This window comes from Artemia sp. Qi Xiang Cuo, chromosome 21 (assembly GCF_049724085.1).
Source record: "Artemia sp. Qi Xiang Cuo chromosome 21, ASM4972408v1, whole genome shotgun sequence".
NCBI lineage: Eukaryota > Metazoa > Arthropoda > Branchiopoda > Anostraca > Artemiidae > Artemia > Artemia sp. Qi Xiang Cuo.
Window position 1 is genome coordinate 28,515,497 of NC_142814.1, and position 144,179 is coordinate 28,659,675.

The window sequence follows — 144,179 nt, forward strand, 5'->3', positions numbered from 1 at the left end:
AAAAAAAAAAAAAAAAAAAAAAAAAAAAAAAAAAAAAACTGTAATAAAAAAGATTACAGAAAAAACTAATGAAAGTAGACAGACTGTTTAATGTATTGTGAAATATCATTCCTAGAAGTCTCTGTAATTTTTGTTTTATTAATTCTATAAAAGAGAAAACGTTTAAACCATATTTTGTTTTCACGAAAGCGCGAATAGCACTCTGGTTTTTAGAAGCCACTGGGGGCATTAGCCTCCTGCTTATGATAATTTCTGTTCGTTTTACGTTTGATTGGATTATTCACTGATGGTAATTTCTGTTCGTTTCAAGTTTGACTTGATTATTCATTGATAGTAATTTCTGTTCGTTTTAAGTCTGCACTATTATGTGTTTTGATTTCTGCTCGTCTTGGGTTTAATGTAGCTCTTTACTTTTCTTCGGAATTTTTTTTTTTGGAAAGTTTTCTTTTTTATATTAATTTCTGTTTGTGTTTATTTGACATTTCTTTTTACTTGTTAATAAGAGGAATATTTGTAATTTTTTCAGTTTCTTGTCTTAAAAATTATGATTTTGTCATGCTATTTAAATTTTGGACAAAAATTGATAACAGCTTACTGCATATATAGAATCTTGAATGGATGAGGAAAGGGAATACATCCAAATGGATTGAAAATGTGCATAATTTTTCTATAGGGGTGAAATCGCCATGATACCCTTCCTGTTACAATCTTGAATATAGACAAATAGATTGGGAACGGTTTGGAAGCCGTTCCCAAGTATCATTCCACTTACTCTGGTACACGTTCAAATAGCATCTTTTGGTTTACTTTGGTATGCATTTCGTTTTCAAATCATACTCTAGGAATACACTGGGAATCTTGGTATAGCAAACGATCCGTAAGAGCTCGTTCGGAATACGAATAATCAAGAAAAGAAGGTTTTGATTGTTTTCTGAACTCCCCCACACACAAAAAAAACAACAACAAATTATTCTCTTGACACAGAAAAGGATCCCGAAAAATTACAGTCAACTGCACATCCAAAATTTAACAAGCCCACCTTTTGCAATTAAAAAACCTATATTTAAACAATGGTAAGCTTGTATGTTTCATGACCCTGGCCTCAGGGGATGTACACGTTGTGTCATCACCGGAAGCATTTTATTGGAATTTTCAACTATTTGGAACAAAGAGCTATTTTAATTTTTTTTTATTGAATTCTTTTGCGGGTTACGGGGGACTTGGTAACAAAAGAGAAAGGGAGCTGTTTTGCAAGCCCATCACTTTCGGCTCTCACAAAGCGCCTTAGAACCTTCAACTTCAAATAAAGTTTCAGCGTTACCCCTTCAACGAAAAGTGGTTTAGAAAAAAAACAATAGACGGCAGTCACACCGATCAATACTTAGGTAGCGCTTCTGCGCCGTCATATGAAAAAAAGAAGGATTAAGTCATTACCTTGTGCGCAGGGGATGGGAGGGGATTCGGACTCCAACCCCACTGATATCCTTAGATTTTTCACTAGTATCTTATAATTTTCATAGAATTAACTTCTTTTTTGAATATGTACTCCCCCCACTTTTCCCCAGAACTAAACAGCATACTATAGACTCCTGTAAAAAAGTATTCCAAGTAATGTTGCACTGATGGTTTATAAAACCGAAAACCTAGAGCTCTACAGTTTTCACTCAGTCCAGGAAAAAAAGAAGCTAGATAACATTCAGAAAAGTGATCCATTTTATACACAAGTCCCTACAATTAAACAACTCCGCATTTTCATGAAGCCGATTTTTGATTTTTGACAAATTTCTTTTATCAGAGACAAACTAGATTAATAAAAAAATATATTTACTATAGCAAATGAAACTAGGTTTTTTATAACACCCATTTGGGCTCCAGAACTACCCTTCCCGCGAGTATACCCCTATGAATATGGAGAAAATGAGCGACTGAAGCATCAAAATTACAAATGGAATGTACGATATATTAGGTTTCAAACACAGGTTTTTTATGGCAAATCAGAAATACAACTGTTTTGATTTCGGCAATGTGCGTAGTCTTTGCAACATTTTCTATATTTAACAATCAGTAATTTAATTTAAATCTTTATTAAACATAAAATAAGTGAATATTTTCTAAGGAAAAATATAATTCAAAATACAATATATCGAATCAGAAAAATCCACTATCGACAAAAACGAATAATATTCAGGGCGTTCCAAGTTTAACAAAAGCTGCAATTGAGCAACTCTTCCCTACTCTCACACCAGTATTAACCAATAACTCTACCATGTCTTGGTTGCAACGCTTACAGTTAAAACGATGAATATTTCCACGTTAGTGGTAGTAAAAACTATAGCAGTCAAAGTAAGAAAAAAAATCAACAAAAAACATAACAAACAAGCAAAAACTGCAGCGAGATTTAAAAAATGATACATTCATCAAAATATAGTTACTGAATCTACGTCGACTGGCTTGTATCTCCTTCTACCTTTTCAACAGTAGTGTATGTAAAAAGATAACTTAATCGAGCTAACCTTCTTTGTTTCAATGACTGTTTTTACTTCAGTTAACAAAAATTTTTAGAGAAAAACAAATTAGTTTAAACAAAGCAGTGGAACAAAACACAAAAAACAACAACAAAACTTTAAATGATAAAAAATCCAAATATTTCGGAACTTTTTAATTATTTAAAGTTGTGCTGCTGCATTTTGTGTTTTGTTCCACTGCTTTGTTTAAATTAAACTCGTTTTTTCTCTCTTATCATTTTTGTAAATGGAAAAGCAATGTGGTCTAGGAAATTATTTTCAGTTAACAGTTAGTTGGGATCTTCTGAAATTGTCAAAAGCTACTCTTAGTTAAAACTGGAATACCTTGATTAGAACATTACATATACATTTACACTATCATTATTAATCCGATTATAACAAAAAGATAAGCACTAAGACAAGACTCAAGTGACAAGAACGTAAGTAAGTTAACTGGTTTTTAAATTCCCTCTTCGAAGACAGACGTTTGTTTTCAAACAGTTAAGATATTTAATATTAAAGAAAATTGACAACAAAGAGAAAAAATAGTAGTTAAGACTTCCTACATAAATAGCAGTAGGCTGTGGAATCGACTCATTGACAAGTTTTGTGTAGCAAATTTCTAAGATTTGTAATTCATTTTAGCTACATCAAACTGAAAACATGTAAATATGTCAATAAAAAATCTACTATTTCAGCTAGAGTATTTCTGGAAAGACTCAATTCAATGTTTTCAATTTCATCCAAGAACACCAATACTGTTTCGGCCCTAGCATTACAAACCTTATTATAAATTTTTAAATTCCTCACGAAAGCTATATTAGATAACAACGGTATCTAAAGGTTATTTAAAATGATAGATAGCAACAACTCAGCTTCTTATATGCCGATGTCAACTACTACTACTACTACTAACAACTCACCACAGCACCAAACCGCCTGAAGCCAACACAGCTAGGCACGCTCTTCCTCCATCCCATTCTATTCAAAACGTCCCTCTTTACACTCTCCCAGGAAGTTCCCATTTCCTTTAAATATTTCTTTATGACATCCTCCCACCCCAACCGCGGACGACATGCTTTCCGTTTAGCCCTAGACAGTTGACCGAAAAGGACAATCTTCGGCAATCTGTCATCCTTCATCCGCAGAACGGGCCTTTAGCCGATGTTGAAGTAGTTGTAAAAACAGACTGGTGTTAAAGCAGAGCTAAGTTAAAGTAGAGCTAAGTTAAAGTGTCAAAGCTAAGATTTTCTTCAGTTTCTACGTTCTTTTATGTCAAATAGTCCTAAAGCACATGTTCAAACTAGGAAGAAGTCAGAATATTGTTCTGAAGTGGGGAGGTATGGGTATGATCCTTGAAAATACAACGATTTTAGGTCGCCGATCTCTGGATTTTTTCTTTTTAGATTCACATAATTTTCTTGGTTGATTTTTAGGAAAAATTCACCCCAACCAAATATAGATATATTCATAGAAGTAATAATGGTACTTGTATGATATACGACCTACCTAATACTCTTCATCTACGTAATTAGAACCTTGGATTTTCCATAATTTGGGGATTTTGGGATTTCCCTTAATTTTGTTAATAAAGTATTATATATTCATCATATTTTGATCCCAAATCCCAAAATTATGGAAATTCCAAGGTTCTAATTAGATGAAGAATTTTAGGCAGGGGGTATATCGTACAAGTACCGTAATGAACAATAAATATTCATAGAAAATAAGAAATTGGTCAGATTTTCAATGCCTTTATTGCAGTTACGAGAAATCATTATAAATGTATTACTGATACAACTTAGCAATTCTTTATGGTTTATAATTATAAATATAAGACTCTAAGCTCCCAACTGTTGTCAAGTAGTATAAGTGTGTCAAAATTACAACAACTATTATTCAGTCATGCACATACTAATTTTAAAATTCAATGATGCAAAAAGCCTTTACTTTTCATGCTTTGCTACATGAAAAGAAGAAATAAATAACAATAAAAAAAAAACAATCAGTCACTAAAACTAACATCTGACAGAAGACGGTAAGTTTTGCCAATTGAAAAAGACAAAGCGACATTGCTAATTGGTAGCGACACTGTCAATTGGTATGTCTAAGATTGGTATGTCAATTGGTCTAAAAAAAAAAAAAAAAAGGTGCATATTACTAGTCTATAAACTTGCAGATTTTATTTATTTAAACGCAATTACACCGACCCGAAGAAAGGTTTGTTAAACCCTGATCCAAAACGGAAGCAAACTGAATATTCTCCCACACTTGACAAGGCGAAATCTGACTCCCAAAACGAACTGTAAAAATTAGGCCAAAGAAACAGAATTATATTGACAATGAAAAGAAGAAAACTGGCAACCATAAAAATTATGCCAAAAAATAAAGTAATTAACAAATTCTAAACGAGTTCTTGCACTAAGTGGTCATACATTATTAGAATGAACCTTTTTTTTTACTTTGGGACGAATTTTTACTGCAGACTTTCTACTCATAGATTAAATCATATCATAGATTAGATAATACAGATATGTTCGGTATGCCAAACAGTACTAGACATTACAGCGCATTATGTGGACAGACTATTTGGCCGAATGTCTCTTGAGCTATAGCATCTGTTGAATTTAGAAATGCTTATTTTTTATTTATGAGTGGATCCAGCTCTAAATGGGCACCTGGATAAATCTGGGGAAAAAACAGGATGCGTCGGATGATTTGCCCCAACCACACAATTTACTCCAAGCCGAAGGCAGGGAATCAGGAGATCAGTACCTGCGCTACGCGGACTAATGTTCAGCATGCGAAAGAGTTTTTCTTTTAAGTTTAAGCATTTTGTATTTACACTTCCCCATAATATTTATTCTGTAAGTGTGACTGCATTGTTCTCCTTTTATGGTTAAATTATCACCTATAACAAGCTAAAAGACTAAGTAATTTAATCTAGAATAATTCTATCCTACACCAGCGTATCATCACCACCGAACTTGAGGCTTATATTTTTCTTTGATACTAAGTCGCTTGATCGATTCATATCCTAGAATTATCGAGAAGCTGAATACCAAGGAGGAGACCATTCGAGCAGATAAGCCCTTTTTGAACATTCCCATTTTTTCTTCGGACCAAAGAATGGCGAATGTCTGCGGGATAGAGTCTAGCCTTTGCACCTGAAAATGGGACAATAAATTGAAAATGAGAAAAAAAAGAAAAAAAAGGGAAAGAAAGTCCAAAAAATTTGATGGCCAGAAAGAAAATAACCAAAGTGCCGCAGAGGTTTAAGCTATACTGATTGAGGGTGTAATTCAAAACTCAGTTATCATTAGAGATGTTTAATTATTTGTTACTATTTGCGTCCCAAGACAACAGATAGCACAAATTTATAACTACAAGCGAAGAGCAGAATACAGTGCTAGTTCCTTTAACGTAGCCTATTATAAGGAATTTAGGGGCTATATTTATTGTCATTTGTCATTTTAGGCTCAAGGTTGAGGGAAAATAGAAGAACAATAGCTTACATACAAGGTGCATCTTAAAAGCTATAGGATTTATTTGATATTTGAAAATAGAAAATAAAGTTAGTTTGACGTAGAAGCAGCGTATTTTGAGAGCTTCTTTTAAGAACGAATGATCATTAAAAAGGAATCTTCTTAGGATTTAGGCGTTTAATCAACGGCGATGAAATAAACTAAAACGTAGTTCACGCAACATTTTATGTAGCCCAGGCAAATCAAGTCTAGTTTATTCTAGATTACTAATCCTAATTCCAGCATTTACATCTATTATTCACAAGATAGTTTTTTGATTGGTTCTTTTAAACATCCCACAATGACATTTTGAAAAAAAGGTACCACAGGCCTTACCTACTGGAATAATAATAAAATTCTAAGGCGGATTACAAACAATGTTTATATTTATGTTTAAACTCCTCCAATTCTCAAAATAACTCTTTGGTTGCTTTTCTTAGTTATTCATTTTCAAATATATTTATATCAGAATTTAGTGTTTCTTGTATTCATGAAGTCTTTAAATGAGATGATAACCGAAATTTGGCCAACTTTTTATAAGATTATTGAGATTAACATCTAAATAGTAGACAAATCACATTTAAGTATTCAAACATTAATTGGAGTTCACAAAAGAAAAAAATCTTACAGAGAAAGTAAGGTTCCCATTCAGGAAATTGGTCAAATTTCCTAAAAGACAAATTATACTTACGGATTTTTTGCCTTATATTCTTTGAAAATTTATAAAACACAACTGGAGTTTTCATAAGCATTAGATCTTTTGAATGGTTCCATTTTAGTTTCTTTCATTAAAAATTTCAGCTTTTCAGCGTTTTTAAAAATCTATATATAGGTGAAATTTAAAGAGAAAAATAAAATATATTATCCTATTTTTAGTGCTATTAGATTCAAAGCTTTAAACATCTTTACCCTCACTAGCCAGCATACATATCAAATCCCAGATAACAGTGTTGTGCAAGCTACTTGTCATCTGATTTTGTAAAAAATCAGAATAAATCTTATTTCACTGACCCATTTCTAACATTTTCCTAAACTGAACACCCTTACAAACCAAGTTGGTGATTCAAAAATCAACAGACTCAGTCTCGGCCTAAAACAAATAAGTAGCGTTTAAACATTAACAATTTGTCAAATTAAAGTATCGGTTTGCATCACTTTTTTTCTATGACCCATTGATCTTCGCCGTCTCTTAACCGAATTATCAACTTATGCATGTTCGTCTTTTTTTAAAAATTCAAACAACTTCTGACACACCTCTATATGTAAAAAACATAATCATTTAAGCCAAATGGATAGACAAAACCAATATTATGCATCCAAACACCTTCCAAATTTCATATATTTTTTTTTTTATTATAAATTTATACGATTCAACACAAGGTTTGTCAAAACCGTAGTCGCACCAGCGTGTAACAGCAGCCATTATTATAAGCCTAACAATCATTATGAAAGCTATTTGTCTTTTTATAAGCAATAATACTTTTTTTTCTTTGAAAAATGGTTATAAACACTAAGAGGGGTTCCACCTTATATGTAACACTGCCAGAGAGAATGTATAGTCGATACAAAAACAGATATAAGCTTGAAAGAAGGAGTGCCCTTAAACGATTGCCTTAAACGACCAACTACTTGGTCTTGAAATGCCTGGCAAGTAGTAACGACAACATAGACCCTCACAACACAGGGGAGGGTGAGCAAGGTATCCGTCTTCCTTAAGGTCCATTTACAATGAGATTTTACTAATACCAAGATTTAGCCTGCACTAATTGCGCCAGTCAAAATTTTCATATAATTTTACTACCAATAAGAAAATTCTACGAAAAATCTGATTGGCTCTGATTAGTAAGATATCATTGTGAATCAGGCTTTGGGAGGACAAAACCCAAAAACAAAGTACAAAAAGTGGTGAAAATTGAAATAAATACATTTTCTAACAAAAAAGATTTTGTGTAACACGTCCTCAAAGGAAAAATTTCTCCCAAAACCTTCTCCCTCCCCCACCAAAAAAAAGAACTAAAATTCTTTTATTCCAGGATTTTCTATGTAGTCTCTGGTACCCTCTTGGGAGGGAAAACCAAAAGTAGTACTCAATGTGAATTTAATGTCAAGGCAAACTATTTGGCAACATCAGTTAACCGAGCTACAAAAACATGGATCATTCTGGAAAAATTATGGGTGATAAAATTTTCAGAGAATCCGTATTCCTTTTTTTAGATAAATAGAATTCCTTTATTAAGAAAGGGTACTGACCATTTTCATCATAACACCATCTTATTTGTATTGCCTACCAGTTTGTAGCAGTTTTTGTGAGTGCCAGCAAGTAATTCATTGATGTCATCTACATTTGGTCATTTAAAAGTTAGATGGCAATACTGTCTACAAAAGAGCACTTTTGCTCTTTTTACAAAAAATAGTATTATCACACTTGTAAAAAATATTACTATTGATAATTATTCAAAAGTGACCAGTACTATATTTTTATGTTCAAAATGTTCACACCAGGGATTACATACCGTAAAATATTTGGAATTTTTATAACTGGCAATTTAATAGGCTGCTCAATTTTCATAAAGCAACAAATTAAAAAATTTACCTGCAGTCTGGCCCGAACTATATCAATAGGGTTGATTAAGACAGTAGTAGTCAAACCTCCAAGCATAGCAGCCATAACTTGTTGCATCATTAGAGGGACACCAAACGGTAGAATAATATGCAACTGATCTGAAAAATATATACCAATTATTTTTGCTTGTTTTTACTAAATATTTCATTACGATCAGCTGAATATACTTGAATAAGGACACAGAAGAAGCTTTTTTTATGAACACACTGGAAAATTAATAGTCTCTAAAGCAAATATTCTTCCAAATCGCAAGAGATATACACTTATTCAATGGTTACATTTATTGTCAGGATCAAGGGTTTACACAATGTCACAGCTTTGACACTCAAATCCGACGAATCATCAGTTATACCTCCCAGTCTACAGTTCTGCCTGTGATGCGCAAAATAAAACGTAACAAATAATTACTTTATAATGATATTAAAACGTCAAATTATACCTGTTTCGTCACTATTTTAGATACAAAGAAGGACTCTCTTAATCAAAACAGAATATCTTAGAGAAGAGACATCATCAACTGATTACAAGTATGGAAAATATGTCTTGACTCAGAGTTTCATCAATAGATAACCTACACCATTGCAGAAAAGCATTGGAAATTATTCATGGCACCAGATTGACTAAACAAAGGACTATTAAACCCGAGTTCATTGATGATAAAGTTTTAAAAATATTTCAACGATTGGTCATAAAAATCTATATCAATTTAAAATCGAACGAAAATTAATTAAAAAAATAATTTGTTGTTTTTTTTACCAAAAACGGAAGTAATAAAGTAATAATAAAAATCAAAACTTAAAACTAACTAAAATTACTATGGATGAAAAATGAAACTAAAAATTAGTAGAACTAAAATGAAGAATTAAGTCAAACGTAAAACAAAGAGACACAAACATAAATAAGAGTGAGGCTACTGCCCATCTACACCCTCTAAAGCCATGATTCCCAACGTGGGTGCCGGTCCCATCCGTGGGGCATAACAATATTCTGGGGGGTCATGGGCAGGACATGCACCCTTTATCTGATTATACTTCAGAGTCTTAATTTTGAAAACAATATAATTCATATGAATGACGAAACATCTTTATGCATTTAAAGAACAAAAAAGATACATGATAGTGTTGCAATAAGCCATTCATTGTATAAAAGGTGTTTTATACACAGACTATTTTCCATTAGCATAATATATGCCTACAAGACGACCTAAAAAAAATACCAAGTTGGTTTACCAAATACCAATTCCATTTTAAGCTTCCTTCAGGTGAATACATATAAAATTTCGAACATAAATTTTTTAATGTCACGAGGGGGCATCCGGATTTTAGAAATGCCTACGTGGGATATGACCCGAAATCGATTGGGAACCACTGCTTTAAAGGCAAGAATGTAATTTGCGCTTTACTGAAAACAAAATACATTTTAAATATTTACTCTTTTATCATTATGATATTGAACAATCAAAAATTGCTGGGACTTCCAGAAATTGGCATCAATATATTCTAAAGCACCAATCTATTTTCCTTAATCTGACTAGTAAATTTAATCCATATTTTCTTCCTTTTATACACATTCCTTTCACATGTATAGCAAATCAATTGCTAAATAATTTATTGGTTCGTCCGTTCAAAATAATACTTCAACAAACTAAACAGATTGTTTCAAAAAGTAGGCTACCAATGTTCGTTAAAAACAAATTTTTAGATATCAATTTTCTATATGCTTATGCTCAGAATGATATATGTTCAGAATCAAAAGGAACAGTTTTGACAAAGAAAGTGTCCTTTTAGAATAGTTCAATGAAATTGAAAGTCAAAAATGCAGTTATTCTAAAGTCTTTTTTCCTGTGGTCAAGATGCTTTTTGTCATTTTCTTCTTTATGCAGTTGATGTTTTGACCAACAAAAACCACACAACATGACATCAAATATCGTTTTTGTAAAAAGCCTTTTATAGGGTTTGAGTGTGAGAGAGATGAGAGAGAGAGAGAGAGAGAGAGAGAGAGAGAGAGAGAGAGAGAGAGAGAGAGAGAGAGAGAGAGAGAGAGAGAGAGAGAGAGAGAGAGAGAGAGAGAGAGAGAGAGAGAGAGAGAAAGAGAGAGAGAGAGAGAGAGAGAGAGAGAGAGAGAGAGAGAGAGAGAGAGAGAGATAGAGAGAGAGAGAGAGATATAGATAGAGATAGAGAGAAAGAGAAAAATAGAGAGAGAAAGAAAAGAAGAGTGAAAAAGTAAGAGAGAGAGAAATAGACAGAGAGAGAGATAAAAAAAGAGTAAGAGAGAGAAAGAGATTGAGAAATATAGAGAGAGATATATAGAGATATAAATAGAGATAGATAGAGATATACACAGAGAGAGAGATAGAGAGAGATAGAGAGAGAGAGATAGAGAGAGAGAGAGAGAGAGAGAGAGAGAGAGAGAGAGAGAGAGAGAGAGAGAGAGAGAGAGAGAGAGAGAGAGAGAGAGAGAGAGAGAGAGAGAGAGAGAGAGAGAAGAGAGAGAGAGAGAGAGAGAGAGAGAGAGAGAGAGAGAGAGAGAGAGAGAGAGAGAGAGAGAGAGAGAGAGAGAGAGAGAGAGAGAGAGAGAGAGAGAGAGAGAGAGAGAGAGAGAGAGAGAGAGAGAGAGAGAGAGAGAGAGAGAGAGAGAGAGAGAGAGAGAGAGAGAGAGAGAGAGAGAGAGAGAGAGAGAGAGAGAGAGAGAGAGAGAGAGAGAGAGAGAGAGAGAGAGAGAGAGAGAGAGAGAGAGAGAGAGAGAGAGAGAGAGAGAGAGAGAGAGAGAGAGAGAGAGAGAGAGAGAGAGAGAGAGAGAGAGAGAGAGAGAGAGAGAGAGAGAGAGAGAGAGAGAGAGAGAGAGAGAGAGAGAGAGAGATAGAGAGAGAGAGAGAGAGAGAGAGAGTTACAGAGAGAAAGAGATAGATACACAAAGAAAGAGAGACAGAGATAGAGAAAGAGAGAGAGAGAGAGAGAGAAAGAGAGAGAGAGAGAGAAAGGTAGCCACTCACATTTATTCAAAGTAATTTCTGTTTTTTTAAGTTTGAAATCATTATATTACTTTTTTTGTTTTATGTTTTCATACGGCTCTTTACTTTTCTTTGAAAACACTTTTTTCGGAAAGATTTTTTTTTCATTAATAACAACATATAACTCGCCATCTAGCATTATCTGGCAAAGTCATGCAGCTAATTTTTATACTTTTGCATAAATCTTGTTTGTACTTATTGTATTTTACATGGGCTGAAGATGCAAAACGCACTTTCGTCAACAGGGCACGTAAAAGAACTTAGTTTTAATAAAAAATTTCAATATTAAAATCAACTTAAATTTAAACTTGTTTTGAATTTTCTCCTTTTTTTAATCCAGCAATTTTTTTTTGGTTCCAAGCGAACCACTAAAAGTGGTGCGCTAGTAGTTTTAATTTCTATCAGAACCATGTTAAAACGCTAAAGATTCACTTCTATTCAATTTCTCTGTTTTTAATTTTAGAAGTGCTTTAATACTTTATTTGTGAGCACTGTCAAGTATTTAGTTATCAGAGAGCACATGGGTAGCGGACTAATGGTGCTGGTAAAAAAAAAAAAAAAAAAAACACAACAGAAAGAGCTAAACTTCCACAACATAAAGGATTTTTGTAAAACTCAATGCTTTTGTATGTAATTTTTTTTACACAAAAAACACCAAAAGAAAAACAAAATACAATGCTAAGTTGTCCGACAAATAGCTGGACTAAAAAAAAGGAGTTACACAGTTGCCCTGATGTGATACTACACTAAAAACTTCACAATTTTGATTAAAACAAAGGAAAGTCTCAGAAAATCGCGGTTTTGAGCTGTGAATAGAATTAAAATGACACGGCCCGAATGCTTATTTTGCTGTCCTTGGTACTTTAAACGTTGATATAAAATTTTCTTCGTATTTGAAAACCCTGGAGTCTAACCTGGACATGTCTCAAATATGCTTCTGTCCATTCCAGTATTACCAGATGTCTGGTATATAACAGCGCGACTATTAAAACGAAAATGTCCCCCCAAATAAGTTTTTTGGGCAAAAAAGGATGAAAAGTATAATATTTAAAAAAAACCGCTTTGAAAAATAAGATAATTTGAGAGCTTTAAGGTGCGACCACATAATAAAACGCCTAAATACCCCATTTGTGCCCCGTCTGGGAACACTGATTCATTTGCTGTTAGTTTTTCTTAATCACAACGTGTGAATCTACTTTCTACCAGCCGACTGCCTTAGACATAAACACATATCTTGAAAGCACATCTATACAAACAATATATATTGGTGCATGCTATTCAGGCTATCAATAAGAATAATAAACTACAATTTACTTATAGTCCATAAAAGCAGCCATTTTTTTGGCTTTATTATGCTTCTGCCCTCAGAGAGCAGGTCGTTTCCTGAAAGCGGAATTCAAGCATTTGACTTTTAGGGGCTAAATCATGCTGATAAAATTATTTGTTACTTTTTTCTATCCTTTTCTTTTGCGTAGAATCTTTTCATGTTATCAGACTTCATTTTGGTCCGGAGACAATCAAAATACACGAATACCAAATTTGACCAATGCATTAAAAACGTATGAATTCTTGAATCTTCAAAGTCGATTTTCATGAAAAAAATATTTTGGAGACTTTGAGTCAACCCAAAAATCTCGATCATCCCTTAGTCCTATGACTATCTACCTTAGTTCTGCCCTAGGACGGATGGATGATAGACTATCTATCAACAAGTGGAAATGACATCATTTTTATACAATCCTGAAAAAGGCTTATGCCAGCTTTGCCTCTCACTCAGACTATCAATCTTGGCTTTTTCTCCAATTAGACATGCTTTGATGGCAACTTGATTTTAATTAAAGATTCTTTGGAGACCCTTCAAATTCTCTTCTAGGGGATCCTAGCCATAGGGCTTAAACAGAAACGGACATTCACACAGAAAAAAAAACAAAACAAAAAAACAAACATACCTTGGTAAAACTGATAAAACGACCACCATAGAGCACTATTAGGGACGTAAGTGCACAAGGATGCTACATATCCTCTATAAAAGCCCCGAAGTCCATCAGTCTTGTAAATTTCCTTAATCAGTGAGCTGGTTATACCAAATTTCGATTTCCCGTCAGTTTCCACTACTATACTGTTGGTAGGAACAGAAATTTTCTTTTTTCCGCTAAATCGGTTCTTGAATTGTCCCATCAGCATTAAATGTTGACTAATAATATCAACTGGAACTATAATAGTTTGTCCAACGAGTGAAGCGGATCCTCCCGCAACAAGTGCCTTGATTTGTGCGTCACGAATATCGTAGGAATGAAGTAGGTGTCTTACATTTTCATAAGTTAAGACGTAGCACGACCCGGATATAATTGTGAATGAGTTAACCCAGAAACCTTTGTAAAATCCTTTAGTCCCTTCATATTTGGTTATTTTCCGAAAAGCATCAAAGGTTCCTTTATATATCTCTGATCCTTTTTGAATCTGCAGTCTAGTCTTAATAACGGTAAATGGGTACAAAAATGTTCGGACAATGAAGGAACTAGTTACATTTAACGAAAAGAATTTGGATTTGTCCATCATTTCCCATTCAATGGTCCGTATGTATGGGTCGGTTTCAATTCCTGGGACGTAACTAACGGCCATCTCTCTTTCAACGATTTTAGATGGCATCTTGGTTAGGTAAAAACGGTTTTTTCTGTCATGTTATATATGTGTGTTCCTAAAAAAAAGTACCGTCAAATTAGTAAACATATGCTTCAGGTCTTTTCTAAATCCTTAAGGAAGATAACTTAATAGAATCCACATAAATCCTGTTAAATTTTGTAGATTTCTTATTTGTCTTACATCTCGATAAAAAACCAGTTTCTTGCGGGTAATTTAGGTATTACTAACATAACTTTAAAGTTAAAGATATGACAAGGGGTACTCTCATGAACGAGGTATGCTTGATTACCTCTCATCATCGTCTATGCGGATTGAGAATTAATAAGAAAAATAAATGAGTAAAATTAAAGTTTACATATGCATTACTATCAAATATGCTTACAGTCAAAAACTGGGTGTTTTTCCGCCAAGAGGCTATTTATAGCCAATTTTGGCTAATCCACCAAGATTGTTGGCCTTCAGATAATTCCTTTGTCCAGAAATTTTTATGCAGGTGCTCTTGCACGCGAATATACTGCATTTGATGTCAAAAGCATTTTTTTTTTTTTTAGGGAAACCTAAAAGCCTTGTTTTCCTTCTTTTCTGAAATAGCACAATTTTGTCACTAATGGTCTTTAGGTACAACCACAACGATTTAATAGGGATTTTATTCAGACTTAAATACTGGTTCTTATTACGGATCGTATAAAATCACCATTAAAAGAGTAAAATTTGAAGATGACTACTAATACGGTCATGTTTTAGGTTGTCGAGGCATCTTGTTGAGTATAAACACATGTTTTTTTTTCGCCAAAAGTATAATTTTGTCTTTACATTCAATTTTAATATTTGAACAATCCGACAATTTTTTTTCAACAAAAAAGCACCATTACTGTCACTCAAAACCAAATAAAACCTGAGTTTAAGTACATTTGCTTCTATTTTTGCCGTGAAAATAGGTTCATGTGCATTTTACGTTAGAATATTCCAGATTCTTCATACTCTTTTACACCAGTCAGAAGATTATCTGAAAAATACTTGAAAAACATGATGAAGATTATTTTAATGGTGTGGATCTAGTATATTCAAAAGAAAGTGATTGGTTTACACCTTATATTAGTTTTTCTTGAAGCGAGATATACCTATACACACTAGCCTTTTCTTTGTCAATTTCAACTTCAGCCTATATGTATTCTCATACTACTGCTAACAGCTCATCGCAGCATCCCGCTACCTAAGTCCCAACAGACTCCCCTTCCGCCACAGCCTGTTCAAAGCTTCACTCTTTACTTGTCCCCGTGTAGTTCCTATTTGCTTTAAATCTCTTTTTAATACCTCTTCCCATCTTATTCTAAGATGTCTTGCTTTTCGCTTGTTCTCAAATGGATGACTAAGAACTACGATTTTCGGCATTCTATCATCCTTCGCTGATACTGCTCAGATAATTTATCTGAACTTAAGGGGGTTGGCATATGAATTAGATCAATGGCTTTGTAAATTCTGCAAACTATAGGTAGGAAAGAGTAATATGTTGGAACATCGAGAAATAACTTGAAACCATAGCCCAATCAAGTCTGAGACTGTAAATTTCTTTTGCAGCTAAACATAATTTGAAACCCTGCTTAATCGGGGTTCGAGTTTTCACTGGAAATACAGGTTTCAAATGCAACAGAATCATAATAATGTTTTTCCGACCCCAAAGGTAAAGTTCCTCTATATTCCCCTGTGAACACCTTCTAGAAAGTTATTAATAAATGTTGGCCCTCTTCCTTACTGGGCTGCTCAGTAGTTGATTTCCCCCCTCCCCTGTTCTTTCTCATTTTCCCCCCACACTTCTGGTATCCACTATTCTATATGGTTTTCACCCTCCCAGGTGTTTTATTCGATTTTAGCGATTTGGTCTGTCTATTATTGATCTGATGATACATTATGAACCTAACCATTTAGCGAAAAGGAGAGAAATGCTATAAAAAAACGGAAATTTTAGAAGTAGCTAATAGGCAAAAATTATTGCATAAACAAACATCCAAAAAACAAACAAGAACTCGACTACAACGATACATCAAAATAATCGGCTTATTATGCTGATTTCAAATATATAAGTTTCATTAAGTTTAGTCTTACCTATTAACGGCTAGGAGCCTGAGAGAATGTGTTTTATTTTCGAAAAAAGGAGAAAACACCCCCTATAAGTGATGCAATCTTTAATGAAAATCAGACCATCAGATTCAGCGTGTCAAAAAACCCGACTATAGAATTTTCAAGCTATTATCTGCAAAAATGTGGAATTTTGTATTTTCTGCCAGAAGAAAGATCACAAAAGCGTGTTTATTTGTTATTGTTGTTTTTTTTTCCAGGGGTGACCGTATCGATCCAATGGTCATAGAATATCGTGAGAGGACTCATTCGAAGGAAAATTAAAAGTTCTAGTGCTATTTTTAAGTTACCAAAAATATTGAAGGGCAACTGGGCCCCCTCCGCCACTTTTTTCCCAAAATAGTCCGACCAAAATTTTGAGAGAGCCATTTTGTTCATCATAGTTAAAAGGCCCAATTATAGTAATTGTATTGGGAAGTATGCATACATTTTCGGGTGGGAGGGGGTGGGAGAATTCTCTTCTGGGGTTTTTTCCATGGGGTGAACTTGTCAGTGAAAATTATACACTGGGAGAATTTTCAAGAATTTTTTTATATATCTTATTGTCTCTTTTCCGTCTCAATTTTACGCGCTGAGTTTTTAAGGGCAATTTTCCTAGGTAGATTTTCACTGGGATTGAATTGAGGCCAGATTTCCTGGCATTATTTAGAAAACGATCAGAAAAAAAAAGTTTTTCAATCGAAAGTAAGGAGCAACAACTTAAACGAACAGAAATTATTACGTATATGAAAGGGGTTGCCTCCCCCTCAACCCCTCACTCTTTACGATAAAGTTTAATTGGAACAATAAGAAGCTTTTTTCAAAAGTACTAAAAGACTTTAGCGTAAAGAGCGAGGTGTTGAGGAGGAGGCAACCCCCTTCATATACGTAATAATTTCTGTTCGTTTTTATGTTGCTCCTTACTTTCATTTAAAAAAAAAATGTTTTTTATTTAATATTAAAAATGATACGGGCTTTCATGAGTTATCTAGCCGAAACCTCGAAGAAAATAATGATCTTTTTCCGTTATTAATTAAAAAAAACTTTTTCCACAAAATGAGTTTTTCAAAGAAAAGTAAAGAACTCCATTAAAAAAACTACTACTACTACTACTACTACTAACAACTCACCGCAGCACCAAGCCACCTGAGGCCAACACAGCTACGCACGCTCCTCCTCCACCCCAATCTAATCGAAGCCTCCCTTTTTGCACCCGCCCACGAAGTTTCCATTTCCTTTAAATCTTTCTTTATGACGTCCTCCCACCCCAGACGGGAACGACCTGCTTTCCGTTTAGGCCTAGACGGTTGGCTGAAAAGAACAATCTTCGGCACTCTGTCATCCTTCATCCGCACAACGTGCCCTAGCCACCTCAACCTTTCTTTCATTATAGCCCTAGAGAGCGGTATAGAACCACATTTTTCGTACAGTCTATTGTTTGAAATACGGACAGTCAGCCGGATATCCAAAAAAATCTTTAAGCAATTTCTCTGGAAAACATCTAGCAAATCTTCATCCGTTTTTCTGAGCGCCCATACTTCAGAGTGATTTTTGACCACTGTCATCACTGTAGCTTCAAATATTCTAATTTTGGTTTGCAGACTTATTTTTACGTTTTTCCAAACTTTTTTCAAAAGTGAAAAAACACCCTGAGACTTGGCTGTTCTACTTTTAAAATCTTTACTGCTCGCATCGTCTTTACTAATAATGCTAACAAGATAAGTGAAGCTGTCCACCTGATAAATGTTTTCATCACCCAACGTCACCTTTTCATCTTCACTTATTCCTAGCTTTAGTGACTTAGTCTTCCTAACAGGGATTTTCAAACCAATACAAGCATCCTAAAATCGTAAAACATCCAAAATTTCATCCATTTTGCTCACACTTTCTTCTAGTACGCTTAAATCATCAGTAAAATCTAAATCAATGAGATTCTTTCCTCCTCCTCTGATACCATGGTCTTCCGTTGCCTTTCCTGTGCTCCTTAAAACAAAGTCCATCAAAATAATCCATATAAAGGGGGATAGAACACAACCCTGCCAGCAAAAATAAAATAAAATCTACCAAGCGTGAAACTACCACAAATCAGCATCGATAAATAAATGAAACCCAAAACGAACAGAAATTACAATAAATAACCGAGTCAAACTCAAAACCAGCAGAAATTAGCATAAGTTGGGCTCAAACCCCCTACGCCTTCCCAAGGGCAGAACATAATTTGCACTTTACTGAAAAAATATAAATATTTTTACTTTTATAACTTTAATAAATCAAATAATATTAACATTTTGATTACTAAATATCAGTGTATGTATATTAAACTGACAATGCACATTCATTTGTATTTTTTTCTTACTTACTTACTTACTTAAGTCCCATCCATCATCATGGGACGTCTTGGGGCCACTCCTTTCAAAGAAATCTGATGAACTAGGACTCGATATGCTGTTCTGTCAAGTGCGGTTCGGGATAGTTGGGCGATGCGTTGTCGATCAAAGTTTTCGATCCACCTTTTGCGCAGTCGTCCCCGTGGTCTAAGTCCTTCAGTTGTCCCTTCAAGCGCGATCTTGGGTAGGCGTTCGGGATTCATTCGTTTTACGTGGCCGAACCAGCACAGCTGCTGTTTTCGAATTTTGTTCCGGATAGTGTCTTGCGACTTCACCCTTCTCCGTTTGTGATATGGTCAGTATATTCGATCTTGGCTATCCAGCGCAGACATCTCATTTCGAACGCAATGAGGTTGCGCTCGTTTTCATCTTTTAATGTCCAGGTTTCACACCCATATAGAGCAATGGGTATGATCAGACTGTTGAATAGATGCACTTTCAGATAGCTCGAAAGGTGGTTAGATTTCCAGAGTTTTGATAGTCTTTTGAAGCTAGAGCTAGCAAGACCAAGGCGGCGTTTAATGTCGACAGTGTACTTTTTTCAGTAAAGTGAAAATTATGTTCTGGCCTTGGGAAGGCATAGGGGTTTTAATTTCTGCTCGTTTTGAGTTTGACTCGGTAATTTATTGTAATTTCTATTCGTTTTGGGTTTCTTTTCGTTGGGGAAAATGTTTTTTTAATTAATTTCTGTTCGTTTTATATGGACATAGTCTTTTCAGGGAAAAAGAAAATAATACTTTAAATCTTTTCTTTTTTTAAGACTTTATAGTTTGGCCTGCTATTTGTAAGCTGGAGAAAAATTTTCAGTAATTTTCAATAACACACACCCCTTTAAGAAGTCTGGACACAAATAGTAGTGTTTAATTTAGTTTCATACCTCCTCTAGTTGACCTGAAATGGTAAAATTGATACCATTCGCAAAAAAATCTGTTTACTTTCTTTGATAGCTTGGATACACTTACGCTATTTTGATGCGGTTAAATTTTAAGAGCAGAAATAGCCCTGAAAATTTGAATATAATACTCTCAGTCGTTCTTGGGATATTGCTGAGATGCCTTGTTGGGAATTAGCATTAACACAATGCGTTTTGATTCAATCTTAAGGAAACATTTAGTTTTTAAACATAATGGGAGGGTGGGCGTGGGAGGGGGATTAGTTGCCCTCCAATCACTTCATACTATTAATAAGAACATCATCCCTTTCTATTTTCAATCGAATGATCCCTTTTCGAAGTTCCTACGACAACTCCTTTTGATAGGAAGTGCCCTGGTCTAAACAACAACAACAACAACAAACAATACATTATACCCACATAGATCTTTACTATAAAAATGTCAAGCCTTCCAATCACTTTCGACTATTAAAAAGGGCACTAGGCCTTTCGATTTCTAATCGAATGAGCCCTTTTTGAGTTTATATACCCCGGGCATAAATTACAACACTTACCCTAAGAGCTGTTAGGGTGGTTGTCATCCTCTAAGACCTAATTTCCAGAACTTTCAACTACGTTAAACAAAATCGTTATCTCAAAAATTTTGATTGGATGTGTTTGGAGAAATGGTGGGCGTGAGAGGGGTGTTAGTCGCTCTCCAATCAACTTCAACTATTAAAAAAAAGGCACTAGCCCTTTCAATTTCCAATCAAATGAGCCCTTTTGAAGTTTCTACGACAACGCTTTCAATACAAACCTTATATGCCCCCAGGGCATAACTTACAACCCTTGCCCTGAGGGCTGGGGGGGGGGGTTGTCATACTCAAAAACCTAATTTTCAGAACTTTCTGCAACGTTGAACAAAATGGCTATCTTAAAATTTTGATTGGATGTGTTTGGGGAAATGGTGGGCGTAAGAGGGGGGTTAGTTACCCTCCAATCACTGTCGACTATTAAAAAGGACATTAGCCCTTTTAATTTTTAATTAAATGAGCCTCTTTTGAAGTTTCTATGACAACTATATCTATAAAAACCTTATATGCCTCCAAGGCATAACTTACAACCTTTGCCCTGGGGGCTTTGGGGGGTTTGTCATCCTTAAATACATAATTTCCAGAACTTTCAAAGACGTTGAACAAAATGGCTATCTCTAAACTTTGATTGAATATTTTTGGAGAAATGGTGGGCGTGAGAGGGGGGTTAATTACTCTCTACTGACTTCCGAATGTTATAAAGGGCAATTTCAATTCCAATCAAATGAGCCCGTTTTGAAATTTCTACAACAGTATAACCTTATATGCCCCCAGGGCATAACTTACAACCCGTGCACTGAGGGGTCTGAGGGGGTTATCATTCTAAAAGACCTAATTTCCAAAACTTTCAACTATGTTGAACAAAATGAATATCTCAAAATTTTGATTGGATGTGTTTGGGAAAATGGTGGGGGTGAGAGGGGGGGGGGCGGGGTAGTTGCCCTTCAATCAATTTCGCATATTAAAAAAGGCACTAGCCCTTTCAATTTCCAATTGAATGAGCCCTTTTTGAAGTTTCTACAGCATCGCTTTCTATAAAAACCTTATATACCCCCAGGGCATAACTTACAACCCTTGCCCTGAGCGCTGTAGGGGGAGGGAGGGGTTGTCATCCCTAAAGACCTAATTTCCGAGACTTTCAACTAAGTTGAAAAAAATGGCTATCTAAAAATTCTGATTGGATGTGTTTGGGAAAAAGGTGGGCGGACGAGAGGGGGTTAGTTGCCCTCAAATCACTTTCAACTATTAAAAAGGGTACTAGCCCTTTGAATTTTTAATCGAATGAGCCCTTTTCAAGTTTCTATGACAAAGATTTAAATAAAAACCTTATATGCTCCCAGGGCATAACTTAAAATCCTTGACCTGAAGACTTTGGGAGGAGTGTCCGGCTCAAAGATATAATTTCCTGAACTTTAAACTGCATGGAACAGAATGGCTATCTCAAAATTTTGATTGGATGTGTTTGAGGAAATGGTGGGAGTGGAAGAGGTGTTAGTTGCCTTCCAATAGCTTTCAACTATTAAAAACGCACTAGCCATTTCAATTTCCTATTGAATGAGCCCGTTTTGAAGTTTCTAAGACAACATCTTCTACAAAAACCTTATATGCCCCCAGGGCATAACTTACAACCCTTGCCCTGAGGGCTGTGGGGAGGTTGTCATCATCAAAGACCTAATTTCCAGAACTTAAAACTACGTTGAAAAAAATGGCTATCTCAAAATTTTGATTGGATGTGTTTGGGGAGAAGGTGGGCGTGAGAAGGCCTCCAATCACTTCCGATCACTTCCCTCCAATCACTTCCGATTCCGATTAGTTGCCCTCCAATCACTTCCGACTATAAAAAGGGAACTAGCCCTTTGAATTTCCAGTCGAGTGAGCCCTTTTTGAAGTTTCTACGACAACACTTTCTACAAAAACCTTATATGCCCCCAGGGTATAACTTACAAACCTTGCCCTGAGGGCTGTGGGGGAAACATAATTTATATCTGGAAATCAACTACGCTGAACAAAATGGCTATCTCAAAATTTTGATTGGATGTGTTTCGGGAAATGTTGGGCGTGGAAGGGGTGTTAGTTGCCTTCCAATCACTTTTGACTATTAAAAAGGGCACAAGCCACTCCAATTTCCAATTGAATGAGCCCTTTTCGGAGTTCCTACGACAATTTCTTCAATGCAAATTGCCTTGCTCTAAAGGAAAAAAAAATAATACATTGTGCCAGCACTGTCCTGAAGGACACTCTGGACATATCTGAAAACATATGTGATGAGGGTTTTGGGGGAGTGAATCCCTCAAAAACACATATTCTGACATGGCATCAAATATGTTGCACAAACAAGTCTCCTCACAATTTTGATTGGACGTATCTTGGGGAACGATGGGCGTAGAAGGGGTGTTAGTATCCTTCCAATCACTTTCGACTATTAAAAAGGGCAGTCCAATTTCCAATCGAATGAGCTCTTTTCGAAGTTCCTACGACAGCTCCTTCGATACGAAGTGCCCTGGCCTAAAGAAAAAAAAATACATTGTGCCAACATCGGCGCGATTGCGCTGCCTATGATTCAATCAAACCAAGCCTAGACGGTTAAATTATTTTATTTCAGTCCAAATCTACAGTAGAGGATGGGGAGGTATACGCAGCAACCCCTCCCTGCCACCCACAAAAGTCTTACATACCTGAGGCCTCTGAATTTTTTTCCGTTTTATTATAAGACCATATTTTCGAAAAGAGGGCACACGGGTACATTACTAAAGAGGGTGAAAGGTAAGTGGACAGGTTAGTAGAAGGGGGGGTACCAGCCCCACCCCTCACCCCTGCTGCCACCTATAACTTTTTTGCACCCCATATATGGGCATAGAGTCCCTAGGGAGAACACGTGGTTTATGGTTTTCTCACTGAGAATGAAAAAACAGGAATTTTCTCACTTGGAAAAACAGGAATTTTCTCACATTTATGTCTGTTTTCATGGATGGTTATGTGTGTTGATCGATTTATTTGATGTTTTTTAGGATTTTGTCAGTGAGAATTTGAAAAACAGAAACTTTGTCCCGTTCATGGATTATTGAGTCTAATGGGGGCAGGTCAATGACACTTCCTTCTTGTTGTTGCTCTCAGCAAATGTTATGATCCAGCAATAGTATTTGTTGTTGTTGCTCGAGCCAAATGTTATGAGTTTCCCGGAAACAGTTAGATCACGTGGGTCCTTCTCTGACAATCAGAGGGCTTGTTTACATATTAGCGGCGGAGGGACTATAAGGAAAGGATTTTTGCTTAAGTTTTATTAGTCTGTGAATAGAATTCAAAGGAGTGAGAAGAACAGTTTTGACTTTACTCATTTGGATATATATTTGTGATGACGAGTGAAATGTTTACACTATTAGAAGTTGATAGTGGTGTTGATGCTAATAATACAAGAACGCCAAACATTGCAGTGGTAATCACAAAAGGATCGTGGCTTTGTCTGGAAGGGGATACAGTATGTGCAAGATATGTGATATCCTTGAGCAAATTTAAAATGGAAGATCAAATATGTTTCGCTGCTAAAGTTGATATATCACATGTGAATAGACTTCAATGTCCTTTAAGTGCATTAGTGAAACATATCGAAGACAATAAACAGTATCGCTAATTGTACATGCTCTGTATTATTGATGTTGTTGTAATTATTCAATAAAATTGTTTCGAAATCGAAAATGTTCCCTTTCTTTTCTGGTTAGAGCTAACGAATCAGGCTCAGTCTAGAATCAGCAGTCAGAGTGAAAAGACTGAAAAATGAATAAATTTGAGAAAGAGAGAATTAGATCAAATCTAGTGTTTATGGAAAAACATTTGATTTTGGATGATGATTTTCTCGAGTTATCTCTTCAACGCAGGATATTCTCTCAGGAAACACTTGACATTATACTGAAAACTGATTTTCCGCCATTGAACTATTGCATGAAACTTTTAAAATGTGATTCAAATGCTTATACTCAATTTATTGATATATTAATTGGAACAAAGCAGAATCATATTGTGGATATACTTTTGAAAACATTGCCAATGGATTCAATGTAGATGGCTCTCCCGTCATTCGATAGAGGTAACGTTACAGAGGTACTCCTCTCCATTTCCTCCACTTTGAATTTATGGCGTGATGATGATCAATTTCGTTTTAACTGTGAGTGAGTTGACATTGGAAACCAAAAAATGTTCTATATATGTCCATTGTGCATGTACACTCTTGGCAGTTGGACTCAATGTGAGAATTGTACAATTATTGATGACTATAGTGAAAAGTGTAAATTTTGTAATCCTTGTAAATTACATGGAGGCTATGCAGTACAAATTAAAAGATGTAATTCACATCTTGAAGAGGTGTTTGACTCTCACCCTAGCGGTAACCTATGTTCTGATTGTCTCAATGATAAATGTAATCAGTGGGAGAATACTTGCCCCGCTATGATTGGAAAGAGTCCTAAACATGATTTCAGTTTATTTCTACGAGATTGGTATCGTCGCAGATTTAAATTATTCTGGGAAGACGAATCTGGTCTACGATTCAACTGTTGGGGTAACAATACAATCGGGTTTCTACGTCATCGCTGTGACGACACTGCCTACTACGACTATAAACCGGGTGGTTTTTATTTGGCAGTTACCGAATGTGATTCACCACTTAAAAACACTGTATGTGATATTGCTTCAAATAGACAGATTGAAACTCGTGAATTTCATAATATGAATGCAAATAGTATCATTGACTATACAAAGAGATTTGACAAGAGTGAAGTTACATTGTACTGCAGAAAATGGGACCCTGACTTTGCAGTCAATCAAGATCAATATACAGTGAATCCAAATGATTTACCAGCATTAGTGGTTCACGACAGTTGCCTATACACCGATGAGGAAATATAAAAGTGAATATTTAGAGACATTGTTTTATACATACATTTTATTAATAAATGAATCCACCAATATTTTTTAAGCACTTTATTCTTAAGACACTCAAATCAATAATAAATACACTTGTAAGTATATTCTCCACTAGAAAGTCGTTCAGACGTGAATTGCCACCATAAATATGGAAAAACTGCGTTTAGGTATAGCCAAGACATCGGAACACAAAATATAGTAGCGCATGGAAGCCACAGCTTTTAGTCGTTAGATCCTGCACCCTCTTTCGATTTTGAATAATAGTTTTCCCACTGCTCTCAATATATTTGCTGATGTGAGGCGTGTAGAATGTATAGGGTAGGCCAAGAGGATCAAAAAATTCAATCGTCTTCGCTGTTTGAAAGATGCACAGCCAATGAACCATCAGCAGAGTCGACGGACTGCTATTAATAATAATCAATGTATTGTTGCCGCTTTGAATTTTTCAAAGATAGTTTGAGGGTAGACTATAGGATTTGTACTGGGACATGTTGGGATCCATATTAAATACATTGATTATTTGATTGGTGTTCAAGGCGCCAAGTCTAGTAAAACAATGCCTTCGAGAGTGATTTCCGAATAGGTTTCATATTGCTTTAGTAAAATTAGGGAAACACTCTCAGCCAATGGGTCAGCAAATGTACACTCTAAACGTACAGTCCCCATACGTACAATACTCATATTCTGTGTGCCAGACAAATCCAGTAAAATGATACCATGTGTTTTAGCAAACATATCTTCGGTTATACCATTTTCAAATAGTTGCGAATCATGATCTAGGGTTTGCATGGTCAACTCATACAATGTTCTATAGGATTTTTTGTCAAAAGATAGATTGTAAAGTGGGATGCCGTTTACTTTGCACACAAGAGATGAAAGTCCAAACATCTCGAATTTATGTGGACATTCAGTCCATGATCCTATTGCACTGGCGCTCTTTACAAATGCCAAGGACAATTTCGAGGAGATTTTGCCATTGGTAAAGGATGAATCGGTGAAAGTGCGTGACCCCATGGCAATATGACGTTGAGTGGTGACTGTATGAGGAACAAGTAGTTTAATATTTTTGCCATTGGCTGTCAGTTTTTCCACGGCCAAAGCAACGGAGCTCATAACATGTTGTTTACGTACATGTAGTATTGCTGAGGTGAGGGAGAGACTTACATCGGGATTTGCAGCAAGTTTCTTTCTTAATATGAAAATGGTTGGGGTAATCGTTAATTTTGTATCCACTTTAACATTGGGTGGTAGCTATTGGGTTATATTAAATGTTTCATGACACATTTTTCAAACTAGATGTAATTCACTAGTTGTAGCATTTTTAAGTGCATCTGTACTATCGGTATTAGTAATATATTCATATCCATTGGAGGCGCCTCTCAATTCCTTGTATGACTTGGGTGTCATCAGCATGAATTGCATATATCTTGCATAGTTGGAGAGATTGTTGCTTGTGCTCACCAGCGTGCCATTGATGTAGACACTAATTTGACGAAATAAATTATGTAGTATACAATTTTCATAGGATATCCCATCGGCCCGAATTGGCATTGTATTATCGGATTTCCAGACTTTCATTTGTAAATCTATAAATGTGGTTGATAAATCTATGAAGTCGTCTTCTCTGGATTAAATTTGAAAGTGGATATTATCGGAGAGGGGTTGTTGTTGATAAAATTGTTCATAGTATCCGTGCTTGACACTCACATCAACATTTTCAGCATTGAATAGATTCAATGAGGCGGAGATTGAAGGTTGAGAATCCTTATGCGGTAGGTAGGACTTCTTAGGAGAAGAAATCTAGTTTCGATCTAACAATTTTCTTCCTGGGGCTTCTGTTTACAGCACGTGTCGGCTTTTTCCTTCTTTTCTTTGACAAAAGGGATGTCTTTCGTTTCCGTCCTGAGTAGAGACTGATGAGTGATGCGTTGTTTCTAGAGCTTTTTAAACCTTTACCATTTTGTTTTAATTTCTCGCCAAGGGTTCATGCACTAGACCTAAGAATTTTCGTAGCATTGTTTTAAAATCATTACCAGAGCCCCAATTGTATAGTGTAGAGGATGCAAAATCTGTCGCAGCCGGTAAAAGATATTTTCTAGCCAGTGGTAGTGAAGAGCGAAACCGCTTAGCAAACCAACTGCCAAGACCGTAGCCAGACATTGACGAGCAACCCTTGTAATACTCCTTTCCATTGCCCTGTTGTCTTGAGCCAAGAGTATTAAAATAGCAGTCAATATCAGGACAAGTGAATACCACTTTTTTATTAGACATCTTGCTGTTGAACGATGGGTCGAAAATGGCATGTAATCACAGCCAAACCTTTTGAAATTGCTATGGGATCACCCAATTTGGTTCTTAGTGTTAACTGACAGAGTTCTAAATAGGAAGTGTTTACGGGAATATACTGAAGATGCTTTATATTGTAATGATGAATATGTTCTTGATTGGTTTTTAGTTCAAGAACTCGTAGGACGGGGACATTTGAGTTACCAACTAGAGAGGTTTTCACAAATGAGGCAAAGAGAAATATACAAGTGTCTTTGATTAAGTCAGGTGGATAGTCAGCGAAAATAAAATTAGTTTTTCCTGCACATCTATCATTGATTATATTGAGCTTAAAGCCAAGAAGATCCTTTAGATTATCATTGAGAATAACCTTTTCGCTGTCAATAGGTGAACTAATGTAGATCTTGCCCTCCTCCTTTGAATAGTTGAAATGAAATGCTCCTTTTTTACGAGCGGAAATTCTTTTATTTATAGAACGACATAAATCATTCATGCAGGTGAGTTCCTCGTAGGGTAGTTCAATATATGGATAATCCATCCAATTGATTTTTTGAATTTGTTCTTGATCACCTGATGGTGGCACCCAATCATTGGGTCTAAATTTTATTTCATATTTACGATCCTTTCTCAGGATGTCATAAGTATTATTGAGAATTCAATCGAACAGAGCCACTTCATACTTTCCATCGAATTTGATGGTGGGGGAGAGTTTCGTCCAAAAATCCCTTGTTTTGTTCACATCATTGTAGAGAGGATCAGAAACGTTGGACATGAAAGTCACATAAAAATCATTGGGCATTGTTAATATCTTAAGCACTGACCCAAGAATCAAAATCTGAGTTGTATCCTAGCCAGCGAACAAGCAACTGTTTCTTGCCCCTACGAGTACGACTCTAATATCTTTTCAATTTGATAACTTTCACTAGTGTTTCTAATTTTTTTTAATTCATATTCATAAAAACCGCCGAGAATCTCATCACCTTTGTTGTCTCGTAGTTGATAGGTCGTGGGTTCGGTGTCAAAGATTTGGGGCACTTTAAAAAGTTCAGTGCTCCATTAATAAGTCCCCTGTTCAAAAATATTGGTGGTTGTTTTAATTGGAATAGTATCACCAACATTGAATTTCTTCTTCCTTTTCTTCTCATTACCATTGGAGTATTGCTTTAGAAAAGCCTCAAATGTATTTTCACTATAATAAGCATCCCTTGGTGTAGAGTTGGACAGAGATCGATGTGGTCGCTTATTATAAATAAACATGATTTTATCTAAATCGTGAATAAAATCCTGTATATTTTTAAATGTGCAATATATTGAAATTAATATACGAATAGTTCTTATTAATTGTTCAGCCAATGAAGCCTTTATCGGACTGTGACTATGATAAAGTGTTGTATTATATTTCAAAAGAAGGTTTTGCACATGTGGATTAACAAATTCACTGCCACGATCCGATTGAATTTTTCTATACGAATCCTGTTCAAGAATACTTTCAATGGTCAGAGCAAATTCAACACCTCTCTTTGACCGCAGTGGAATGGTAGAGGCATAGCAACTAAAGACACTGATTGCCACTAGGATATATTTGTAGGGTGCATTGTGACGCCGTTGAAGTGTGTCTAAAGTTAAAAGATCCATTTGCATGATATGCAGAAGGAAAAAGGCTTTAGTTTGTAAATAGTGTTTGCTGCGAAGTCTGTGATTCTTATGCAGTTTTTAAATGTGCTCATTTCTAGATACTCTTTTGAATTTTCCAATACGATGTCTGAGACATTGGAAAGTATTTTCATGGAGCTTAAACTTACTGACTTACAAATATTTTTATAAATACCATTCGGAACTTCAACCAGTTTGAACGTAAACACATCGCGTAATGTCGGCTCCCCTTTGGCACACTGGAGGGTAAATCAATTTGTCTTCGCTTTTGACTAGCAGCCACAGGTGTTGTAAAATCTGTGGTGCTAGTATTTTTAAATATTGAATCTTCTTCTTTCTTAAATGGTGTTGTTGGTGGACTATATTCTCTTAGTTTCTTTAGAATTTGTTTATTGCCAATAAGACTTTTGGGAAAGTTTGATACACACAGAAAGGTGTATAGATTATCGTTAAAGGATAAGAGTCCTTTACGATGCGTCACCATATCACACATTAAATCAACTAGATTATAACTTTTTCCTTGAATTGTAACTCGCGTCCCAATGCTGTCGACTTGAACTTGATCACCAGTTTCCAACACGAGATCAGATAGTACTCTTTTAGTCTGTCGTCGATAAGACAGTGGCACTAGATTTCCAATTTTCAAGACAATCTAATTCAAATCCTTCTCCTTTGATTGCACAGCTAAATCTGGAGATATTTCATGTTTAGAGGGATCGGCGGCGGGTCTTTCAAGATAAGGTTTATGTTCGTCCATACGTCGCAATGCATTCTGAAGTAAAAGCAGTTTTTTATAATCGGCAATATTATCATCGATAATGAACTTATTTAAATTTTCCTCAAAATGTTCGAGCGACGAGAGGACAAGTTCATATGGTGGCAATTTACAGGGTTTTGACATCCTCAAGAGAAAACTGTTTGCAAGTCCTGCAATTATCGGTATTAAAAGTGTGAAAATGCTACCGCCTGCTTGAAGGAGCCGTGTTCTTTTAAAATTGTTTACCTTGTTTTTAAAAGCCAAGGCACGTACAATGGAACGATGTTGCTTTGTCTGTTGTCTAACACCTTCTGGCAGTTGAACATTGCCCTCAGTTAAATTTAAACAAAGTTCAGATATTAGATTAATGAAATCATTGTCAACACCATGTTTGAGTATGGCCTTCCTAAGCAATGGTTTTGAAGTGCTTAAAACGGAAAATAAATGCCGTTGTTCGTGTAGTTTCTTCAGTGTCATAATGGCAACTAATAATCTTTTCTACTGTTCACCGGAAGATATGCTGTAATTTCCTTGTTGAAAAATGTCGGTGACTAAACTAAAATCCTCGGGCGTGCTCTGATTAAGATCCAGCAAATTGTAACGGTTGGGGTTGCTTGTCGCCTGTGTGTACGCTTAAAATATAATTTTTGGGGGCGCCAGGGTATATCTGTTTATTGAGTTTTATGTGTGAGCTGTAAACCTGAACAACTCGATAGATAATATAGACGGTGCAATTCAAAGCAAGGATTCAATTGCATTTGCTCTGATGAAACAGATTGTGTAGAACTACAGTTATGGAAATGTGTTCATGATGAGATTGGACAGTGAACAATTGTAGTATTTTCTGCGTGAACTGTTCAATGGATTCAACCAAATCATCAATAATCAGCCATGAGATCGGTTCAATACTATTGAAAATATCAAGTATTAGTATGAATTGTATTGGTATGGTTGTAGCACTAGCTTTTATTTTATCATAGGACTCTAGCCAAATACTATAGCAATAGTAGGTTTTTTTAGGTTTTACAAAAAACATTTTATCTCACTTTTGAATTATTTTAGCTAAAAGTGTTGTTTTCCCCGACATTGAGGGACCACACAGAAACAATCTGAAGGGTGTTTTAAATTGAAAAATACTGCTGTTGACAACAATCGGACTATAACTAGCTGTAAATCATATGTGCTCAATGAATAAGTAGTAATTTTCCCGTCTATTCAAGAACAACAAAAACAATATTTCATGGCAACATTTATTACAGCAATATGATAACACTTGTTCAACATGAACTGCAACGATAAAAATAGCACTTGTTCAACAAGAACAGTTGACAAAATTTCATGGTCAACATGAAAACTCTATTTGTTCAACATGAACTCGGCAATGATAACGCTCTATAAAAAAACACTTTTGTCCATCAACAGCACTTATTGTCTTTAAAAAACACTTTTTGTCCATCATCAACAATTTTCTTTACAACAACAACATATTTTAAAGAAATTATTGTCTTTAAACACTTTTCTATACAAAAAAAACAACCTTTTCTATACAACAACAACAACAACAAAACAGAAAACGCTTGAAAATACACTTGGAACTAGCAGCACAGTTGAACATTACAGTGAATTTAAAGGTGGGATCCCCCCCGGGGACCGCGGGGCCGAAGGCCGGCCGGCCGTGGGCGGGACCCCCCTACCCCCCTGGGCGGCCGCGGGAAGGGTCCCCCACCCCCCGGGAACCGCGATGGAAAAACAATACTTGTCGTCACTGCTACTGCAGGTTAGTGGATGGGTTAGTGGTGGTTAGATTGGGTTAGATTGGGATTAGTTAATTTATGAACAGGTTGGGTGGTTAGTTGGTTAGTTGGTTAGGTTAATTTATGAAAGGTTGAGTGGTGGTGGTTAGTTGGTTAGGTTAATTTATCCAGACCAAGTTGATTACGATAGTCAACGCATTCAACTCGATCCGAAATACGGTAGTGACCATGAGGTAGGACAGTCACACCATTCTCGAGTACATAGACCTTGTCAGATATACACGACATTGCATTTTTTTCCACTCTCACAGTATAATTTCTATACTGTAGAGAGCGAATTGCAAGCACTTGTGCTCTCGACACTAGGCTACTTTTTACACAGTCTCTGTACACGTTCATGTTAAAATTGCTCTTTACAAAATGTGTACGCACCCCTTTACACGCCTTCTTTTCATCCCCACCATGTGTTTTAACACAATAGGCTTTGAGGCCAAAGAACACCCCCCTTAATATTCAATCACTCCCCGTTTCTGATTTTCATATTGATAGTTGGTTGGGGGCTTGACGTTTCAGCATCTCGGGGTAGAAAGATGGATTCAAGTTGGTGAAATCCATCCGCGAGCTGATGTGCACCCCATTTTGCAAATCACCCAATAAATCTTCAGTCCCATTTACCTTTAACAGCAGAGAATCTGTATCACCATAGTAAACTTGAACCTCCCCTCCCGTGGCCACTGCACCTTGCACACATGGTAAAAAAACGACAACATGAGCTTTTTTGAAATTTCCAGTACTGAACTGCCGCCTGCAATATTATTGTTCAGTACCACATGTCGATTTCACCTGAGTAGACGAACCATGCCGACCTCTATGTTCGTGAACGATATAAAATTAGGGTTGGCACTAATTTGTGCCCACTCTAGAGGGTCAGTCACGACATCGCAGCGAGATCTATTACGAACGCTTTCACACATTTTGCCAAACGCTGAATTTAGAATGAGCTTATACATTTCCTTCTCCACCTTTGAATTTGCCCTAGAGCGTTTATCGACAAAGGTGTCGATAAATGTTTTCAAATATGGTCGTTGATTGAACTTCAGGACCCTATGTATTTTGGTGATCTTGAAACCATTGTTCACCATCCAATGCAAAAGCACATGGTGAACAACGATATTCTCCATAGGGTCCAAATCAACCATCAGTTTCTGTTTAGAGGGGGTCCAATGCATCCCCATATCCTCAACCACTGATCGATTATAGGGGCTCAGAGAGTCCCTGTTCACCGGTCGATCGATCCAGGGAAAAACCAAATCTTTGACTGAGTCGTGAAGCGCCAGCGGACTGTGACCGTCAACGTCAAAGAACCATCCTTGTGGCCCATTTTCCTCGACGGTGGTAATGTCGGGGAACTCACAAGGATTCTCAAACCATTGATAATTCCCACACGGCAAAGAGTATTGGGACATTGCTGAGGGATATAACGAGTTCATGTCCAAGAACACTGCATTTGACTGTGTACCGGTGCTTTGCCCGCTTGGAACGGTTGATACGACGCGATCACCGTGAAAAACATACCCACCCCGCATTGAACGCTCTACAAAAAGATGCTGATGTACATCGGTGATTAGGCCTATTTTCTCGCTGCTAATTTTTAAAATTAAATATATTACTAAATGGGGTGTGGAGAAAGAATAGCCTATATCTAACCCGAACTCTGAATAGATTTGGTTTGTATTCTTACAGACTATATCCAACAGAGTTAGAACGTCACTGGCCAAGTACAGTCTACAATAATCCCACCCCTTTTTACAATCCCCCTTGGACCACACCTTCTTGGCAAACTCATACTCCTCGGCTGTGCATTCACTGTTGGTCAGTGAATTGTGAAAAGCTTCAATTGGAGGTAGTTTCTCCTCGCTTAAGCGTGCGCCAGAACAGTAATAGTCGTATGCGTATATACCTTTGCAGGTCAACAGGTCATATATTTTACTGTCTGGAAAGTGCTGTTTAAGCAAGGGAAAGCTATAAAATTTGTCGCTTTTCTGCACTTGAATTAGTTGACTCAATGCCTTGGGGAAAAAACTAAAGGAATCTAAAAACCCGATTTCATTCCAGCCCGTATGCCCATTATCCACTACTTGCCATTTCAGTTCGAGAAACAATAACGTCTCGGCCGATTTGGGAATGATGTTCTAGGTAAATGAATTGTTCGCCCATGGACTATCTACTCCCCCTTCCTCCCTATGCCTACGTGCCAGTGCTAGTAAAATAAATTTTAAATCATAATTAGAGTTATGAATAAAAACTGGGATAAAAAACTGCTGGCTAACAATTAAAATACACGATTGATACGCAACCCCCCTAAAATTACTACCCCCAGATGATATTTCCTGCCACAAATGGTCATGGTCTCTGACTTTCCCCTCCCCCTCTTTTCCCTTTAGTCCCCTTATCCCCCTCTACAAAGTCCCCCTTACAAACCCAACATATTTTTTGATTTTTAATAGCGAGACGATCCTCTGCAGACAGCACCATTGGATAATGCGTATTTCTCAAACGAGAAATAGCACCATTAGCCGTGCCAATCAGTTTAGTCAATGCCTTGACCATGCACTCGGGCCCCTCATCCAATGTCTCAACTATTTCTAACAACCGCATGGTGTTAGAATTGTCTCTTTGCGCGTGAGCATAGGACACTGCAATAGCCTGATGTTCTTTGACTCGGTTTGGATATTGTGGATCATTCACCTCCACCAGCTTAGCTTCACAGTCCAAAGATATTTTGTTGCATTGGAGAAGGGTATTTTGAAAATTTTTAAAACGTAGAATGGCCCTATCCCCTGAAACCGTTTCCACTGTCTGATAGCCATACTGGCTACAATGCCTCATATGATCCCGTAGTTTCATATCACTACGGAATTGTGACAGGCATGTTGGACAGTAGAAACGTACCCCTAGATCCCTACCACCCCCCAGAACTCTACTGATGTCAGTGATAGGGTTAAAATGACCGATTGCATTCGGTTCACTGGGTGGTGTGTATAGCAACCAAACCCAGTTTCTGACCAAATCAACTGACGGGCCCCTTATAGGGAAAACCACCCCCTTCTTTTTAGAACGAACCCCATCTTCAAATTCTGTTTCATATTGTACCACAGTAACACCAATATTTAAGTGAGCATTAGCCCTTTTAAACATGTCAATAGATCTTAGTGTTACTGGGTATTTTCCCTCTAAACAAGAAAAATCTACAACTGGGAAAACGGACCCTTACTTCCCTTGTACAGCCCAATGATCTAAATTCTTCTTGGTAGCGTCATCTGCTAGAGTCTGAAATGCTGATATGAGGAAAGCATACTTGAAACACTTTTGATCTGTTTCAAAACAAATCTCCTGGACCCCGCGACAACCTCCTAGATCTGGATTATAATTTAAAATTGTATCCCTTTCATAGCCCCCGCCTGCCCCCCCTCGTAAAATAAAATATTTATTAAAATTACATAAATTAACACTTAAATTTTAAACAAATAAAACTACAGACCCACTCCCATTTTCGTTAAAGTTCTCAAGATGTGTTATAATCTGATCCACCAAATCTATAAAAACTCCCCCAAAATTTTCCAAATTTGAATAAACCAAACGCATCTCGGAATGTACATAATGATAGTAAACCTCGCTTTTCCCCTCATTTAAATAGAACACTTTTAAAACAATAGAAACCTTAATTGATTCCCTCCCCCACAATTGAATTTAGCTCTCCAGAAGTGCACGAATTTTATCTACAGAGGCATGCACAATTTCTACACGGTCAAAAACAAATTTTCCCCCCATTAGTGAATTAAAGTGATCACAAAACGTCGCTGTGTAAACAACTATTGAATTTCAAATTATGTTGGTCATTTGAAAATTGGAGAAAGTTGTACCCCCCTCCCCCTCGGGGAGCGTACACCCACCACCCAGGTGGTCCAAAAAATATAGCGCATGCTCCCCTTCAGGTATTCGCAGTGGACTAAGTAGGGTCTAGGTGGGTGGGGGAGGAGGAGGAGAAGGGTTCCCAGTTAATTCGTTTGTAAAATCCTCCAAAAGCTGTAGTGTATTTTGGCTCAAGTCTACCAGCTCAACTGTGCTATTATCTACTTTAAAAAAATCAGCTAAAAACTCATCAATATCGAAAGGTACTTCAGTAGAGTTAATGATTTCGTTGTCATGTAAAATGCTATCGTCACATGTTAAATTGTTGGGGGACTCCACGTGTGCCTCCTCTCCTTCACCAGCTGATGAGGACGATGATGAATATTGGACCAAAGGTCGTCCAACCTATAAATGAAAAATAGCTTATTTTCAAAGTGTTCAAATCAACCCTACTGCTTTTAAAATTTGAATTATTATTTAAAGTCAGCGCTTAGTAGTAACATTTGGTTAATTGAACTGAAAGTTCCAAAATATCAAACTTAATATAAGATATTTACAATCTAAAACACTTTACATAGAAGGCGGCAATTTGATTTTGTTCAATAAAGAGATAGTCAAATATTTAAACTACTAAAACTAAATAATTATGTGTTGTTTTTTTTCGGCGCTTTTCGGAGCCACAGCGCATCCCTGTGGTGCTTCTCTGGCCAACAGCGCATCCTGCGGCGCTTCCCTGACTCGTGGCACTTCTCGGACCCGCGGCGCTTCCCCCGACGCTTCCCTAACCTTGCCCCACAGCGCTTCCCGGACCCACCGGCGCATTCCGGGCTCCGCGGCTCCCGGCCATTTACACAATGTCCCAAAAAACCGTATTGTTAGGCGGCATAAGTCGTTTCGCCTACTTCCCGTACAGGTTGTCTAGGACTCCAAATGAGCCTAGATTATTTTTAATCTCGTGTCTGTTCTGTTTCCAAGCGTATTCTCTGGGAAACAGTACAATTAAATTCGAGAACCGTTAATTCTTATTCAGGAATGTCTCTCCATGCAAAATCTTGGCAAGTTGATCTGGAAAATCGTTACGCAAATCAGAATTACACCTATGTGTAAGATATTGCAATGCTATAATCTCTGTCCAACACAAATTGAGTGGGGGAAAAACATATTTTAAAATCTATTAAATTTTAATTTTACAGTTTTGAAAAAAAAGTGAAAATCGAAAATATTGCAGAAATGGGTAGAAACTAATAAGCTTTTGAAAAAACCGTGGTCCTTACTTGATAGCCTCCTCATAGAAAATTGTGTTTGAATAAAACAGCAGTTTATAACGCAAAGACAGTTTTCTATGAGGAAATTATGTCCGGGATATAGTATTCCTTTTAGGCTTCACTACGAGCCGATTCAGCAGACTGCTGAATGTATGCGATAACAGCGACCTGATTTAAAAGGGGGAACAAGGTCTTTTAATATCTCTGACAATTTTACTATGATAAAATAAAAGGTTTACTTCTATGCCACTTAAAACTATAATATACTAGCAAAAAATAGTATTTTGTGATAAAAAAGTTTTCTAAAAGTAAACTAGAAAATTAGCTAAAAATATTATTATGAGAAAGCGAAGATGTCTACAATGGAAAATTGGAAAGATTAGAAAAAGAGCGGTTTCTTTGCAAAAATTACATTATATTTAGATATCTCCGAGGGAGGGGGGAGCAGAGAAAACAATGGGTGTGGGATTATAGAGAAAATAACATTTTTTTAATATCTCTGAGACAAACTTTTACAGTGTTGAAAAATAGTGAAAAAGAAAAGACTAAAAAAAAATTTGGAAGAAATAGATAGGTAGGAAAAAATGCTTACATTTGCATAATCCGTCTGGGCTTGGGTGCCTGAAGGACCAGGCATTGTATCTTGTCCTGAAAGCCCTGGAGTATGACTGGGGTTCAAATGGATCTTATCATGTCCATCACTATCATTCCCAGCCGCGCTAGCGATATACTGGGCTCGTGCAGCTGAGGCTGCAACTTGACGAGGCAGCAGTGAGGCTCGATTAAGAGGGGCTTGCATGGATGGCTGCACTTGGGCAGGCACCACTTGTTTGGGGGGCTTCGGTCAGCTACCATATTGGAAAACTGTCGCCTTCGCAGGGGGCACATTATTGGCACTCGCTTTCTTAGCGGGTGGCGGCGACAAGCATTCTTCGCTTTTTGCGCCAGTCATAGGTCTCATTGATGTAGGGTCCGCAAATTCTTCACAATTGGCCTTAAAGAAGAGAAAAAAAATTAGTATTAAATTAATGATTCCCCTTATTTTAAAGAAAGAAAGTTATTAACCATAATTTTGTCTAGAAAAGCATTTATCACTAAGAAAGCACAACTTAAAAAAATTTAGTGAAATATACTAGTCGCATCCTTTTCAATCTGAGAAAGAAGAAATACGGCTCACTGAGCCGTTCAAAATTCAGCCTATATAAGTCGGCCTAATTTCTTATTTTTAGGTGTTTCTGTTCTTTTCTGGTTTTAATCTGCATTGAGCATGCCTTGTTTGATGCATTTAAAGTATTAGCGGTTTTTTTTATCTTTCCTTATCCTTTTTCGGTAGCTGGTATTTACCCCACCCCCCGAAACAACAGCCCGAGGCAAATAATCCCCACGGAAAATATCCCTGAGACAAGACATGGAAAAATACCCCCGCCCCCCACCGAAAGATATCGCATCCTTTTGAATCTGAGAATTACGGCTCACTGAGACGTTCAAAAGTCGGCCTAGTTTGTTTGAAGAAAATCCCCCCTAATACTAAACGTTGAAAATGTGAATATTTAGTCAAACATCGAAGCATTGGTCTAAGCTATGGTTCTTTTTCAGTTATCCAATAAATAAAAACATGTTTTTAGTCGCATCCTTTTGAATCTGTGAAATCTATGGAAACTAAACTGCTAACGAGCAGGAAGTGCTTTAAAAAGGGTCAGAGCTAATTATAGGCCTCGCGCTGGAGCATTATGTCAAAACAGAGCGGGCTAATAACAACAGAGCGATGGATGTCTCAGTTAGAGAAAATATTACAATTTATAAAACCCAAAATTTAACTAATGTATAATTTTTTATTTTTGCGATAATTTGATTGTAAAACAATGGTGGGGGGGGGGTTAGGTTTGGAGGGTAAAAGAAAATATTTTATGTTTTCCATTGATTATAATGATGTTTGTATGGTTTGGGGTGGGGGGGTGGGGGGGGGGTTTGGGAATAAAGGAATATATTTACATTTTAGCTGATTATACTGGAGGATGTCCAAGGAAAATTCATTTGAAAATAAAAATGCACTTACATTGCTAATTGCGGCTGCCAAGGCCTCAAGCTCATCAATTATGTTAATTGTTCTATTCATTGTCTCACAATACTTTCTGATAATTGAATCACATTGCATGCCAGTTATATACGAAATCTCAAGGTCAAATTGTTATGTAAACAAAGCCCTCTGATTGGCTGAGAAGGAAACACGTGATCTAACTGTTTCCGGGAAACTCATAACATTGAACAATTTTATCCACAACAACAAATACTATTTCTGGATCCTGACATTCGCTGTGAGCAACAACAAGAAGGAAGTGTCATTGACCTGCCCCCATTAGACTCAATAATCCATGAATTGGACAAAGTTTCTGTTTTTCGAATTCTCACTGACAAAATCCATAAAAATATCAAATAAATCGACCAACGCATATAACCGTCCATGAAAACAGACATCAATGTGAGAAAATCCCTGTTTTTTCAAGTGAGAAAATTCCTGATTTTTCATTCTCAGTGAGAAAACCATAAACCACGTGTTCTCCCTAGGGACTCTATGCCCATATATGGGGTGCAAAAAAGCTATAGGTGGCAGCAGGGGTGAGGGGTGGGGCTGGTACCCCCCCTTCTACTCAGGTTGAAGAACACATTTACGTGTTAAATTGAAAACTTGCGGATCTTTACTACAGGCAAAGCTAGAGCGCTGCAAGAGCTTCGATACTTATTAAATGAAAGAAAAAACGAAAGAAAGTTTTTTCAAATGAAAGCAAAGAGCAACATTAAAACTTACAACAAAACTTACAAAAAACTTAAAACTTGTATAAACAAATACAAGCGGGGCCCTATCCATTTTGCACGTGGAGCCTCGCCAACCCACCAAACTGGTTTTGAGGGTCAACTACATTTTGTATTGACTCAAAAGTTTGTAACAAATCCAGCAGGCGCCTTCCCTACGAGCATTTTTCAAAACGGTAGTCCAGTGGGGAAGCTCCGCATGTGCACTATGAGACACCAAGCACTAAAGACGTTTTGTAGCCCTTTTTTCAAGACTTTTATCAAGACATTTTTCGAGATGTTTTTCAAGATTTATTTTTCTTCGACATGTTTTTAAGACATACTTCAAGACGTTTTCCGAAGATTTTTTCCCTCAGGACCTACTCCAAGAGACTAGTCCATCGTTTATTTGGTCAATTGTTTACTTATGTAAATTCAAACGACCTTGTCAATAACGTAGGTTTGAAGATCAAAGACGCTTATTTTGGTTCAAGAAAGCATTTGTAATCAGACGACAATGGGGTTTGAGGGTTAACCACACTTGTTTTGGTTCAAAAAATATTTGTAATCCGAGCATAAAGGTTTGCCCGTTACTTGGCTTACACAAGACTTGTTTTGATTCCAAAAACCTAATGGATAGAAGCGGCCAGGTACGTTTTCCCGTTACCAGGATTACGCAGCTTTTGATTCCAAAAAGCCTCATGGATACAAGCGGCCAGGTAGTTACGTTTCACTGCACACAGCCTAGCAGGCGTTACGTATTGAAGTCAATCAGCTGTTAAGTAAGCATCATTTCACCAGGAAATTTGAACGACCTTGTCAATGAAGTAGGTTCTTGCAAATTTAAATGTAGATGACGTAGTTTTTTTTTTACAAATTCAAATGTCTAATGCCCGAACATGTTTTGAGGGTCAACGATAATTGTTTTGGTTCCAAAAAGCCTTGTAATACTGCAACAGCCCTATTCATTTTACACCTGGAACCAAAAATTCTTTCTTCAAGACATTTTCAAGACGCTATTCAAGCTTCTTTTTTTTAATTCAAGATGTTTTCCAAGACATTTTTCAAGACATTTCACGACGTTTTTCAAGATTTTTTTCTTCAAGGCATTTTTCAAGATTTTTTCTTCAATACATATTTCTTCAAGACATTTTTCAAGATTTTTTCTTCAAGACGTTTTTCAAGATTTTTTTACTCAAGACGTTTTTCAAGATGTTTTCAAATTTCAGCAATGGTTAATGCTGGTTAATGAAACCTATGTTTATCTTGTTACTTGTTAAATTTCAGATTTTATCATATTTCAGCTGTGGTTAATGCTGGTCTATGCAACCTAGGTTTATCTGGTTGCTTTTAAAAATTTTAGATCTTGTCGAATTTTACCAGTGGTTAATGCTGGTCTATGCAACCTAGGTTTTGTGTTTTTGCTTTTTCAAATTTCAGATTTTCTCAAATTTCACCTGTGGTTACTGCTGGTCTATTCAACATAGGTTTATCATGTTGCTTATTTAAGTTTCAGATTTTTTTTTTCAGATTTCAGCAGTGGTTAACGCTAGTCTATGCAACCTAGATTTATCTTGTTGCTTTTTCAGATTTAAGTAGTGGTTAATGCTGGTGTATGGAGCATAGGTTTATCTTGTTGATTTCAGATTTTTTCCAAATTTTTGCAGTGGTTAATGCTTGGCTAAGCAGCCTCAGTTTATCTTTCAAATTTCAGATTTTTTCAAATTTCACCTGTGGTTAATGCTGGTCTATGCAACCTAGGTTTATCTTGTTGCTTTTTCAAGTTTTAGATTTTTTCAAATTTCAGCAGTGGTTAATACTGGTTTATGCAGCCTAGGTTTATCTTGTTGTTTTTTCAAGTTTCAGATTTTATCGATTTCAGCAGTGTTTAATACTGGTCTATGCAAACTAGGTTTATCTTGTTGGTTTTTCAAATTCCAGATTTTTTCGTACTTCAGCAGTGGTTAATGCTGGTCTTTGCTTGTAGGTTTATCTTGTTGCCTTTTCAAATTTCAGATTTTTTTAAGATTTCAATAATGGTCTATTCAACCTAGGTTTATCTTGTTGCTTTTTCAAATTTAAGTAGTGGTTAATGCTGGTTTATGCAACCTAGATTTATCTTGTTACTTTTTAAATTTCAGATTTTTTCGTATTTCAGCAGTGGTTAATGCTGGTCTTTGCTTGTAGGTTTGTCTTGTTGCTTTTTCAAATTTCAGATTTTTTTCAGATTTCAATAGTGGTTAATGCCGGTCTAGGTTTATCTTGTTGCTTTTTCAAGTTTCTGATTTTTTTTACATTTCAGCAGTGGTTAATGCTAGTTTATGCAGCCTAGGTTTATCTTGTTGCTTTTTCAAATTCCAGATTTTATGAGATTTCAGCAGTGGTTAATGCTGGTCTATGCAACCTAGGTCTATGCTACTGAGTACCTACTGAGTCACCTTCTCAGTAGAAGCCCTCCCCAGGCCACTCAGCGCGTCCCCAGGTGGCGGATAGGGGAATGTCCTACAGATATGTTGGGTACCTCCATAAAGGGAGGCGCGGACCAAGAAAGGACCTAGCCCCTGGGGGTCCATAATTGAAACTAGGGTACCCTCGCCCGGGGGGTCATAAATACAGGCGGAGGAGGAAGAAGGCCCTCTGACGCACACTGAGCAGGGCACACCGGCGTGTGGACACGTCCTGCAAGTTGCAAACCTTCTTCCAGCAATGGGTTAAATTGTATGGTACTGCAGGATGCCAGCGTGGGAGGATCCCCTCCTGGAGAACAACTGCGAAAGAGCGGAAGATGCAGACCTGGACAGCTGCATCTGCAAGTTGGGTAGGCACCGGGGGTTCTGGCACCCCGGTCAGGGATTGGCGTCCTTTCCCCAAGCCGAGCCGAAGAAACCGGTTGAGCAATGGCCTAGCAAGTTACACCCGTAGAAAAAGAATATGCTAAAGAAACGTCAGTGAAAAGCCTCAGATCAAATCTCAATATGATGACGACCCATACATGCCCCTCGACCAGATTTCTGAACGCGAATAAACCAGTACGAATCGGATTTTGGAACGTAAGGACCATGTCGGCTCTTTCAAAAACTAAACAAGTTCTACAAGAGTGTGAAAACTTTTAGCTTGAAATCTTCGCAGTGAACGAAGTAAGGTGGAAGGATTGCAGAGAAAAGAAGTTCAAAAAAGCAAATAGCAACACGACTTACACAGTTCTGTACAGCAGTAAACTGGACATGCTTAAAGCTTGAGTTAGAGTTCAATTGACCCCAAATGCAGAAAATACCCTCTTCACGTGGAAGACAATTAACGAGATAATCATGTATGCTTGATTTGCATCTAAACATGCAAAGCTGTCGCTATTCATCTGCAATGCACCAACAAATGATGCCAAATGACGAAAGACGATTTTTGATGCCGAAAGATGAAGCCTCGAAAGACGATTTTTATGAAACCCTCCAGTCCGTCCATGACGTCACTTGCCTGACAAGCGACCTAAATGCGAAAGTTTGTCAAGACAGATCTTATTGCCCCAAGGTGTTGGGACATCACGGGCTTGGAACTATCAACTAAAATGGTGCAAGGCTTGTCAGCTTTGTCATGTCGAACGACCTGCTGATAGGAGGTACATTATTCGAGCACTAAGATATCCATAACTATACATGGACATCCCCAGACAAAACTGTCAAAAATCAGATTGCCACTTTCTGATCCGACGACGGTGGAGAACTAGTCTGAAAGACGTGAGGAGTTACAGAAGTGCGGACGTCGGGTCGGACCATGAACTTCTTGTAGCAACACACAAGTTGAAACGGCGCTCCAACAGATCTCGACAACCAACAAAATTACCCAGAAATTCCGACGTGGAGAAGCTCAGAGACAAGGATGTTAGGAGACAATTCAGCATTAAACTCTCGAACAGATTCGAGGCACTTGCTGATATGCCACAAGACGTGGAAAAAGCTTGGACGACTATATAACAGTAATACACAGAAACTGCTGAAGAAGTTCTTGGCTTTAAAAAGTCAATAAAGGAACAGTGAATATCCCAGAAGACATGAGACTTGATCGAAGACTGCAAGAAAATCAAACAGAGCATGCTCAGTAATGATTCCTCTACTGATGTCATGAAAGACATAGCGTATAAAGAAATAGACAAAGAAGTGAAGAAAAGTGCTAGATCAGACAAGCGACAGCACCTCAATGAGAAAGCAAGAAAGGCAGAAGAGGCAACCCGACGGGGTGATGCAAGAGCCGTGTATCGTCTACATAAAGAAATCGTTGGGAAGACCAACGCACAAGATTGATCAGTTAAAGACAATAACTGAAGGCTACTCGCTGATTTCGATGACCGGAAAAATATATGGGTAGATTAGTTTAAAAGCCTACTAAACCACCAGTCCCCTTATATTCCGCCAGATATTCCGGACAGCACATTTTTGGATCTCCTCATTAATGAAGACGAGCCAAAAGCGAATGAGATCCTTTGAGCCTCGAATAAGCTGAAGAATGGAAAATCTCCGGGGAGTGACCGTATATCTGGAGAAATGGTCAATTCATCAATCCGCAGGTCCCTTTCGGTGTGGCTTGTCTTCTTTCCCTCATCTGGCAAAAAGAAAAAGTCCCCAAAGACTGGAAAGCAGGAACCATTATTAAAATGTTCAAAAAAGGAGACGCGACAGTCTGTGGCAATTAAAGAGGCATTAACCTTCTCTCGATACCTGGAAAACTCTTCTGCATAATCATCCTGACAAGACTTCAAACTGCCTTAGACCCGCATTAACGCGAGGAGCAACATAGTTTCTGACCAAAAAGATGTGGTGCCGATCTGATATTCACACTGCACACCATGCTTGAAGAATCAAATGAGTGGAGACAACGTCTATATCTATTGTTCGTTGACTTTGAAAAAGCGTCCGACTCAGTAGACCGCCCAATACTATGGAGAATCCTGATCTTCAACGGTATTCCTGAAAAGCTGGTTCACCTTATCACGGCAGTGTACGAAGACACGGAATGCTGCGTGAGAACCTCTGAAGGAAATACAAGATATTTCAAAGTGATGACAGGTGTCAAACAAGGATGCGTATTGTCTCCATTCCTCTTTATTCTCATAGTGGACTACATATTTAGACAAATTGATGGATATGGGATCAGAATTGCAGGCAGACTAGTCCAAGATCTCGACTTTGCAGACGATGTTGGATTGATGGAGACAGACGAAAGCAAACTTCAAGACTTTTTATGCAAGTTAGCTGAAAGAGCCGAGTAGTTTGGGTTACATTTCAACGCCCCCAAAACCAAAGCGATGTCAACCACTAACTCACCGATGAGTATCCAGCTGGGGACTGAAATCATAGAGCAAGTCATCGACTTCCGATATCTTGGTAGCACAGTCTCATTTAGTGACGATTCCGAAAAAGAGCTGAGAACACGAATAGCCCTGGCAAGCTTGGCATTTCAACGACTTCGACCTGTCTGGAGATCAGCGTAGTACTCAATCCAGCTAAAATTTCGCCTTTTCAGCAGCAACGTCCTTTCGATCTTGATGTACGCGATGGAATGCTTAAAACTCACTGCTGAGCAATAAAAAGGACTCACTGCGTATGAAAACAACTGTCTTCGACGTATCATGAATATTAACTGGAAGAATAGGATAACAAACTTGGAAATTCGCCACTACACAAACCAGCCTGATGTCACTGATGTAGTCAGGCAACGAAAATGGCGATAACTTGGCCATGTTATCCGTATGCCAGGATCGAGACTACCGAATATGCTTCTCCAGTGGCAACCAGACGACACGCGTCAACGAGGAAGGCCCAAAAACACGCTTCGCAGGACATATGAGCGGGACAGGAGAGCCCTTCATGCATCCTTAATCCCAGAGTGGGAGGACATCTGCGCCGCAGCTCATTTCCGGGATGATTGGAGGCTGTTAACGGACGCCCTGTTATAAGCTCTAAGGTAAGGATGCAACCTAGGTTTATCTTGTTGCTTTTTCAAATTCCACATTTTTTCGTATTTCAGCAGTGGTTAATGCTGGTCTTTGCTTGTAGGTTTATCTTGTTGCTTTTTCAAATTTCAGATTTTTTTCAGATTTCAATAGTGGTTAATGCTGGTCTATGCAACCTAGGTTTATCTTGTTGCTTTTTCAAATTTAAGTAGTGGTTAACGCTGGTCTATGCAACCTAGATTTATCTTGTTACTTTTCTAAATTTCAGATTTTTTCAAATTTCAGCTGTGGTTAGTGCTGGTCTTTGCAACCTAGGTTTATCTTGTTGCTTTTTAAAATTCATTATTTTTTTTCAAATTTTAGCAGTGGTTAATGTTGGTCTATGCAACCTAAGGTTTATCGTTTTGCTTTTCCAGATTTTTTTAGGCTTTTTGGAATATAAACAAGTCTTGCGTATACGAAGTAAAGGGAAAACCTTTGTGCTCAGGTTTTCTGAAACCAAAACAAGTATCGTTGACCTCCAAACCTACGTCGTTGACAACTCGACTTACTTGACTTAATGCTCCTGCTGGTGGTCCAGCGTAGAGAGACACGTGACTCTTCGCCTCCATTCGGAACGGTCTTGTGCAAGCGTGACTGTTTCTTGTATATCAATGCCGATCATTGAGAGGTGCTGGGTGAGGCTGTCCCTCCATCTGAACCGGGGCCTTCCGCGGGGGCGCTTCCAGCCATGCGCAGGGGGATCAAAATTAAAGAGAGTGCTGGCGGGTGTTTCTGCTGGCATGCGGACCAAATTGCCGAACCACCTTAGGGTTCGTGCAGTGACCTGACGAGAGTTGGGGGTCTGATCTGTTAGTGCCAGCAATCGGGTGTTCGAGACGAAGTCGTCCCATCTGATCCCTTCAATACGTCTCAAGAACTTTGTTTGGGCCACATCAATGGCATCACGAACAGAAGCAGCAGCCGGTCAGGTCTCTGCACCGTAGAGGAGGATTTGAGTTACAGTGGTATTGCAGATCCGCATTTTTGTTTTTCGGCTGATGTTGGGCTTTGACCACACTGAACGGCATAGTCATGCCATAATTGATGCGGCTTTTCCGATGCGCGACTGAACTTCAGTTTTGACTGAGCCGTTTTCCGTGATGACAGATCCAAGGTAGGTGAAAGACTTAACAACCTCGACGGTGTGCCCTGATAGGCTGAATGCTGGTGAGTTGGCGGTTTTACCTGCGGAGTCAACGATCATTATTTTTGTTTTCTGCCAGCTAATATGTAGTCCCACTTTCAGGGCTTCTTCCGACAGTGTGTTAAGGGCTTCTTCGAGTTAAGCTGCAGAAGTGTATATCAGAGCAATATCATCAGAAAAGTCGCAATCGGCTAAAACTCTGTCGCCATACCTTAGTCCGAAGGGGAGCCGGTTCGTGGTTCGATCCATGACATAATCAATCATCGCGTTGAACAGTTCAGGAGCAGCAGCACAGCCTTGCCGTACACCGGTATTTATTTCGAACAGTGAGCTTCGACGACCATTAACCTGGATGGAGCTTTTTGTACCAGTGTAGAGCGCCTTGAACAGGCGACAGTATTTGTCCGAGAGACCTGTTCGTTCTAATATCAGTCAGAGAGACTCACGGTCGAGCGAGTCGAAGGCTGCTTTAAAGTCAACAAAGGCAAGGTATGCTCTACGCTGTAAGTCACGAGCTCTCTCGACAACCTGGCGTACGCTGAAGATCTGCTCGGTCATAGATCTGTTTGGCATGAAACCTGCTTGCTGAATCCAGCGGAACTTACGGATGAGCTGGGTACTTTTCTCTATCAAAGCCATGGCAAATAATTTGCCGAGAACCGACAGGAGCGTGATTCCTCTGTAGTTGGAGCAATCACTTTGACTACCTTTACGCTTCCATAGAGGAAGGATTATCCCTTCCTTCCATTCTTGTGGAATCAGTTCTGTTGTCCAAACGAGGGAAAACAGCATGTGCAGCCATAGTAGCATCGTCGGTCCTATCAATTTTAGCAGCTCTATGGTGATCCCGCAGGTTCCTCGTGCTTAGTTGTTTTTCATCCTCCTTAGAGCATTCTGTATCTCTTACTACGGAGGGACGATCAGACTCTGTTAGATTTTTATTTTTTGTTTGCTCACTCGTTGCGACTATGTCAGGATCGACTTTGAATCTGTCGGAGTTCAGCAGCTTTTTGAAATGCTCCTTCCATCGATCAAGCTACGCGGTTTTATCTTCGAGCATTAAGCTGGAGGTTGATTTAACTTTTCCTATCTTTGGAGATTTCTTCTCGCTGAGGTGTCTAACATGCTTGAAAAGCGACATGAGGTCACCTTTTAGTGCTGCGTCTTCTAGCTCATCAGCTTATTTGTCAACAAATTTCTCCTTGTATTGGTGGATAAGTTCTTTCCTGGCCCTGTTTAACCGTCTGTAGGAGGGCATATCTCCGGCCAGCCGCGCTTTTTTGCGTTGCTCAATGATTCCCAAAGCTTCTTGCGACAGCCAGGGCTTTTTTGAGTACATCTTTCAACCGACGGTCTCAGTGGCGACCTCTAATATATTGTTTTTGTACGTCTGCCAAAACTTGTCCGGGTCAACAAGGGTATTCAGGCATTCAAATCTGTTCTGGACTTCAACTAAATACTTTTGGCGGAATTCCTCGGTTTTTAGTTTCTGCGTGCCCAACTTTGGTTGGCGTCGTTCTGTAGGCTGGGCTTTGAGTCGTAGACGGAAGTTTGCAGCAACTAATCTATGGTCAGTTTTTCCGATTTTGGCACAGTGATAGGTTCTGCAAATTTTGACTGATGACCGCGATCTTTGGTTGACAATAATATAATCGATCATCTTACGTGTGCATCCGTCATTGCTATACCATGTTGGCCTATGAATGTCTTTTCTGTGAAACAGGGTGTTTGTAATGACCAGTTCGTGCATGGCGCACAGCTGGAGGAATCGGGTCCCATTTTCGTTCAAAGAATCAGGGGTAACTGGACCAATTACAGATTTAAAAGCTCCGCTGGGGTCAGATACAGTTGCATTGAAGTCGCCTACCACGGCCAAAAACATCATGAGGGGAAATCCGAGAGAGAGCAGCTGTCAGAGCCAAGTAGAATTTGTCTTTCTCATCCGTTGGAGAGATATTCGTTGGTGCGTAGCACACAACAATCGTCATCTTCCCGTGTTTGTGGTTGAAGCGGGCAGTGAGTAGTCTATCTGATATTGGGTTGTGGGATATGAGGTATTTCTTTGCCTTCTTGTTTAGAAGCAGGCCTACGCCACTGCTTCTACTAGAAGTTTGGCCTGACCAAATCATCCTGTGATCAGAACTGGCAATTTCTTGATCGCCTGATCCTGTCAAGTGGGTTTCTGTCATTCCAAGTATGTCAATCCCACATCTCAACATCTCAAGCCCTAGAAGGTCTTTGGATCCGGGTTTATTCATGGTCAAAACATTCCAGGTGGCTATTCTAAGCCCACCTTGGTCAGCAAGGTTCAAAAGATGGCCGGGGACGTGCCGAAGTCGTTAGGAGTTAAAACGAATAGGATCCGAGGCTTGAGTAACATTTCTTTTCATTGCAATTGTTTTCAGGAGGAGGGTCGCAAGCCCAACCGTCCCTAGGCCTGGGTTCTTATTGACACTAGGGAAATCATGGGCAATGAGAAACCCTGGGGTGGGCTCCACCTGCACCCACGAGGTTTGGACAGCCCTGTTCGGAGCGATTAGTTAGGGGGTTAAGCCCCATATCCAGTGGCACGTGGTCAGCAAACAAAGTTTGCATCATTCCGGACGAACTCCTACGCCACTTGTCATTGACAAGCGCCACTTGCCTATAGCGACCTTGTCATTGACAAGGTCGCTTGAATTTACATAAGTAAACAATTGACCATATAAACAAGATAAGATAAGATATTTATTTCAAAAAGATCACTATCACAAGCCCACAAAGGGCCGAATTCGGACTTCGGAGTCGACAATATAAATGGTTGCACTAAAACTGGCAAAATGAAAAAAAAAAAAACAACAACGAAATAGAAAAATCATAATGATCAATCATTTAACAGTCAATAATTAAAACTGTAAAAAGTCAATTAAAAAGTTAAAAAGATAAAACTGGTCAAACTAAACTTACACAAATACAAATCGGAAAAAGAATTAGAACGGACATAAAAAAAGGAAGGGGGGGGGGATAAGCGAATATACACAGAAAAAAAGAGCGAGACATAAATTCATATAAATTAAAATGAACACTAAGAAAGTGTAAATAATCCAACTACAGTAAGTCAATAAAATAGTTAAGAAATAAAAACTGGTCAAGAAGGGGGGGGGACAAAAAAGAGGAAAAAAAAGAAACTATTGGGACATTTTAGTCATTTGTTCTGTAAGAAAGGGGACAAAAGTTCTTTCGTATCTCGAAGTAACGCAGTGAATGGGGGACAAAACAGGGATGGGATCAGAAACAGCTCGAAGCGGCCGTAATCTGGATGGGGAGTGACGTTTGGGGAAAATACTTGCCGTCCAAGGGTTTGTTATGGCATTTTTTGCAAAACGGAGGCACAAATTATTTCTTCGTCTCTCGAGGGTCTCTAGGTTTGAAATATTTAACAAATGCAAATATGGTATCATGCCCTCTTTAAAAATAATTCTTAGAGCTCTCTTTTGGACATTTTCAATTTTTTGTGTTGCTTCATTAGAGAGGCCAGGGTGCCACACAGGACAAGCGTACTCTAATATGGGACGCACAAAAGAAATGTATACTTGTAGTAAATGTGATTGGGGGCAGCTGAATTTATTTAAAAGTTTAAGGAGGGAAAGCGAGGAGTTTGCTTGTCGTAGGATATTATTTATCTGGGCATCCCATTTCAAATTAGAAGAAATTGTAACACCAAGGAGTTTAAGAAATGTGACAGAGGTTTCAGGAGAAATAGGAGCAAGAAAAAGGGGAGGGGATTTAAGGAAACTTACTGAGACTCTTGCGGATGTACAAGGGCTAACTGTCATTTCAAGGGAAGAGGCCTCACGGGCAATATCTTGGAGTATTCCCATTGGGTTGCTAAAAATGTTTTTATGACATATCTCTAAAACTGTCAAGTCATCGACAAATTTCCATCTATTTTCATTAAGGGTTGAAAGGCTGTTAATTATAAGAGAAAAAAGCAGAAGGCCTAGAACAGTCCCCCGAGGAATTCCATTAAATATGGGGACATGATCTGAGAAACAATTTAGATATTTAACTGCTTGAGATCTATTAGAAAGAAAAGAGGCAACGAGCTTAACAAGGAAAGTTTCAACGTGGAATTCTTTTATAAGTTTATCTATGAGTAAATTGTGGTTAATCAAATCGAAAGCTTTTTGAAGATCAATAGAAATTAGATTAAGCCAAGTGTTAGGTTTTTCAAGTTATTTACCCATGGTATCAACAAGATTTATCAGGTAATGACAAGTTGATACGGACTTAAGATTACCATACTGACTAAGATCAATGAGGGGGAGAACTTTCATCTTATGTCAGTCTTCAAGAAAACTGTGATAAAATTTTAAAAAAATTGAGGTGAGGGTAATAGGACGACTGCCATCAAAGCCAGGCTTCCAATTTTTGTTTTTGATTGGGGTAATAAAGCCTTGTTCCCAAAATTGAGAGAACTGTCCAGATTCGGTAATTTCATTAAACAGGGTGGATAGGGGTTTTGAGAGGTAATCACTGAAAGCTTTAATCAGAGGAACATGAATATCTAAAGGGCAATGCTTGATCATTTTAGTGTTTCATTTTTTTTTACAACATCAAGTAGAGAAATATGGAGAAGAGAAAAAGGATCAAGAATGTTTGGAAATTTGGAAGATAGTGGTGGGAGTCACTGGATAATAGAAGCCAGAAGCTTACTCAGGTCATTAGTTGTGGCTTTTGGAGGTTCATTTATATTAAAATTTAGTTATTCTTGACTCTTGCTGGTAATTTTTTTAATTTTGGATAACAAATTCTTTTGTTTATCACCGCGCAAGTATTTATTTTTATTTTTATATCATGATTTGGCAGATTTTCTAATTTGACATTTTAATTACTTTCTTAACTTATTTGATTCAGCTAAATTACCCCTCTTAAATAAGCTTATTTTCTTGCGGATTAATATTTTTATGTGATAGACTAATGTCTTGGGAAAACGTCTAAAAAAACATATCGAAGAAAAAAATCTTGAAGAACATCTTGAAAAACGCCTTGAAAAAAGGGTTATAACACGTCTTGAGGGCTTGGTGGCTCCTAGTGCATATGCGGGGGTTCCCCACTGGACTAGCGTTTTGGAAAATGCCCTTAGGGAGGGCACCTCCTGGATTTGTTACAAGTTTTGGAATCTAAGCAAAATTTTTAGATAGTCATGTTGTTCAGCATAGTTGAAAGGTCCAACAACTATACCTTTGGGGACGAAATGACCCTTCTACAGCCCCCGAGGAAAGGGATGTAAGTTATGAAATTTGCCCTTTGTTTGCATATAGTATTTGTTATTAGGAAGTATAGACTTTTTTTTGGGGGGGGGGGGAATTTATACAAGAACATTTTTCGTTAGGAGGGTAGTTTTTGGCATTGACCTTCCCAGGGGAAATTTTACAGGGGGGAAATTTGTCAGCATTCAGATGCGAAATTATTTTATTCGTCTTACTTTCTCTTTGGCGACTCAATTTTACTTATGGAATTTTACATGGGGTAGGCCTATTTCGAGTAGTTATCGATTCGATTTCTATTTCGATTTGTGGTCCATTATACCCCAAAGCACCTTCTGAAGGTTCCAAATCCATCTCCGAAACCAAACTACAAATGATGCGGATACCACATTTTGTAACATGAGTAAACATTATGTTTTTTAATTTTTATTCGTACTTAATCGTGGATGGATTCTAGTCCCATGGTGACTGAAAGTGCCGAAACTTTAGGTATATTTAAAAAAAGTGTGTTTATCTCTCCTATGCCCCTTCTCCAAGTCAAGATTCTATATTTACCCCACTCCCCCCGGAAAAGACCTGAAAATTTCAACTTCATCTCCCAAGCTTTCCAAAATAGTGCAGATAAACAATTTCGATGACCCGGAAACACATAGTGTCTTTTGATTCACTTCGCTACCAAACTGTTAATAGACTATTAGTCCTATAGCAGTTTATAGAGTAAGAATGTTCGAAACTGACCAGACACAAAAATTGATTATCCCATTCCCCCAACATAAGATTTGAAATCCCTCTGCCTCACCTTCTGTTCAACAGATATTAATTGAAAGTTTCAACTGCGCCCCACGAGCTGTTGCCAAGATGTTATCTCTCCATAAAAAAAATAAACAAAAGAAAACAGACACAAATCTGTGACCATCCTTTTCAGAAAAACTACTAAATTTTGCCTTTTGATAAGCTGGGGCCGTCTTTTCAAGGGTTCTTTGACGAATTGACAGCTCCAATCATACTAAGAATTTCAGCCCATTTTAGTTGTCCCCCCCACCCTTCTAAAATTAAATAGCTAGTTTTAGGCTGATTACTGTTGATACGGAACTTTAAACTTAGAAAAACTGCCTGTTTTTAATCACCATTAAAAGGATACAGTATTGTTTGATCTAAAATATGCGTTATTTTTGATCCTCCATTTTTCAGGTTTCTGTTGCTATTGAACACAGTCACTCTTGACCACAGTTTATATAATTAGCAGTATGATCTTTCCCTATCTCACCAATTATAAAAACCCGGACCGAGGTGCGAGTGCTCCAGAGAACCTATAAACATAAGCGGCATTAGATCTTTTCACGGGTAGACAAAGAGTAATCACCAACGGAACAAGTACTGACAAAACCACTTGGCCGGCTCAACCAATAAGTGGACAATAAGTGCACAAATAAGTGGGAGGAGCTTTTTGTTCGCACCGAGAATGAAGAGCCAGAAATGATCTGCGGTATACTTACTGGATAATTATATAAACTGTTCTCTTGACTTACCAACCATTAGCATGAAAGGTCTTACACGTTTAAATCAACTGAAAAACAAGACGTTAGTCAAAATACTGACATTATTTGGGGCAGAGAGGGGTACCATGCTTCTAAGGCTCAAAAACTCGAGAAGTAAGAGCAAAAAAGAACAGTTTCCAGAGAATGGGATTTCAATATGTGCTTTTCTCATTAAACATAAATTTCAAAGACATTACAGTTCTTATGTAAAGTTCTATTATCATTGGATTTGGCTTAAACCAATATACTGCAATTTATCACTTGAAAATATTCTTAAATTCGCATCAGGTATATACTATCAAAGCTTCTGATGGTAACACGAAGTCTTTAATTAATCTTATTATTGGTATATCATAAAATGAGACCCATAACTGCTTTTAGAATTTGTAGTGTCATCAAAACATGACAGTCCAAGCACTTCAAAGACTGCTAATAGTAACAAGAGGGGGATAAGCAAAAATTGGTTAAATATCAACTTAGGGTTTTTCTTGCTATAGCCCATTAGGGCTTTAGATGTTGAGGGCTATGAGACGCTAGGAAAGGAAAGTCTTCTGGTAAGCTTAATTCAAACAAAACTATTTAAAAAATACTTTATTTGAATACTTTTACTTTAATATCAGGTACCGTAGGTTAGGCGACATGCTAACATACCTTATATTCTACCTTACCTTTCAGTCCTATATCAGCAGATACTTTCCCTTAAGCTTTCATTATAATACATTAATTTTCGTCCTCTTTTCCAGCCTTGGAATAAATATATTTTTACAACTATGTATCCCTACAAGTTTTCCAGTGGTTTGAATGTGCCTTATGATCAAAGTTAAAGTTAATCAGCTTCAGTATCTGTTTGAAATATTGTTGTAATTAACAACAAAATTCAGTGAAAATAAGGCTTTGAGGAGGGAAGGAAACAAAATTCAAGACTGTTTTTCAAGCTAGCCTCATGAAATGCTTACGCACGTAGTGGCAAATCTTATCATCATTTAAAGATGCAAAAAGGTAAAAAGAAGAGAAAAGGCATCAAATTTTACCTTGTTTAATTTCTCGTCATCTAAATCCAGAGCATATTACGGTTTGACAATAACTTTGACCTAACCAATTATATCTGATTCCAGGCCTTATTTTCTTGCCTAAAAAACAAAGAGAGATAATAATAAAAGATTTATTGTCTGAACTAGTTTTAACAAAACATCTACTTAAAACATGGTTGACTCTTTCTTTTTTTCTTTTCCTTTTTTCCCAGTTGCCCTGTACTCGCTTCTCTCTTGCAAGTAAATATCTGTGCATTCTTTTTTAAAATCCTCATCTTGGTACCATTTTTCAAAACACTTTCTCTGCACTGCTGTTTCGTTTCTACATTTAACTACCATCATCAAACCATTTTCTTTACAGCATTTTTTAAAAGCATCCACTTCAGGAATACATTTTTCAATTCTTGCCTTTTCTCTCATTATTTTTGGTATTAAGACATCTGTTTCAACTTTCCTTAATGTTCTGTCATTTGGATCTCCAAAGCCATGAGGTCCACCACCAAGTTTGTCAGATAAAACACCAAACTGTTCTTCTGTTTTCCTGAAGATATATACATATACTTTAATTATTATTACTAATTTCTGTGTTATTTTCAAAATATCTACATAACCCCCATACAAAAATTAGTATTTTAAATACGATTTTCCAATTTCTCATTTATTCTAAAAATATGCCTACATTTTTTTAAAAAGAAAATTGGCACCCTGAGATTTTCTAGCCTGAAAAAACAATCTTGATAGATCGCAAGTCTGTAAAACTTCGTCAAGAGCCTTAATTTTGGAAGAAAAGAAATTCATATGGGCAATGTCATATTTAAGAGCACAGTTCAAGAGCATAAATACGTCAATTCCACTTCAGGAGCGGTTGTATCGTTTTCGGTTTCCATGACACATACAAAATGACACAATAAACATTACGAAAGGTGTTTTCAGCAGTTTAATAATACCTAGAGGGCAAAACCATACATTAACAATTGCTTAAAATGAACAGATTGGACCAACAAACGAGACAAGGTCAAGAAAACATCCTGAAAAATTTAAATTCACAAAGGGTGGAAATGAACAACCTAGACCATCAAATGTGACAAGATCAGTCAAAGCACTTAAGGCAAAGGGCATTGACAAAATATCTGAATTAATGATAAGCAAAAATAAAGAGAAAGAAATATATGGTTAGAATACTTGGAAAGTCAAAAACAAAAGTGAAGAACAAAGAAATATGCAGCGAAAAATGCGCCGACAAGGATCGGAATGAATAAAAAATGATAGTGAAGAACCAAGAAGGCGTTTTAAGCAGTTTCACAATACCAAGAGGACAAGAACGTAAATAAACAATTGCTCAAAATGAACAAACTGGACCATCAAATGAAACAAGATCAAGAAGAGAACCAGAGAAATATAAATTAATGGGTGAAAATGAACAACCTATACTATCAAATGTGACAAGACCAATCCGAGCAGCTAAGGTAAAGAGCATTAACAAAATCTCTGATGTAATGATAAACAAAAATAAAGAACAAAGAAATATGTGGTTAGAATACTTGCGAAAACAACAAGTCAAGGATAAAATTGAAGAACAAAGAAACATGCGGTTAAAAGATAAGCAGCAGCAAGAGCTACAACAAGTCAAAAATAAAAGTGAAGAACAAATAAAAATGTGGTTACAAGACATGCAACAACAAGGATCAGGACGAATCAAAACTGAAAATGAAGAACAAAGAAATATGTGCCTAGAAGATATGCGACAGCAAGAACAAAGAGATAAGCAGTTGGAATATAAGCAGCAGCGAAAACTACAAGTGACAGTAAGAATAAGAACATGTCAAAAATGAAAGTGAAGAACAAAAAATTGTTTGGTTAGCAGATATGCAAAAGCGAGTATTAGAACATGTCAAAAGTGAAAGTGAAGAACAAAGAATTGTGATGTTAGAATACAAGTGACCACAAGAATCAGAACATGTCAAAAACGAAAGGGAAGAAGAAATAAATATTACATTAGAAGCAAACGACCTTACAATCTTCAACGCATAAAAACTCGTGGCGCAAAACCCAGTAAAAACCTACAAAGCTGTTGTAAATTACACAAGTGTTAATTAAAAGTCCTTGAGGCCATTATATGATGTATGTATTCACTGTGGAGTCCTCCATTTTTCCAAGGAAATAGTAGCAAACAAAGGTGATTTATTTGGAGGTTGCTGCTTGCTTGGTCGAATTGCATTGCCACCTCCACAATTTCCAAATGAATTGGTTTGGCCTTTTATAGGACGTCCCTTGATCTCTACAGTTTCACAAACAAATCCGAAACTTGAACTCATGTTTTGCTTTAGCTCCATTCAATAGCAGCAATAATCAAACCATCAATCGTCATAACATTTTCAACTTCAAAGTAGCTGGACAAATTTATCACAAAATCAATTTAGCTGCACATTCATCACAAGCCTCTGAAGGTGATTTTGAACCAACTTCATAAGGCGAAATGTATCTTATATATCCTGATGAAGCTGTTAAAGAACGCCTTGCATATCTTTTAAATTATGGGAGCTCTTGTAACCTAATGCATTGCTTGGAAGAAATATTGCAAGACACAAACAACTATGCCAAAGATTACATGATAATGTAAGAAGTGGAGGATGATGTAAATATACCTGTTGCTTCAGTGGAACGACAGCCACGGTTAGAAGACGAGCGACAATGAGAATCAATATATAAAAGCCTCCCACGGACCTGCAGCAAAGCCCCCAGTCTCCCAGTTCTATATATATATATATATATATATATATATATATATATATATATATAGATGAGAAGTGAGAGAAGTATTGAATAAATATCATATTTTAGAGGTACCTAACTAGGAAAAGAGGTATCAAAAAAAAAAAAAAAAATCAAAACAAAGAAGCAATGCCATTATTCTTATATGTGGATCTTTTAAAATATTTTCTTTTATTAAGAATGTTTTCTTTTTGTTTACTTAACAAGTTGCTTTTTATTTTTTAGTACATCATTTGTCTTTTAGAAGTGTTAGAACATACCAAGTTTTTTTGAGAATTAAGCTCAAAAAACTTTGTTCAAAAAAAGCATTTTTCAAAGGAAATTAAATAGGTACATTAAGCCACATATGATCAAAAGTAAAGTCAAATAACTTTTTTCAGCTAAAACAACAATAAATCCCTATTAATAAATAAATAAAACCCAAAACGAACAGGAATTACAATAAATAACTAAGTCAAACTCAAATTGAGGGGAAGGACTAATGCCCCTGTGCCTCAAAGAAAAATTCAACATAGGCCTAATAACCAAGATTACTGAAAGGAACAAATTAACATGAATTGACAGTTTATTAAACACTGACGTTTTTTCTTAAAATTCTCCTGAAAGCCTCAGGTCTTTAGAAGATACACCCAAAACATTTTAGTCTGAAAAAAAGTTTTTTAAAAATAATTTATGCTTGTTTTTAATTCAAATAGCCCTTTTCGTTGGTTAAGAAAAAAATATTTTTAGTTGTTTCAGCTTTTCTCAACAAGAACCCAGATTTTGGCTGACTATTTATATGTTGGACAAAATTTTGAAACAAATTTTAATAATTGTTGTAGCATAATACTTTGGATAGATGGCCATGGAGAAAAAATAGCAAAAGGAAGGGTTAACTGCTTTGATTTGACTCTTTTTAATTATATTTGCTTTGCAAGGAGGGCCTGCAATTAATTTTCCCCGGGCATCAGCAACCCTAGGAATAGCTCTGCCAGAAAGTTTCATTAAAACTCCCTTAACCATTCCCAAGGTATAACAGATGCCCTCTTTTGACAACCTTGGGTGCATATAGTGTATTTTGATTTTATTCAATTTTCCACTCAACACTCCCTGGCAGTTTTAACTGAAAAGCCATTCATTAGATATTGCAGATACACCCTTTGGACACTCTAAGATGTAGACAGTATCTTTTGATTTAATCTAATATTCCTAAAAACATACCCTGTAGTTTCAATGTGATACCCATGATTTCTCCTAGGATATTGCACAGACACATGTGCATAGTGCATTTTGATTTAGCTCAACATACACTCGATATCTCCTGAAAGTTTCACCTGAATGCCCTTATGCATCCTAGAAATATTACAGATACACTTTTTAGCCGACCATATTTACTTCCCTGGAAATTTCCAAATTAATAGTTTTAGCTGTTCCTGAGATATTGCAAATATGCTGTCATTACAAATTGAGTGAGTAATAGTGTCTTTTGATTGACTTCAACATCTCCAGTAACATGCTCTTAAAGTTCCACCATAACACCCCAAGCTTTTCTTGGGATATTGCACATACATCATTTTGACAATCTGAATATACATAGTACCTTTTGATTTAGTTTTATACATCTTCAATATACTCTGAATAATAAAACTTAATACTCTATCTTGTCCCTCAGACATTGAACCTATGATATTTTTAAAACCTGGATTCACTTAAACCCTTTTGATTTAGTTTAATAATTATAGCAAAAGTAGTAACTGTGTGCCCTAAGAGTTTCAACTTAAAACCCTCAGCTGGTCTTGAGATATCACTGATATGCTTTTTTGACAACCTGCATGCACACAGCACCTTTTGATTTGGTTTAAGGTTTATTTCTGTAGCAGCAGTAGTAGTTGTAGTAGGGCTGGAGGAAAAAGATTTTTTTAACAAAGATACAAAAACGGTATTTTTTAAAATAGGGAGCCATATTTATTTTTCTTTTCCTTTTTTTTTTTTAGTGTAACACCAAAAACAGTATTTTTTAAGATTTTGCCTCTCCCCTTATTGGTGAATTTGGTTTGGTGCAGCTGATAAACTTGCAGTGACAAAAAAATATTAAACTAATTCAACTGGAGAGTTGATCCACTTACTGGGTGGAAAAACTATACTATGTGTCATCTTCCAAGCTTTGTTCTAATAGTAGTAACATTAAACTTAAAACAAGCAGAAACTAAATTGTATATGAGATGGCTATCCCACCCTCAACCCCTCACTGGTTATACTAAAGTTTTTAGTGGGCTGACACAACCCCTCAGAACCTGAGGGCAAGTATTGTAAGTTATGCCCTGGGGGCATATAAGTTTTTATGGAAGGGGTTGTTGTTTAAACTTTGGAGGAGACTTAATTAATCATAAATTGAAAGTTCTAGTTCCCTTTTTACAATTCAAAAGTGATCGGAGGGCAACTAGCCCCCCTCCACTTTTTTTCCCAAACGCATCCAATCAAAATTTTGAGACAGCCATCTTGTTCAAAATAGACCACAGATCATGTAGCAGAAACTCCAGGGTTGACACAACCCCTCAGAACCTGGGAGCAAGTGTTGTAAGTTATGCCCCAGGGGCATAAAAGGTTTTTTTGGAAGGGGTAGTTGTTTAAACTTTCAAAGGGGGCTCATTTGATTGGAAATCAAAAGTTTGAGTTCCCCTTTTAAGGGTCAAAAGTGACCAGAGGGAAACTTACCCCCCCCCCACACACAATCTTTTCCCCAAATGTATCCAATTGAATTTTTAAGATAGTCATTTTGGTCAAACTAGTCCATGCGTTATATAACAAGACTTCTGGGTTGACACACAGGGTCAAGGGTTATAAGTTATTTCCTGGGGACAGGAAATATAAAAAGGAACAAGTTGCTTTTTATTTTTTAGTACATCATTTGTCTTTTAGGAGTGTTAGAACATACCAAGTTTTTCTGAGAATTAAGCTAAAAAAACTTTGTCCAAAAAAAGCATTTTTCAAAAGAAATTAAATAGCTACATTAAACCACAGATGATCAAAAGTAAAGTCAAATACCTTTTTTAAGCTAAAACAACAATAAATCCCTATTAATAAATAAATAAAACCCAAAACGAACAGGAATTACAATAAATAACTAAGTCAAACTCAAATTGAGGGGAAGGACTAATGCCCCTGTGCCTCAATGGAAAATTCAACATAGGCCTAATAATCAAGATTACTGAAAAGAACAAATGAACATGGATTGACAGTTTAATAAACACTGACGTTTTTTTCTTAAAATTCTCCTGAAAGCCTCAAGTCTTTAGAAGATACACCCAAAACATTTTAGTCTGAAAAACAGTTTTTTAAAAATAATTTATGCTTGTTTTTAATTCACATAGCCCTTTTTGTTGGTCAAGATAAAAATATTTTTAGTCGTTTCAGCTTTTCTCAACAAGAACCCAGATTATGGCTGACTATTTATATGTTGGACAAAATTTTGCAACAATTTTTAATAATTGTTGTAGCATAATACTTTGGATGGATGGCCATGGAGAAAAAATAGCAAAAGGAAGGGTTAACTGCTTTGATTAAATTTTTCACTTTGATTTGACTCTTTTTTCTTATATTTGATTTGCAAGGGGGGGCTGTAATTAATTTTCCCCCAGGCATCAGCAACCCTAGGAACAGCTCTGCCTGAAGGTTTCATTAAAACTCCCTTAACCATTCCCAAGGTATAACAGATGCCCTCTTTTGACAACCTTGGATGCATATAGTGTATTTTGATTTTATTCAATTTTCCACTCAACACTCCCTGGCAGTTTTAAGTGAATAGCCATTCATTAGATATTGCAGATACACCCTTTGGACACTCTAAGATGTAGACAGTATCTTTTGATTTAATCTAATATTCCTAAAAACATACCCTGTAGTTTCAATGTGATACCCATGATTTCTCCTAGGATATTGCACAGACACATGTGCATAGTGCATTTTGATTTAGCTCAACATACACTCAATCTCTCCTGAATGTTTCACCTGAATGCCCTTATCCATCCTAGAGATAATACAGATACACTTTTAAGCCAACCATATTTAGTTCCCCTGAAATTTCCAAATTAATAGTTTTAGCCGTTCCTAAGATATTGTAAATATGCTGTCATGACAAATTGAATGAGTAAAGTGTCTTTTGATTGACTTCAACATCTCCAGTAACATGCTCTTAAAGTTCCACCATAATACCCCTAGCTTTTCTTAGGATATTGCACATATATCATTTTGACAATCTGAATATACATAGTACCTTTTGATTTAGTTTTATACATCTTCAATATACTCTGAATAATAAAACTTAATACTCTATCTTGTCCCTCAGACATTGAACCTATGATATTTTTAAAACCTGGATGCACTTAAACCCTTTTGATTTAGTTTAATTGTTATAGCAGCAGTAGTAACTGTGTGCCCAAGAGTTTCAACTTAAAACCCTCAGCTGGTCTTGAGATATCACTGATATGCTTTTTTGACAACCTGCATGCACACAGCACCTTTTGATTTGGTTTAAGGTTTAGTTCTGTAGCAGCAGTAGTAGTTGTAGCAGGGCTGGAGGGAATTTTTTTTTTTTTAACAAAGATACAAAAACGGTATTTTTTAAAATATAGGGACCCATATTTGTTTTTCTTTTCATTTTTTTTTTTAGTATAATACCAAAAACGGTATTTTTTTAAGATTTTGCCACTGCCCCTATTGGTGAATTTGGTTTGGTGCAGCTGATAAACTTGCAGTGACAAAAATATATTAAATTAATTCAACTGGAGAGTTGATCCACTTACTTGGTGGAAAAACTATACTATGTGTCATCTTCCAAGCTTTGTTCTTATAGTAGTAACATTAAACTTAAAACAAGCAGAAACTAAACTGTATATGAGATGGCTACCCCACCCTCAACTCTTCATTGGTTATACTAAAGTTTTTAGTGGGCTGAGACAACCCCTCAGAACCTGAGGGCAAGTATTGTAAGTTATGCCCTGGGGGCATATAAGGTTTTTATGGAAGGGGTGGTTGTTTAAACTTTGGAGAAGACTTAAATTAATCAGAAATTGAAAGTTGTAGTTCCCTTTTTACAAGTCAAAAGTGACTGGAGGGCAACTAGCCCCCCCCACCCTTTATTCCCAAATGCATCCAATAAAATTTTTGAGACAGCCATTTTGTTCAAAATAGACCACAGATCATATAACAGAAATTCCAGGGTTGACACAACCCCTCAGAACCTGGGAGCAAGTGTTTTAAGTTATGCCCCAGGGGCATAAAAGGTTTTTTATGGAAGGTGTAGTTGTTTAAACTTTCGAAGGGGGCTCATTTGATTGGAAATCAAAAGTTTGAGTTCCCCTTTTAAGGGTCAAAAGTGACCAGAGGGCAACTACCCCCCCCCCCACACACACGATTTTCCCCAATTGTATCCAATTAATTTTTTAAGATAGCCATTTTGTTCAAAATAGTCCATGTGTTATATAACAAGACCTCTGGGTTGACACAACAGGGTCCAGGGTTATAAATTATTTCCTGGGGACAAATAAGTTTTTATGGAAGGTGTGGTTGTATAAACTTTGGAGGAGGCTCATTAGATTTGAAATTGAGAATTCTAGTTCCCCATTTTGAGAGTCAAAAGTAATCAGAGGCCAACAGGCCCCCATAACCTCTTTTCCCCAAATGACCTTTTTTGCATCTTATCAGAAATTTGAGAAGGCCATTTTGTTCAAAATGGTCCGAAGATCATATTACAATACCTTCAGGGTTGATACAAGCCCAGGGAAAAGGTTTATAAGTTATGGCCCAGGATATATAAGGTTTTTAAAGAAAAGCTGGCCACATAAACTTTAGAAAAGGGTCATTCGATTGGAAATCCTATTTCCCTTTTGAAGAGTCAAAAGTGATTGGAGGGCAAAGCCTCCCACCCCCCCACCCTCTTTTCCTAAAATGCATTGGATCTAGCTTTGGAGATGGCCATTTTGTTCTAAACAGTTATAACAATGCCTTCAGGATTGACCCAATCCCCAGATTGTGTAAACCTAACTTTGAGATAGCCATTTTTGTCCAAACAGTTCAAAGATCATATGCAAATACCTTCAGGGTTGGCATAATCCCCAGAGCCCAGGGACAAGGGCTGTAAGTTATGCCCTGGGGCCATTTAAGGTTTTTATGGAATATGTGGTCATGTAGACTTCAGATGAAACTCATTTAACTGGAAATTGAAAGTTCTAGCTCTGTTTTTAAAAGTCAAGAGTAATTGGATGGCAGCCAGCCATCACCCTCACATGCCCTTTTTCCCTAAAAGTTTCTGATCAAAATTATTAGTTACCCATTTTGTTCAAATGTCAAATAACTATGGATCCAGGTTAGAACCCCCCCCCCAGCCCTTGAGGAAAGGGCTATTAATACTACAGACTTGCCTCCAACAAGACTGCAAATTTTTTGTTGTTCTGCACTCCTACACTGCAAGGAGTGAGATGTACTCCTACTGTACTGCCCCTTTTCAAGTTGTTCTATTTTAAAATGCTACTATTTGTTGTTTGCTATTGAAAAATATAGTAAAATGCAGTGCTTCCACTATGTTGGATTTTTCCGACATTGTCAGATCTTGTCTTCTTGTCAGACAAAAAAAAATTGTGTCAGACATCAGAATTTTGTCAGATTTTAAGCAAAAAATGGACATTTGTTGTATTTTTTATTGTTCTAGATTTTTGTTTTTTCTTACTGGAGAAGGATTTGTTCTGCAATAGGGTGTTGGATATACAAGTAGACCTCCTTGATATGGTTGAGTGTTGTGATGGGAAAGCAGAAACCATTTTCAACCTTATTTGCAATGTTCTTCAAGATAAAAAAATACCTACAGAGAACTGGGTTGAATTTTGTGCAGAAACAAGTAATACTATGTTTGGGCATGATAACTTGGTTGTGAACAGAATCAAAGACAAATTCCCATCTGTGATATGTTTCAAGTGCAGCAGTCATTCAATTCATTTAGTTGCATCTTATGCTTGCAAACAATTGGAAGATCTGTGTTGCACAGTATATAATCACTTCAGCATGAGTGCCAAATGTTGCTCTGAGTTTGAATTGTACCAGAAGTTGACAGATACCCCAGTCCTGAATGTGCATCCCCCAGGTCAGACATGTTGGCTGTCTCTTTGGATCTGTGTTGAGCAGCTATTGTATAATTGGGATGCACTTAGTAGCTACTTTCAGGGATTAGCAGCTGAGGATACAACTCACTCAAATGACAGGGCATCACAAGCCCTAAAAAATTTTATTCTTTGGATTCTACTTGAGTTCCAGCTCTATGTGCTGGAGCTGTTTACAGATTTTAATCTTCTTCTTCAATGTTAAAAACCTTTGTTTCATAAAATAAAATTAAAGGTGGAGATACTTCTAACAAATCTGACCATGAATTTCATGAAGACTAGCTACATTAGATCAACCTCGCCATTGAATATCAGCCCTGACAAAGCAAGTGAATACTCACCAGCTGAAAATGTGTACTTGAGGATGGTAGCTCATGAGTCTCTTCAAACCTTGCAGTCAAGTCCAAGTACAAAAACAGATGAATGTGAAGTGTAAGTCATCTATAAATGTGCTTGTAAGTTATATGTGGAGGCGGTGAAGCAAATCAAGGAGCAATTCTTGTTTGAGAACAAACTGTTTATGTTGTGTGAGAACCTTGACCCTATGAAAGCTTTGGACATAGGTGCAATTGGTCTTCTACAAAAGGTTCTACAGAAATATAGTGCACTGTTGTGGGATGGAAGAAAGATAGTAGAGGGATGACAGTGTTTACTGCTTTTTGATCTTGCAAATGAGACAGATGTCTGTGATTTTTGGCATCACTTGGCTTCTATAAAAACATCAAATTTTACTCAGAGGTTCTCTAACATAATCAGCATTTTCCAATACCTCCGGGCCTTGGCATTTTCGAACGTTATTGTAGAGTGGTTCTTTTCAACCTTAAAAGATGTTAACACAGATCATAGAAACTTAATCAGCAGTGTGACCCTTACCTCAATTTTGCAGGCCAAGTTTGGCATGAAAAGAAAAAGACATGTGTCCCATGATTTAGAGGTCAAAACTGTATAACTGTATGTTTAGAGGTCAAACTACTCAAAACTGTAAAAAAGTCAATATGATGGCTGATGAGTGCATTCAGCATAGTTAAAAAAGTGCAGCTAAAAAAAAAAAAAAAAAAAAAAAAAAAAAAAAAAAAAAAGTTTGTTCCATATTTGAGGTTAAAAGGGATTTTATATGAATTTTTAAATATATATGAGGTAAAAAGGAATAAAAGTGAGTGTGAATAAGGTGTGGATTCTTTCTTGAATGGTAAAGATATATATGTTACTATTGAGGGAGGCGGAGCTGTAGGACAGACAGTGTAAAAGCTTGTCTTGTGAAAAGAAAAAGATTTCAATTAGACAGAATTTTGTCAGATTTTTTGTTTGGAGTCAGAATTTTTTTGGATTTTAGACCAGTGTGTTGTTGGGAAAAAATGTCAGATTTTCTGTGGTCAGGTGTCAGAATTTTCAGACTTTTTAAACCAACCAATTGGAAATCTGGTAGGAACAAAGTGGAAGCACTGGTAAAATGTGTATAGTTGCCTACCATTTACAATGGGATAATTTAATATGGAACAGCTGAACACAGCCTTAAACAGAAAAGAAAAGAGGTGTGCTATTGTAAAATATAGCATACACAATAAGCAATTTTATAATTTAAAAATGATTTTCAAACACAAATAAAAGTGGAAAGAAAGATGAGAATCTGATTAATCTAGTTAGAAACTTGCTGTATGTCATTAAGCAGACACTCCATCATTAGTATTTGAACTAAGTTTTATATATGGCCTAGCCTAGGCCATATCCTGGAAAACAAAAGAAAGAGGCAAACCTTTGTTTGAGTAGTAAATATTATATTTAGAAAGTTTCAATTGGGGAATTGAAAGGTACTGCTCTTTTTATTTTGCTTATAGTATTTACTTTAGAAGATCTATAAATCTTCAGCATTAGATTTTTTTAGTTAGAAGATATTTTTCAAAATTCTTTAAAACTTTGTAAATCAGAATTTAGTGAAGGTAGCCTATGAGCCTCAAAACACTTTCCTTGGGTGGCCCAATGTGTGCTTTAGTTCTATTTGCCAGAGTTTTGCATGGTTTATCATATAAAGTTTGACTTAGTTCATCAAAGATTGGAAGACTATGTATGGATAGGGAAGGATAAACTTTGATTTTTTAAAGTAGGCTACCTTCCTTGAGAATAGACTATTTAGACTGTGGAAAAATTCTTTAAAGTATTTTTCACCTGGCTCAACTAGGCTATTTTTCAGCATAGCATAATAACCTATATCTAAGGTTTTAACAACAAGCAGAAATAATAAATAGGCCTAGACCTACCAACAAGATCAGTAAACTTGGTTCATAGCTTGGGATTATATCAAGGCATTAGGGGAGGGGGATAGGGTTATATCTAGGCATTAAAGGGATGCAATGGGCATTGTAGTACTTATTATGCCATCTTTGGAAAAAAATTGAACAACAGACTTTTAGCCTAAGCCTACTGTTTTATTGTAACTATCCTAGTTCAGAAATGGAATTTTCCATCAAGATGCCCATTTATAAGTTAATATCATAATTTAGCTGCAACAGAACTTCATCATGACCTGTATAATGGCAATATTTTGAAGAATGAGTAAAACAAACAAAACATCATTGACTTAAAAAAAGGTGCAGTCACATCTGTAGTTGAAGCTTTATGCAAAGCAATTTTACAAACAGAGATCTTCACAGATTTTTGATTGGAACATTTCTCAAGAACAACCATAAATTTTGAAATTGAGCAAAGAAAAACAAACTAAATAAAATAAAAAAACAAAAGACCATAGATTTTCCATTTAATATCCATATACTGATATTTATTCCTTAAAGTTTAATAGTTTTTTTTATATATTAAGGCCTTTGTTTGAGTAGTAAATATTATATTTAGAAAGTTTCAATTGGGGAATTGAAAGTTGCTGCTCTTCTTTTATTTTGCTCTATAGTATTTAAAACTTTTATAAATCAGAATTCAGCAAAGGTAGCCTATGAGTCTCAGAACACTTTCCATGGGTGGCCCAATGGGTAATTTTTTTGAAGTTCATATTTTTGACTTACAGACCTTTTTTTATGCTCTTTCCAAATATAATAATCATTTTTGTCACAAATGAATTTTCCCCCAGCCCTATATATACCAATTCAGGGTATATATTTGCACATTAGGGGGGTGGGGATAAAGTTTATTTCTGATTAAAATGATAGGTAAGTTTAAGATTTACCCCCCCCCCCTGATATGCAAATATTTACCCTTAACTGGTATATGTAGGGGTGGGGGTAAAATTCATTTGCAACAAAATGATTATTCTATTTGTAAAGAGTATAAAAAAGGCATCCATTGATATGTTCACCTTATTTGTAAGTCAATAATATGAGCTGTTAAAAATTTGACTACCCAATGTGTGCTAGATTTCTATTTGAAAGAGTTTTGCATAGTTTTCTCATATAAAGTTTGACTAAGCTCATCAAAGGTTGGAAAACTATGTATGGATAGGGAATGATAAACTTTGATTTTTCAATGCAGGCTACCTTCTAGGAGAATAGTCTATTTTAGACTGCAAAATTCATTAAAGTATTTTTCACATGACTCAACTAGGCTATTTTTCAGTACAGCATAATAACCTTTATCTAAGATTTTAACAATGAGCAGAAATAATGAATAGGCCTAGCCTAGGCAAGATAAGTTAACTTGGTTCATAGCTTAGGAGTTAAGTTGTACTTTAGCTACTTTTGGCTATCTTGGAAAGGAGTTAGTTTAGGAAATGAAACTTTCAGGGATGGGTCTACAGGCTATAGTATGCCCTGGGAAGGTATTTTGAAGTACCTACTTCTACTCCTTTTCCCTCTAGAGGGTCATGAAATATGCCTATCTTAACTGTTAAAATTAAAATTTTGACAAAACAGCATTTTGCATTAATTTTCAGTTATCAGTTCCTTTTTCTCTGGCTTTAGTTCTGAAAATGAAATTCAATTATTTGAGTAGACTTTTAAGCCATATCAATGCATTTTATCAAAATTTAGGAAACGTATTTGCATATCTTTAAAACTTTATAAATTGGGATTGAGGAAAGTTGTGAAACTGAAAACAATTTTGTTGTACTTCATTTAAGCAGAGGATTGATTCTGCAAGGTTTCACTTTTATAACACACATATTTTTAAAGGTCATCAAAGGGCAGGATCCTCTAGAGAGAGAAGGAGTGGAGGTAGGTACTTCAAAATACTTTCCCAGGAAAGACTTTGGTAAATTTTTGACAGTTCATTTTATTGACTTATAAATAAAGTTTGACTTATAAATAAACATACTACTTGATGCCCTTTTTTATGCTCTTTATGAATATAGTAATCATTTTTTGGGGGAAGTTTAAACTTACCTCTCATTTACATCAGAAATAAACTTTACCCTCACCCCTCTAATGTGACAAATATAAACCCTGAATTGGTATAGGCTATATAGAGGGGTGGGATAAAAAGTGAAACCTTGCAAAATAGATCTTCTGCTTAAATGAAGTACAACAAAATTGTTTTGGTCAATATCTACCAAATCATATTATTGAGTTAGGAATAAAGTGAATACACCATTCAATGCACTTTTTTATGCTGATTACGAATATAATAAGCATTTCTATTGGAAATGAATTTCAGCCCCCTGCTACATAGGCTATACCTAACCTAACCCTGAATTGGCATATATAGGGGGGGGGGGCTGAAATTCAGGTCAATATATATGAAATCATATTATTGAGTTAGGACTAAAGTGAATACACCATTCGATGCCTTTTTTTATGCTGATTACAAATACCCCCCTATATATGCCAATTCAGGGTTGGGTTAGGTTAGGTATAGCCTATATAGGGGGGGGGGGGCAGAAAATAATTAACGATAGAAATGATTAATATATTCCTAAACACCATAAAAAAAGGCAACGACTGGTGTATTCACTTTAGTCCTAACTCAATAATATGATTTTGTATATATTGACTGAAATTCATTTCCAATAGAAATGCTTAGCCTATTATATTCATAATCAGCATAAAAAAAAAGGCATCAAATGGTGTATTCACTTTAGTCCTAACTCAATAATATGATTTGGTAGATATTGACCATTGTTTTCAGCTTCACAACTTTCCTCAATTTGTAAGTCAATAATATGAACTGCCAAAAATTTACCTTTAGCCTGTAGACACATCCCTGAAAAATTCATTTTCCTAACCTAACCCCTTTCCAAGATAGCCAAAAGTAGCTAAAGGAGAATTTTTCCAATTATAGCACTTATTATACCCTCTTTTGAAAAAAAAAATTGAACAGTAGACTATTAGCCTAGGCCACTTTTTTATTGTAACTATCCTAGTTCAGAAATGGCACTTTTCACTAACATTAACTGTTTCCTAACAGATATGAGTAAAAATAGAATTTGATGTTCAGAATAATGCCAATTTATAAGCTAATATTAGAATTTTCCACCTACAGAACTTACATCATATTCTGTTTAATGGCAATTTTAAAGAATGAGAATTGAGAAAAACAAACAAAACAGCGTTGACTTAGGAGCAGTCGAATCTGTAGTCTCTGTACTCGAAGCTTTTTCCAAAGCGATTTTACAAACAACTCTTCACAGATTTTCCATCAGAACGTTTCTCAAGAAAATTCATAAATCGTGAAGTTGAGCAAAAAAAAAAAAAAAAAAAAAAAAAAACAATGATGGATTTTCATTTTAATATGCATATATTGATGCTTATTTTTTAGATAATTTTTATTTATTAAAGTAAAAAAAAGTGAAAACATTTAAATGTATTTTGATTTCAGTAAAATGCAAATTATGTTCTGGCGTTGAGAATGTATGAGAATGTATTCATCAGCCCTACTCATGTTAATTTTTGCTCTTTTGAAGTTTGACTTGGTTATTTATTGTAATTAATTGAAAAACTTTCCCAAAAAATAAGTTTTTCAATGAAAAGTAAAGGCTAATTATTTCAATGAAATATTTTTTTTCGTTTTAAGCTTGATTTCATATTCAATCTAAGCATTACTCGCTTTAAGATCTATTTATTCATTTATATTATTATTTATTGTATGTTTTTGCTATGATTGTTTATTTAATTTCTGTTCGTTTTAGGTTTCATTTATTCTTTAATAGCAATTTCTGGTCGTTTTGAGTTTGAATTTTAAAAGGTATTTGTATATGTTGAGCTTAAGTTTAAAATGACCTTTACTTTTCATTTAAAAACTCATTTTTCGGAAAGTTTTTTTTTAATTAATTTTGTTCGTTTCTGGTTGCAAAAAATTTCAAGTTTTTAAAAATTCCTTATTTCAAAATCAAGCTTTAAAAAAAACAAACAAATATTCATCAAAGTATCAAAACTGATATCAAAGTAACAATATCAAAGTGAAAAAATGGGTTTGTGTCAATCTCGGAGTTTTTATTATCTGATGATGTTTGACCTATTTTTAACAAAATGAGTACATAAAAACTTTTATCGGATTAGACTGGGGGAAAAAGGCGTGTGGGGACTAGATTAAGCTTCGGTCTCTTTTTACTCTTTAAAATTGAACTAGAACTTTCTATTTTTCAATCATATGAGCCCTCTCTGAAGTTTATACGAGTATCCCTTCTATAAGAACCATATATATCCCCAGAGTATAACTTACAACGCCTATCTCTGGGCCTTGGGGGGCTGTGTCGACCCTGGAGTTTTAATATCTGATGGTTAAACTATTTTTAACAATATGGTCACCTCAAATTTTTATCGGATGGGTTTATACATCCGTCTGAAACGAAATAAGGTTTGGCGTGAATGTTTTTCTTTGACTACTTTTTCAATATTTTCTGGACAGATTGTCATAGGTCAATGTTCTACATTTGTATTGTTTCTTGATTTTAAATAACTTTTTTTTTCAAATGATTAATTAGTTATGAAAGGAATTATATTACACATATTATGTTTGTACAACATGTGTCGACCGCGGAGTTTTTGTTATCTAACCCTTTATTTTTTTTTAACAAAATGGCTACCTCAAAATTTTTATCTGATGTATTTGGGGAAAAAAGGGCGTGAGGGAGGGGCTAGTTGGCCTTCGATCACTTTTGACTCTTAAAAACTGAACTAGAACTTCCAATTTCCAATCAAATGAGCCCTCTCTGAAGTTTATGCGAGAATTCCTTCCAAAACAGCTATATATGCCCCCCGGGTATAACTTATGACTAACTAGTATGTATAATTATTATAACTAATAATTGATTAGGTATAAAACGAATTATATTACAAATATTATGTTTTTACAACATGTGTTGACCCCGGAGTTTTTGTTATCTGACCTTGGAACTTTTTTTTAACAAAATGGTTACCTCAAAATTTTGGCGTGGGGGGGGGGGGCTAGCTGCCCTCGGATCTATTTTGACTATTGAAAGTGAGCTCCAACTTTCCTGGGGGGCTGTGTCGACCCCGGAGTTTTCGTTATATGGTCTTTGAACTATTAAAAAAAAAATATCTCAAAGTTCTTATCGGATGGGTTTGAGGAAAAAAGGGCGTGGAGGGGGGGGACTAGGTCCTCTCCAATCTCTTTTGACTCTTAAAAAGTGAACTATAACTTTCAATTTCCAACCAAATGATCCCTCTTTGAAGTTAATACGGGCATCCCTTTCATAAAGAACCATATACGCCCCAGGGCATAACTTACAACGCCTGGCACTGGGCCCTGGGGGGTTGTGACGACTCCTGAGTTTTTGTTATCTGACTTTGGAGCAATATTTAACTTAATGGCTATCTCAAAATTTTATTGGATGCATTTGACGAAAAAGGGGCGTGGGGGGGGGGGCTAGTTGCCCTCCAATCTCTTTTGACTCTAAAAAACTTAACTAGAACTTTCAATTTCCAATTAAATGAGCCATCGCTGAATTTTTTACGAGCTTCCCTTCAATAAGAACCATATAGTCCCCCAAGGCATAACTTACGACACCTGCCCTCAGGCCCTGGGGGGATGAGTCGACCCCCTAGTTTTGATTATACAGTTTTTAAACTATTTCAAAAAAAATTATATCAAAGTTCTTATCGGATGGGTTTTAGGAAAAAGGGTTGTGGAGGAGATGGGGCTAGGTGCCCTCCAATATCTTTTGACTATTAAAAAGAGAGCTAGAATATTCAGTTTCCAATCTAATGAGCTCTCTTTGAAGTTCATACGAGCATACCATTCATAAGACCCATATATGTCCCCAGGGCATAAATTACAACGCCTGTCCCCGGGCCCTGGTGGGTTATGTCGACACGGGAATTTTGTTATATGATATTTGAACTATTTTTAACAAAATAGTTATCTTAAAATTTTTATTGAATGCAATTAGGGACATAAGGGTTTGGGGGGGGGGGGGGAGCTGGTTACCCTCCAATATCTTTTGACGCTTAAAAAGTGAACTAGAACTTTCATTTTCCACTCAAATGAGCCCTATCTGAAGTTTATACGAGCATTCCTTCCATAAGAACCATATATACCCCCAGGAAACAACTTATAACCCTTGCCCCTGAAGACTGTGGGGGGAGTGTCCTGCTCAAACATATAATTTCCAGAACTTTCAAATACGTTGAACAAAATGGCTATATCAAAATTTTGATTGGATGTGTTTGGGGTGGGCGTGGAAGGGGTGTCATTTGCCTCAAAATCACTTTCGACTATTAAAAAGGGAACTAGTCATTTAAATTTCTAATCGAATGAGCCTTTTCTGAAGTTTCTACGACAACGTTGTCTATACAAAACCTTATATGCCCCCAGGGCATAACTTACAGCCCTTGCCATGAGGGCTGTGGGGGGAGTTGTACTCCTCAAAGACCAAATTTCCAGAACTTAAAACTACGTTTAATAAAATGGCTGTCTCAAAATTTTGATCGGATGTGTTTGGGGAAAGCTTGGGCGTGAGAAGGGGGTTAGTTGCCCTCAAATCACTTTCGACTATTAAAATTGTCCTTTGAATTTCCAATCGAATGAGCCTTTTTTGAAGTTTCTACGACAACGCGTTCTTTAAAAACCTTATATGCCCCCAGGGTATAACCTAAAACCCTTTCCTTGAGGGTTGTGGGGGAGTGTCCTCCTCAAAAACATGTTTTCTATCTGGAAATCAACTCAAAGTTCGAATTTTGTTCCAATTCTTTAAAAATGACCCCTTAATCACAAATGCCGTTAATTAGAATAAATAGCTCTTATGAGAGTACTAAAAAATCTTTGGCTTAAAGAGCAAAGTATTGACTAGGGGGTGAACCCCATCATATACATAATGTTTTCAGTAGTTTTAAGTTTTAATGTTGCTCCTTACTTTCAGTTGAAAAATTTGTTTTTTTATATATAATTTCTGATCTTTTTTTTAAATAATTCTGGAAAATCTAGCACCCCCTTCATAGCAATGTCCCTTCCCCCATGAAAACTTCCTTCATGGAAAGATCCTCCCACATAACCCCCGACCCCCCCCCCCCACTACCAGAAAAAATCCCCCTGAAAACGTCTGTATGCTTTCCAATAACCAATACTATATGTTAACATTGGGTAAAGTTCAAAACTATCAGCCCTCCCCCGGGCCCTTCGGGGGATTAAGTCATCCTAAAAGACATATTTATCATATTTTCGACAATGCTGAACAAAATAGCTATCTCAAAATTTTGATCGGAGGAATTTGGGAAAAAAGTGAGCGTGGGAGGGGGCCTAGTTGCCCTCTATTTTTCGGTCACTTAAAAAGGGCACTTCATAACTTGCAGCCCATCCCCTGGGAACTGTGGGGAATTAAGTCATCCTAAAAGACATATTTATTAGATTTTAGACTATGCTGAACAAAATAGCTATCTCAAAATTTTAATTGGGTGGTTTTGAGAAAAACGATAAGCGTGGGAGGGGGCCTGGCTGCCCTCCATTGTTTTTGGTCACTTAAAAAGGGCACTAGAAATTTTAATTTCCGTTCCAATGAGCCCTCCCATGATATTCTAGGACCACTGGGTCGATACGATCACCCCCTGGAAAAAAACAACAACAAAAAACAAATAAACACGCATCCATGATCTTTCTTCTGGCAAAAAATGCAAAATTCCACATTTTTGTAGATAGGAGCTTGAAACCTCTACAGTAGGGTTTTATAATACGCTGAATCTGATGGTGTGATTTTCATTAAGGTTCTTTAACTTTTAGGGGGTCTTTTCCCCTTTTTTCGAAAATCAGCCAAATTTTCTCATGCGCTTAACTTTTAGTAAGTAACATTAAACTTGATGAAACTTATATAGTTGTAATCAGCAATAAAATTTGATTCTTTTGATGTATCTATTGGTATTAAAATTCCGTTTTCTAGAGTTTTGGGTACCATTGAGCCGGGTCGCTCCTTATTTACAGTTCGTTACCACGAACTGTTTGAAAACCTAAAGACTACTGCGTCATTTTCGGTAGTTTCACTTTTTCCACAAAATAAGTTTTTCAAAGAAAAGTAAAGAACTCCATTAAACAAAAAATGAGCAAAAATGAAATCAAATAATCAACTAAGCGTGAAATTACCGAAAAATTTGAAAAAAAAAAGAAAAAAAAAAAAAAAAAGACTACTGCGTCATTGGCACTTCACTGAAAACGAATTACATTACAAATATTTTCTTTTCCTGTTCTTACAGTATTGAAAATAAAAATAAAATTACAGTGCAATAAAATTTTGAACTGATGGATCTTTAAACAATTAAATAAAAAAATTTGAATAAGTGAATTAAATAAAAAAAACAAGTTTCTTTAACTGGAAGTAAGGAACGACAATAACATTCAAAAAGAACAGAAATTAATATGTATACGAAAAGGGTTGTCCCCTCCAAACCGAATCGCGCTTTAAACTAAAGTTTTTTATTGTTTAAAAAAAAAATAGATCTTTGAGATACATTCAAACTTTAGCACAAAGAGCAAGACGTTGAGGAGGGGACAGCCCCTTTCATATACGGAATAATTTCTGTTCATTTTAAGTTTTAAAGTCGCTCCTTACTTTCAGTTTAAAAAAACTTGTTTTTTCTATTTAATTTCTGATCTTTTTTTAGTTAATGCAGCTTTTATTTTGGCTCTCCTTCATTGAATAAGTAAACAAAATTTACATAAAATTTTACTCTTCTTTTGCTAAATGGCTGTCTCTAAATTTGGTTCTGACGTAATTTACAAATTAACTTACGTAACGAACTTCTATATTCGTATATTTTTCTTCTGGCAAAAAATACAAAGTTGCATATTTTTGCAGATATGAGTTTGAAACCTATGTTATAGGGTTTTCTGATACGCTGAATCTGACGGTGTGATTTTCAATAAAATTCTTTCACTTTTAGAGGATGTTTCCCCCCTCTTTAAAAAATCAGGTAAATTTTCTCAGGCTCGTAGCCTTTGATGAGTAATACTAAACTTTATAAAAATTTATATATTTAGAATCAGCATTATAAGCCCATTCTTTTGATACATTTATTGACATCAAAATTTCGTTTTTAAAAGTTTCGATTACTATTGAGCCGTATCGCTTGTTTATTTTTATTTTGTTTTTTTTTATTACTTATATGCTATTACGTATATTAGGGGGTTCTCCCCTTAGTCAATACCACACTCTTTACGTTAAAGGTTAAAAAATTTTTAAATTCACAAACCCCTGGATCACAAAGGCTGTTTAATTAGAATAGATAGCTCTTTTGAAAGCACTAAAAAAAATGTAGCGTAAAGAGCGAAGTATTGACTTGGGGGGGAAACCCCTCATATACGTAATAATTTCTGTTCGTTTTAAGTTCTAATGTTGCTTCTTACTTTCAGTTAAAAAAACTTGTTTTTCTTTTTATTTAATTTTTGATTGTTTTTCAAATAATACTTGGAAATTCGGCGCACCCTTCATAGAAATGTCCTTTACCCCAAAGAAATATTCTCCACGGAAATATTCTCCCGAGTAACCCCCTCCTCCAGCCCCCCCCCCACCAGAAAAAAATCCTTCCTGAAAATGTCTGTATACTTCCCAATAACCAATACAATATGTACAATAATACAATATAATAAGCAATGAGCAAAGTTCATAACTTGCAGCCCATCCCCTGGGAACTGTGGGGAATTAAGTCATCCTAAAAGACATATTTATTAGATTTTAGACTATGCTGAACAAAATAGCTATCTCAAAATTTTAATTGGGTGGTTTTGAGAAAAACGATAAGCGTGGGAGGGGGCCTAGTTGCCCTCCATTTTTTTGGTCACTTAAAAATGGCACTAAAACTTTCAATTTCCGTTCCAATGAGCCCTCCCATGATATTCTAGGACCACTGGGTCGATACGATTACCCCTGGGGAAAAAAAATAAACACATCCGTGATCTTTCTTCTGGCAAAAAATAGAAAATTCCACATTTTTGTAGATAGGAGTTTGAAACCCCTGCAGTAGGGTTCTCTGATACTCTGAATATGATGGTGTGATTTTCATTAAGGTTCTATAGCTTTTAGGGGGTCTTTCCCCCTTTTTTCGAAAATCAGCCAAATTTTCTCAGGCGCGTAACTTTTGATGGGTAAGATTAAACTTGATGAAACTTATATATTTGAAATCAGAATTAAAACCTGATTCTTCTGATGTATCTATTGGTATCAATATTTTTAGAGTTTTGGTTACCATTGAGCCGGGTCGCTCCTTACTTACAGTTCGTTACCACGAACTGTTTGATTAATATTTTATATATCAAATATTCAGTTTGATTTTGCTTATACTTTCCAGGACTGTTCAAAACAAATATAGTTTTCAGTAAAGCGCCAATGACGCAGTAGGTTTTAGACTTTTACACGGCTTATTTTCTGTAATTTCATGATTTTAACATTTTGACTTTTTAAGGTGAAGACTCTATGCCCCAATTTGACATCTTAGAAGTATTGGCCCTTTTAGGGTTTAAGCTGATATGCTGTTTGACTTTCATTAATTCACGCTTTTTTGTATATTTTACCGTTTATCAACTTTTCAACATTTTGTTTTTCCATTTATTAAATTGTTGCTGCTTAGTTTCTGTAATTTCGTGATTTTAACATTTGGTCTTTTTAATCGAAAGTCTCTACGTCCACATTTAGGGTCCCTGGCCCTTCTGGAGTTGACCATACTGTGCAACTTTTTTTTAATTCCTGCTTTTTTGCTTATATCTTGTCATTTAACGGAATCTTGATAGCAATTGATACATCAAAAGAATTTTTATGCTGACTATAGGAAGCGCAATAGCGGTGCCTAAATAAAGAACGATGTGGGCCCAATGTATTATTTTATTAGACCAGGGCACTTCGTATAGAAGGAATTGTCATAAAAATTTCCAAAGAGGCTCTATAATTCGAAGACCATTCGAAGTTTTTGTTTGAAGTCTGGTGTCCTTTTTAATAGTCGAAAGTAATCGAAGGGCAACCAGGCCACTCCCCACGCCTATGATTTTCCCAAACACATCCAATCAAAATTTTGAGATAGCCATTTTGTTCAGCGTAGTTGGAAGATCCAGTACATATGTCGATCCAGTGCGGAAGATCCTGATCCAGTACGGAAGATCCAGTACATATGATGATGACAACCCTTTCACAGCCCTATGGGCAAGGGTTGTAAGTTATGCCCGGGGTCATATAAGGTTCTTTTGGAAAGAGTGGTCGTATAAACTTTGGAAGGGGCTCATTGGGTCGGAAATCAGAAGTTATAATTCACTTTTTCAAAGTGACAAAGACATTCAGCATCCTTTTTGTGGCATCCGGTAGAAATATGAGATAGCCACTTGTTCAGAAAATAGTCAAAAGATCCCATAACAAGGCCTTCAGTGTTGACACAGCCCCCTAGAGTCTCGGGTCAAGGGTTGTAAGTTCTGCCCCGGGGGCATATAAGGTTTTTATGAAAGGGATGGTCGTTTGAACTTTTGAAGATGCTCATTTGATTGAAAATTTTAAGTTCCAATTCCCTTTTAAAATCCGAAGGTGATAGTGGGCAGAGACCCCTCCCTCTTCCTGACACCCTCTTTCCTCCAACCGCATCCCTTCGACATTGTGAAATAGCCATCATTTTCACAATAGTCCAAAGAGAATATAACAATGCCTTCAGGGTGGACACAACCCCCCGTAGCCCAGAGGAAAGAGTTGCAAGTTATGCCCCGTGGCATAAAAGGTTCTTGATGGAAGGGTGGTCGGATAAACCTTGGCTCAAATAGGGCTCAATTGTTTGGAAATCGGAAGCTCTAGTGCCCTTTTTAAAAGTCAAAAGATAATAGAGGGTAGCAAGCCCCTTGCCCAAGCTTATCATTCCCCAAAACAAATCCGATCAAAATTTTAAAAACGCTGTTTTGTTCAGCATTGTCGAAAGGTCCAGTAACTATGTCATTGAGAATGTCAACCTTCCCACAGTCCTCAGGGCAAGGGCTGTAAGTTAAGCAGTGCGTTCATTGTTAACATATACTACATGTTATTGAGAAAAGTATGCATATTGAACTTTACCATCCTAAAAGACAAAGGGCATTCACTTAAGCCTTTCAGAGAATGTTGAGGGGAGTGTTGAACTAAACCAAAACATGTTATGTGCATTCGGATTGTCAAAAGGTCGCAATCCAGGAACGACTGAGTATATTAATTTGGAACTTTCAGAAAATGACAAGGGAGATGATCAAAAAGGCAATATCTGCATTCTATCACTACTTCTACTACTACCACCACTACTAATTCTGTCACTACCATTACTACTACCACACGACTCCATTTACAACATTGAGGGAAATTTTGAACTAAATCAAAAGACACTGTGTGCTTGTATATTGTCAAAAGAGCGTATCTCACGAATTGATTTGGGAATTAACTTGGAACTTTCAGCGAATACTTAAAGGGGAAAATCATCCGACAAAAAGATAATATGTGCACGCTACTACTGATATTACTATCACTGCTTTATTTAGTGATAGCACTACTTCTTCACCTACTACTTTTATTGCAGTTACTTGTAATTCTAAGAACATTGAGAGGAAAAATTTCAAAAAGTAAATGAAGATGCAGGTTATCAAAAAGACATTGGCAACGTTGTAGCAATGACTAATTATATTAAGTTGAAACTTCCAGGACTTGACAAGAGGGATAATCAATTGGTCAAAAGCCAATACATTAATACTACTACTGCTATTAGCACTACCGCTATTACTATTAATACAACTACTAGCAATACCAGTAGTACTACTATTACTACTAGTACAACTATGCCTAGGGATAGGAGGATGAAATTCTCATGAAATTTTGAGAGGGGATGATGAACTGAATCACAAAACGCCGCGTGTATGCAGCTTGTCAAAAGTTCCTAATAGCAATGCCTTACGAACAGTTTGGTGTGTGAAATTGAAACTTATCGGGCTTCTTGGGAAGAAAATCCAACTAACCAAAAGAAAAAATTTATATCTTAATGCTGCTGCTTCTACTCATACTACTACTACTGCTACGATTATTACCACTTCTGTTACTACTACTGCCCTTAAATCTAAGGTTACTATTATCAATTCCACTGCTACTGCTGTTACTGCTACTATTAGAACTAAGAGTATTAAGGCAAAAAATTGGGGTAACATTGAAACTGTACTGAACTAAATTGAAACAAACTTTACCCCTATAGGTAGTCAAGAATACATATCATCATTGCTTCAAGAAAGATTTATGGTACGATTTAAACACTTTTTCCTCAAAACAAATTTTTGAAAAAAAAGTAGAGCTCTATTAAACCAAAAATGAGCAGAAATAAAGTTAAATAATCTTCCAAGCGTAAAATTACAACAAATCACCATCAATAAATAAATGAAACCCAAAACGAACCAAAATCAGAGGCAACGCTGTAGCGTTGCCTATAGTAAAGGCCATAAGACTCCAATGTTTTATTATTTATTATTATTATTATTTTTTTTTCCCAGAGGCACTTCATATGGAAGGGGTCGTCGTAAAAACTTCAAAGTGGGCTCATTCGATTGGAAATTGAGAGTTCTAGTGCCCTTTTTAATAGTCGAAAGTGATTGGAGGGCAACAAGCCCCCCCGCCCCACACCCATCATTCCCCCAAACACATCCAATCAAAATTTTGAGATAGCCATTTTGTTCAACGTAGTTGATTTCCAGATAGAAAATATATTTTTGAGGAGAACACTCCCCACAACCTTCAGGGCAAGGGTTTTAAGTTATGCCCTGGGGGTATATAAAATTTTTATAGATGGCGTTGTCTTACAAACTTCAAAACTGGCTGATTCGATTGGAAATACAAAGGGCTACTGCCCTTTTTAATAGTCAAAAGTGATTGAAGGGACACTAGCCCCCCCCCTAGTTAAAAATAGTCCAAAGAGCAAGGTATTGACTAGGGGGTGAACCCTCTAATATACGTATTAAAAATTTATGAATATAGAAGTTCGTTATGTAAGTTAATTCGTAAGTTACGTATATTTATTACTAATAAAAATGTTCGTAAATAAAATTAAACAAGTTTCGAGAAAGCCATTTAACCAAATAAAACTAAAAATAATATTCAAATTTGTTTTAATTATTCATGTATGGTGTGCCAAAATCAAAACCTGCATTAATTCAAAAAATTTCAAAAATTAAATAAAAGAAAACAAGTTTTTTTAACTGAAAGTAAGGAGCGACATTAAATTTTAAAACGAACAGAAATTATTCCGTATATGAAAAAGGCTGTCCCCTCCTCAACGCCTCGCTCTTTACGCTAAATTTTGAATGTCTCACAACTCTATTTTTTTAAACAATAAAAAACTTTAGCGTAAAGAGCGAGGCGTTGAGGAGGGGACAGCCCCTTTCATATGCGGAATAATTTCTGTTGGTTTTATGTTTTAATGTCGCTCCTCACTTTCAGTTAAAAAAACTTGTTTTTTTTATTTAATCACTTGAAAGGACCATGCGTCATTACTTTTTGTTTTGAGAAAAATCAAGCTGACTTCTTTAGTTTCATCGCCTAAGTTAAAAAAGTTTTTTTTTTGTAAGGTTTGTTGTTTATATTAAAACAAGAGAAAAATCAATAAAAAGAAATATCTTGGGAAGTAAAGATCGTCAAAATTTAAAAGATGAGGTATACAACCAGTAAAAAGATTGAAAAACAAAATTATTGAAGTTTAAAAAAAACAAAACTAATTTCTTCACAGAGTACGCAAAATGCATGAACAAAACTCACTCGAATAAACTGACTCGCGACATTTTCAAATATCTGTAGAATAAAAAAAAAAACAAGACACAAAACTTGGGATTATTGTAAAAAAAAGAAGAATTAAGCTAAGACAAATTAAATTTGTTTTTTTAAAATTAAAAAAAAACATTTTTTTTTTTTAACTAGTACTTTAACAGAAAATGAGCTTGCTTACGCTTTTTAAGAAAAATGTAATTTTATACTAAATATACTGATATCATGGCTGGCGAAAGACTATTAAGTGAGTCTTCTATTTTATACAGGCAACCTTGTAAATTTTATGATACTAAGAGAGCATCTTATTATTATTTTTTTTTTTTGGTGGGGGGGGAGGGGAGTTTTGTGTTTTCAGTAAAGAGCTAGTTGCTTACTGCTTGCCATCATTGGTTAAAGGATTAGTCTCGGCTCATTTTCCCCTCAAGAAGTTTTTTCCTCTAAAAATTATTTTTCACAATATTAAAAAGGTTTATTTTGCGGAGCTGAATGCTTTCTGTAGAAAAAAGGATCTTTATTTCAGAAATATGTCGAATTGTGTTGAATGTCAACCCATTTTTCAGCTTATTTGTCTGGTTGCAAGGCCGTACCCAGGAATATTTTTTCGGAGGGGATTTTACTAAAAAAAAAAAAAATTATTTTTGGGGGAGAGGGGGGGGGGTGCACAAAAAAACCTAAAAAAACGCATACAAAATTTGTTTATATCCATTTTTGATATATTTTTACGAGTCAGACAAACATTTCGGGGAGGGTTCACCCACCCACCCCACCCCCTAAACCCTTCCCCAACCCCCCAACCCCCTAAACCCCCCACCCCCTCTGGGTATGGCCTTGTCTGGCTGGTCAGTAAAGGGGAGCTCTACCCCGCCCACATTTTTAGGCCTTGTAATTCGTGTCAATAATTTTTAACAGACTAAAAAACTTTTGTTTATATCACAGATTTGTTTTTTGGAAAACAGTTCTATTACTTTGAAGAATATTCAGAAGATTCTGGGGGAAATTTTGTTTCCATGTCGCTAATTAAGTTGTACTTTGGGATAGTTCACAAATGAAATATAGAGAGAAAACGGCTATAATGTTTAAAAAAAAAGCAGTGGACAAAACAAAAAAAAACTTTAAAATTGCAAAAATCTAATTTTTTTTTATTATATTTTTATTATTTGAAGTTAGTTTTTTTACCCTGCCTTTTTAAAGTATTATACCCATTTTTTCTCATTATTTTCATCTATTAAGGTCTATGAAGTGTAGTGTAAGAAATTATTTGGGATATTTAAAATAGGTTTAAATTTGTTTATGCTATACCCCCTCTTTCAATGCAATAAATTATGGTAATTTTTCCATACTTTCCCTATGTTCTACACCGTAGAGTATAGAATCTTTTCTAATATTTTATTTTACTGCACTAAGCACGATCAACATGTGTAAATTTATAGCCTATTTGCTTCCTTCATAAAGATTCCTTTAAATAATTCGAACATGCATTTACCAAAAGTCTTGCATAGCCTTGTTTAAGAGCAAAACACAATATATCTTCTTTTTTTTAGTAATTTGTGTTTCTTTTTAAAGCTATAATCTGTATTTTGAGGGATTGTTTCATGATATGTATCAAACAGTTCGTGGTAAAGAACTGTAAGTAAGGAGCGACTCAGCCTGATTGTATTCGACACTCTACAAGAAGGAATTTCGATAACAATAGATACTTCAAAAGAATCGGCTTTTGATGCTGCTTAATTAAATAAAACTTGCTGAAAAAGAAGTTTTTTAAAGAAAAGTAAATGGCCACATTAAGCTTAAGACAAGCAGAAATAAATTCCTATAATAATTCTAACTCAGAACGACCAGGAATTACTATTTAAAAATAAATGAAATCCAAAACGAAGAGGAACTAAGTGAACAATCATATCAAACGAAAATACAAAAGGTACTAATAAAATTAAAAAATAAATCTTAAACAAGTTAAGCTTAGATTGAATATTAGAGTCTAACATAAAACGATCAAAATCAATACAACCAAGGGTTTGGCTACGCTCTCTTCCCCTCCCCTAACTGTAAAAGTATAAAGCTACTGCGTCATTTGAGCTTTACTGAAAACGAATTATATTACAAATATTTTTTTTTTGTACTCGGTTGTTGAGCTTTCAGCAATCAATATCATTGTATGTCCAATATTCAGTTTAATTTCATTAGTCATTTCCAAGGACTGTTCAAGACACATACTTTTCAATAAAACGCAAGTGACGCAGTAGGCTTTAGACTTTTACAGCTAGGGAATGGGGGAAAGTAGCTAAACTCTTCTTTATAGTGATTTTTGTTCGTTTTAAACTTGATTTGAGTATCCAATTTAAGTTTTACTCGTTTTAAGATTTATTTATTCATTTATATTAGTACCTGTGGACGTTTTTGTTGGCTATGATTATTTGTTTAATTTCTGCTCATTTCAGGTTTCCTTTATTCTCTAATAGCAATTTCTGTTCGTTTTTAATTTGGATTATTATATGAATTCATTTCTTTAGTAGTTAAGTTTAGTATGGCTCTTTACTTATCTTTGAAACAAAAAGTTTCAGAAATTTTTTTTAAATTAATATATGAAAATGCCTTTTTACCGTTTTATTAAAAACAAGCTTCTTGTGCCTTTTGGGTAAAGTTAAGTCTTGCACCTTCGGCTAAATATAATCACAAAAAAAAGTGGCAGATAACGATTTTGATTTATCAATTTACGTTGCAAAAATTGTGTCGAGCCAGGATAGAACCAGATATTAGAAATTGACTGAAATGGATGGAAAAAAAATTATGAAATGATGAAATAAAACATATATTTCTTGCGACACGCGGGATTGAACCGGTGACCCATCAATTATAAGCACCGAGCTTATCCACTACGCTGTCACACGGTATCTAGCTATTTTATTTTTCTAAGACATTGTTCGCAAAATTTCAATAGAAAAATTATAATTGCTGATTCGTTTTTTTCTTTGCGGTTGGGGCGGAGGGTTGGAGGGCGGAGGGATGGGCAGTATGAGTTATTTTGCCTTATTATTTTAATTCTGTAGAATTTTTTTTTCGGTATTAAACATTAACTTGTATTCTATATTATACTCTAATTTACTTTGTTTCTTTTTCTTAGATATGAATCGAAATATCAATCTGCACATGAAAATATGCTTTAATCCAAAACTGATCACGGAAAATCTAATCCTCTAAAATATAATCCTCAAAAAATAAAAAAATTAAGTATCATGAAAAAAATTTTAGTATCCTCCTCAATATGTTCAAAAAGTTTAAACTTCATACTCTGCCGTCCCTGAGATAGGGCAGATACACTTTTTGACAACCTTCATACACACAGTTTGCTTTAAATATTTTGATGCACCCATTCTAGACACATTTTGAACAGAGTACTTTAACTTTTCAAACATCGACGAAAAGAAAAAATAAATCACTATGATATTCAAGAGGACTGGAAACAAATCAATAAAAATAAACTGAATGTTTATTATATATTAATTTAAAAAAAATTCTAAAGAAGTTTTTCACAGAAAAGTAAAAACCTACACTAAACCTAAAATGAGCAGAAATAAAGTAAAAAAAAATTCCAAGCATAAAACTACCACAAATTACCACCATTAAATAAATGAAACCCAAAACGAACAGGAATTACAATAAATAACCGACTCAAACTCAAAACGAGAAGAAACTAAGATGAGTATGGCTGACGCCCCAATTTTTTTTTCGACAATTTTTCACAAGCTGGACACACATAATAGTATCCCTTGATTTAGTTTTACACCTCCTCAAGTTTGCCTGAAAAGTAAAACTTAATACCCTTCCTAAGACACTGTATCTATGCAGTTTTCACAATCTGGATGGACTTACAATTTTTGATCCAGTTCAATTGTAAGAATAGAAGTAGTAATAGATGTAGCCCTGAAAGTTTCAACTTAATACCCTCAGTCGTTCTTGAGATATCGCTGGGACGTCTTCTTGACAACCACCACACACACAATGCCTTTTAATTTAGTTTTAAGCAACATAAACTTCCCATAATAGTTTCTACTTTGTTCCTTATTCTATACCCTATTGCCGTCTGGATATCTTTGCAGCCTGGATTCACTAAAGCTATTTTGATTTAGTTCAATAGTAGCAGTATTAGCAGGAGTAGCAGAAATAGTAAAAGTAGCAGCAAAAGTGGAAGTAATATTGGTAACCCTGGGATTTTCAGCTGAAAACCTTTGGCTGCTGCTGGGATATTGCTAGCGAACCTATTTGATAACCTAAATGCACATAGTGTGTTTCGATTAAGCACAACACTACCCTCATCGTTCTCCGAAAGTTTAATTAATGCCCATAGTATTAGTAATAGCGGTAGGCACAGCAGCAGAAGTAGTATTAGGAACAGTAGCATTAGTGATAGCAATAGTGGTATTAATCGTAAGAAGCGATAGTATTCATATTGTGTGTTTTTGGTCTAGTTCAACATACACTCCTTATGCCCTGATAGGTTCAACTTAATACTTTAAGCCGTTTTTAAGATATTGCTGATACGTCCTGTTGATGACCTGCATGCACATAATGTGTTTTATTAGACCAGTATTTTTCTCAATAGTCACTGAAAGCTTCACATTAATACAATCACCCTTATTAATATTTGTACCAACAGCACTAGTAGTAGTACTACAACTAGCAGTACCAACATGCACACAGGACATTTTTATTACCACTTTACACCCCTCAGCATCCCTGACAGTTTCAACCTGACAGTCTAAGCCGTTCTTGAAATACTGCTGATACGGCATTTGACAGCCTGCATACAAACAGCGTGTTTAAATCTAATTCAACACACCCCTCAACATTTCCTGGAAATTTCAACTTGATACCATTAGCCTTAGTAGTAGTAGTAGAAGTACTATATTGTATAGTATCTTTTGGTTCGTTCAATGTCCCCCTCAACATGCACTGAAAGTTTCAAATTTATACTCTAAACTGCTCTTGAGAAATAGCTGTTACGCACTTTTAATAAGCTACATCCACATTGCGTGTTCCATTCTAGCATATTTCACTATCCTCTTCAGCATTCCCTGAAGCTTTCACCGCAATACTCTTTGCTTCAGTACAGTAGTAATAGTAGTAGTCGCCGTAGCAGTTGTTGTAATAGAGATAGTCGTAGTAATAGCATCGAACATGAGCAGTAGTAGTAGTAGTACCAGTCGTAATAGAAGTAGTATGCAAGTTTTGCATTCCGCCTAGTCCAACATCACCTTAACATGCCCTGAAAGTTTCAACTTAATACCCTAGACCCTTCCTAGGATATTTCTGTTCGTTGTAAGTTATAATGTTGCTCCTAATTTTCAGTTGAAAAAACTTGTTTTTTTGTTTAATTGAATACTAAAGGTCAAACATGACCTCTTTCCAAATTACAAATGCTATATATAAACAATGGGTGAATTGAATAACTTATAGCCTCTAGCCGGATGGCTGTAAGGGAGGGGGGGGTGAAATCTCCAGAGACATAATTTCTGAACCTTTAAACTATACTGAACAAAATGACTATCTCAAAATATTCATTGAATGTGTTTGGGGAATTAGTAGACGTGGGAGCGGGGTTGGTTGCCATATAATCACTTTTGGCTCTTAAAAATGGAACTCGAACTTTCAATTTTCAATTGAGTGAGCCCCTTCCAAAGCTTCTACGACAGCCCTTTCTATACGAAGTGCCTTGGTGAAAAGAATGAAATAAATAAATAATACATTGTGCCCACAGCGCTCTTTACTCAGGCAGCGCTATTGCGCCACATAATTCCATGGAATAGTTTCAAAAACGGTCAGAAACTAAAAAAAATTGAACTGAAAGTAAGGAGCAACATTATAAATTAAAAAGAATAAAAATTATTCCGTATATGAGGGGGGCTGCCCCTTTCTCAACCCTCGCTCTTTACGCTAAAATTGGACTATTTGTCACAATCAAACAGTTCGTGGTAACAAACTGTAAGTAAGGAGTGACCCGGCTCAATAGTAACCAAAACTTTAAAAAACAGAATTTTGATAACAGTAGATACATCAAAAGAATCAGATTTTTATGCTGATTTCAAATGTATAAGTTTCATTTTAGTCTCACCATCAAAAGTTACGCTCCTGAGAAAATTTGTGTTATTTTCAAAAAAAGAGAAAAAACTACCCCTAAAAGTCGTAGAACTTTAACGAAACTCACACCATCAGATTCAGCGTATCAGAGAACCCTGCTTCAAAAGTTTCAAGCTCCTATCTGCAAAAATATGGAATTTTGTATTTTTGCCAAAAGAAAGATCACAGATGCGTGTTTATTTGTTTGTTTTTTTGTTTTTGTTTCCCAGTGGTGATCGTATCAACCCAGTGGTAAAAGAATATCTTGGAAGGGCTCATTCAAACGGAAATTAACAGTTCTAGTGCCCTTTTTGAGGGACAAAAAAATGGAGGGGCAACTAGGCCCCCTCCCACACTCATTTTTTTGAAAGTCATCTGATCAAAATTTTGAGATAGCCATTTTGTTAAGCATGGTAAAAAAATACAATATTTATGTCTTTAAGGATAACTTAATCCCCCACAGTCCCCGGGGGAATTCTGCAAGTTATGAACTTTGCCCAATGTTTACGTATAGTGTTGGTTATTGCGAAGTATACAGCAGTTTTCAGGGGGAATTTTTTCTGGTAGTTGGGGGGTGGGGTGGATCAGGGGTTACGTGGGAGGATCTTTTCATGGAGGAAGTTGTCATGGTGGAAGGGTCATTGCTATGAAGGGGGCACCGAATTTCCCGGCCTTATTTAAAAAAAAACAATCAGAAATTAAATAAAAAAACAACAGTTTTTTCAACTGAAAGTAAGGAGCAACATCAAATCGGCCCCTACTCATTACCTCGCTCTTTATGCAAAATTTTTTTTTGTACTTTCATCGGAGCTTTTAATTCTAATTAACGGCCTTTGTGATTAAGGGGTCATTCTTAAAGAATTGGAACACAATTTAAACTTTAAACTTTACCAGTATTTTTCTCAATAGTGACTGAAAGCTTCACATTAATACAATCACCCTTATTAATATTTGTACCAACAGCACTAGTAGTAGTACTACAACTAGCAGTACCAACATGCACACAGGACATTTTTATTACCACTTTACACCCCTCAGCATCCCTGACAGTTTCAACCTGACAGTCTAAGCCGTTCTTGAAATACTGCTGATACTAGGGGGCAAACCCCCTAATATACGTAATAAAAATATACGAATATAGAAGTTCGTTACGTAAGTTATTTCGAAAGTTCCGCCAGAACACAATTTCCAGAAAGCCATTTAGCCAATAAAAAGTAAAATTAACAAGCACATTTGGGTTTTAATTATTCATATACGGTAAGCCAAAATCAAAGCTGCATTAATTCATAAGGGTTCAGAAATTAAATAAAAAAAATATTTTTTTTTAACTGAAAGTAAGGAGCGACATTAAAACTTAAAACGAACAGAAATTGTTCCGTATATGAAAGAGGCTGCCCCCCCTCAATGCCTCGCTCTTTAGACTAAAGTCTGAATCTGTCTCACAACTTTATTTTTTAAAACAATAAAAAACTTTAAGTTTTAAGTTTTAATGTCGCTCCTTACTTTCAGTTAAAAAAACTTGTTTTTTTTTTATTTAATTACAGTTAAGGAAGGGGACAATTTTAGGGGTCTTGAACAATTTTAGAAAGAACTAATAAATGAAACTGAATATTTGATATATAATGATATTAATTGCAGAAAGCTCATCAGTTCAAAATTTTACTGTATTTTAAAGTTTATTTTCAATAATAAGTACAAAATAAAATATTTGTAATACAATTCGTTTTCAGTAAAGCGCCAATGACGCAGTAGGCTTTTGGTTTTATTTACAGTTAAGGAAGGAGGCAGTACCCAAACACTTGTTTGTAGTGAAATTATATTCGTCTTGAACAATTTTAGAAAGAACTAATAAATTAAACTGAATATTTAATGTGTAGTGATATTAATTACTGAAAGCAGATCAGTTCAAAATTTTACTATAATTTTAATTTTTATTTTCAATATTAAGTACAAAAGACAATATTTGTAATAAAATTGTTTTTCAGTAAAGCGCCAATAATACAGTAGGTTTTAGACTTTTACAGTGAGAGAAGGAGGCGATACCCAAACTCTTGTTTGTAGTGATTTTTGTTCGTTTCAAGTTTGATTTGCATATTCAATTTAAGTTTCAATCGCTTTAAGACTTATTTATTAATTTATATTAATATCTATTGTATGCTTGTTTGCATTGATTGCTTATTTAATTTCTGTTCGTTTTAAGTTTCATTTATACTTCAATTGCAAAATATTTTTTTCGTTTTAAGATGGGTTTTATATTCAATCTAAGCATTACTCGCTTTAAGATCTATTTATTCATTTATATTATTACTTGTTTTATGATTTTTGCTATGACTGTTTATTTAATTTCTGTTCGTTTTGGGTTTCATTTATTCTTTAATAGTAATTTCTGGTCGTTTTGAGTTTGAATTTTAACAGGTATTTATATCTGCTGAGCTTAAGTTTATAATGGCCTTTACTTTTCTTTGAAAAACTTATTTTTTCCGAAACCTTCAACTACTGCCCTTTCTATAAAAACCTTATTTTCCCCCAGGGCATAACTTAAAACTCTTGCCTTGAGAGCTGATGGGCGGGGGTTTCTTCCTCAAAGACGTAATTTCTGTACCTTTCAACTGCAATGAACAAAATTGATGTCTCCAAATTTCGGTTGGATGTTTTTGGGGAAATGATGAGTGTGAGAGGGGGGGGGCTGGTTCCTCTCAGATCTTAGAAAGACACTGTAACTTTCAATTTCAAATCAAATGAGCCCCATCTGAAGCTTATGCGATCACCCATTCCATAAAAACCTTGCATGAAATGACTATATCAAAAGTTCTATTTGATTTTTTTTCGGGACAATACGACGTATGTGTGTGTGTTGGGGGGGGGGGGTAGCCACCCTCCAATCACTTTGACTCTTAAAAAGAGCACTAGAGCTTCTGATTACCAATCCAATGAACCCCTTAGAAGTTTATATGACCACGCTTTCTATAAAAACCTTTTATACCCCCAGGGCAAAACTTACAACCCTCGCCATGAGGGTTCGGGGGATTTTTTATCCTCAAAAATATAATTTCCGGACCTTTCAAATACGTTGAACAAAATGACTATCTTGATTGGAAGTGTTTGAGGAGATGGTGGGCGTGGGAGGGTTTTTTTGCCCTCCAATCACTTTCAACTACTAAAAAAGGCACTTTCAACTACTCCAAATTTTGATTGAATGTGTTTTGGAAAATTATAGACATGGGGGGGTAGTCACTTTCAACTTTGAGTTTTAATAAACCCTTTCTGAAGTTTCTACAACAACACTTTCTGTTAAAAACCTTATATGTTCAAGGGTATAACTTACAACCCTTGTCTTGAGGAATGTGGAGGGGGGGGGGGTGGTTGTAATCCTCCAGATCTAAATTCTCGACCTTTCAAGTACATTGAACAAAATGGCCATATCAAAATGTTGATTGGAAGTGTTTGGGGAAATGATAAGCATGGAGGCCATTCAACGTCCAATCACTTTCGACAATTAAAAAGGGCACTAGCCCTCTAAATTTCCAATCGAATAAGCCCTTTTTGAAGTTTCTACGACGACGCTTTCTATAAAAACCTTACATGCTCCGAGGGCACAACTTAAAACCTTTGCCCTGAGGGCTGTAGGGGGGAGTTGTTATTCTCAAAGACATAATTTCTGGAGCTCCCAAGTACGTTGAACAAAATGGCTATCTCAAAATTTTGATTAGGTGTGTTTAGGGAAATGGTGGGTGTAGGAGGGGTGTTAGTTGGCCTTCAATCACTTTCGACTATTAAAAAGGGCACTAAGCCTCTCAATTTCCAATCGAATGAACCCTTTTAAAGTTTCTACGACAACGCTCTCTATAAAACCATATATGCCCCTAAGGCACAACTTACAACCTTTGCCCTGAGGGATGTTTGGGTTGTTATCCTCAAAGACATAGTTGTCATACCTTTCAACTACGTTGAACAAAATGGCTATATCAAAATGTTGAGCGGAAGTGTTCTGGGAAATAATGGGCGTGGGGGGCATTCGCCCTCCGATCACTTTCGACTATTAATAAGGGCACTAGTTCTCTCAATTTCAAATCGAATGAGCCCTTTTTGAAGTTTTTATAACAACGCTTTCTAAAAAACCCTTATGTTCCCCCAGGGCATAGCTTACAACCTTTGCCCTGAGGGCTGTGAGGGGTTGTCATTCTCAAAGACATAATTTCCGGAACTTTCAACTAAGTTGAACAAAATGGATATCTTGAGATTTTGATTAGATGTGTTTGGAGAAATGGTTGGCGTGGAAGGGGGATTAGTTGCCCCTTAATCATTTTCAACTATTAAAAAGGGCACTAGTCCTCTCAATTCCAATCGAATGAGTCCTTTTTGAAGTTTCTATGATCACACCTTCTATAAAAACCTTTTATGATCCCAGGGCAGAACTTACAACTTTTGCCTTGAAGGCTGTTGGGGGGGGGTGTCTTCCTCAAAGACATAATTTCCGGACCTATCAATTACGTAGAAGAAAATGACTATCTTAAAATCTTGATTGGATGTGTTTGAGGAAATAGTGGGCGTTGGAGGGGGGTTTGTTGCCCTCCAATCACTTTCAACTACTAAAAAGGGCACTAGTCCTTTTAATTTACAATCAAATAAACACTTTTTGAAGTTTGTATGACAACTCCTTGGATAGAAGGGCCCTGGTCTAAGAAAAACCAAACCAAAAACTAAATAAATAATACATTGAGCCAACATGTTTCTTTACTTAGGCAGCGCTATTGCGCTGCCTATGAAAACATTATGTGTTAACAATAAGCAATTTGTATATCTTACAGCCCTTTCCCTGGGGGTTGGGTTTCAGCCCCGGAAGCATAGTTATTTTCCTTTTGAAAAATTTTGAAGAATGTGGCAACCTCAAAATTTTGATCAGATGTGCTTGGGGGAAAAGGTTATTGGAAGGGGGGCTGGTTAATAATTAAATAGTAGAATTTTGGAACTAGAAGATCGGATTTCCAATTTAATGATCCCCCTCCAAAGTTAATTGCCCTCAGGGAAAAGGAGCAATAGTTATTTGATTTTTGGACTATTTTGGACAAAATGGCTATCTTAAAATTTTGATAGGATGCATTTTGGGAGAAGGACATGAGGAAAAGGGCTGTTTACCCTCCGATCACTTTTGTCTCTTAAAAAGGGCGCTAAAAGCTTAGATTTCCTATCGAATATGCCGCTTCCAAAGTTCATACGACGGACCCTTTCCATAAAAACTTTACATGTTAAAAATGAGTAACTTCTATAACTTATTGTCCGAGGACTGGAGTCTTATAAAACCCGGAACCTTATTTATTTGACATTCGGACTATTTTGAACAAAATAGTTATTTCAAAATTTTGATCAGAAGCAACCGAAGAAAGAAGGCCCTTGGGGGGGGGGGGTACTGTTTGCTTTCCAATCACTTTTGACTCTTAAAAAGAGAACTGGAACTTTGGGTTTCAAATTGAATGATTTCCTCTGAACCTTATACACCAGTTCCATATGAAGTGCCTCTGAAAAAAAAATTAAAAAAATCAAACATTGAAGCCTCATGGCTATTTGCTATAGGCAACGCTATAGCGTTGCCACTGAAATAAATTGTATTTCTTTCGGTCTTGTTAGGTTTTTGGTACTCTCAAAATTTTGATAAGAAGCAACCAAAGAAAAGAGGCCTTGGGGGGGGGGGGGGGTTACTAGTTGCATTCGGACCCCTTTTGACTCTTAAAAAAAAGAACTGGTACTTTGGGTTTCAAATCGAATAAACTTCCTCCGAACCTTATGCACCAGTTTCATATGAAGTGCCTCTGAAAAAAAAAATTAAACATTGAAGCCTCATGGCTCTTTACTCTGAAATCAATTGTATTTCTCTCTGTCCGGTTAGGTTTTTGGGGTTTTGTGGAAGGTGTGGTCGCATAATCCTTGGAGAGGGCTCATTCGATTGGAGTTCCAAAAATACTTTTTTTTAAATTTGCTTTCTGGTAGCTTTTCTTTTTTTGTAGATTGTAATTAATGGGGTTTGGCCCCATAAACATTACTCCTACTTTTGAAATCAAAAATCTCACAATACGCACATCTTTCTCCTAAAGTTTATCAATCAGCTATTTTACAATCGTCTAGAAAATTTTATGTGCGATCGAAATTCCAATTAGGTTACAACTTAAAGATGGAAATAACTAAATTTGTCGAACTTATTCCATGAGAGTATAAAGCATTTCAACATTACAAAAAGTCCCATTTGTCCAATAAACTCTTAAAATTCCAATTAACGGCAGTAAAACAAAGTCACAACTACCAAAAGTAACACACAGAAGAGTATTTGAACATGACAGCAACCGACAAAACATAGCACGACCATATGTACATTGAAATTTTATGTGCGATCCAAATTCCAATTAGGTTACAACTTAATAGATGGAAATAACTAAATTTGTCGAACTTATTCCATGAGAGTATAAAGCATTTCAACATTACAAAAAGTCCTATTTGTCCAATAAACTCTTAAAATTCTAATTAACGGCAGTAAAACAAAGTCACAACTACCAAAGGTAACACATAGAAGAGTATTTGAACATGACAGCAACCGACAAAACATAGCACGACCATATGTACATTGAAATTTTATGTGCGATCCAAATTCCAATTAGGTTACAACTTAATAGATGGAAATAACTAAATTCGTCGAACTTATTCCATGAGAGTATAAAGCATTTCAACATTACAAAAAGTCCCATTTGTCCAATAAACTCTTAAAATTCTAATTAACGGCAGTAAAACAAAGTCACAACTACCAAAGGTAACACATAGAAGAGTATTTGAACATGACAGCAACCGACAAAACATAGCACGACCATATGTACATTGAAATTTTATGTGCGATCCAAATTCCAATTAGGTTACAACTTAATAGATGGAAATAACTAAATTCGTCGAACTTATTCCATGAGAGTATAAAGCATTTCAACATTACAAAAAGTCCCATTTGTCCAATAAACTCTTAAAATTCTGATTAACGGCAGTAAAATAAAGTCACAACTACCAAAGGTAACACACAGAAGAGTATTTGAACATGATAACAACCGACAAAACATAGCACCCCTTCATTGGAAAGAAAATTGGGCAAACAAAAGTTAACAGCCCTCCCTGAGGGGGATTGATCACCACCTACCACCATCTTCCTGAAGGGGAAAGTCCATTCCCCTTTAGGAAGGTAGTCAGGGGGGAGGGGCACTCAAAATGTTCTTTCATTTTCACCTTTCTAATGTAATTCCTTGATCAATACTTTATTTCGAGATTAGTTATTTGTACAAGTTAGTGTCGTTTCTCAGGAACGGTAGAAATTAGTACAAACCAGAGTATGGCTACTGCACACCTGAATGTACATTGTGTGTTTTGATTTAGTTCAACATCCCCTTAATAGTTTCTGAAAGTTTCAACCTATTGCCTCAGAGGTGGTTTTAGGCGGACAGAAGGGGCACTTTCCACGGGCGAAGGAATTTTAGGAGTGCTTTTTTAAAAATAAATTCTATTTTCATTAAAATAAAGTATAGGGTGCAGTTAATAAATGGAAATAATTAATAAATTGTTAATTAATTAAAGTAAAATAAATTAAAAATAAAAACTTATTTGAATAATAATAATTAAATAGTTTAATATAATTATGATCAAAATAATAAAATTAAAATAATTAATAACAATTAATTGGTTTAAATAGTAGGTTAAAACAAAGTTAAAAATAAACTATTAAATTATTAATAAATTAAAAATAAATTTGTTAATCAATACAAATTCTGTTAAAGTTTGGCCTGAAGATTTAGAGGGAGACAGGGAGGGGGGGGGGCGCTAATAAAGATTTTGCCTCAGGTGCAAGAGAGGCCAGAACCACTACTATGATACCTTTAGCTGGTCATGTGTCAGCGACAGTAAAGTTGTCAGCTGCCAATTTATTATAAATTTATATTATATAAATTTGTTAATAAATAACAATTCTGTTAAAGTTTATTCTGTTAAATTCTGTTAAATTTATATTTTAAATTTGTTAATAAATAAAAATTTTGTTAAATTTTGGCCTGAAGATTTAGTGGGAGACAGGGGGGGGGCTAATCAAGATTTTGCCTCAGGTGCAAGAGAGGCCAGAACCGCTACTATGATACCTTTAGCTGGTCCTGTGTCAGCGACAGTAAAGCTGTCAGCTGCCAATGCCAACTTCGTCTGTAGAGCCGACCGATTTAAAGGGATAGGGCTTTAAATATAGGAAAATAATGTTTTCTTATTGAATATATTATTTAATATTATAATTTAATCTTTTGTTAGGGCATATTAAACAATATACCCTTCCTTAAAACGCACATAAATTGAATCAATAAACCCACCAGTAATTTGATTCAGCAAATCCAAACAATTTGAATTCCATTTCATATAAAAGTATAGAAATCTTATAAATATATAACACTTTTAAGGCGTCAATCAAAAATTGACCCATCGGGTAAACTCGTTGAAGGAAAACTGTCCTTTGTGGTACATATTTTATTGGGTTTGAAACCTTTCTTAATCGTGAGACTGACTCTTTCTTATCCCTCTTTCCCTCCAGAAAGATTTACAGCGACATACTTGGCGGTTTAAATAAACTGCCAAGTAAGGATAAGGCAACTTCGCAAATTTTATTCCAGCCTGGAAAGCCCAAACTATTGAATCACTGACTCTAGAAAACACCCCTTCCGTTGTTTTTACATCTGTTTGCAATAGACAAGATAAGAATTTAGTTTTCTCACAGATGTGAAAAGATGATCATGTTCTTATATTTGTGTTTCTTCGTCTTGGGGGCTCTTGGATTTGAGGAAGATGATAGAAAGTTAGAGAGTCTTGTAGCTGATATTACCCAACAAGGAGTACATAATGTTGATATACGGGTTTCCCCTGGTGAGTCATTTTTTTTACGTTGTAAGATAAGGGGTTTGACCACATCTGATTTTTGTATACTAGACGCAAGTTACTAGTACTACTTAAGTAAAGAACCATGAGCTTTCGGTGAATCAATGATTTTTTTTTTTTGCTCCTTGGTATATAGTGGTGATCGTAGGAGCTTCTGAGTGGGCTTGCCCCTTTGGAAATAGAAAGTTCTGATGCTTTTCAAGAGCTAAAAAACAATTTACAGCAAAGGACCTTCCATGCTCTTTTCTGTTACCCACGCCCCTCGCAAATCCCATGGCATTAGATCCACATTTTGAGATAAAGTCATCAACAAATAAATTTTCAAATGGGGATAAATCTTTTTATTTAGACAGTGAAAAAAAAGTGAAAACTAAATTTTTTTTTAGTTTTTTCCTATAACTGCTAGAGGCAACGCTATAGCGTTGCCTATAGCAAAGGCCATACAGCTCCAATGCTTTATTATTTATTATTGTTTATTTTTTTTCCCAGAGACACTTCATATTGAAGGGGTCATCGTATAAACTTCAAATGGGAATCATTCGATTGGAAATCAAGAGTTCTAGTGCCCTTTTAAGGGTCAAAAGTGATTGGAAGGCAACTTTTCCCCAACCACATCCAATCAAAATTTTGAGATAGCCATTTTGTTCTACTTTATTAATTTCCCGATAGAAATAATGTTTCTGAGGAGACCACTCCCCCACAGCCCTCAGGGCAAGGGTTGTAAGTTATGCCCTTGGGGCATATAAGGTTTTTATAGAAAGCTTTGTCGTAGGAACTTCAAAAAGGACTCATTCGATTGGGAATTCAAAGGGCTAGTACCCTTTTTAATAGTCAAAAGTGATTGGAAGGCAGCTAACCCCCCTCTGACGCCCACCTTTTCCCCAAACGTATCCAATAAAAATTTTAAGATAGCGATTTTGTTCAACGTAGTTGAACATTCTGGAAATTAGATCGTTGAGGATGACATCCCCCCCCCCGCATATAAGATTTTTATAGAAAGCTTTGGCATAGAAACTTCAGAAAGGGCTCATTTGATTGGAAATTTAAATTACTAGTGCCCTTTTTAATGGTCAAAAGTGATTAGAAGAAAAGTAACACCCTTTTTACATCCATCTTTCCCCCAAACACGTCCAATGAAATATTTGATATAGCCATGTGATTCAACGTAGGTTAATGTTCTAGAAACAATGCGTTTGAGCAGGACACTCCCCCCACAGTCTTCAGGGCAAGGGTTATGTGTTACGCCTTGGGGTATATATGGTTCTTATGGAAGGAATGCTCGTATAAACTTCAGAAAGGGCTCATTTGATTGACAATTGGAATTTCTAGTTCACTTTTTAAGCGTCAAAAGATATCGGAGGGTAACCAGCCCCCCCGTCACGCCACTTTTCGAAAATGCATCCGATAAAAAATTTTGAGATAGCTATTTTGTTAAAAATTGTTCTAAGATCATATAATAAGAACTCCGCAGTCAACACAACCCTCCAGGGCCCGGGGGCGGGTTTCGTAAGTTATTCACTGGGGCCAAATAATGTTATATTGGATCGAATTCATGTAAAAACTTCAGAGTAGGATCACTTGATTGTAAATTAAAAGCAGTAGTTCAATCTCTAAAAGTCAAAAGAGATTGGAGGGCACTTAGCCTCTCCCCCCCTCCACCCCTTTTATGCTCATACCCATCCAATAAGAACTTTGAGACATTCATTCTATTTTAAATAGTTCAAAGACCATATAACGAATACTCCAGGGTCAACACGACCCCTAAGGGTCCGATGGCTGGCGTTGTAATCGTTAGACTGTGGGAATTTATTGCTCTTATGGAAAGGATTCTCAGAAAAACTTCAGAGAGGGCTCATTTGATTGAAAATTGAAAGTTCTAGATCAGTTTTTGAGAGCAAAAAAGATTGGAGGACAACTAGTCCCCCCACGCTCCTTTTCCCCCAAATGCACCCGATAAAAATTTTGAGATAGCCATTCAGTTAAAAATTGTTCAAAAGTCAGATAACAAAAACTCAGGTGTCGACAAAACCCTCCAGGGCCCGGGACAAAGGCGTTGTAAGTTGTGTCCTGGGGTGTATATGCTTCTTATGAAAGGGATGCTCGTATAAACTTCAGAGAGCGCCTATTTGATTGGAAATTGAAAGTTCTAGTTCACTTTTTAAGAGTCAAGAGATTTGGGGGCAACTAGCCCCCCCATGCCCTTTTGTCCGCAAACCCATCCACTACAAATTTTGAGATAGCTAGTCTTTTAAAAATTGTTAAAAATTAGATAACAAAAACCCCGGTGTCAACACAATCCCCCAGGGCCCGGAAGTAGGCGTTGTAAATGTTGTCCTGGAGGCGTATATGGTTCTTATGAAAGGGATTCTCGTATAGACTTCAGAGAGGGCTCATTTGATTGGAAATTGCAAGTTCCAGTTCACTTTTTAAGAGTCAAAAGATATCGAAGGGCAACTAGCACCCCCACACTCTTTTTTCCCTAAGCCCATCCGATAAAATTTTTAAAATTGCCATTTCATTAAAAATAGTTCAAAGGTCAGATAAGAAACGCTCCTGTGTCGACGCAACCCCACAGGGCCCGGAGGCAGGCGTTGTAAGTAATGTTCTGGGGGCATGTAGTTCTTACAGAAGGGATGCTTATATAAACTTCGGAGAGGGTTCATTTGATTGGAAATTGAAAGTTCTAGTTCACTTTTAAATTGTCAAAAGATATCGGACTACAACTAGCCACCCTCCCCTCCATGCTCTTTTTCCCTCAAACCCACCCGATAAGGACTTTGAGATAGCCATTTTTTTATATAGTTCAAAGATCATATAATGAAAACTCTGGGGTCAACATAACCTCGCCGGGCCTGGAGGCAGACGTTGTAAGTAATGCTCTGGGGGCATATATACTTCTTATGGAAGGGATGCTCGTATAAACTTCAGAGAGGGCCCTTATGATTGGAAATTTAAAGTTCTCGTTCACTTTTTAAGAGTCAAAAGAGATCGGAGAGCAACTAGCCTCCCCCTCTCCACGTCTTATTTTCATCAAACTCATCTGATAAGAACTTTGAGAGAGCCATTTTTTTCAAAATGGTTCAAATATCATATAACAAAAACTCTGGGGTCGACACAATCCTGCAGGGCCCGGGGTAAGCGTTGTAAGTTATGCCTCGAGGGCATATAAGCTGTTGTGGAAGGGAAGCTCGTATAAACTTCAGAGAGGGCAGATTTGAATGGAAGTTGAAAGTACTAGTTCAATTTTAATGGGCCAAAAGACATAGGAGGGCCCCTAGACCCCCACACGCCTTTTTTTCCTCATACCCATCCGATACACCTTTTGAGATAGTCATTTTTTTTAATAGTTCAAAGGTCAAATAACAAAACTTCAGTCTCGACACAACTCCCCTGGGCCCGGGGGCAGGCATTGTAAGTTATGTCCTGGGGGCGTATACGGTTCTTATAAATGGGGAGCTCGTATAAACTTCAGAGAGGGCTCATCAGTAGTAAGGCATCTAGTACCACTGGTCGTGATTGCGTAATATGCCTTACCACGGGCCATTTACTTATTACTATGAACCCTACATGGCTTGGCAGACAGGTTTTCTATTGTGACACCCAATTTTTGGAGGTCAAATAGAGAGAAAGCTTGGTGGTCACACTAACATGATAAGTAATTGGATTCAGATATACTACGAATGGACTTTCAGTCCTACATTCACGGGTTTCTGCAAAGTGTTATGGGCTTCATTGAAAAAATACCAGTTTAAAAAAAATAAAAAATAAACATGTATTCATGATCTTTCTTCTGGCAAAAAAAATACAAATTCCAATCAAAACTGGTCGCCATTTTTTTGATCTGGTTAGGTGGGTATAATCTGGTTTGGTTCGTTATTGCGAGAGGGTTACTCAATTTACATCTTAGTGTTAACTGGGCGATGATATAGTCTAATTGCGTAGGTACTAAAGGAACATTTGAAGGTGGAGAAAAAAAGGGGTAATTAGTGATTGGATAATTTTAACAAGAAATGACTGAAAAGTGTTTTGGAGGAGATGGGATGAATGTGTACTGTATAATACACAAGTGATGATTTGCACAGTGTTGTCAATTTTAAATAGTTTAGAAGTAAAAAAAATTAACAAGAAATGGCTGAAAAGTGTTTTGAGGGAGTTGAGTTGCACGAGGGTTGACTTGCACGAGGGTTCAGTTACATGCGGATTCAGTTACACGGGGATTAATTAAATGGGGTCAAGTTGCACGAGGATTCAGTAGCACGGAGGTTCAGTTGTACGGGGTTTCGGTTATACAGGGGTTCAGTTACATGGGGGGTTCAGTTACACGGGGGGGGGGAGTATCTGCTATAAAAAAAACTTCATTCTAAACAAATTGTAGGTACAAAAAGATTTATAGGCCCTTAATTTAGGTATCTGAATATCTCGTAATGGCTACGAACTGCTAAAAATCTTGATATCTGCTATAAAAAACACTTCATTCTAAACAAATTGTAGGTACAAAAAGATTTATAGGCCCTTAATTTAGGTATCTGACTACCTCGTAATGGCTACGAACTGCTAAAAATCTTAATATCTGCTATAAAAAACACTTCATTCTAAACAAATTGTAGGTACAAAAAGATTTATAGGCCCTTAATTTAGTTATCTGACTATCTCGTAATGTCTACGAACTGCTAAGAATCTTGATATCTGCTATAAAAAACACTTCATTATAAAAAACTTCTAAATACAAAAAGATTTATAGGCCCTTAATTTAGGGGTCTGTCTATATCATAATAGCTAAGAACTGCTAAGAATCATGATATGTTCTATTAAAAACACTTAATTCTAAACAAATCGTATGTACAAAAAGATTTATAGGCCCTTAATTTAGGTATCTGACTATCTCGTAATGGCTACAAACTGCTAAGAATCTTGATAACTGCTATAAAAAACATATAAAAATAGTTTAACGTTATGCTATACGAAGAAGTTGATACTAAGAGGGATGTAGATGGAAAAAAAACTGTGTTTATCTCTTTGGGATGTTTATGTCTCTGTGGGCTGTTTATGTTTCTTTGGGCTGTGCGTGTCTCTTTTGGTAGTGTGTTTCTTTGGGGTTTTTTAGTATTTTGGACTCAAAAATCTCTTTTAGATGTTTGAGTATATTTGGTTTTAGTTTGTCTCTTTGGGGTGTTTTTGTTTCTGTGTGGTGTTTGTGCATCTTTGTGCTATGTGTGTCTCTTTGGTCTGTTTGTTTCATTTTGATATTTGTTTATGTCTTTTGGATGTTTGTGTCTCTTATGGACCGTGTGTATCTCTATGGGCTATGTGTGTCTCTTTGGGCTGTTTGTGTCATTTTGATCTGCGTATCTTTCTTTTGGATGTTTGTGTCTCTTAGGGACCGTGTGTGTCTCTTTGGGCTATGTGTGTCTCTTTGGGGCGTGTGAATCTTTTGGTATGTATGTGTTTGTATGGGCGTGTTTTTGTCTTTGGGCTGTGGGTGTGTGTGTATCTTTTGGGTTTTTGTGTATATTAGGGCGGTGTGTGTCTCTTTATCCTGTGTGTGTGTCTCTTTGGGCTGTGTGTGTCTATTTATGCTCTGTGTCTCTTTGGACAGTTTGAATCTTTTTGGTCTGTGTGTGTCTCTTTTGGCTTTTTGTATCGTTTTGGGCTTTGTGTGTCTCTGTTGGATGTGTGCGTCTCTTTGGGCCGTGTGCATCTCTTTGAGCTGTATGTGTCTCTTGGGCTGTTTGAGTCATTTTGGTCTGCGTGTGTTTCTTTTGGCTGGTTGTGTCTCTTAGAGACCATGTGTGTCTCTTTGGGCAATGTGTGTCTCTTTGGGGGTGTTTGAATCTTTTTGGTATGTTTGTGTCTGTATGGACGTTTTTTGTCTCTTTAGGCTGTGTGTGTGTCTCTTTGGGCTTTGTGAGTCTCTTCGGACTCTGTGTATGTCTCTTTTGCCTGTGTGTGTCTCTTTGGGACGTGTTTGTCTCTTTAGTCTGTGTGTCTCTTTGAGCAGCTTGAATCTTTATGGTCTGTGTATGTCTCTTTAGACTGTTTGTGTTGTTTTGGGCTTTGTGTCACTCTGTTGGATGTGTGCGTCTCTTTGGGCCGTGTGCATCTCTTTGAGCTGTATGTGTCTCTTGGGCTGTTTAAGTAATTTTGGTCTGTGTGTGTTTCTTTTGGCTGGTTGTATCTCTTAGAGACCATGTGTGTCTCTTTGGGCAATGTGTGTCTCTTTGGGGGTGTTTGAATCTTTTTGGTATGTTTGTGTCTGTATGGACATTTTTTGTCTCTTTGGGCTGTGTGTGTGTCTCTTTGGGCTGTGTGTGTCTATTAGGAGTGTGTGTATGTCTCTTTAGCCTGTGTGTGTCTCTTTGGGCTGTGTGTGTCTCTTTAGGCTGTGTGTATCTTTGGGCAGTTTGAATCTTTTTGGACTGTGTGTGTCTCTTTTGACTGTTTGTGTCGTTTTGGGCTTTGTGTCTCTCTGTTGGATGTGTGCATCTCTTTGGGCCATGTACGTCTCTTTGAGCTGTATGTGTCTCTTTGGGCTGTGGATGTCTCTTTTTGCTGTGTGTGTCTCGTTGGACTGTGTGTCTTTTTTGGGATGTCTGAGTCTTTTTGGTCTGTAAGGGTTTCTTTGGGCTGTTTGAGTCTTTTAGCTCGGTGTTTGTCTCTTTGGGGTGTGTTTCTGTTTGGGCTGTATGTGTCTCTTTGAGCTGTTTGTGTCTCTTGAGGCTGTGTGTGTCCCTGTTAGGCTGTCTGTCTCTTTGGGATGTTTGAGTCTTTTTGGTCTGTTTGTATGTCTCTTTGGGCTGTTTGAGTCTTTTTGGTCTGTGTTTGTCTCTTTGGGCTGTTTGTGTCTCTTTGGGATGTGTGTGTTTCTCCTTGGGCTTTGTGCGTCTCTTCGGACTGTGTGTGTCTCTTTAGCCTGTGTGTGTGTCTCTTTGGGCTGTGTGTGTCTCTTTAGGCTGAGTGTCTCTTTGGGCAGTTTGAATCTTTTTGGTCTATGTGTGTCTCTTTTGGCTTTTTGTGTCGCTTTGGGCTTTGTGTGTCTCTGTTGGATGTGTGCGTCTCTTTGGGCCATGTGCACCTCTTTGAGCTGTATGTGTCTCTTTGACTGTTTGAGTCATTTTGGTCTGTGTGTGTTTCTTTTGGCTGTTTGTGTCTCTTAGAGGCCATGCGTGTCTCTTTGGGCAATGTGTGTCCTCTTTGGGCTGTTTGTGTCTCTTTGGGCTGTTTGTGTTTCTTTGGGCTATGTGTATCTCTTTGGGCTGTTTGAGTCATTTTGGTCTGTGTTTGTTTCTTTTGACTGTTTGTGTCTCTTATGGGTCATGTGTGTCTCTTTGGGTTATGTGTGTCTCTTTGAGGTGTTTGAATCTTTTTGGTCTGTATATGTCTCTTTGGGATTTGTGTGTCTCTTCGGGCTGTGTGTGTCTCTTTAGTCCGTGTGTGTCTCTTTGGGCTGTGTGTGTCTCTTTAGGCTGTGTGTCTCTTTGGAGCAAATTCTTTCAAAAATATGTTAATACGTTTAAGCATTAAATATCTTTAACCTTAACCCGTCTTTATTCTTTAGAATAGTTTTATTCATTTCATTAAATTATGAAGAAATTGTAAGTAAGTAACAATAGCATCGTTTTGGGCTTTGTGTCTCTCTGTAAGATGTGTGCGTCTCTTTGGGCCGTGTACGTCTGTTTGAGCTGTATGTTTCTCATTGGGCTGTGTGTGTCTCTTTGTGTTATGCTTCTCTTTTGGCTGTGTGTGTCTCTTTGGTCTGTATGTCTATTAGGGTTGTCTCAGTCTTCTTGTTCTGTATGTGTCTCTGGGGACTGTTTGAGTCTTTTCAGTAGTTGTTTGTCTCTTTGGGTTGTGTTTTCTCTGTGGGCCGTCTGTGTCGCTTTGAGCTTCTTGTGTCTCTTTAGTCAGTGTGTGTCTCTTCGGGATGTGTGTCTCCTTGGGCTGTTTGAGTCTTTTTGGTCTGTTTGTGTGTCTCTTTGGGCTGTTTGAGTCTTTTTGGTCTGTGTTTGTCTTTTTGGGCTGTTTGTGTATCTTTGGGCTGTGTGTGTTTCTTTGGGCTTTGTGAGTCTCTTTGGGCTGTGTGTCTCGTTGGACTGTTTGATTCTATTTGATCTGTTTGTGCCTCTTTGGGCTTTTTGAGTCCTTTTGGTCTGTGTTTGTCTCTTTGGGCTGTTTGTGTCTCTTTGGGCTGTTTGTGTTTCTTTGGGCTATGTGTGTCTCTTTGGGCTGTTTGAGTCATTTTGGTCTGTGTTTGTTTCTTTTGTCTGTTTGTGTCTCTTAGCGGTCATGTGTGTCTCTTTGGGTTATGTGTGTCTCTTTGAGGTGTTTGAATCTTTTTGGTCTGTATGTGTCTCTTTGGGATTTGTGTGTCTCTTCGGGCTGTGTGTATTTGTAAGTAAGTAACGAGCTCTTTATTGATTTCAACTCTTGAATATACAGTACAGATACTTCATTCAAGAAACGTGATTAAACACGTTTTGAAACTACATGCTATTTGCTTGCCTTTCCTTGGCACCTTTCCAAAAGAGCGGGGAAGAAACGTGATTAAACACGTTTTGAAACTACATGCTATTTGCTTGCCTTTCCTTGGCACCTTTCCAAACGAGTGGGGATTCCCCCACTGGTTCCTACACATTGCAAAAGACACATTTCCAATGAAGATAAAAAGTTACATTTTAATTCTAAATTTTCTTAAATTCAATTCCGACCTTTCTCAAAGAGATGAAAAAATTTAAAGTTCTGTTCCAAATATTTTCCCAGAAAAGAAAAGTTCAACTTCGATTCTGAATTTTCTCAATGAAAATGAAATAAGTTATTGATCAATTCTATTTTCCTAAAATAATATAAAATTTTCCACTACAATTCAGATTATTCTCAAAGAGATGACAAAATTTAAAATATTGTTCCAAATTTTTCATAGAGGATAGAAAAATTTAAAGTTCTGTTCCGAATATTTTCCCGGAAAAGAAAAGTTCAACTTCGATTCTGAATTTTCTCAATGAAAATGAAATAAGTTATTGATCAATTCTATTTTCTCCACTTCAATTCAGATTTTTCTCAAAGAGATGAAAAAATTTAAAGTTCTGTTCCAAATATTTTCCCGGAAGAAGAAAAGTTCAACTTCGATTCTGAATTTTCTTAATGAAAATGAAATAAGTTATTGATCAATTCTATTTTCCCAAAGAAAAATTGGCATGCAATAAAAAATATTTGGCATGCAAATAGCATGTAGTTTCAAAACGTGTTTAATCACGTTTCTTGAATGAAGTATCTGTACTGTATATTCAAGAGTTGAAATCAATAAAGAGCTTGTTACTTACTTACAAATACACACAGCCCGAAGAGACACACAAATCCCAAAGAGACACATACAGACCAAAAAGATTCAAACACCTCAAAGAGACACACATAACCCAAAGAGACACACATGACCCCTAAGAGACACAAACAGTCAAAAGAAACACACACAGACCAAAATAACTCAAACAGCCCAAAGAGACATACATACCCCACAGAAACACACACATACCAAACAGACACACGCAGCCAACAGACACAAACACAGACCAAAAAGACATAAACAGTACACACACCCCCAACCAGAGCCAAAATAGATAAACCGCCCAACGAAAAACACATCCCAAAGAGACACACAAAGCCCAAAGAAACACGAACAGCCCAAAGAGACACAAATAGCCCAAAGAGACAAACACAGACCAAAAAGACTCAAACAGCCCAAAGGGACACACAAACAGACCAAAAAGACACACACAGCCCAAACAGACACGCAGCCCAAAGAGACACACACAGCCTCAAGAGACACAAACAGCTCAAAGAGACACAGACAGCCCAAAGAGAAACACAACCCAAAGAGACAAACACAGACCAAAAAGACTCAGACACCCCAAAAAGACACACAGTCCAACGAGACACACACAGCCTAAAGAGACACTCATCACAAAGAGACACCCACAGCTCAAAGAGATACATACAGCTCAAAGAGACGTACACGGCCCAAAGAGACGCACACATCCTACAGAGAGACACAAAGCCCAAAACGATGCTATTGTTACTTACTTACAATTTCTTCATAATTTAATGAAATGAATAAAACTATTCTAAAGAATAAAGACGGGTTAAGGTTAAAGATATTTATTGCTTAAACGTATTAACATATTTTTGAAAGAATTTGCTCCAAAGAGACACACAGCCTAAAGAGACACACACAGCCCAAAGAGACACACACGGACTAAAGAGACACACACAGCCCGAGGAGACATCCAAATCCCAAAGAAACACAAACAGCCCAAAGAGACACAAACACCTCAAAGAGACACACATAACCCAAAGAGACACACATGACCCCTAAGAGACACAAACAGTCAAAAGAAACAAACACAGACCAAAATGACTCAAACAGTCCAAGAGACACATACAGCTCAAAGAGATGCACACGGCCCAAAGAGACGCACACATCCAACCGAGACACGCAAACCCCAAAACGACACAAAAAGCCAAAAGAGACACACACAGACCAAAAAGATTCAAACTGCCCAAAGAGACACTCAGCCTAAAGAAACACACAAAGCCCAAAGAGACACACACACAGGCTAAAGAGACACACACAGTCCGAAGAGACGCACAAAGCCCAAGGAGAAACACACACATCCCAAAGAGACACAAACAGCCCAAAGAGACAAACACAGACCAAAAAGACTCAAACAGCCCAAAGAGACATACAAACAGACCAAAAAGACTCAAACATCACAAAGAGACACACAGCCCCAAAGGGACACACACAGCCTCAAGAGACACAAACAGCTCAAAGAGACACAGACAGCCCAAACAGAAACACAACCCAAAGAGACAAACCCCGAGCTAAAAGACTCAAACAGCCCAACGAGACCCTTACAGACCAAAAAGACTCAGACACCCCAAAAAAGACACACAGTCCAACGAGACACACACAGCCTAAAGAGACACACATCAAAAAGAGACACCCACAGCCCAAAGAGACACATACAGCTCAAAGAGACGTACATGGCCCAAAGAGATGCACACATCCAACAGAGAGACACAAAGCCCAAAACGACACAAACAGTCAAAAGAGACACACACAGTCCATAAAGATTCAAACTGCCCAAAGAAACACACAGCCTAAAGAGACACACACAGCCCAAAGAGACACACACAGGCTAAAGAGACATACACACAGTCCGAAGAGACACACAAAGCCCAAAGAGACACACACACAGCCCAAAGAGACAAAAAATGTCCATACAGACACAAACATACCAAATAGATTCAAACACCCCCAAAGAGACATACATTGCCCAAAGAGACACACATGGTCTCTAAGAGACACAACCAGCCAAAAGAAACACACACAGACCAAAATGACTCAAACAGCCCAAGAGACACATACAGCTCAAAGAGATGCACACGGCCCAAAGAGACGCACACATCCCACAGAGAGACACACACCCCAGCAAGACACAAAAAGTAAAAAGAGACACAAACAGACCATAAAGATTCAACGTCCCAAAGAGACACACAGCCTAAAGAGACACACACAGCCCAAAGAGACACACACAGGACCTAAAGACACACACATAGTCTGAAGAGAAACAAAAAGACCAAAGAGACAAACACACAGCCCAAAGAGACAAAAAATGTCCATACAGACACAAACATACCAAAAAGATTCAAACACCCCAAAAGAGACACACATTGTCCAAAGAGACACACATGGTCTCTAAGAGACACAACCAGCCAAAAGAAACACACACAGACCAAAATGACTAAAACAGCCTAAGAGACACAAACAGCTCAGAGAGATGCACACGGCCCAAAGAGACGCACACATCCCACAGAGACACACAAAGCCCAAAACGACACACAAAGCCAAAAGAGACACACACAGACCGAAAATATTCAAACTGTCCAAAGAGACACACAGCATAAAGAGACACACAAAGCCAAAAGAGACACACAAACAGGATAAATACACAAACACAGCCCTAAGATACACAAAAAGCCAAAATAGAAAAACACACACACAGCCCAAAGATAAAAACACGCCCATACAGACACATACAGACCAAAAAAAGATTCAAATGCCCCAAAGAGACACACATAGCCCAAAGAGACACACACGGTCCCTAAGAGACACAAACAACCAAAAGAAAGACACACAGATCAAAATGACACAAACAGCCCAAAGAGACACACATAGCCCAAAGAGATACACACGGTCCCTAAGAGACACAAACATCCAAAAGAAAGACACATAGATCAAAATGACACAAACAGCCCAAAGAGACACACATAGCCCAAAGAAACACAAACAGCCCAAAGAGACACAAACACCCCAAAGAGACAAACACACACCAAAAAGACTCAAACAGCCCAAAGAAACAAAAACAGATCAAAAAGACTCAAACACCCCAAAGAGACACACTGCCCAAAGAGACAAACACATCCCAAAGAAATACAAACAGCCCAAAGAGACATAAACATCCCAAAGAGATAAACACAGTTTTCTTGCCATCTACATCCCTCTTAGTATCAACTTCTTCGTATAGCATAACGTTAAACTATTTTTCTATGTTTTTTATAGCAGATATCAAGATTCTTAGCAGTTCGTAGCCATTACGAGATAGTCAGATACCTAAATTAAGGGCCTATAAATCCTTTTGTACCTACAATTTGTTTAGAATGAAGTGTTTTTTATAGCAGATATCAAGATTCTTAGCAGTTCTTAGCTATTATGAGATAGCCAGACCCCTAAATTAAGGGCCTATAAATCTTTTTGTATTTACAGGTTGTTTAGAATGAAGTGTTTTTTATAGCAGATATCAAGATTCTTAGCAGTTCGTAGCCATTACGAGATAGTCAGATACCTAAATTAAGGGCCTATAAATCTTTTTGTACCTAAAATTTGATTAGAATGAAGTGTTTTTTATAGCAGATATCAACAGTCTTAGCAGTTCGTAGCCATTACGAGATAGTCAGATACCTAAATTAAGGGCCTATAAATCTTTTTGTACCTACAATTTGTTTAGAATGAAGTGTTTTTTTTATAGCAGATACCCCCCGTGCAACTGAACCCCCCATGTAACTGAACCCCTGTATAACCGAAACCCCGTACAACTGAACCTCCGTGCTACTGAATCCTTGTGCAACTCGACCCCATTTAACTAATCCCCGTGTAACTGAATCCGCATGTAAATGAACCCTCGTGCAAGTCAACCCTCGTGCAACTCAACTCCCTCAAAACACTTTTCAGCCATTTCTTGTTAATTTTTTTTATTTCTAAATTATTTAAAATTGAAAACACTGTGCAAATCATCACTTGTGTATTATACAGTACACAATCATTCCATCTCCTCTAAGACACTTTTCAGTCATTTTTTTTTAAAATTATCCAATCACTAATTACCCCTTTTTTTTTCTCCACCTTCAAATACTCCTTTACTACCAACATACTTAGACTAAGTCATCCCTCAGTTAACACTAAGATGTAAATTGAGTAATACTTCTGACAATAACAAACCAAACCAGATTATACCCACCTAACCAGATCAAAAAAATGGCGACCAGTTTTCATTGGAATTTGTATTTTTTGCCAGAAGAAAGATCATGGATACATGTTTATTTTTTATTTTTTTTTAAACTGGTATTTTTTCAATGAAGCCCATAACACTTTGCAGAAACCCGTGAATGTAGGACTGAAAGTCCGTTCGTAGTATATCTGAATCCAATTACTAATCAAGTTAGTGTGACCACCAGCTTTCTCTCTGTTTGACCTCCAAAAAATGGGTGTCACAATAGAAAACCTGTCTGCCAAGCCATGTAGGGTTCATAGTAATAGGTGACTGACCCGTGGTAAGGCATATTACGCAATCACGACCAGTGGTACTAGATGCCTTACTACTCTCATCTGAATGGAAATTAAAAGTTCTAGTTAATTTTCTCAGAGTAAAAAAAAGATCGGAGTTCAACTAGCCCCTCCCCCCCACCACGTCTTTTGGTTTATCGGATGGATAAACCTATCCGATAAAAATTTTAGGTGACCATTTTGTTAAAAATAGTTCAAACATCAGATATTAAGACTATGGGGTCGACACAACCCTTCAGGGCCCAGGGACAGGCTTTGTGAATTATAGTCTGGGGATATACATGGTTCTTATAGAAGGGATGATCGTATGAACTTCAGAGATGGCTCATTTGATTGAAAATAGAAAGTTCTAGTTCTCTTTTAAAGAGTAAAAAGAAACCAAAGGGCGCTTAGCCCCTCACCCACGCCCTTTTTCCCCCAAACCCATTCGATAAAAACTTTCAGATAGCCACTTTGTTAAAAATAGTTCAAACATCAGATAATAAAAACTCCGAAGTTGACACAAATCCATTTTTCACTTTGATATTGTTACTTTGATACCAGTTTTAAGTAGAGAGGGGGATCCGACTCGTAACATGACCACGTGGTAGCACCATATATGGGCATAGAGTCCCTAGAGAGAACACCTGTAATGTCAGTCCGACGGGGCACCATATATGGGCATGGAATCCCCAGGGAGAACACGTTACCGAGAAATTGATTGCGTAACCTAGCCTAACCTCATGAGCTTGTGAAGAGGCACCATATCCCCTTTCGTGAATCAATAATTCCCCATAGAAACAACAAATTAATTCCCCTTTCGTGACACGTTTCATAGAAATTGATTGCGTAACCTAGCCTAACCTCATGAGCTCGTGACGGGGCACCATATCCCCTTTCTTGAATCAATAATTCCCCTTAGAAACAACAAATTAATTCCCCTTTCGTGAATCAATAATTCCCCTTAGAAACAACAAATTAATTCCCCTTTCTTAGATCAATAATTCCCCTTAGAAACAACAAATTAATTCCCCTTTCGTGACACGTTTCCGCGAAATTGGTGTTCGTCCAGGAGAGTTGTTTCCGGGCGAAGTTTATTAATGTCTGAAAGATGATGTCAAGGTCGATTGATTTGTTGGTGTTCATCCAGGAGAATTGTTTCCGGGCGAAGTTTATTAAAGTCTGACAGATGATGTCAAGGTTGATTGATTTGCTGGTGTTCATCCAGGAGAATTGTCTCCGGGCGAATGTTTTGATCTTAGAGATAAAGAGATTAACGCGGGAAAGGGTTTCCTAGGAATTTCAAATGTGACAGCGCAGAGATGTCAAAACAAAATGAACACGCTGAAATTAAGCTTAGAGATTATTTGGGCGAAACCGTTTTAGGCATTTTAGGGAATTATTTGGGCGAACCAGTTTGAGGCATTTTAGAAGATGATTTAAAAAAAAAATGTGGAATTTTTAAAATCACAACAACTGAAGGTCAGTAAATAATTCCTTTTGTTTTTTTGTTAAACACGAGGAGACACACACACAGAGACACACACACACAGAGACACACACACAGAGACACACACACAGAGACACACACACAGAGAGGTAGCACCATATACGGGCATAGAGTCCCTAGGGAGAACACCTGTGCTGTCAGTCCGACGGGGCACCATATATGGGCATGGAATCCCCAGGGAAAACAATTTTCCGAGAAATTGATTGCGTAATCTAGCCTAACCTCATGAGCTCGTGACGGGGCACAATATCCCCTTTCTTTAATCAATAATTCCCCTTAGAAACAACAAATTCATTCCCCTTTCGTGAATCAATAATTCCCCGTAGAAACAATAAATTAATTCCCCTTTCGTAGATCAATAATTCCCCTTAGAAACAACAAATTCATTCCCCTTTCGTGACACGTTTCCGAGAAATTGGTGTTCGTCCAGGAGAATTGTTTCCGGGCGAAGTTTATTAATGTCTGACAGATGATGTCAAGGTTGATTGATTTGTTGGTGTTCATCCAGGAGAGTTGTTTCCGGGCGAAGATTATTAATGTCTGACAGATGATGTCAATATTGATTGATTTGTTGGTGTTCATCCAGGAGAATTGACTCCGGGCGAATGTTTTGATCTTAGAGATGAAGAGATTAACGCGGGAAATGGTTTCCTAGGAATTTCAAATGTGACAGCGCAGGGATGTCAAAACAAAAGGAACACGCTGAAATTACGTTTAAAGATTATTTGGGCGAAACCGTTATAGGCATTTTAGGGATTATTTGGGCGAAACCGTGTTAGGCATTTTAGGGAATTATTTGGGCGAAACAGTTTGAGGCATTTTAAAAGATGATTTTAGGAAACAAAAGTGGAACTTTTAAAATCAAAACAACTGAAGGTCAGTAAATAATTACGTTGTTTTTTTGTTTTTTTTTGTTAAACACGATTGGTTGAAATAAAAGCGGAATTTTTAAAATCAAAACAACTGAAGGTCAGTAAATAATTCCGTGTTTTTTTTTTTTTAAACACGATTGGTTGAAATAAAAGCGGAACTTTTAAAATCAAAACAACTGAAGGTCAGTAAATAATTCCGTTTTTTTTTGTTAGACACGATTGGTGGAAACAAAAGCGGAACTTTTAAAATCACAACAACTGAAGGTCAATAAATGATTCCTTTGTTTTTTTGTTAAACACGATTGGCTGAAACAAAATAAGAACTTTTAAAATCGCACCAAATTAATCTCATTAAATGATTCCTTTGTTTTTTTATTTTTAAAAACTATTGTATTAAACAAGATAGTATATATTAAAGTCGACAAAACTTAAGTTAAGTAAACGATTAGTTTTTTTTTTGTTGTTAGAAACGACTGTATTAAACAAAAGCGGAACTTTTAAAAACACAACAACTGAAGGTAAGTAAATAATTCCTTTGTATTTTTTTGTTAAACACGATTGATTGAAATAAAAGCATAACTTTTATAATCACAAAAACTGAATGTCAGTAAATAATTCCTTTTTTTTTTTTTGTTAAACACGATTGGCTGAAACAAAAGCGGAAATTTTAAAATCAAAACAACTGAAGGTCAGTAAATAATTCCGTTTTTTTTTTGTTAAACACGATTGGATGAAACAAAATCAGAACTTTTAAAATCACAACAACTGAAGGTCAGTAAATGATTCCTTTGTTTTTTTTTGTTAAACACGATTAGCTGAAATAAAAGCGTAACTTTTAAAATCACAACAACTGAAGGTCAGTAAATAATTTCTTTTTTTTGTTAAACAGGATTGGCTGAAATAAAAGCAGAACTCTTAAAATCAAAACCAACTGAAGGTCAGTAAATAATTCCGTTGTTTTTTGTTAAACACGATTGGCTGAAATAAAAGCAGAACTTTTAAAATCAGAACAACTGAAGGTCAGTAAATGATTCCTTTGTTTGTTTTTTTGTTAAACACGATCGGCTGAAATAAAAGCAGAACTTTTAAAATGACAACAACTGAAGGTCAGTAAATGATTCCTTTGTTTTTTTTGTTAAACACGATTGGCTGAAATAAAAGCGGAACTTTTAAAATCACAACAACTGAAGGTCAGTAAATAATTCCTTCGTTTTTTTTTGTTAAACACGATTGGCTGAAACAAATGCGGAGCTTTTAAAATTAAAACAACTGAAGGTCAGTAAATAATTCCGTTTTTTTTTTTGTTAAACACGATTGGCTGCAATAAAAGCGGAAATCTTAAAATCACAACAACTGAAGGTCAGTAAATAATTCCTTTGTTTTTTTTTATTAAACACGATTGACTGAAACAAAAGCAGAACTTTTAAAATCATAACAACTGAAGGTCAGTAAATGATTCCTTTGTTTTTTTTTGTTAAATACGATTGGCTGAAATAAAAGCGGAACTTTTAAAATCACAACAACTGAAAGTCAGTAAATAATTCCTTTGTTTTTTTTTGTTAAACACGATTGGCTGAAACAAAAGCGGGACTTTTAAAATCAAAACAACTGAAGGTCAGTAAATAATTCCGTTGTTTTTTTGTTAAACACGATTGGCTGAAATAAAAGCGAAACTCTTAAAATCACAGCAACTAAAGGTCATTAAATAATTCCTTTTTTTTTTTTTGTTAAAAATTATTGTTTGAAATAAAAGCGTAACTTTTAAAATCACAACAACTTAAGGTCATTAAATAATTTCGTTGTTTTTTTTGTTAAACATGATTGGTTGAAACAAAAGCGGAGCTTTTAAAATCACAACAACTGAAGGTCAGTAAATGATTCCGTTTTTTTTTTGTTAAACACGATTGGCTGAAAAAAAAGCGGAAATTTTAAAATCACAGCAACTGAAGAACAGTAAATAATTCCTTTGTTTTTTTGTTAAACACGATTGACTGAAACAAAAGCAGAACTTTTAAAATCACAACAACTGAAGGTCATTAAATAATTCCTTTATTTTTTTTTTGTTAAACACGATTGGCTTAAACAAAAGCGTAACTATTAAAATCACAACTGAAGGTCATTAAATAATTCCGTTGTTTTTTTTTGTTAAACACGCTTGGTTGAAATAAAAGCGGAAATTTTAAAATCACAACAACTGAAGGTCAGTAAATAATTCCTTTTTTTTTGTTAAACACGATTGGCTTAAACAAAAGCGTAAATTTTAAAATAAGAAAAACTTATTTTAATTAAATAATTCCTTTGTTTTTTTTGTTAAACACGATTGGCTGAAACAAAAGCGGAACTTTTAAAATCACCACAACTGAAGGTCAGTAAATAATTCCTTTTTTTTTTAAACACGATTGGCTGAAATAAAAGCAGAACTTTTAAAATCACAACAACTGAAGAACAGTAAATAATTCCTTTGTTTTTTTGTTAAACACGATTGACTGAAACAAAAGCAGAACTTTTAAAATCACAACAACTGAATTTAATTAAATAATTCCTTTATTTTTTTTTTGTTAAACACGATTGGCTGAAAAAAAAGCGGAACTCTTAAAATCACAACTGAAGGTCAGTAAATAATCCAGTTTTTTTTTTTTTTTAAACACGATTGGCTTAAATAAAACCGGAACTTTTAAAATCACAACAACTCAAGGTCAGTAAATAATTCCTTTTGTTTTTTTTTGTTAAACACGACTTGCTTAAATAAAAGCAGAACTTTTAAAATCACAAAAACTGATGGTAATTAAATAATTCCTTTTTTTTGTTAAACAAGATTGACTGAAATAAAAGCGGAACTCTTAAAATCACAACAACTGAAGGTCAGTAAATAATTCCTTTGTTTTTTTTGTTAAACACGATTGGTTGAAATAAAAGCGGAACTTTTAAAATCACAACAACTGAAGGTCAGTAAATAATTCGTTTGTTTTTTTTGTTAAACACGATTGGCTGAAACAAAAGCGGAACTTTTAAAATCAAAACAACTGAAGGTCAGTAAATAATTCCTTTTTTTTTTAAACACGATTGGCTTAAATAAAAGCGTAACTTTTAAATTCACAACAACTGAAGGTCATTAAATGATTCATTTTTTTTTTTTTTTTTAAACACGATTGGCTTAAATAAAAGCGGAACTTTTAAATTCACAACAACTGAAGGTCAGTAAATGATTCCTTCTTTTTTTTTTGTTAAACACGGTTGGCTGAAACAAAAGCGGAGCTTTTAAAATTAAAACAACTGAAGGTCAGTAAATAGTTCCGTTGTTTTTTTTTTTTTTAAAAACGATGGGATGAAATAAAAGCGTAATTTTTAAAAAAACAACAACTGAAGGTCAGTAAATAATTCCTTTGTTTTTATTTTGTTAAACACGATTGGCTGAAACAAAAGCGGAACTTTTAAAATCACAACAACTGAAGGTCAGTAAATGATTCTCTTGTTTTTTTTTGTTAAACACGATTGGCTGAAATAAAAGCAGAACTTTTAAAATCACAACAACTGAAAGTCAGTAAATAATTCCTTTGTTTTTTTTGTTAAACACGATTGGCTGAAACAAAAGCGGGACTTTTAAAATCAAAAACAACTGAAGGTCAGTAAATAATTCCGTTGTTTTTTTTTGTTAAACACGATTGGTTGAAATGAAAGCGGACCTCTTAAAACCACAACAACTGAAGGTCAATAAATAATTCCTTTGTTTTTTTTGTTAAACACGATTGGTTGAAATAAAAGCCGAACTTTTAAAATCGCAACAACTGAAGGTCAGTAAATAATTCCGTTTTTTTTTTTTTGTTAAACATGATTGGTTGAAAAAAAAGTGGAACTTTTAAAATCACAACAACTGAAGGTAAATACATAATTCCGTTGATTTTTTTTGTTAAACACTATTGGCTGAAACAAAAGCGGAACTTTTAAAATCACAGCAACTGAAGGTCAGTAAGTAATTCCTTTTTTTTTTTTTTAAAGAAAGTTTGGCTTAAACAAAATAATAAATTTTAAAATCACAACAACTGAAGGTCATTAAATAATTCCTTTTTTTTTGTTAAGAACTATTTGCTTAAACATAAGCTTAACTCTTAAAAACAAAGCAACTGATAGTCATTAAACTATCCCGTTGTTTTTTTTTTGTTGAAAACTCTTGGCTTAATTAAAACCAGAACCTTCAATATCACAACAACTTATTGTCAGCAAAAGCTTCCTATTGTTTTTTTTGTTAAAATTGATTGGCTGAAACAAAAGAGGACTTTTTAAAATCACAACAACTGAAAGTCAGTAAATAATTCCTTTTTTTTTGTTAAAAACGATTGGCTGAAATAAAAGAGGAACTTTTAAAATCACAACAACTGATGGTCAGTAAATAATTACTTTGTTTTTTTTTGTGAAGCACGATTGGCTGAAATAAAAGCGTAACTTTTAAAATCACAACAACTGAAGGTCAGTAAATAATTCCTTTTTTTTGTTAAACAGGATTGGCGGAAATAAAAGCAGAACTTTTAAAATCAAAACCAACTGAAGGTCAGTAAATAATTCCGTTGTTTTTTGTTAAACACGATTGGCTAAAATAAAAGCAGAACTTTTAAAAACACAACAACTGAAGGTCAGTAAATTTTTCCTTTGTTTTTTTTTTGTTAAACACGATTGGCTGAAATAAAAGCGGAACTTTTAAAATCACAACAACTGAAGGTCAGTAAATAATTCCTTCGTTTTTTTTTGTTAAACACTATTGGCTGAAAAAAAAGCGGAAATTTTAAAATTAAAACAACTGAAGGTCAGTAAATAATTCCGCTGTTTTTTTTTGTTAAACACGATTGGCTGAAACAAAAGCGGAACTATTAAAATCACAACAACTGAAGTCAGTAAATAATTACTTTGTTTTTTTTGTTAAAAATGATTGGCTGAAACAACAACAGAACTTGTAAAATCACAACAACTGAAGGTCAGTAAATAATTCCTTTGTTTTTTGTTAAAAACGATTGGCTGAAACAAAAGCGGGACTTTTAAAATCAAAACAACTGAAGGTGAGTAAATAATTCGGTTGTTTTTTGTTAAACACGATTGGCTGAAACAAAAGCGGAAATTTTAAAATTACAACAACTGAATAACAGTTAATAATTCCTTTTTTTTTTTTTTAAGAAAGATTGACTTAAACATAAGCATAACTTTTAAAATCAAAACAACTTAATTTCATTAAATAATTCCTTTATTTTTTTTTTGTTAAAAACGATTGGCTTAAAAAAAAGCGGAACTCTTAAAATCACAACGTAAGGTCAGGAAATAATTCCGTTGTTTTTTTTTTGTTAAACACGCTTGGTTTAAATAAAAGCGGAACTTTTAAAATCACAACAACTGAAGGTAATTAAATAATTCCTTTTTTTTTTTTTGTCAAACACGATTGGCTGAAATAAAAGCGGAACTTTTAAAATCACAACAACTGAAGGTCAGTAAATAATTCCTTTTTTTTGTTAAACAAGATTGACTGAAACAAAAGCGGAACTTTTAAAATCAGAACAACTGAAGGTCAGTAAATAATTCCTTTGTTTTTTAAACACGATTGGCTGAAATAAAAGCATAACTTATAAAATCAAAACAACTTAAGGTCATTAAATTATTCCTTTGTTTTTTTTGTTAAACACGTTGGGCTTAAAAAAAAGCTGAAATGTTAAAATCACAACAACTGAAGGTCAGTAAATAATTCATTATTTTTTTTTTTTTAAAAACGGTTGGCTTAAAAAAAAGCTGAGATTTTGAAATAAAAAAAAATGATGGTCAGTAAATGTTTCCGTTGTTTTTTTTTTTGTTTAAAAACGTTTGGCTGAAATAAAAGCGGAAATTTTAAAAAAACAACAACTGAAGGTCAGTAAATAATTCCTTTTTTTTTATTTTTTTAAAAAAGATTGGCTGAAACAAAAGCGGAACTTTTAAAATCAAAACAACTGAAGGTCAGTAAATAATTCTTTTGTTTTTTTTTTAAACACGATTGCCTTAAATAAAAGCGGAACTCTTAAAATCACAACAACTGAAAGTCATTAAATAATTCCTTTGTTTTTTTTGTTAAACACGATTGGTTGAAATAAAAGCGGAACTTTTAAAATCACAACAACTGAAGGTCAGTAAATAATTCCGTTGTTTTTTTTTTGTTAAACATGATTGGTTGAAACAAAAGTGGAACTTTTAAAATCACAACAACTGAAGGTCAATAAATAATTCCGTTGATTTTTTTTGTTAAACACGATTGGCTGAAACAAAAGCGGAACTTTTAAAATCACAGCAACTGAAGGTCAGTAAATAATTCCTTTGTTTTTTTTTTTTAAACACAATTGACTGAACAAAAATCAGAACTTTTAAAATCACAACAACTTAAGTTCATTAAATAATTCCTTTTTTTTTTGTTAAAAACGAGTGTCTTAAACAAAAGCTGAACTATTAAAATCACAAATGAAGTTCATTAAATAATTCCGTTGTTTTTTTTTTTTTTAAAACCGTTTGGTTGAAAAAAAATCTTAACTTTTAAAATCACAACAACTTAAGTTCTTTAATTACTTCTTTTTGTTTTTTTTGTTAAACACGTTTAGCTTAAATAAAAGCGGAACTTTTAAAATCACAATAACTGAAGGTCAGTAAATAATTCATTTTTTTTGTTAAACACGATTGGCTGAAACAAAAGAGGAAATTTTAAAATCACAACAACTGATGGTCAGTAAATGATTACTTTGTTTTTTTTTGTGAAGCACGATTGGCTGAAAAAAAAGCGTAACTTTTAAAATAACAACAACTGAAGGTCAGTAAATAAATACTTTTTTTTGTTAAACAGGATTGGCGGAAATAAAAGCAGAACTTTTAAAATCAAAACCAACTGAAGGTCATTAAATAATTCCGTTGTTTTTTGTTAAACACGATTGGCTGAAATAAAAGCAGAACTTTTAAAATCAGAACAACTGAAGGTCAGTAAATGTCTCCTTTGTTTTTTTTGTTAAACACGATTGGCTGAAATAAAAGCGGAACTTTTAAAATCACAACAACTGAAGGTCAGTAAATAATTCCTTCTTTTTTTTTTGTTAAACACGATTGGATTAAAAAAAAGTGGAAATTTTAAAATCAAAACAACTGAAGGTAATTAAATAATTCCGTTTTTTTTTTTGTTAAAAACGATTGGATGAAACAAAAGCGGAACTATTAAAATCACAACAACTGAAGGTCAGTAAATAATTCCTTTGTTTTTTTTATTAAACACTATTGGCTGAAAAAACAGCGGAACTTTTAAAATCAAAACAACTTAAGGTCAGTAAATAATTCATTTTTTTTTTCTTTCAAACACGATTTGCTTAAATAAAAGCGGAACTTTTAAAACCACAACAACTGAAGGCCAGTAAATAATTCCTTTGTTTTTTTTGTTAAACACGATTGGCTGAAACAAAAGCGGGACTTTTAAAATCAAAACAACTGAAGGTGAGTAAATAATTCCGTTGTTTTTTTTGTTAAACACGATTGGCTGAAATAAACGCGAAACCCTTAAAATCACAGCAACTGAAGGTCAGTAAATAATTCCTTTGTTTTTTTTGTTAAACACGATTGTTTGAAATAAAAGCGGAACTTTTAAAATCACAACAACTGAAGGTCAGTAAATAATTCCGTTGTTTTTTTTGTTGCTTTTTTTAGCTTTTAAAATTAAAACAACTGAAGGTCAGTAAATAGTTCCGTTGTTTTTTGTTTTGTTAAACACGATTGGCTTAAATAAAAGCGGAACTTTTAAAAAAAAAACAACTGAAGGTCAGTAAATAATTCCTTTGTTTTTTTTTTGTTAAACACGATTGGCTGAAACAAAAGCGGAACTTTTAAAATCCCAACAACTGAAGGTCAGTAAATGATTCTTTTGTTTTTTTTTGTTAAACACGATTGGCTGAAATAAAAGCAGAACTTTTAAAATCACAACAACTGAAGGTCAGTAAATAATTCCTTTGTTTTTTTTTGTTAAAGACGATTGGCTGAAACAAAAGTGGGACTTTTAAAATCAAAACAACTGAAGGTCAGTAAATAATTACATTGTTTTTTTGTTAAACACGATTGGCTGAAATAAAAGTTGAACTCTTAAAATCACAACAACTGAAAGTCATTAAATAGTTTCTATGTTTTTTTTTTTAAACACGATTGGTTTGAAATAAAAGCGGTACTTTTAATATAACAACAAATGAAGGTTAGTAAATAATTCCGTTGTTTTTTTTTGTTAAACATGATTGGTTGAAATAAAAGTGGAACTTTTAAAATCACAACAACTGAAGGTCAATACATAATTCCGTTGATTTTTTTTGTTAAACACTATTGGCTGAAACAAAAGCGGAACTTTTAAAATCACAGCAACTGAAGGTCAGTAAGTAATTCCTTTGTTTTTTTTGTTAAACACATTTGACTGAAACAAAAGCAGAACTTTTAAAATCACAACAACTGAAGGTCAGTAAATAATTCCTTTTTTTTTTTTTAAACACGATTGGCTTAAACAAAAGCGGAACTCTTAAAATCACAACTGAAGGTCAGTAAATAATTCCGTTTTTTTTTTTTTGTTAAACACGATTAGTTGAAATAAAAGCGGAACTTTTAAAATCACAACAACTGAAGGTCAGTAAATGATTCTTTTTGTTTTTTTTTGTTAAACACGATTGGCTGAAATAAAAGCGGAACTTTTAAAATCGCAACAATTGAAGGTCAGTAAATAATTCCTTTTTTTTGTTAAACACGATTGACTGAAACAAAAGAAGAAATTTTAAAATCACAACAACTGATGGTCAGTAAATGATTACTTTGTTTTTTTTTTGTGAAGCACGATTGGCTGAAATAAAAGCGTAACTTTTAAAATCACAACAACTGAAGGTCAGTAAATAATTCCTTCGTTTTTTTTTTAAATAATTCCTTTTTTTGTTAAACAGGATTGGCTGAAATAAAAGCAGAACTTTTAAAATCAAAACCAACTGAAGGTCAGTAAATAATTCCGTTGTTTTTTGTTAAACACGATTGGCTGAAATAAAAGCAGAACTTTTAAAATCACAACAACTGAAGTTCTGTAAATGTCTCCTTTGTTTTTTTTTGTTAAACACGATTGGCTGAAACAAAAGCGTAACTTTTAAAATCACAACAACTGAAGTTCAGTAAATAATTCCTTCGTTTTTTTTTTGTTAAAACCGATTGGCTGAAAAAAAAGCCGGGCTCTTAAAATTACAACAACTGACGGTCAGTAAATAATTCGGTTTTTTTTTTTTGTTAAACACGATTGGCTGAAATAAAAGCGGAACTCTTAAAATAACAACAACTGAAGGTCAGTAAATAATTACTTTGTTTTTTTTGTTAAAAATGATTGGCTGAAAAAAAAGCGTAACTTTTAAAATCACAACAACTGAAGGTCAGTAAATAATTCCTTTGTTTTTTCTGTCAAACACGATTTGCTGAAATAAAAGCGGAACTTTTAAAACCACAACAACTGAAGGCCAGTAAATAATTCTTTTGTTTTTTTTGTTAAACACGATTGGCTGAAAAAAAAGCGGGACTTTTAAAATAAAAACAACTGAAGGGGATTAAATAATTCCGTTGTTTTTTTGTTAAACACGATTGGATGAAATAAAAGCGAAAACCTTAAAATCACAGCAACTGAAGGTCAGTAAATAATTCCTTTGTTTTTTTTTTTAAAACACGATTGTTTGAAATAAAAGCGGAACTTAAAAATCACAACAACTGAAGGTCAGTAAATAATTCCTTTGTTTTTTTTGTTAAACATGATTGGTTGAAACAAAAGCGGAACTTTTAAAATCACAACAACTGAAGGTCAGTAAATAATTCCGTTATTTTTTTTTGTTAAACATGATTGGCTGAAACAAAAGCGGAACTTTTAAAATCGCAGCAACTGAAGGTCAGTAAATAATTCCTTTGTTTTTTTTTGTTAAACACGATTGGCTGAAACAAAAGCGGAACTCTTAAAATCACAACTGAAGGTCAGTAAATAATCCCGTTGCTTTTTTTTGTTAAACAAGATTGGTTGAAATAAAAGCGGAACTTTTAAAATAACAACAACTGAAGGTCAGTAGATAATTACGTTGTTTTCTTTTTTAAACACTATTGGCTGAAACAAAAGCATAACTTTTAAAATCACAACAACTGAAGGTCAGTAAATAATTCCTTCGTTTTTTTTTTGTTAAACAATATTGGCTTAAAAAAAAGCGTAACCTTTAAAATAAAAAAAACTCATGGTCATTGAATAATTCTTTTTTTTTTTTTTTTTAAAAACTATTGGTTTAAATAGCAGCGGAACTCTTAAAATCAAAACAACTGAAGGTAATTAACTGATTCCTTTGTTTTTTTTTGTAAACATGATTGGCTGAAATAAAAGCAGAACTTTTAAAATCACAACAACTGAAAGTCAGTAAATAATTCCTTTGTTTTTTTTGTTAAACACGATTGGCTGAAACAAAAGCGGGACTTTTAAAATCAAAACAACTGAAGGTCAGTAAATAATTCGGTTTTTTTTTGTTAAACACGATTGGCTGAAACAAAAGCGGAACTTTTAAAATCGCAGCAACTGAAGAACAGTGAATAATTCCTTTGTTTTTTTGTTAAACAAAATTGACTGAAACAAAAGCAGAACTTTTAAAATCGCAGCAACTGAAGGTCAGTAAATAATTCCTTTATTTTTTTTTTGTTAAACACGATTGGTTTAAATAAAAGCCGAAATCTTAAAATCAAATCAACTGAAAGCTAGTAAATAATCCCTTTGTTTTTTTTTTTAAAAAAGCTGAGTTGAAATAAAAGTGTAACTTTTAAAATCACAACAACGTAAGGTCAGTAAATAATTCCTTTTTTTTTTTTTTGTTAAAAACCATTTGCTGAAAAAAAAGCTGAAATTTTAAAATCACAACAACTGAAGGTCAGTAAATAATTCTTTTTTTTTGTTAAACAAGATTGACTGAAACAAAAGCGGAACTTTTCAAATCAGAACAACTGAAGGTCAGTAAATAATTCCTTTGTTTTTTAAACACGATTGGCTTAAATAAAACCAGAAATCTTAAAATCAAAACAAATTAATTTCATTAAATGATTCCTTTGTTTTTTTTGTTAAACACGATTGGATGAAAAAAAAGCTGAAATCTTAAAATCACAAAAACTGAAGTTCAGTAAATGATTCCTTCGTTTTTTTTTGTTAAAAACGGTTGGCTGAAATAAAAGCGGAACTTTTAAAATTAAAACAACTGAAGTTCATTAAATAGTTCCGTTGTTTTTTGTTTTGTTAAACACGATTTGATTAAATAAAAGCGGAATTTTTAAAAAAAAAAAAAAAGAAGGTCAGTAAATAATTACTTTTTTTTTTTTTTTTTAAAAAAGATTGGCTGAAACAAAAGCGGAACTTTTAAAATCAAAACCACTGAAGGTCAGTAAATGATTCTGTTGTTTTTTTGTTAAACACGATTGGCTGAAATAAAAGCGGAACTCTTAAAATCACAACAACTGAAGGTCAGTAAATAATTCCTTTGTTTTTTTGTTAAACACGATTGGTTGAAATAAAAGCGTAACTTTTAAAATCAAAACAACTGAAGGTCAGTAAATAATTCCGTTGTTTTTTTTGTTAAACAAGATTGGCTGAAATAAAAGCGGAACTCTTAAAATCACAACAACTGAAGGTCAGTAAATAATTCCTTTGTTTTTTTTTGTTAAACACGATTGGCTGAAATAAAAGCAGAACTTTTAAAATCACAACAACTGAAGGTCAGTAAATAATTCCTTTGTTTTTTTTGTTAAACACGATTGGCTGAAACAAAAGCGGGACTTTTAAAATCAAAACAACTGAAGGTCAGTAAATAATTCAGTTGTTTTTTGTTAAACACGATTGGCTGAAATAAAAGCGGAAATTTTAAAATCGCAGCAACTGAAGAACATTTAATAATTCATTTTTTTTTTTGTTAAAAAAAATTGACTTAAAAAAAAGCATAACTTTTAAAATCAAAAAAACTTAATGTAATTAAATATTTAATTTTTTTTTTTTTTGTTAAACACGATTGGATTAAAAAAAAGCTTAAATATTAAAATCACAACTCATGTTAATGAAATAATTACTTTTTTTTTTTTTTTTTAAAAACGATTGGCTTAAATAAAAGAGGAAATTTTAAAATCACAAAAACTGAAGGTCATTAAATAATTCCTTTTGTTTTTTTTTGTTCAACAATATTTGCTGAAACAAAAGCGTAAATCTTAAAATCACAACAACTGAAGGTCAGTAAATAATTCTTTTTTTTTTTTAAACATGATTAACTGAAATAAAAGCGGAACTTTTCAAATCAGAACAACTGAAGGTCAGTAAATAATTCCTTTGTTTTTTAAACACGATTGGATGAAACAAAAGCAGAACTTTTAAAATCACAAAAACTGAAGGTCAGTAAATAATTCCTTTGTTTTTTTTGTTAAACACGATTGGCTGAAATAAAAGAGGAACTTTTAAAATCACAAAAACTGAAGGTCAGTAAATAATTCCTTCGTTTTTTTTTGTTAAACACGGTTGACTGAAACAAAAGCGGAGCTTTTAAAAATAAAACAACTGAAGGTCAGTAAATAGTTCCGTTGTTTTTTGTTTTGTTAAACACGATTGGCTGAAATAAAAGCGGAACTTTTAAAAAAACAACAACTGAAGGTCAGTAAATAATTCCTTTGTTTTTATTTTGTTAAACACGATTGGCTGAAACAAAAGCGGGACTTTTAAAATCAAAACCACTGAAGGTCAGTAAATAATTCCGTTGTTTTTTTGTTAAACACGATTGGTTGAAATAAAAGCGGAACTTTTAAAATCACAACAACTGAAGGTCAGTAAATAATTCCGTTGTTTTTTTTGTTAAACATGATTGGTTGAAACAAAAGTGGAACTTTTAAAATAACAACAACTGAAGGTCAATAAATAATTCCGTTGATTTTTTTTGTTAAACACGATTTGCTGAAACAAAAGCAGAACTTTTAAAATCACAGCAACTGAAGGTCATTAAATAATTCCTTTGTTTTTTTTGTTAAACACAATTGACTGAAACAAAAGCAGAACTTTTAAAATCACAACAAATGAAGGTCAGTAAATAATTCCTTTTTTTTTGTTAAAAACTTTGGGTTTAAACTTAATTGTACCTCTTAAAATAACAACAACTGAAGTTCATTAAATGATTCCTTTGTTTTTTTTTGTTATACAAGTTTTTCTTAAACAAAATCGTGAATCTTAAAATAGCAACAACTGAAGGTCAGTAAATACTTCCTTTTGTTTTTTTTGTTAAACACGATTGGCTGAAATAAAAGCGGAACTTTTAAAATCACAACAACTGAAGGTCAGTAAATAATTCCTTTTTTTTGTTAAACACGATTGACTGAAACAAAAGCAGAACTTTTAAAATCACAACAACTGAAGGTCAGTAAATGATTACTTTGTTTTTTTTTGTGAAGCACGATTGGCTGAAATAAAAGCGTAACTTTTAAAATCACAACAACTGAAGGTCAGTAAATAATTCCTTTTTTTGTTAAACAGGATTGTCTGAAATAAAATCAGAACTTTTAAAATCAAAACCAACTGAAGGTCAGTAAATAATTCCGTTGTTTTTTGTTAAACACGATTGGCTGAAATAAAAGCAGAACTTTTAAAATCAGAACAACTGAAGGTCAGTAAATGTCTCCTTTGTTTTTTTTTTTAAACACGATTGGCTGAAATAAAAGCGGAACTTTTAAAATCACAACAACTGAAGGTCAGTAAATAATTCCTTCGTTTTTTTTGTTAAACACGATTGGCTGAAACAAAAGAGGAACTTTTAAAATTAAAACAACTGAAGGTCAGTAAATAATTCCTTTGTTTTTTTTTAAACACGATTGGCTGAAACAAAAGCATAACTTTTAAAATCACAACAACTGACGGTCATTAAATAATTCCTTTGTTTTTTTTGTTAAACAGTATTGGTTGAAAAAAAACCATAACTATTAAAATCACAACAACTGAAGTTCAGTAAATAATTTCGTTTTTGTATTTTTTTAATAACGATTTGCTTCAAAAAAAGAGTAACTTTTAAAATCACAACAAAACGGAACTCTTAAAATCACAACAACTGAAGGTCAGTAAATAATTCCTTCGTTTTTTTTTTTTTAAACACGATTGGCTGAAACAAAAGCGGAACCTTTAAAATTAAAACAACTGAAGGTCAGTAAATAATTCCGTTGTTTTTTTTTTGTTAAACACGATTGGCTGAAAAAAAAGCAGAACTTTTAAAATCACAAAAACTGAAGGTCAGTAAATGATTCCTTTGTTTTTTTTGTTAAACACGATTGGCTAAAATAAAAGCGGAACTCTTAAAATCACAACAACTGAAGGTCAGTAAATAATTCTGTTGTTTTTTTGTTAAACACGATTGGTTGAAATAAAAGCGTAACTCTTAAAATAACAAAAACTGAAGGTCAGTAAATGATTCCTTTGTTTTTTTTTGTCTAACACGATTCTCTGAAACAAAAGCGTAACTTTTAAAATCACAAAAACTGAAGGTCAGTAAATTATTCGTTTTTTTTCTTTATACGCGATTGGTTTAAACAAAAGCGGAACTTTTAAAATCGCAACAACTGAAGGTCAGTAAATAATTCATTTTTTTTGTTAAACACGATGGGCTGAAATAAAAGCAGAACTTTTAAAATAACACCTTAATTTAATAAAATAATTCAGTTGTTTTTTTCTTAAACAGTATGGGTTTAAACAAAAGATTAACATTTAAGAACAAAACACCAGCATGTCATTAAATAATCCCGTTGTTTTTTTTTGTTTGACACGAGACTATAAAATAAAAGTAGAACTCTTCAAATCAAAACAACTGAAGGTCAGAACATAATTCCGGTGTTTTTTTTTGTAAAACAAGATTGATTGAAATAAAAGCGGAACTTTTAAAATCACAACAACTGAAGGTCAGTATATGATTCCTTTGTTGTTTTTGTTAAACACGAATAGCTGAAATAAAAGCGGAATAACAACTGAAGGTCATTAAATGTCTCCTTTGTTTTTTTTTGTTAAAAACGATTGGATGAAATAAAATCGGAACTTTTAAAAACAAAACAAATGAAAGAAATTAAATAATACCTTCGTTTTTTTTTTGTTAAAAACTGTTGGATTAAACAAAAGTCTAAACTTTAAAATCACATAAACTGAAGGTCAGTAAATAATTCCGTTGTTTTTTTTTGTTAATCACGATTGGTTGAAACAAAAGCGGAACTCCTAAAATCACAACAAATGAAGGTCAGTAGATAATTCCTTTGTTTTTTTTGTTAAACACGATTGGCTGAAATAAAAGCGGAACTTTCAAAATCACAAAAAATGAAGGTCAGTAAATAATTCCTTTGTTTTTTTTGTTAAACACGATTTGCTTAAATAAAATCGGAACTTTTAAAATCACAACAACTGAAGGTCAGTAAATAATTTCTTTGTTTTTTTGTTAAACACGATTGGCTGAAAAAAAGCGGAACTTTTAAAATAAAAACAACTGAAGGGGATTAAATACTACCTTTTTTTTTTTTTTAAACACGATTGTATTAAATAAAAGCAAAAATCTTAAAATCACAGCAACTAAAGGTCAGTAAATAATTCCTTTGTTTTTTTTGTTAAACACTATTGTTTGAAATAAAAGCGGAACTTAAAAATAACAACAACTGAAGGTCAGTAAATAATTCCGTTGTTTTTTTTGTTAAACATGATTGGTTGAAAAAAAAGCGGAACTTTTAAAATCACAACAACTGAAGGTCAGTAAATAATTCCGTTGTTTTTTTTGTTAAACACGATTGGCTGAAACAAAAGCGATTGGCTGAAATAAAATTGGCTGAATCGAAACACGATTGGCTGAAATAAAAGGGGAACTCTTAAAATCACAACAACTCAAGGTCAGTAAATAATTGCTTTTTTTTTGTTAAACACGATTGGTTGAAACAAAAGCGGAACTTTTAAAATCACAACAACTGAAGGTCAGTAAATAATTCCGTTTGTTTTTGTTAAACACGATTGGTTGAAATAAAAGCGGAACGAACTTTTAAAGTCACAACTGAAGGTCAGTAAATAATTCCATTGTTTGTTTTTTTTAAACACGATTGGCTGAAACAAAAGCGGAACTCTTAAAATCACAAAAACTGATGTTTATTAAATAATTCCTTTTTTTTTTTTTTTAAACACTTTTGGATTAAATAAAAGCGTAACTTTTAAAATCACAACAACTGAAGTTCAGTAAATAATTCCTTTTTTTTTTTTTTTTTAAACATTATTGGTTTAAATAAAAGCGTTACTCTTAAAATAAACAGAACTGAATGTCATTAAATAATTCCTTTTGTTTTTTTTTGTTAAACAAGACTGGCTTAAATAAAAGCGGACCTTTTAAAATCACAAGAACTGAAAGTCAGTAAATAATTCCTTTTTTTTTGTTAAACACGATTGACTGAAACAAAAGTGGAACTTTTAAAATCACAACAACTGAAGGTCAGTAAATACTTCCTTTGTTTTTTTGTTAAACATGATTGGTTGAAATAAAAGTTGAACTTTTAAAATCACAACAACTAAAGGCCAGTAAATAATTCCGTTTTTTTTTGTTAAACACGATTGGCTGAAACAAAAGCGGAACGTTTAAAATCACAACAACTGAAGGTCAGTAAATCATTCCTTTTTTTTTCTTTGTTAAAAACGATTGGCTGAAACAAAAGCAGAACTTTTAAAATCACAAAAATTGAAGGTCAGTAAATGATTCCTTTGTTTTTTTGTTAAACACGAATAGCTGAAATAAAAGCGCAACTTTTAAAATCACAACAACTGAAGGTCAGTAAATAATTCCTTTTGTTTTTTTGTTAAACACGATTGGCTGAAATAAAAGCGGAAATCTTAAAATCACAACAACTCAAGGTCATTAAATAATTCCTTTGTTTTTTTTATTAAACACGATTGGCTGAAACAAAAGCGGAACATTTAAAATCAAAACAACTGAAGGTCAGTAAATAATTCCTTTGTTGTTTTTTTTTTTAAACACGATTGGTTTAAATAAAAGCGGAACTTTTAAAATCACAACAACTGAAGGTCAGTAAATAATTCCGTTGTTTTTTTTTAAACACTATTGGTTGAAATAAAAGCGGAACGAACTTTTAAAATCACAACTGAAGGTCAGTAAATAATTCCTTTGTTTTTTTTTGTTAAACACGATTGGCTGAAACAAAAGCAGAACTCTTAAAAACACAACAGCTGAAAGTCAGTAAATAATTCCTTTGTTTTTTTTGTTAAACACGATTGGTTGAAATAAAAGCGGAACTCTTAAAATCACAACAACTGAAGGTCAGTAGATAATTCCTTTGTTTTTTTTAAACACGACTGCGGGCGGCCCCCCCCCCCGGGACCACATGGCCGAAAGCCAGCCACGGGTGGGACCCCCACCCCCCAGGTTAGGTTAGGTTACCTAACCTTTCTAGGGTTAGGTTAAGTTATGTTACCTAACATTTCTAGGTTAACTTATACTAGGTTAAGTGGGACCCGGGGGATTTTCCGGCGAGTTATGTTAGGTTAGGCTAGGCTAGATCAAGTTAGGTTAGGTTAAGTTAGGTTAGGTTAGGTTAGCCTACGTACGCGCGCGTACGTAGGCTAATATAACCTAACTTAACCTAACTTAATTTAGCCTAACCTAACCTAACTTGCCGGAAAATCTCCCGGGTCCCACTTAACCTAGCGTAAGTTAACCTAGAAATGTTATGTAACCTAACTTAACCTAACCTAACCCTAGAAATGCTAGGTAACCTAACCTAACCTGGGGGGTGGGGGTCTCACCCGTGGCCAGCTTTCGGCCCCGTGGCCCCGGGGGGGGGAGGTGGGGGGGCCCCGCCCGCAGTCGTGTTTAACAAAAACAAAGGAATTATTTACTGACCTTCAGTTGTTGTGATTTTAAGAGTTCCGCTTTTATTTCAACCAATCGTGTTTGACCAAACAAAAACAAATGAAATATTAAATTAACTTATGTTGTTGTTAATTTAAGATTTATGATTTTGTTTCAGCCAAAAATTTTTAACAAAAAAACAAAGGAATTAATTACTGACCTTGAGTTGTAATTTTAAGATTTCGTTCCGCTTTTATTTCAACCAATCGTGTTTAAAAAAAAACAACGAAATCATTTACTGACCTTCAGTTGTTGTGATTTTAAAAGTTCCGCTTTTGTTTAAGCAAATCGTGTTTAACAAAAAAAAACAACGGAATTATTGAATGACCTTCAGTTGTTGTGATTTTAAAATGTCAACTTTTATTTAAACCAAAAGTTTTTAACAAAAAAAAAACAAAGGTATAATTTAATGAAAATAAGTTGTTTCTATTTTAAGATTTATACATTTGTTTCAGTCCAAAGTGTTTAACAAAAAAAAAACAAAGGGATTATTTACTGACCTTGAGTTGTTGTGATTTTAAGATTTCCGCTTTTATTTCAGCCAATCGTGTTTAACATAAAAACAAAAGGAATTATTTACTGACCTTCAGTTGTTGTGATTTTAAAAGTTCCGCTTTTATTTCAGCTATTAGTGTTTAACAAAAAAAAACAAAGGAATCATTTACTGACTTTCAGTTGTTGGGATTTTAAAAGTTCTGCTTTTGTTTCAGCCAATCGTGTTTAACAAAAAAAACAAAAGGAATCATTTACTTACCTTCAGTTGTTGTGATATTAAAAGTTCCGCTTTTGTTTCAGCCAATCGTGTTTAACAAAAAAAACGGAATTATTTACTGACCTTCAGTTGTTGTGATTTTAAAAGTTCTGCTTTTATTTCAACCAATCGTGTTTAACAAAAAACAAAGGAATTATTTACTGACCTTCAGTTGTTGTGATTTTAAAAGTTCCGCTTTTGTTTCAGTCAATCGTGTTTAAAAAAAAAGGAATTATTTACTGACCTTCAGTTGTTATGATTTTAAGAGTTCCGCTTTTTTTTCAGTCAATCGTGTTTAACAAAAAAAAAGGAATTATTTACTGACCTTCAGTTGTTGTGATTTTAAAAGTTCCGCTTTTATTTCAACCAATCATGTTTAAAAAAAAGGAATTATTTACTGACCTTCAGTTGTTGTGATTTTAAGAGTTACGCTTTTATTTCAGACAATCGTGTTTAACAAAAAAAACAAACAAAGGAATTATTTCCTGACCTTCAGTTGTTGTGATTTTAAAAGTTCTGCTTTTCTTTCAGCCAATCGTGTTTAACAAAAAAAAACAAAGGAATTATTTACTGACCTTCAGTTGTGATTTTAAAAGTTCGTTCCGCTTTTATTTCAACCAATAGTGTTTAAAAAAAAAAAACGGAATTATTTACTGACCTTCAGTTGTTGTGATTTTAAAAGTTCCGCTTATATTTAAACCAATCGTGTTTAAAAAAAAAAAAAAAACTTAATTATCTAATTAACTTAAGTTTTTGTTATTTTAAAAGTTACTCTTTTTTTTAAGCCAAAAGTGTTTAACAGAAAAAAAACAAAGGAATTATTTACTGACCTTGAGTTGTTGTGATTTTAAGAGTTCCGCTTTTATTTCAGCCAATCGTGTTTAACAAAAAAAAAAAATGAATTATTTACTGACCATCAGTTGTTGTGATTTTAAAAGTTCCGCTTTTATTTCAGCTATTCGTGTTTAACAAAAAAAAACAACAAAGGATTCATTTACTGACCTTCAGTTGTTGTGATTTTAAAAGTTCCACTTTTTTTTCAGCCAATCGTGTTTAACAAAAAAAAACGAATTATTTACTGACCTTCAGTTGTTGTGATTTTAAAAGTTCCGCTTTTGTTTCAGTCAATCGTGTTTAACAAAAAAAAAGGAATTACTGACTGACCTTCAGTTTACCTTGTTTTGAAATGAATACTTTTACTTAATGAAATAATTTTTAACAAAAAAAAAACAAAAGAGGTAAATTGATGACCATCATATTATGGGATTCTAAAATGTCCGCTTTTTTTTAAAAAAGAAATTTATTAAAAAAAAAAACGAATTATTTACTGACCTTCAGTTGTGATTTTAAGAGTTCCGCTTTTGTTTAAGCCAATCGTGTTTAAAAAAAAAAAACAAAGGAATCATTTACTGACCTTCAGTTATTTTGATTTTAAAATTTCCGCTTTTTTTTCATTAAATCGTGTTTAACAAAAAAAAAAAAAACGGAATTATTTACTGACCTTCAGTTGTTGTGATTTTAAAATTTCCGCTTTTATTTCAGCCAATCGTGTTTAACAAAAAAACAAAGGAATAATTTACTGACCTTCAGTTGTTGTGATTTTAAGAGTTCCGCTTTTATTTCAGCCAATCGTGTTTAACAAAAAAAAAACGGAATTATTTACTGACCTTCAGTTGTTTTGATTTTAAAAGTTCTGCTTTTGTTTCAGACAATCGTGTTTAAGAAAAAAAAACAACGGAATTATTTACTGACCTTCAGCTGTTGTGATTTTAAAAGTTCCGCTTTTGTTTCAGCCAATCGTGTTTAACAAAAAAAAACAACGGAATTATTTACTGACCTTCAGTTGTTGTGATTTTAAAAGTTCCGCTTTTATTTCAACCAATCGTGTTTAACAAAAAAAAAAACAACGGAATTATTTACTGACCATCAGTTGTGGTGATTTTAAAAGTTCCGCTTTTATTTCAACACATCATGTTTAACAAAAAAAAACAAATGAATTATTTACTGACTTTCACTTGTTGTTATTTTAAGAGTTATGTTTTTGTTTCAGGCAATCGTTTTTAACAAAAAAAAACAAAGATATATTTAACTGACCTTGAGTTGTTTTGATTTTAATATTTACGCTTTTATTTCAGCCAATCGTGTTTAACAAAAAAACAAAAGGAATTATTTACTGACCTTCAGTTGTTGTGATTTTAAAAGTTCCGATTTTATTTCAGCTATTCGTGTTTAACAAAAAAAACAAAGGAATTATTTACTGACCTTCAGTTGTTGGGATTTTAAAATTTCTGCTTTTGTTTCAGCCAATCGTGTTTAACAAAAAAAACAAAAGGAATCATTAACTGACCTTCAGTTGTTGTGATTTTAAAAGTTCCACTTTTATTTCAGCCAATCGTGTTTAACAAAAAAAAAACAAAGGAATCATTTACTGACCTTCAGTTGTTGTAATTTTAAAAATTCTGATTTTATTTTAACCAAGCGTGTTTAACAAAAAAAACAAAGAAATCATTTACTGACCTTCATTTTTTGTGATTTTAAAAGTTCCGCTTTTTTTTAAACCAATTGTGTTTAACAAAAAAAAAACAAAGAAATCATCTACTGACCTTAAGTTGTTGTGATTTTGAAAGTTCAGCTTTCGTTTAAGACAATCGTGTTTAACAAAAAAAAACAACGGGATTATTTAATGACCTTCAGTTGTTTCGATTTTAAAAGGCCCACTTTTGTTTAAACAAATCGTGTTTAACAAAAAAAAAAACACAACGGAATTATTTACTGACCTTCAGTTGTTGTGATTTTAAAAGTTCCGCTTTTATTTCAACCAATCGTGTTTAACAAAAAAATCAACCAATCGGGTTTAACAAAAAAAAACAACGGAATCATTTACTGAAATTCAGTTGTTGTTATTTTAAAAGTTCCACTTTTGTTTCAGCCAATCGTTTTTAACAAAAAAAAAACAAAACGAAAGTATTTACTTACTATCAGTTGTTGTTTTTTTAAAAGTTACGCTTTTGTTTCCTAAAATCATCTTTTAAAATGCCTCAAACTGTTTCGCCCAAATAATTCCCTAAAATGCCTAAAACGGTTTCGCCCAAATAATCCCTAAAATGCCTATCACGGTTTCGCCCAAATAATCTCTAAACGTAATTTCAGCGTGTTCCTTTTGTTTTGACATCCCTGCGCTGTCACATTTGAAATTCCTAGGAAACCCTTTCCCGCGTTAATCTCTTCATCTCTAAGATCAAAACATTCACCCGGAGTCAATAATCCTGGATGAACACCAACAAATAAATCAACCTTGACATCATCTGTCAGACATTAATAAACTTCGCCCGGAAACAATTCTCCTGGATGAACACCAACAAATCAATCAACCTTGACATCATCTGTCAGACATTAATAAACTTCGCCCGGAGACAATTCTCCTGGATGAACACCAATTTCTCGGAAATGTGTCATGAAAGGGGAATTAATTTGTTGTTTCTAAGGGGAATTATTGATCTACGAAAGGGGAATTAATTTGTTGTTTCTAAGGGGAATTATTGATTCACGAAAGGGGAATTAATTTGTCGTTTCTAAGGGGAATTATTGATTCAAGAAAGGGGATATGGTGCCCCGTCACGAGCTCATGAGGTTAGGCTAGGTTACGCAATCAATTTCTCGGAAACGTGTTTTCCCTGGGGATTCCATGCCCATATATGGTGCCCCGTTGGACTGACAGCACAGGTGTTCTCCCTAGGGACTCTATGCCCATATTTGGTGCTACCTCTCTGTGTGTGTGTCTCATTGTGTGTGTCTCTGTGTATGTGTCTCTCTGTGTGTGTGTCTCTATGTGTGTGTCTCCTTATGTTTAACAAAAAAAACAAAAGGAATTATTTACTGACCTTCAGTTGTTGTGATTTTAAAAGTTCCGCTTTTGTTTTCTAAAATCATCTTCTAAAATGCCTCAAACTGTTTCGCCCAAATAATTCCCTAAAATGCCTAAAACGGTTTCGCCCAAATAATCCCTAAAATGCCTAAAACAGATTCGCCCAAATAATCTCTAAACGTAATTTCAGCGTGTTCCTTTTGTTTTGACATCCCTGCGCTGTCACATTTGAAATTCCTAGGAAACCATTTCCCGCGTTAATCTCTTCATCTCTAAGATCAAAACCCGGAGTCAATTCTCCTGGATGAACACCAACAAATCAATCAACCTTGACATCATCTGTCAGACATTAATAAACTTCGCCCCCGAAGACAATTCTCCTGGATGAACACCAACAAATCAATCAACCTTGACATCATCTTTCCGACGTTAATAAACTTCGCCCGGAAACAATTCTCCTGGACGAACACCAATTTCTCGGAAACGTGTCACGAAAGGGGAATTAATTTGTTGTTTCTAAGGGGAATTATTGATCTACGAAAGAGGAATTAATTTGTTGTTTCTAGAGGAATTATTGATTCACGAAAGGGGAATTAATTTATTGTTTCTAAGGGTAATTATTGATTCAAGAAAGGGGATATGGTGCCCCGTCACGAGCTCATGAGGTTAGGCTAGGTTACGCAATCAATTTCTCGGAAGCGTGTCACGAAAGGGGAATTAATTTGTTGTTTCTAAGGGGAATTATTGATCTATGAAAGGGGAATTAATTTGTTGTTTCTAAGGAGAATTATTGATTCACAAAAGGGGAATTAATTAGTTGTTTCTAAGGGGAATTATTGATTCAAGAAAGGGGATATGGTGCCCCGTCACGAGCTCATGAGGTTAGGCCAGATTACGCAATCAATTTCTCGGAAATTTGTTCTCCCTGGGGATTCCATGCCCATATATGGTGCCCCGTTGGACAGACAGCACAGGTATTCTCTCTAGGGAGTCTATGCCCATATATGGTGCTACCACGTGGTCATTTCACGAGTCGGATCCTCCTCTCTACTGTTTTAATACTTTGATGAATATTTGATTTTGAAATAAGGAATTTATAAAAACTTGAAACTTTTAGCAATAAAAAACAAGCAAAAGTTACTTAAAAGTTACTCCAAAAAATAAGTTTTTCAAAGAAAAGTAAAGGCCGTTTTAAATTTAAGCTCATCAGATACAAATACCTGTTAAAATTTAAACTCAAAACAACCAGATATTGCTATCAAAGAATAAATGAAACCCAAAACGAACAGAAATTAAATAAATATTCATAGCAAAAACATACAACAAGTAATAACATTAATGAATAAATAGATCTTAAAGCGAGTAATGCTTATATTGAATATGAAAATCAAGCTTAAAACGAAAAAAATATTTTGATATTGAATTATAAATGAAACTTAAACTGAAAAGATATTAAATAAACAATCAACGCAAACAAACACGCAATAGATATTAATGTAAATGAATAAATAAATCTTAAAACGAATGAAACTTAAATTGAATATGCAAATCAAGCTTGAATCGAAAAAAAATCACTACAAACAAGAGTTAGGGTATCGGCTCCTTCTCTCACTGTAAAAGTCTAAAATCTACTGCGTCATTGCCGCTTTACTGAAAACTATATGCGTCTTGAACAGTCTTGGAAAGTATAAACAACATCAAATTGAATGTTTGATGTATAATGATATTAATTGTTGAAAGATCAATCAGTTCAAGAATTTATTTCACTGTAATTTAATTTTTATTTTCAATGCTGTAAGAACTGGAAAAGAAAATATTTGTAGTATAATTCGTTTTCAGTTAAGCGCCAATAACGCAGTAAGCTTTTGGTTTTTATTTACAGTTAAGGAAGGGGGCAGTATCCTAACTCTTGTTTGTAGTGAAACTATATTCGTCTTGAACAACTTTAGAAAGAACTAATAAATTAAACTGAATATTTGATGTATAATGATATTAATTGCTGAAAGTTCATCAGTTCAAAAGTTTACTATAATTTTAATGTTTACTTTCACTATACTTACTATTACTTTCACAAAAGAAAATATTGAATTAAAATTGGTTTTCAGTAAAGCACCAATGACGCAGTAGGTTTTAGACTTTTACAGTGTGAGAAGGAGCCGATACCCAAACTCTTGTTTGTAGTGAATTTTGTTCGTTTCAAGCTTGATTTGCATATCCAATTTAAGTTTCACTCGTTTGAAGATTTATTTATTCATTTACATTAATATCTATTGTATATTTGTTTGCATTGATTGTTTATTTAATTTCTGTTCGTTTTAAGTTTCATTTATACTTCAGTAGCAAAATATTTTTTTTCGTTTTAAGCTTGATTTTAATATTCAATATAAGCATTGATCGCTTTAAGATCTATTTACTTATTTATATTATTACTTGTTGTTTGTTTTTTGCTATGATTGTTTATTTAATTTCTGTTCGTTTTGGGTTTCATTTATTCTTTAAGAGTAATTTTTGGTTGTTTTGAGTTTGAATTTTAACAGGTATATTTATCTGCTGAGCTTAAGTTTAAAATGGCCTTTACTTTTCTTTGAAAAACTTATTTTTCGGAAAGTTTTTTTTTTAATTAATTAAAAAGAAAGCGCAATATATATTGACAGATATCTTAATGACGAAACGAAACTGTCTACAATCTCTATTATTTTTTCCAAAAAATTTATTCGCTCGGAGCTGCATCTGCTATCCTTAGTTTGACGTGATTGTTCATTTTAGTTTCTGTTCGTTTTGGGTGTCATTTGTTTATTGATAGTAATTTCTGTTAGTTTCAAGTCTGGACTAAAATATGACTACGTTTCTGCTTGTCTTGGGTTTTACTACGTATGTTTACATTTTCTGAAAATATCTGCTTTGGAAAACGTTTTCAAATTAGCATGAAAATTAGCAAGCATAGAAAAGCAGCATTATATATTGCTTAGAAAAAAATATAGTGAAACATGCAGACATTTTGCTTTATTAATACTGTCCCCTCGTTATTCCCTCAAAATCCACAAACTGCGTAATTTTTCCTTACATTTGAGAAGGTTCTCACTTTATTCTGTAACGCTAGGTCTATGTCTGCATAGTCTTGGTTACCCCTAGAAAATATTCGAGGGAGGAGATAAACCTCCAACAATTTTACAATGAGGCGGTGGTGGTTTTAAATAAGTTATTTCTACCAGTTTAGTATCATATCTTTTTACAGTACTGCTAAGTTGTGCCCTGTGTCTGAAACGGTAGAGAGACTAGTGACTTATAGGAATACAGAGCAACCTATTGAAAAATCCTGAGATTATTGCGGAGTCAGAGCCCCTAGTTCTCCACGTCCGATTGCGTGTTTATTGGGCCCATTATCTCTAAATATGCCTACAGTTATAGTTCTGCTTGTCCCTGGTAAGCCACCCATACACGTAACTGAGCCGGGGATGAACATTCCATTTTTTCCTTCGATTTTTAATTTTTTTTTTTTGTCAAGAGAGTTGTACGCGAAAATAATTTGCGAAAAAAGAAGCTGCTAAACTCTGAATAGAACTAACTACTAAACAAGGAATCAAATTACGATAAGTTTGTAACTAATGGAAACCTCGTGTTCATGCTTTTATCGTCTTTTCTCAAATAATAAAATGGGTATTATCTTTGCCGTAATTTTACTGATATTTTGTTATTTTCATGGATTTTCTTTGTCTTTCTTGAGTTTCCCACCTCATGTTTCACGCATTCTTAAGCGCTATTATTATGCTCGTGCTAGGAATTATCCTTTAAGATTGATAACTAATTTCCGCTTACTGCTATAGTTTACCCATTGTTAGTTTTTTTAAGGTTAGTTTGTACCCACACTATCAATTTTCTACATTTTAATGAGCTATTTTTTTAGGACTTGTTGCACTTATTGGAGCTGAATTGGGGACAGAAGAAGAGCCAATTCAAGATGTTGACATATATGTTATGGCAGATGTTACACAAACAAACGAATTAGAGCGTTTGAACATAGCGACAGCAGTCGTTGAAATGCTTGAGAAGTAAGCCCAGGTTCTATCAGCTCAACCTCCATCTTCAATTTCCAGCTCAACTTCCTATGCATTTTTTTTCTTTGTGACCCGCCTCTTTATTGGGGATATTGGTTAATATTTTGCCCCTTTTTTGTATTTTTACCTTCCTTTTAACAGTTTTTGATGGCAGTTCTAAAAGTTTTTGGTGTGCTTACGAATTTTTTTTGTGTTTTTTTTTCTAACCCCCAATACTTTTCTTTTGGAAAACTCCCTTTAGTGTATGCATCATCCAAGATTTAAACTTTTAATTAAATAAAAATTCGAATTCAGGCCAGTTTATCGAGCTCAATAACGTCAAATTATTGAGTCTCAGTAACTTAAAAAAAATCTCGCGGATCTATTGGTTTTGCCGCAGCAATTCAAAAAATCTTATAGATAAAAACGATTTATTCCAAGATATTCCAGCCAACTGTTGTTCCTTTGCTTTTGGTTCAGAATGAAGAAATATTCAATTTGAATGTTTTGTATTTAGGACCAGAATTGCATGTAGAAGCTTAGTTTCAAAATTCTAATAGAATCATTTATTTTGACTATTTTGCTTTTATAAATTTTATTAAATCTTTCATTTCTGAAACTTATACCGAGTATGTGCATTTTGATGAATTTTACAGAATCCAGTTATTCCAGGTTATCCCCAGTTTTCCTCAATATATTCCCCAAGGCAAAATGTGTTCCAATTTGGAGCCCTGGAGTTAATAAAAGCTATATATCCAGAAGCAGCAAACGGTGAGATCTTTTCTCACAAATTAAACAAAAACCTACATAGTTTAACATGAAGTTCCAAATTTGGTGAACCCTTGTTCACATTTAGACAAAGCGAAAAACTCATATTTAGTATTTTTCTTTTTTAGAAAATTAATTTAAAAACTTTTTTCCTTGGAATAAATAAATCTTAAAACGAGTGAAACTTAAATTGAATATTCAAATCAAACTTGAAACGAAGAAAAATCACTACAAACAAGAGTTTGGTATCGCCTCCTTCTCTCACTGTAAAGTCTGAAACCTACTGCATCATTGGCGCTCTACTGACTACTATATGTGTCTTGAACAGTCTTGGAAAGTATAAACAAAATCAAATTAAATATTTGATATATAGTGATACTAATTGTTTAAAGATTCATCAGTTCAAGATTTTATTTCACTGTAATTTTATTTTCATTTTGAGTGCTGTAAGAACTGGAAAAGAAAATATTTGTAATATAATTAGTTTTCAGTGAACCGCCAACAACGCAGTAGGATTTAGGTTTTTACAATTAAGAAATTTTAATATTATATTTCAATATTTCAATATTGTAATATAATCCGTTTTCAGTAAAGCGCCAATGAAGCAGTAGGTTTTAGACTTTTACAATGAGAGAAGGAAACGATACTGAAGCTCTTGTTTGTAGTGATTTTTCTTTGTTTCAAGCTTGATTTGCATATTCAATTTAAGTTTCACTCGTTTTAAAATTTGTTTATTTATTTAAATTAGTATCTATTGCATTTTTGTTTGTATTGATTGTTTATTTAATTTCTGTTTGTTTTGGGTTTCATTTATACTTCAATAGCAATCATTTTTTTTTGTTTTAAGCTTGATTTGCATATTCAATTCAAGTATTTCTCGCTTTAAGTTTTATTTATTCATTTATATTATTACTTGTTGTATGTTTTTTTTCTATGATGGTTTATTTAATTTGTGTTCATTTTGGGTTTCCAAAGTAAACGAAGTATCAAAGTAACAATAAGCAACTTGTATAACTTATAGCCCTTGCACCGTAAATCGAAGTTGCCACGTTAATCACTAAATCCAAGTATCATAGGCAGCGCGATAGCGCTGCCTAAGTAAATGTGGGCACAATGTTGTTTTTTTTTCCTCCATACCCGGGCACTTCGTATCGAAGAAATTGTCGTAAAAACTTCGAAAAAGGCTCATTCGATTGGAAATTGGAGTGGCTAGTGCCCTTTTTAATAGTCAAAAGTGATTTGTGGGCAACTTGCGCCCCCCCCCCCCACGCCCATCATTCCCCCAAACACAGCCAATCAAAATTTTGAGATAGTGATTTTGTTCAGCTTAGTTGATTTCCAAATAGAAAATATGTTTTTGAGGAGGACACTCCCCCACAACCCTCCACGCCCACCATTGGAAAATGGAGTGGCTTGTGCCCTTTTTAACAGCCGAAAGTGATTGTAAGGCAACTAACACCCCTTCCACGCCCACAATTTCCCGAAACACGTCCAATCAAAATTTTAAGATAGCCATTTTGTTCAGCGTAGTTGATTTTCACATAGAAATTAGGTTTTTGAGGAGGACACTACCCCCCAGCCTTCAGGGCAAGGGTTGTAAGTTATGTCCTGGGGGCATATAAGGTTTTTATAGAAGAAATTGTCATAGAAACTTCAAAAAAGGCTCATTCGATTGGAAATTCAAAGGGCTAGTGTCCTTTTAAATAGTAGAAAGGGATGGGAGGGCAACGAGCCCCCCAAACCCAGTATTTCCCCAACACATCCAATAAAAATTTGTAGACAGCCATTTTGTTCTGCATAGTTGATTTCCAGATAGAAAATACATTTTTGAGGAGGACACTCCCCGACAACCCTCAGGGCAAGGGTTTTAAGTTATGCCTTGAGGGCATATAAGAACGATGTTGGCACAATGTATTGTTTATTATTTTTTCCTTTAGAGCAGGGCACTTCGTATCGAAGAAGTTGTCGTAAAAACTTCGAAAAGGGCTCATTCAATTAGAAATTGGAGTGGCTTGTGCCCTTTTTAATAGTCGAAAGTGATTTGAAGGCAACTAACATCCCATCCACGCCCACCATTTTCCGAAATACATCCAATCAAAATTTTGGGATAGCCATTTTGTTCAGCGTAGTTGATTTCTAGATAGAAATTATGTTTTGAGGAGGACACTCCCCCACACTCTTCAGGGCAAGAGTTGTAAGTTCTGCCCTGGGGGCACATAACGTTTTTATAGAACGCGTTGTCGTATAAACTTCAAAAATCCTCATTCGATTAGAAATTGAAATGGCTAGTGCCCTTTTTAATAGTCGAAAGTAATTGGAAGGCAACTAATACCCCTTCCAAGCCCACTTTTTTCCCAAACACATCCAATGCAAATTTTGAGATAGCCATTTTGTTCCACGCACTTGAAAGTTCAGGAAATTATACCTTTGAGCAGGACACTCCCCCCACAGTCTTCAGGGCAAGGGTTATAAGCTATGCCCTGGGGACAAATAAGTTTCTATTGAAATCTTTGTCATAGAAACTTGAAAAAGGGCTCTTTACCGAAAAAAATATAAATGTTTTTACTTTTATAACTTTAATAAATCAATTAATTTCAACATTTAGATTACTAGATATCAGTATATGTATATTGAACTGACAATGTACATTCATTTGCATTTTTTTCAGCATACTGCAAATTTTGTTCTGGCGTTGGGGTGGCATAAGGGTTTTGCGCCCAACTTATGTTATTTTCTGCTCGTTTTGAGTTTGACTCGGTTATTTATTGTAATTTCTGTTCGTTTTGGGTTTCATTTATTTATTGATGCTAACTTGTGGTAGTTTCACGCTTGGTAAATTATTTTATTTTAGTTTTGCTCATTTTTTGTTTAATGGAGTTCTTCACTTTTATTTGTAGAATCCATATTATTGAACAAGTTTTTTAATCGATATTTGTTTGTTATATTCTCACATAGTATTATCTGCGAAGAACAAAATAATGCTTCAAATCTTTTCTTCTTTTTTTTAAGACTTTATAGTTGGGATGCCGGATTGCATACCGAAGCTTATTTCTCAGTATCTTTTAGCAGAATACATCCGTTTGATAATGAAGACAAAAATAGCATTGTTGAATTTAATTTCACACCTCCTCTAGTTGACCTGAAATGGAAAACTCAATACCATTCGGAAAAAAATCTGTTTTCTTTCTTTGATATCTTGAATACACTTACAATATTTTGATTTGGTTAAATTTTAAGAGCAGAAGTAGCCCCGAAAGTCTGAACATAATACCCTCAGTCGTTCTTGGGATACTGCTGAGATGCTTTATTGGGTAACACAGTGCATTTTGATTTAATCATAAGGCAACATTTAGTTTTTAAACATAATTGGCAAATGGGAGGGTGGGTGTGGGAGGGGGATTAGTTGCCCTCCAATCACTTTTGTCTTAAAAGGGGCATCAGCCCTTTCTATTTTCAATTAAATGAGCCCTTTTCGAAGTTCCCATGACAACTCCCACGATACGAAGTGCCCTGGTCTAAACAACAACAACAACAAAAATAATACATTGTACCCAGATCGATCTTTACTATAAAAATGTCAAGTCTTCCAATCACTTTCGACTATTAAAAAGGGCACTAGGCCTTTTGATTTCCAATCGAATGAGTCCTTTTTTGAAACGAAAACGCTTTCTATAAGCACCTTATATGCCCCCAGGGTATAAATTACAACATATGAAGTTAAGAGAGGAAAGGAAATAATAAATGAAAAATAAAACCAAAAAAGGTCGAGAAAACGAGGATTTTGTCAGCCAGTGGCAAAAACATGAAGACGAAAAACAAGCAAATATTTCGACAAGGACCTCCGCCAAGTTGTCCTCAGTGCTAAACAAAAAAGAAAAGAAAAAAACAACAAAAAACTAACCTTTTGGAGTTTGTTTTAAAAGATAAGAACAGACACCCAGCC

The 144,179-nt window shown here is 35.3% G+C and overlaps 5 protein-coding genes across 6 annotated transcripts in view; 2 read left to right on the plus strand and 3 right to left on the minus strand.

Annotated features, from left to right (window-relative positions):
- Positions 1 to 2,074: 2,074 nt before the first annotated feature.
- On the minus strand, positions 2,075 to 69,944 carry LOC148939415 (solute carrier family 25 member 44-like). Of its 2 annotated transcripts, none has more exons than XM_089107257.1 (5): positions 69,880 to 69,944; positions 54,553 to 54,651; positions 13,611 to 14,359; positions 8,622 to 8,749; positions 2,075 to 5,671 (listed from the first exon to the last, which is right to left on the minus strand). In XM_089107257.1, the coding sequence occupies exons 3-5, from the start codon at positions 14,308 to 14,310 to the stop codon at positions 5,480 to 5,482; spliced, it is 1,020 nt and encodes a 339-aa protein (XP_088963383.1). In that variant the 5' UTR covers positions 14,311 to 14,359; positions 54,553 to 54,651; positions 69,880 to 69,944; the 3' UTR covers positions 2,075 to 5,479. The 2 variants fall into 2 exon arrangements, with proteins under 2 accessions (XP_088963383.1, XP_088963384.1); XM_089107258.1 differs by having other exon boundaries at positions 69,871 to 69,901.
- LOC148939416 (uncharacterized) lies at positions 44,442 to 44,864 on the plus strand. Its single transcript, XM_089106870.1, has one exon. It carries the CDS (start codon positions 44,442 to 44,444, stop codon positions 44,862 to 44,864), a length of 423 nt encoding a protein of 140 aa, XP_088962996.1.
- LOC148939417 (protein CFDP2-like) lies at positions 48,573 to 48,992 on the minus strand. The gene has a single exon (XM_089106871.1). The coding sequence runs from the start codon at positions 48,990 to 48,992 to the stop codon at positions 48,573 to 48,575; it is 420 nt and encodes a 139-aa protein (XP_088962997.1).
- LOC148939418 (COX assembly mitochondrial protein homolog) lies at positions 54,670 to 69,982 on the minus strand. Its single transcript, XM_089107259.1, has 2 exons — positions 69,880 to 69,982; positions 54,670 to 55,093 (listed from the first exon to the last, which is right to left on the minus strand). Exons 1-2 carry the CDS (start codon positions 69,882 to 69,884, stop codon positions 54,718 to 54,720), a joined length of 381 nt encoding a protein of 126 aa, XP_088963385.1. The 5' UTR covers positions 69,885 to 69,982; the 3' UTR covers positions 54,670 to 54,717.
- A 26,463-nt stretch (positions 69,983 to 96,445) lies between these two features.
- Positions 96,446 to 144,179, plus strand: part of LOC148939419 (uncharacterized) — a 353,303-nt gene continuing 305,569 nt past the window's right edge. The window contains exons 1-2 of the mRNA XM_089106560.1: positions 96,446 to 96,597; positions 139,339 to 139,483. Of these exons, the coding sequence (XP_088962686.1) occupies positions 96,462 to 96,597; positions 139,339 to 139,483 (281 nt within the window). The 5' untranslated portion in view covers positions 96,446 to 96,461. The remainder of the gene's footprint in view (positions 96,598 to 139,338; positions 139,484 to 144,179) is intronic.

Excerpts from the sequence above, each read along its gene's own strand:
- LOC148939415 (XM_089107257.1), bottom strand. The coding sequence starts at position 14,310 with ATGCCATCTAAAATCGTTGAAAGAGAGATGGCCGTTAGTTACGTCCCA. Across the intron at positions 8,750-13,610 it reads GTTTTATCAGTTTTACCAAG|ATCAGTTGCATATTATTCTA; the intron begins GTATGTTTGTTT and ends TATATTTTTCAG. Across the intron at positions 5,672-8,621 it reads TAGTTCGGGCCAGACTGCAG|GTGCAAAGGCTAGACTCTAT; the intron begins GTAAATTTTTTA and ends TCCCATTTTCAG.
- LOC148939416 (XM_089106870.1), top strand. The coding sequence starts at position 44,442 with ATGCTTGAAGAATCAAATGAGTGGAGACAACGTCTATATCTATTGTTC.
- LOC148939417 (XM_089106871.1), bottom strand. The coding sequence starts at position 48,992 with ATGAATAAACCCGGATCCAAAGACCTTCTAGGGCTTGAGATGTTGAGA.